The 144,179-nt window shown below is 45.4% G+C and overlaps 1 protein-coding gene across 1 annotated transcript; it reads right to left on the bottom strand.

Moving 5' to 3' along the window:
- Positions 1–41,486: 41,486 nt before the first annotated feature.
- LOC138246264 (neuronal pentraxin-1-like) lies at positions 41,487–139,677 on the bottom strand. Its single transcript, XM_069200691.1, has 5 exons — positions 138,665–139,677; positions 90,676–90,826; positions 53,380–53,627; positions 49,261–49,440; positions 41,487–42,866 (listed from the first exon to the last, which is right to left on the bottom strand). Exons 1-5 carry the CDS (start codon positions 139,490–139,492, stop codon positions 42,657–42,659), a joined length of 1,617 nt encoding a protein of 538 aa, XP_069056792.1. The 5' UTR covers positions 139,493–139,677; the 3' UTR covers positions 41,487–42,656.
- Between the last annotated feature and the right edge of the window lie 4,502 nt (positions 139,678–144,179).

The following is a 144,179-nucleotide window of genomic DNA, read 5'->3' as shown; positions in this document are numbered from 1 at the left end:
ATTAGTCCTGGGCATTCCCAAAAAAGTGGCCCACATTACCAGATCGTCCTTTTTATTGATCGCCATTTGTTTAGTCTCATTGGACTCATTTTTTAGAGAAATGTTGTTGAATTAAGCATTTGAAAGCTTATAGAGCCGGTAAAGTTGGTAAAAAGTAGAAGCACTGCAGTTTGAGCAGGCTGGCAAAGGGAAATAAAATGGCCACAACCACATATCTGGCTAGGTTCCCACTTGGCCATATTTTTTACCAGCATGATCAGTAGTTTAATGTCCTAGCTCAGTGGTTCCCAACCTTTTGACTTCTGTGGACCCCCACTTTATCATTACTGGAACCCGGGGACCCCCACTTTATCATTACTGGAACCCGGGGACCCCCACTGAATCATTATTGGAATCCGGGGACCCCCCACTTAGTCATTACTAAAAGCTGTGGACCTAATCTGTTAATAATATTTAATTTTTTCTAAGTGGTCACGCACTCCTTGAGGAAGCTTCGTGGACCCCCGGAGGTCCACGGACCAGAGATTGGGAGCTACTGTCCTAGCTGGTACGAAAATGAAGAAAATCACTCGAAGCTGGTATTTTTAGTTCTGGTTATTACATACTTTAAAAGCAAACATAGTGCAAACGTACATTAAAATGTACATAGATGAGTTAAAACTAGACAAAGGCAGAAAAGCCATTTTAAAAAGGAATATGAATGTTTTTATGTGAAGAGTCCTCAATATCATGGCTTGGGGCTTTGCAGAATCTGGCCATTTATTTGTTGTTTGTGTAGTTTTGTATAGGGTGAATGCGGTCCAAAGGGATTGGAGTGATTTACATGAGCACTAGTTACACCGCGCAAGATCAAACTCATTTTTATTAAGGCCTTGGGAAATTAATTGATTTGCCCACAGTCACAGAATGCTGATCCCATGCTGGGACTCAAAAGTACATTACAGCCTCTATTTTTCTCTCTCAGAAAGGTGATACAATGAGGCCTGTGCAAAAGCACACCTCATCCAGGGCTTAAAAGACACTGGGGCTGAGGTGACAACATCTTGTCCCCAGTGAGGCCTATTCATACGCCCTCCTCCTCTGCTCACCATGGCCAGAATGTGGTGGCCCAGCGGGGAAGCATCAGGTAAAAACCTGCTGCTGGGCAGGGTCAGACACATGGTGGTGGGCTCCAAGGTGAGAATGCCTCAAGGGTCATTCAACTCACCTGGCCCCTAGCCTGCCTTGGGTAGGGTGATGATGAACACACATTACAGTGGCCAGGCAGGGGTACTGCAAGACTGTAAAGCTCTGTGGGCTGATTAACTGAGGCCCTATTAAATAGGTCCACACGTGATCCTGAGACACTGGCCCATCGCTCAGTTCCCGATTGCCAGCATTCCCAATCCAACCCTAGTCACTACACCTCCCCACGTACCCTACCACTGCCAGCGCCATCCTCCGTGAACTAAGTCTTTACTAGCTTGACTCAACACAAACTGTGCTGTGACTCTTCTTTACTGCAAGCATCCGTTCAACATCTGGTACAAAAATATTTATTTTTCTGTGGCAAACCATCTGAGTTGAGTTGTGCATGTGGACAGCCATACACAATTGGGTTTATTTTGAGTCCTGTCTTAAATTAGGAGTCCGGTGCAAACAGTGTTTGCACCAACAGTGTTTGCACCCAATTCCATAATCCAAGTTGGGTGTAAATTGTGCTTTTAGGCAGGAATTACATGGAAGAATTTGAACAGGTGAATCGGGATGAACGGAGGGAAAACATGCAGGGTCTCATTTACAAGAAACTTACGCATCGTCATTGATGCATCAGTTTCTTGCACTTCCCGCACATCCCCTAACCATGCCATGGATGCGCTGTACATACAATACAGAGCTCCATGGCGCATGTTTTCACAGATGCCTCCGAAATTCTGATGCCTCTGTTGGTGCTAAAGTGACGCATTGCTGGATTTGCGTTGTTAAACTGATGCAACTCCAGCAATGCGAGGAGAGTCCCATTAGAAAAAGCCCTGCATCAATTTTATGCCTGGTCGGAGCAGGCAGTAAACTTTTGACACAGTAAAGTTGTAGAGTGATGCAGTGAAAAGTTGTAAATTTCACTACATCAGTTCTACATGGCTTTTTCCGTAGGAACGCCTACACTATATACATTATACTTGGGACACGTATAATGTGATGCAGGGCTTTACAAACTGACACATTGAGCCCAATGCGTCAGTTTGTAAATATGGAGCAGTGTAGTGCACTGCTAGTGCAACTTCTGCGTAAAAAAAATGACGCATGCAGTGGCACAAGGGAATTGTAAATGAGGACCGCAGTTTTACCGTTAAGGTAAACTGAATCTTTTAGTCCCCATTTCTGTCAACAAACATTTGTAGGTCAAACCCACTGTATAAATACCGGTGCATTCTGTTAAAAGCAATTTGCAAGTGCCTGTTTTTTAAACACCACTAAAACCAATTATTGCTCCAATCAATTCAATTTATTCACCAATAAACCCAATGAATTCAGACAGGGGAAGTTGCAAAGGCTCTCCAATTGCATCCAGAGTGGACCACTACTCTTGTGTATCAGGGTGTTTAGGATAATCCTCTTAGTCCCTTCCTCCTGCTTCCACCCTCAATTAAGTCTGCTATTGCTAGTGAACTCCATCTTTGCACAGTTGCAGAAACCCAAAAGCTCAAAAAAGAGACCGCCTACTCTGCAGACACAGGAGATTGCGCTTGGTTGACCTGTTTTCTTGTCTTGATGCTGAGACTGCTGCAGCCCTGAAAGAGGGCATATGTGGGGCTGCGGCAGTGTGTAAACAGAGTAGGGGGATGGATGGACATGCAATATGGGATTTATAAGGCGCTAATGCACAGGGGTCCATTTAGAGGTGACGGACAGGGCACTTCACCATAAAAGTGGTACAAATGTGGCAGTATGCCATGTCTACTAGACTGGCGTTACACCCTCTCTTTTTAGAGTCAGGTTTCCCCCAGCATAAACATTAGACTGACAGCACGAAGGAGAATGCAGGCCTCTCCCATACCTATGATTGGCCTATGCCAACCAATCAGTGTGAAGGTGTGTTTCACAAAACTGAAAATGTGTTGGTATGACTGAGGGATGAGGAATGAGGAGTAGGGATAGTGGATGAGGAGTAGGAATGATGGATGAAGTATGAGAAGTAGGAATGGTGGAAGATGGATTAGAAGTATGGATGAAAAACATGGATGAGGGGTGAGAAGTAGGGATGATGGAAGAGAAGTTGGGATGAGAAGCAGGGATATGGGATGAGAAGTAGGGTTGAGAAGCAGGGATGAGGATGAGAAGCAGGAATGATGGAAGAGAAGGATAATGGATGATAAGTAGGGATGATGTATGATGGATGAGAAGTAGGGATGATGGATGACAATTAGGGATGATGGACGAGAAGTAGGGATGATGGATGAATAGTAGGGATGAGAAGTAGGGATAATGGATGTGCAGTAGGAATTATGTATGATGGATGAGAAGTAGCGATGATGGATGAGAAGTAGGAATTATATATGATGAATGAGAAGTAGGGATGAAGGATGAGAAGTAGGGGTGATGGAAGAGAAGCAGGGATGATGGATGAGGAGTAAGGATGAGAAGCAGGGATGATGGATGAGAAGTAGGGAGGATGGATGAATAGTAGGGATGAGAAGCAGGGATTAGGTATGAGAAGTAGGGATGATGTATGATGGATGAGAAGTTTTTCTAGCATAATTCAAAGAGCTCATAAAGGGCCAGATGTACAAAACATTTTTATGGGCACAAACACTCAGATACAGAGTTTGCAACCTCAAAATGTACTAATCCTATTTTAGGAATCAGTAACATTTTATTGACTCCTAAAATTAGATTGTTACCCCAAACCAATTCTGCATTTGGAATGTGTGTTGTACGAATCATATTCCAAAAACTGATTCGGTATAAAATGTATAAAGGTTTTGTGATCATAATCCAGTGTCAACAAATTGAAAAGTTACTGATTGAGTGGCAGTGGTAACCCATTCACAAAGTGCATGGGGTCTCCTGGGGACCTATTCCCCTTTTAGAATATTAATAAAAGGTTTCCTCGAGAGTAAACTGTGGACCAGGGGACCACTGCCCGCTGCCAAACAAACTTTTTTTTCCAATGGAGCACCTTTTCCATAAGGAGCATGGGCTGCATTTTAAAAACAAAATTTAATGTATTGAAAAGCGTTCACAGGTATGGTGATCTGCTGACCTTTGCAGGCTGCCATACCTGTGATGACCTCCAAATGGAGTGAAGAGTAATGTGTGAGCTGCCTCATTAATAATCACAAAGCAGGTTGAATCACAGCCCGCTCTGAATTAGAACTGTACGAGCTGGCCTACTGTTACATAGGTCAGTTTGTAAAATTATTTTCTGGTCGCAAATTGTGACCAGTTTTTGCAACCGGTAAATATTACATCTGGTCGTACTTATATAAATTGTCTGTGTAATTCTGGCCAGGAAAGTGTACGTAATGCAGTGTTGAAACGTTGTGCTTGATAGGTAGTTTGCAGTTCAAATCAAGACTATATGGCAGTGTAAGTGAAGTGATGATTGATAGCCCATGCTTTGGTGTGGCACAAAATGATGGGCCCCCTGCAAAACTGATGAGGTGTCCCTGAGACCTCTGTATGTCATAACTGTTAATAGGCTTTAGACTGAATGGGGCTCCCACAGGGATAGCAGGGTCCTGGGTTACACCAATCTGGCGTTCACTCAATGATTTGGATCCACGTTTACAGTGTGATGCTGAAGTGCATGTGGCAGTGACAAAACAAACATTTCTCTGGCATTTTTTTTTTATCCAGTAGGTTGTAACACATTTTACATTACCATTTATGGGGCTGATTACGCGTTTGGTGGTCTGAGGACCACCATGTTGGCAGTGCAACTGGCAACAGTCTGGCAGAGTGGACCACCGTATTACGAGTTTGGCGATCGCAGAAACAGAAGACTGCCGGAAGTCCGTCACCACCTCCGGGCAGTACAAACCGCCACAATCACCTGGAAGCACAAACAGGCCAGCGGAGCCAATGTTTCTGCCAGACCCATTACAAGGCTGCACATTGCCAATGTGAGACACTTACCTGCAGGCAGCCTCACACATCCGGAGCCGCCATGGTGCCCTTCGAAAACGTCATACCACCGCTTCTGCTCAGCCAAAGACAATGTAATCAATGCCGCTGTGGACATCAGCAACTGTAGTACACACACCTATTTGTATGATTAACCAATAAAAACAGCATGTAGTGCGGGAAACACACCATGTGGGGGACGCCACGGACAGCAGCTACACGTGTCACACAACACACACCCACAAACATACATCAACACCGACACCCACAAACAAACAATACACACACTTTGGTCAGCACACACACACTGCACTGCAACACTACACAAATACACACTGCCATACAGCCCAGGCACAGGGACACTGAAGATCACACAACATTCTCACACACAGCAACAACAACACAACTACTGCACATCTACAAATATAACTCAGACACTCACACCCAACACTGGCTAGGAATCATCCACACATGCAACACACATATCCATCAATGTGGCTTGGAACACATACAACACCACCATGAAACAACCCTGCAATGGGCGCACACATCACACACACACAGCACAATGGAAGCACAATGGCATGCACAAAACACAGATAGACAAATAGACAAAAGAGACAAAGAGCACCCGAAAAACAATGCCTGCACAGTTGGGATGGGAGCATCAGGAGCATACATGGAAGGAGGCTGCACTGGGACACATATCACGTTGAACAGGGCCCTCAAACAACATGCGCACAGGAAATAGCCCAACACGGATCCCAGGTACAAACAATACCAAAACCATTTGTCATGCACAGCTACACAATGGAGGAGGGCAAGTCTACAAAGCACAGACAACTCCTACACCATGGAACATACCTCTACACAAACTAGCTGCAAGGGACACACATCTAAATGGACACATGCAGACTCAAATGCAAAGCAACCTAGCACAACGTAGCACACTCAATGTCTGCAATAACAAAATTCAAGAAGACACACGTCAGAATGATACAATAGCCATATCAGGGGACAAGTCCAACACCAAACATGCCCACATTGCACAATACAAAAAGAAATACGTACCATAACAAACACTACACAATGCCATGACACCAACATTGCATCTACACTCACATACCCATCACACAACAGGTATCCTTCTCTTGGGGGACAACAGCACTGTAAACAAACTCACATCCTGCAAACAACACCAAATGAAGCTGCAAGCAGGCACAAACACACACAACTAGGGAGAGATATGGGTCTTGGTGTGGGCAGGGGAGGCCTTGAAGGTGGAAGGGATAACCTTGGGAAGGGATGTGGAGCTTTTGGGTGTGGTATGGGGGAAGGACATGGGGTAAGGTCTAGCTCAGAAAGGAAAAGTTTTTTGGACACACTGGGACAGTCATCAGAAAGGGGTTGGGATTTGGAGGTTGAGGGAGTGGTTGTCTGACGTGTAGTAGTGGAAGTCTTGGATGCGTGCTTGTGGGAGGTATGCTTGTTTGGGGTGGGTGTCTGTTGTGTGGGTGAGTGAGGGTCTTTATGTGTCTTGATCTCAGGGGGGTGGAGGTGCTGTGGGATGCCGTGGTGGGTGGGTGTCTGTTGGGGTGCTGACTGCAGGGATGCTGGATGTGGTGCATGTAGGTGTGCCTGTAGTTGTGGTTCCTGGGGGTGTGGTGATAGGGGTGAATGTCTGAGGGTCTGCTGGGGTGGTGTCTGCAGGTAGGAAGGGTGTGGTGGCTGTGTTGGTGACTGTTGAGGTGGTGTCTGAAGGTATGCCAGATGTGTGATGCTGGGGATGGGGGTGTCAGAGAAAGTAGTGACTGTTGCTGTGTCTGTGGGTGGATGTTGTTTGTGTGTGTCTTGTGGTGCTTGGCTTGTGCTTGCGAGCGCTCTATGTCTCTGTTGAGGTGGATGCACGTGAGTCTGTCTGTGTGCTTTGGGTTGGGAAAAGGGGATTTGGACTGGGAAGAGGGAGGTTGAGGGGGGACGGAAGACAAGGGGTGACTGGCTTCCATCAGTGTGGAGGCCAGAGCCTGAAAAGATCTCTGTAGGCCAGCCATTGCACTGTGAATGCCCTCCAGAAATGCATTTGTCTGCTGGAGTTGAGTCGCCAGTTCCTGGATGGCATTCACGATAGCGGACTGACCCACAGAGATGTTTTTCAGGAGGGCAACAGCCTCCTCACTGAGGGCTGCAGGGTTAACAGGGGCTGGGGTGGAGGTGCCCGCCGCGAAGGAGATGCCCACTCTGTTGGGTGAGTGGGCACAGCCAACTGGATGGGGAGTAAGAAGGAGGGGGGTGATAGAACGGGGATGGCAGACAAAGATGGTGCTGGGGGTTCACTGATGGGTCTGCCACCACTAGGGAGTGGCCATTGGAGGAGGAATCCGAAGATGTAGAGGCTGATCTGGTTTCCCCTGTGGCACTCTCCTCACCTTCCGGGCCACTGCATCCCTCGATGTGAGTTGTATCTTGACCCGAGGTCCTGTGACCAAATCCTTCGCCACACAGCTGCGCCCCGTCGCCTTCACCTGCCTTTGCTGATTCTGCCAAAAGAGAGAAATAGGATCACAACATGGACATGAAACACGTCTATCACAACTCTGAGAGACAAACCATGCCATCATGTCAAGTAGCTCCTGCACAAAAAGTGACACCTAAGTGACACAATCGTGTGCCATCACATAACCATGCATGCCATCTGGAATTATAGTGACACATGAGAAAATCAGGATCTCTGACAACTACAATTGCATGGATGAAGTCTAACAACCACATTAAACATACCACCACTAGATTACCACTCCATTCTCAAACCTGTGTCACATGCAGCAGACCCCAGTGAACTAGTAGCCAACAACTAGATGCTATTATAAGGTACTCTGCCAAATACACAGACACAAGCTCAGGCACACATTTATTCTGCACTGATGTGATGTACCAACAATATCAGAGGTTGCAAAGGAAATATAGCTGACACAGGTACAAATATGCAAAAACATGGAGCAGATGACTTTGAAATGCCCATGTCACTGTGGACACATCCCAACAATGTATAGCTCCACAAGTGACACCTGTACAAAATGAGTCTTGGAGGTAGTAGCAATATCACTCAGACATTCCCCAACTGTGACATTGTAAGGAATAACAATGAAGTAATGTTCAGAATCTCATGGATACACAACAATGATCCTGTAAGGCCCAGGATAGCCAGTACAAATGTCTGACACCCACCACAATATTCACATCTGAGTGTGTTTGTAGTGAACAGCGTAGGCATAAGGACTGTTGGCTACAGTAATGGCACATCACTCATGTCAATGCACATTCCCCACTTACCAAGGGAAACTAGTTAGCTACAGCTGCCAACAATTAGCCATGTAAGTCATGTCAGATGTATGATGGACTCCTATGCATCACAGACTGCAGTGAGTCACAAGCACCCATCATTGACTGAAGATAACTAGTCCTTCGCTGACAGATGTCAACCTACACATATTCCGAGACACATGGCAGAGAACAGTGATCCACATCCTACTTATCTATGGCCTGTAACACTTGGGAGGAGTGATCTGTTGGAGGTAACTAACACCCACTAGAAGAACAAATAGTAAATATTTGTTGTCTTCACACATCCATATGTGGTCCCTGCAAAGCAATAGGTCTGAGGATTCCCCATAGTTTTGTCCTAAGTCCCAAGTCAAAAAGGAAAAGATACACCAGTTGGAAACACATGACCTGTCTACACAAATAAGCTCCCTTATGATCTGTAACACAGCCCTCAATGTCAGAGGGCGAAGTCAGTCCTTCACTCATTCACCTGGCAAAGGGACAAGCAGGAAATTGCCTTCTACTCACCCCCTTGTGGCTGCTGTGCTGCCCTCAAACGCCCATCCAACTCTGTGTAGGCCACCACCAAAATGTAGGCCATTAGAGGGATCATTGTCTGACAGGTACCCCGTCCACATTGGGAGGACATCCCCACCAGGGACTCCGCGATCTTTCGGGCCCAGCATCTAAGGTCCTCCCACCTCTTCTGACAGTGGGTGTTCTGCTGGCTGTGGACCCCCAGGGTCCGCACCTTCTTGGCGATGGCTCTCCAAATCCCCCTCTTCTGATGGGCATTGACCTGCATGAATGCAAAAGACAAGACAAGAAATCATGTAAAAAAGTTCCATACAAGATGGCTGAGTCACATACATATCAGTGTGCCAAGCTACGAACATCCTGCACTGACTATACTGTCCCCATGTGACACATAGCAGTTAGTGGACACAGGGACATGGCTACAATCACTCCCAATACGCTACCCTACACACCACCCAGCTCAGACCCTGCATTGACTAGGTAGGCCAACTGTGACTCCTGTGGGACATGAGCTAGCAACCTGACAGAGATCAGAAACACTATGAGACACATCACACCAACTGGCTACTGACAGGTGAACCTCTCAGCCAGGAATGCACATAAACATCCAATATCCCAGATTATTAACGACAGCATACAGTCCCTAAAGGCCACAGCAGCCTACAAAGTCCACTATCGCCCTTGGCTCACAATGAAGGGAGTGGCATGGTGGGCAAACAGAAAGTCAAGCCTGTCCATGTGTGTACATGTGCAGATACAGATGCAGGCACATGACACTTCAGGGGTTGGCGGCCTCTGTGTCTCATCAACAACACAAAACACACTTCTGCTTATGTGGGTTCACTTAACCTAGGGTACCTTTGGCTAGACATGGGCATGCTTTGAACATGTCCTTCTGTTTGCCCAAACAACAGAGCCACATATCATGGCTCATCAGTAAACAACACACTGTTTCCCCTTATGCAATGACGTAAATGCAATGACACTGTGCAGGACACATGTGAGCTGGATGAAGGTGATAACAGGGCTATGGGATCAAGAGACCTGTAAAGGCTATGTAACACACATTGACAAAGATGATAACAGCACATCCTTCACAGATTAACAGCCTGCCCCTAATACCATTTCCATTCTTATCAGTGGACAGAGGCTCAATATGCTGCATATTGGCACTGAGGCATGATTTGGTGTCTGACCATACTGTGCAGGGATACACGGTGTGCACAGTGTCACACGTGCGTAGCAAAAGGGATTTTATACCAGCCCAGATTACAACAGATACTATGAGAAATATTCGACAGGCTCTAGTCCCTGCAGGCTGAGCATACAGACCTACATGAAACACCATAACTGACACTTATATGCATAACAGTACCTCATGTAGCCAGCAGCCAATTGGCAGGTGGAGTCCTTGGTGCTGAGCTGAGGGCCATAGTAAGTCATGAACTGACTTCTGAACAACAGTCTAACAAGGACAGATGTGGTTTGAGATCACTGGGCCAACAGACATAGAGCTCAACTTACAATCATCAGACACATACAACATGCATTCTCCACTCCTACTGTCATATAATCATATGTGCTTTCACATTGATAACATCTTTTGGTAAGAGATGCATGGGGATCACTGTCATGGCACCTCACCTAGTTATGTGCATCCAACACAATCTGGGTCAGGGAATACTCAATACACACTCACCACAATGATTCAGAACTCAATACCTGTCACTTGACACAGAAACATGCCCATTGACTCACCCATTGATGCACACCTACAGCACCTACAGGGCTTTGACTACACAATCTAACAAATTGGGCCAAACTCTAGGCTGTCTTAAGGTAAGATATTTTGAAGTACAGAGAAAACTGTGCACATGGGGCACTTACCTCCTCCTCTGGTGCACCACAGAGCTGTTCATACAGGTGTAGGATCTCCTCCACAAGCTTCTCTAGCTCCTCCGGGGAGAAGGCAGGGGCCCTATCACCTGTGGGAAATGGCATGATTGCGCGCAGAGGCAGTACACAGCAGCTCAGGTAGTCGAGTTCTTACTGGCAGCAGTGTCAGAAGTCAAGTGAGGGATTTTGCAGAACATGGCACTCACGTCTCCCACATACGTGACCATAACTGCCGGCGGACACAGCCATTGGCCCAATACGCCACTGGCCCAATACGCCACTGGCAACAATGTTCATCTATGGCTATGGCCACCACAGTAGCATCCGCCTACAGCCATGACGACTACTGCCGGTGGTCATGGGCGGTTCCTAATGTCCAGTGGAATAGGTCAGGCAGCTGCCATTTTAGAGGCATACTATGCCATATTTAGCTGTTTTAGATGCACCACAAATCTGAAAATGTTGTTCTGGTGAATTATGAGTGCTAGCATTGTCCTGTCATGTAGGTCAATCGAATATGACATCATTTTGGTATGACACCAAGTACATGTGACAACATGATTAGGGGCAAAGGCCCCCACCCCTCCCCTCAGGGCAATGTCAGTTTTGGGACATTAACTCACAGTCTAAGTGGCAAGTCACATGGACATATTGTTGCTGTCCAGATAGATGATGTGCACACATTTGTGGCAAGGCAAGGGGGAAACATGTTACTTCTGTGTAATTGGAAGTGGTGATGTGTACTGTGTATCATGTTCTTTGCCACTCACATGCCATGCCACTGTTCGTCTATGACGTGCATTATGTATCTTGCAAGGGACACATTGAATGACGGCTATACTCTCTTTTTGTTCTACATAGTTAACCTGGGAGGGGAAGGATCAAACAACCTCCTGTGTACCGTCCACTGGAAGATCTCCAGGCAAAGGAGGACAGACACATCATCCAGATAAACCGCCTGTATAGGCAGACAATCGTGAATCTTTGTCATCAGCTTGAGCCAGATCTGATGCCTGCCATCAGTCATCCAAATAGCATACCACCCATCACTCAAGTCATGGCAGTGTTGCATTTCCTGGCCACGGGGTCCTTCCAAAATACAGTGGCCCTATCTGCTGGGATGTCCCGGCCTGTGTTCTGTCTGGTCTTGAAGGATGTACTCTCAGCAATGTTGAAGCACCTGGACAGCTACATCTGGTTTCCTCAACGTGAGGATTTTGCCCATGTGAAGGCTGAGTTCTATGGTTTGGCCAACATCCCACATGTGGTACACATGTAGCCTTGGTTCCGCCGCATGGCAATGAACAAGTCTATCGGAACAGGAAAAACTTCCATTCTATCAAGGTGCAAGTTGTTTGTTTGCCGGACCTCTACATTTCCCAGGTCTGTGCCCATTATCCGGGCTCAGTCCATGATGCCTTCACCATGCGGAACAGCGCTATTCCACAGCTGAGGGCCTGGCTGGTTGCTACGTCACATATTTCCTGCTTGTTTGTATGCTATGTCTGCTGCTAGAGAGACACTGATTGGGACTCATGGTTGCACATATGTTGCATTCCCTTACAGGTGAGTATGCATACCCAAACCGTCCATGGTGAGGAACCCAACTAAGCCAGGGGAAGTCCGCTTCAACAAAGCTCATGGAAGGATACAGTGTGTCATGGAGAGGGCTTTTGTGATCCTGAAATCCAGATTTCATTGTATGGAAAAGACTGGTGGAGCCCTCCTCTACTCATCCGGAAAAGTGGGTAAGATGATTGTGGCCTGCTGCCTGCTCCAAAACATTGCCCTGAGAAAATATCCCATATATTCCACATGAGGGGTAGCTAGTAGTGCCACCGGGTAAGCCTCCTGAAATGCCAAGTGAGGATGACAGTGATGAGATGAAGGTGGGGACATGTGGGCAGATCTCAACAATCACAACTTCGTTTGAGTGTAAGTATGTGATGTTATTGGATATCTGTGACTGTATGGGAAACTGTAGGGGTTAGGGTGTGTTGAGTTGGATATCTTTTTTCAAGAGACAGGGCATCTCATGCTTTGCATTATATAGGCAAGGTTTGCTAGCTAATTCATACTTTAACATGGGACTACCTTGATAGTCTGCTTTGTTTGGCTCTGTCTCATTGTATTGTCAGTGGATCAACTGAAATTTGAAATAATAATTGGGTCATATGTATGCCTTTAGCTGCCTGAACTCATGGTATTTCATTCCTTCTTCCAGGTGTCTTCACCATGCCATGGGGGCATTTCAGAGTTGTGTCATTGGCAGGTAGCTGTTGCTGGTCTGACAAGTGAAGTGGTCATGGATTGATCGAGGAAATGTTGGTCACAGATTTGGGGTGTATGAGTCCTGTGCCCAAGCAGCCTGGACAGTGGGTGGGTAGGAATCTGAAATACACAATACACTTGTTTGCTGTGGTGTGTTGGTCAAATGGTTGTATGTGTGTGATCATGTGGCCTTGCAACATGTAATCCTGTGCAAATACACACAATCTGCCTTCACACTGTATGGACATTGATCCTGTAAGATCTTTTTGTGGCTGTCAAAATGTTTCCTCATTGCAGGCCAGTGTGCCTGTGCTATAACACATACACAGGTTTGTGACATTCCACCAGATGCTTGCTCATTGTAATGAGAAGGACCTAGAGTTAAGGAATGTTGCACTGCCCACTTTATGTGCCATGGTGTATGCTAATTTGGCAAATCTGGTTTTGGTATGTGATCGGGCTCAAGCTGGTGAGAACATCCATTATTCTGTTAGCCTAATCATTGGGGCAAGGTCTGCCAGAGCCCTTTCCTGTGTGGTCTGGGGGGCGGTACATTTGAGATATCTGGCCTGACTCAGTATAGCTCAGACATTCTTGGCTATGACTGTCCAGACATTTTAACAGCCTATGTGCAGTACAGTGCAATAAAATATTTGGTGTGACATTGTGTTGCTAGTCATTCTCAGCGTGGCACTACCTGAGACATCTCCCTCCGTCCATTACCTTCTTATTTCTTACTCATGTGCTTTACATGTGATTACCATTCGACATTTCAGAAGGTTAGTAGAAAAGGTAGTAGGCTATGTTTTAGTGATAGGTGAGTTATTTAGATATATACATAAAATACTAGTGGTACTGTAAAACAAGAAGTAAGGTGAAGGGATCAGTCATGGTGTATGTAATCAATGGCATAGAGGCCACAACATTTGAAGTTCAAAGTCCAGTGTCCTACTTCCATGGAAAATGGAAAATGGTTAGGGAACAGTCAACAGAGTGAATCTATGGCACCCATAGGAGTGACATTAGGAAGGAATATGTGACAGAACAACTAGGTCCTAAACAACTATAGGCTAAACCACTACTGCGCTACAACTAAAAAGTCTCTACAACTAAGTACTGAACAACTACTGTCTAAACAACAATTGTGCCTGAATAACAATTGCCTGAACAACTAATATATATATATATATATATATATATATATATATATATATATATATATATATATATATATATATATATATATATATATTCTAAACAACTAATAAACCATAAAAAACAAAAAGAAAACCTTACCTTAAAATTAGTTGTTCAGGCAATTGTTATTCAGGCACAATTGTTGTTTAGACAGTAGTTGTTCAGTACTTAGTTGTAGAGACTTTTTAGTTGTTTAGAAGTAGTGGTTCAGGCAAATAGTGGTTTAGACCTAATTGTTCAGGATGTTTCCCATCAGGAAGTGGTCACTTGCTGGCAGTGGTTGGTGTCTTGCCATCCGCAGCTCCTGGAGTCTTGGGTGGACATCCCCGCTTGCAGGGGGAGAGGGGGTTCAGCAACTACAGGGGCAGGGGTGTCTGAGGCGGGTGCTTCCTCTGGCAGGGACTCCCTTCCATGGCTGGCACCAATGAAGGGCCTGGTGTAGATGCACTAAAGAAAGGGGTGGAGTGTTGTTGTTAATCCCAGCTCAAGATAGTGTTGATGTCCCTCAGCACCCCTGCTAGATGGCCATTGCGTTATTGTGGGCCTCCCACTTCCTGATGGAAGTCCCTCTGCAGCTCCTTGATTTCCCTGAGTTCGGTTAGTACCTGGCCCATCGCTCCTTGGCAATGTTGGTAGGCTCCCAAGACGTGGCTGATAGTGTCCTGGCCAGGGCATCAACAGCAGCCTCTTGCCATTGGGCCACACCATCCCTCCCATGCATCCTACCCCATGTGCCTGCACCCTTGGTGCAGCCTGTCCCCTTCCACTGGTTCCAGGTCCTTCATCCTTCATTGTTGGATTTGGCTGACTGTGACTCAGGAACCTGGACTGTGGGCACAGGATGTTTGGGACTGTCCTCGGGACACAGGTTTGGGGCCGATTGGCTGCCTGAGATGTAGAGGCCACAGGGCTGGGAGGAGTTGATGTGGTCAGGCTGAGGCTCACTGGAGTCATCTCACCAGGTTGCCCGGATAGGCCAGAACCGTCCTCAATGTCCACCGGTCCAGGAGTGGTGTCCTCACTGAGAGCTTCATCCCTGGAGGTAGTGGCAGTCTCTTCAGTGAATTCGGTATTTGAAGTGGCTGCTCAACCTGTTGATGTGAGAGATACAATGTTACAGGGTTTATTGTGATATCTACCTCCAATAGTTACCCGTGACATTGGGCTAAGGCTATGTTCACATTGGATTTGCCTTATGTGACAAGTACACATATTATCATTCCCCGACATCGGAGTTACATACCAATTCAATTTTATTAATTTAGGCTGAGACTGTCTGGATTTTGGGCTTTTGGAGGGATGGTCATGGACTCATATCTTATCAGCAGTGCAGGCAGAACCGTGGCTGGGCAGGATGTTGTTAGGGTCACCCTGAGACCTAATGGTCTGTTATGCAGGCAGGCAGAACCTTGGATGATATGTGATAGTTGTCATCCTGTGGTCAGTGCACTGTGGATTTGACTGCTGCCAATGTCATTCAGATGACACATCTTGGGGTCTTAGATGTCCTTTCCAAACATTTGGGGGCTGTCCTTCCTGTCCACACTATTTTCATCTTGGCATAGCTGCTCAAGATGGATCTGAGTGTGTTGCCACTTAACAGGGCTTACCATGACCTGTATCCTTGTCCGTCCCAGGAGCCTTAACTTCATAAGTGAGTTCACTGACAGTGGCACACTATCATATGGACCATGGCATTGTTGTATAGCTATTTAGCCATACATTTATACACATTATTTTAGCTAACTAGGCCTGCAGCTGTGCACTTTCACCTTCATACATTTTCATCAGCATGGTTTTGTTTTTCTAGTAATAGACACTTTTACGGTGCTGCTTTATTATTTCTATCACATTGTCCTTTTGCCTAGGAAAACAGTACGCTCTTAGCAGATATCTTGTACTCTCTCCAAGGCTACAGTCAGATAGGATTACCGACAAACGTGGTCTGCTGTGTCTCCAACATTCACAGAAAAACACGCTCTCATACGTGAGGACTATTTCTTAGAATGACAGATGTTTTATTATAAAAATGTCCCTTTGTCTCAAACACGTTAGAGGGAGATTCTAGCCAGATGACCATGACTATATGCTGATTGCTTCACTACAGCTGCGTGCTTAGACAACCGAACCCCTGAACCACATGGGGCGGTGTCTCTCTAGACTACAGGCTTCTTTCTCCAGGTATGAGGGATGATGTTCTCCCAGGGGAAAACCTGAAGGGCAGATTAGGCTTAGTATGCTGAGCTCCCTACATAGCGTAGGCAGGAGAATTATAGATCTCTCCTCTTTTGCCACTATGGTACGGACTGCTTTTGTGTTTTACACTTTTAGTCACATGCCTGCTTATATTGTGTTTTATCATCCTACTTATTGATGTACATGCCATTTTATCCAAGATGCAGTTATTTCAATAAATGCTTATTGAACTATATTCTGACTCTGGAGTCTTTGCCCGTGTGAGACTTTTTGATGATTGAGAAAAAGAGATGAGATCTGATTTACCAAGATTCCCTGAGGAGTCTTTCTTGCCATGTGCCTGGATGCCGCAATCATCTCGGCTAGAGATGAACCGCCGTTACTTAGCCTGAAACCCTGGATTAGGCTGACAGGTGTCGCCTGGTGTGGAATCTTACTTAGTATCCACAAGCCGGGTGATCTTACCGCCCAGATCCAGTAGCCTCATTAACATAATGAGAACCTACATGACAGCCTGGTGTTTGAGGTTGTGTGGCCCGGCCCTCCTGGGATTTACAGTGACATTACTCAAAACACAACTCACAGTTTACACTGTTACTCCTTTGAGGTGAGTTGACTTCCATTGCAAGTATACCAGCAAGGATATTTGTACATATGTAGGGTACGCTGGGTCATTGGATTGGGTAGGCAGAACCTCCTGGCATCAGCAGTCATGTGACTCCCTGTACTACATACAGTTGCTCAATGTAATTCCCCCAGGTGTGTGCACTTTATGTATGAATTCCCAAGAAATTGTATATTGGCAGGTATACAGTGGACTGTTGCTTGTAGTGAGAGTAAGGGGTCCTCCTATGAGCCCTAGCCTTTTCACTCCCTGTATCAGACACACTATACAGTTGTCCTCCTCTCATGATGCTACGTTCCCATCGGTAAGTAGAGGGAGAAGGGTGTTTTGTATCTGGGTACACTGTGTTGACGGGGGATTAACACTACTACTGACCCCTGGCCTTGGCATTCCTGTCAGTGCCTGTCCTACTCCCACACACTGTACAGTTGTCCTTCTCTCATGTGAGTACAGTTCTATGGGTGAATAGAGGGAGAAGGGTGTTTTGTATCTGGCTTCAGTGTGTTGGCTGGGCTGGGGTGGAGGGGGTAACATGACTATTCCCCCCGGGCCTTGGCATTCCTGTCAGTGCCTGTGCTACTCTCACACAGTGTACATTTGCCCTCCTCTCAGGTGAGTAAAATTCCATGGGTGAGTAGAAGAAGAAGGGTGTGTTGTATCTGAGCACACTGTGTTGGCTGAGGGCTGACACTACTATTGCCCCTGGTCTTGGCATTCCTGTCAGTGCCTGTCCTACTCCCACACACTGTAGGGGTGACCTCCTCTCAGGTAAGCACAGTTCCATTGGTGTGTAGAGGGAGAAGGGTGTTTTATATCTGGGTACACTGTGTTGGCTGGAGGGGTAACACTACTATTCCCCATTAGCCTTGGCATTCCTGGCAGTGCCTGTCCTACTCCCACACACTGTACAGTTGTCCTCCTCTCAGGTGAGTACCATTCACTAGGGATTTGCAGAACAATGTAATTGTGAGTGTGGCACACTGTTTTGGTTTTTGTAATGGTAGAACAGTACCTACTGGGAATTGTGGTGCTGTCACTCCCTGTGCTACACATAGTACACAGAGATGTGGCTCCCACAGGTGAGTCTAGTTCCCATATAAGATGGCAGACAGTGGTCATTGGACAGGTTGTGACTGGGTTGGTGAGTGGGGGGACAGTGAAGGTGGCTAACGATGATCAGTGTGCATGCATGCCGATATATTTAGGTGACATGTCTTTTATGTTGTGACTTACCCGACTCCACCCCCAGGTGTTTCTGTCAGGCCCTCAGGATGCAGGATGGCCAAGACCTTCTCCTCCCATGATGTGAGCTGTAGGGGAGGAGGTGGGGGACCACGCCAGTCTTCAGGACTGCAAGCTGGTGCCTAGATGCCATGGAACGTACCTTCCCCCTGAGGTCGTTCCATCTCTCCTGATGTCGTCCCTTGTGCGCAGGGAGATGCCTACAGAATTCACTCTGTTGACTATCCTTTGCCACAATTCCATTTTCCTTGCAATAGAAGTTTGCCGGACTTGGGCTCCGAATAATTGCGTCTCTACTTTAATGATTTCATCCACCATGACTCTTAACTTGTCATCTGTGAAAAGGTGATTTTTCTGGGGTGACATGGTATTGGACGAATACCTATATTGATGGGTGCCGGGAGCTAAACAGGTGACAGGGAGTGTATAGAGTAGGGAGGTGCAACTGGATGTGATGGGTGTGTGTTGAGGATGTGGGATATCTGGTTGTGAAAGTTGGAGGGGTGCCTAATCTATGGTTTGAAATTTTTATTTGCACTGGCGCTGTAGATGCAAAGGATTGTGGTGGGTGAAGGGTAGTGTTTTATAGTGTGCTTTGTAGGTGTGTTGAGTGTGTTAATGTGTGTCAACTGTGTTGTTTTCAAATGCATCCAATGTGGTGTAGTGTATTACTGTGGTGACCGCCAACCGCTGCAGTTCGGACCGCCATTAGAAGACCACCATGACAGGACCAATGTTGCGACTTTTGACTTGTAATACAGTCGATGGTTGGTTGACGGGCTGGTGGTGCCAGTGGTTGGACCTTTTATTTCCCGCCCTCCAGAGTCCTAGCTGGGTCGGTTGCTTGGCTGACATTTGGCAATCTTGCATATACTACTCGTAATACGGTGGTCTGTGTGACCCTGTAGTGAAAATAAGTATGTTTGACCACTGACTTTGTGTTTCACCACTGTGCATATTAGTTGTTCAATGTTCACCAGTTGCAGATTACATTTTGTATTCAGTTTAGCTGTCTACTGCTTTATCGTGGTGTTAGACATTACATTTTATATTCAGTTTAGCTGCCTATTGGCTTTATCATGGCGTTAGACATTACATTTCGTATTCAGTTTAGCTGCCTATTGGCTTTATCGTGGCGTTAGACATTGCAGTTGAGACATTGCAGATGAGCTGTGTTTTTCCACATGGTAAACTAAGCTTGTGTTTTTTGTATTTTCTCTTACCGAACACAATAGCATGATAAGGAAGCGCATATTTTGTGTTTTTCTTTAGTGCAGGGAAGAAGTTGGCCTTGGAAGAGGGAGCCTTGAGATCTTGGCCAATTTTCAACGTTGTTTCTTCCAACTCTGACCTACAGTTGCCAGCATGTTTTGAATATTTACATCTGAGAGGGAAGGGCCTTTCAGTAGGCTTTTTTCCATGATTATATAAGCTATAAAAGGTGGCCCTGGGCAGCAGCAAGGGGAATTTCCGAGACCTCAGTCAGGATTGGACGTCAAATGCCTGACATTTTCCCATGGGGTGGAAATCTCTTTCTTGCAGTTGAACAGGGGTTATCAACTTGCTGGCATGAGAAAGATGAAGAGCATTGGCAGGCCCTACGGTGATGAATTTTGACATTATTCTTTGCTTTGCAATTATGCTATGATATAATCACATATATTTGCTGTGTACATTGCAGTTGAGAATCACTTTGATATACTTTCCTTTCACTGCTGTGACTATTTTTAAACGTGTGCTCCGACCTACTAATCTCCTTTTTCAGGAACCTTGTGGTGAAGTAATAGCAAATGTCTTCTTTAAACTAAGAAGTGCATTCCAGAGATTTTTGTGAGCTCTGTCATTAGTGAAAGCAAAACAGACCCCGAACATGGCTGTCTTTTGGCGGCCGCATTATGGCATTCTGGCAATCCGACCGCCAAACTCGTAATGAGGCCCTATATGTGTTTCAAAAGGAAACTCCTTGCACACGGCTGACATTGCTATTACCAATCTTTTGTGTTGTCAATGGAGCGACTTTCCAGTCAAGTGAATGATTGATTTCCTCATGATTTTAAAAGCTGGAAAAAACACAATGTTAATAAAGTTTTTTTGACAAACTCTGCTTGGCCAGAACTTTGACTCTGCCCATTACCTAACCTTGTCCTTATTGTAACTAAGCAGATGTATTATTCTAGCTGCAGTTCTAATCAACTTATACTGCAAGTCAGGGTTACTTGTGGTAATCTTTTAAATTTAGCCTCATCTCACTAAATGTTTTCCAGACTAAAAGTGTAGAACTAATTGATTCAGTAACAATGTATTGTATTTTTGGACTAAAGTAGGATGTGATTTGGTACTTTAAAAAACAAAACAGGTACATGAGGGTAAGCATATCTTTGCACACATATCCATTGTTATTTTTAGTTTTATCACACAATATTAATTCTTGTAGAATTTTAAACTATGTGCTCTTGTTAACACCTTTTGCAAATAATGTACTCTTGCACCTAAAACATCAGACATATGCTAAAGCCAAATATATCTATTACTAAACTCTTTTATACATTCATTCTTGGCCTCTAAATGCACCCTTGTAGGATAAGTGAAATGCAATAAAAGCTCATATTTGTTTGTACAAAGAATACAGTTAAAAAAAGGCAGTTTATGAAGATACATTTTAAAGCTCCATTAAATAGTGTATATTAAGGGCATTGTTTTGTGGACAGCTTAATTCCGCCAGCAGTCACCAGCCTCAATGGAATTATGAAATCTACGGGAACACTGCAGATCTGATTACTTAAACCCAGAGATTTCAGCTGCAACAAACAGACAAAATCTCTGGGTGAAAATCTGGGGGAGCATAGATTATTACCGGGCAATCAGACCTGGAACCAGGGGCGGCTCCTTCGCAATGGCGAAGGAGCATTGCACCCCTGGTTAAGAGCCAGGAGCTGTAAAATAAAACAATATTTAATTATCATTTTATTTCACAGCTGCTGGCTCAGCCATCAGCAGTGCAGGGAAGGGCGGGGCTGGGCCACGGAGGAGGGAGAAGGAGGAGGGAGGAGGAGAGAGTGCACCTAAGTGTGCATGTGTGATTGGCTGGCCGTCTTGAGCCGGCCAAACACACACGCGTGCTTAGGTTTCTCCAACCCTGCTGTGTTGAACAGCAGGGCTGGAGAAACTGCCCAGACCATCGGGTTGTGTCTGAGCGGCAGTCCAAGCCACTCAGACTAATCCTGACGCTGCTTTCATGCTAGGTTTAGCGTGAAAGCAGTGCCAAGATTGCTTGGGAGCCTGTGTTGGTGTTCCAGTGAATTCTGGGACACCAGAAAAGAAGAGGAGCGCAATGCGGCTGTACAGGTAAGTTTTAAAAAACATATATATTATTTTGTGTTTATTTCCACCGCCCCCTATCCCCGGGATTCCCCCCTCTCCCGTTGAGATTTGCGGCAGCCGCTGCTGCCTAGAACTACCAATCTCCTTGGTAATAAGTCATTTCTCAGTGGACCCTCAAGATCTAATTCATACTGAGCTCCATATTCCCTGCCCTTGAAGGCAACATTACCCCAGTATCAGTAACTCTGTCAGTGGAGAAATGCTATCCCTTTTCCTTGACCTCATGTAACCAGGACCTGAGTGGTATATTATGGACAACTGACAAGAAAGGGTAAACAGTTAACCTTTACTAAATGAGAATACATCAAATAAAGATAAACAAGCACACAAAGTCACAATGGTGCCATATATCTTTTGACCAAACTATTGGAAAACCAAGTAGCTATGGAGAAGACCCTTCCTTAACTGTTCCTCCTTCTGTTCTATGTTGCACTTTTATAAGTACTCATTTAAACATACATTCCGTTTGTTAGAGTTTATTGCATTCATTAAAGTGTGTAAGATGAAGAAATGCAAGCATGGTATGCCTCCCTAACAAAATATTTTCCCTCTTTGTTACAAAAGGAACTTTGCTCAAAGTTGGTAGGCGGTGATGCCCACGACTGGGAAATGAGAGGAAGTTGCTCTGTGAATGGATGCTGGATACCAAATGCAGAAAATGTGCTAGCCTGGCTAGTGGGTGGTATGGATGTTCCATTTTCAAAGATAATGGATAACAGAGAAAATAAATTTCTCACCATGCACATTATCCATTTTCAAGGGTCTGGGGTACGTCCTTCATGGTAGGAAGTCTATCCAAAGCTGTTCACTGGTGTATTGCACATACCATTATGTGATGTCAGGTTGCAGCAATGACCTTAAAACTCTGTACATTTCATGTGATGAAAGGGTGTATTATTCAGTTTAGGTATTTCATCATAAGCTACACTGCACAGAGATGGATGTACCAAGGAATGGATCAGAATGACTGTATACATGAAAATGGATGGTGTTGGGCCTGACCCTTTCTACAGGGTCATGCCTAAACCTTTTGCTTTTCTCCTGGTATTTTTTTATGACCTCTTGTTGTTGGCTGTAGGACTCTGAGCACCTTATCATTGCTGATCATTGCTAAAGTGCAGGTGCTCTCCATCTAAATTTGGTATGATTGACTTACACCTAATTGGCACATATAATTTACCTGTAAGTCCCTTGTACAATGGTATCCCTATACCCAGGTCCTGTAAATTAAATACTACTAGTGGGCCTGCAGCGCAGCTTGCGCCACCCACAGAAGTAGCCTTTCAAATCTGTCTCAGGCCTGCTACCGCAGGGCCTGTGTGCACAGTTTACTGCCACAGGGACCAGACATCTAAATTTACTTGCCAGGTCTGGAACTCGCCTATTACTACATGTAAGTCACCCCTAAGGTAGGCCCTAGTTAGCCCTATGGGCAGGGTGCTATGTATGTAGAATGCAGCGCATGTGCCTGGTTGTGGGGCCTGTCGTGGTAGTGACAAACAGCCTATTTGGTTTCTCACTGCTGTGAGTGCTGCCTTGCTCATAGGAGTGCATTTGAAATGCCACACATTATGGGCCCTCATTATAAACTTGGTGGTAAACACCGCCCACCGCCGTGCTGACGGCCAACAAAAGACCACCAGTGGCGGTGGATGGCATTCCGACGTATAAAGATGCAAAAAATGAAAATCACCCAAAAATGTTTAACCGCTACCCACCGCCAGGGCCAACGACAATGGAAACGCAGGACTCCTCAACCTGCCACCACCATACATACAAACTCCCGCTCACCAAATAATGATGCACAAATCAGCTCTGCAGACAGTGAAAGTAGAACGACCATTGGCGGTACCGACTGCCGCAGTCAGCAATGGGAACCGCCAACAACAAATGCACACATTGGCCGATTTGAAAAGCACACACCTGACACACATCCACACCACTATAAAACACAAACATACACACCCCACAATCCTCTTCAATGCCAATAGCATGACAGATATTGACACCCCAACACGCATACACTGAACAAACCATCACACAAGTCACACACACAAAAATCACCACTAAAACACAAACACTGCACACCCACCATCACAAACCACACTCCCAACCACACAACAGCACCGTCACCAACTCACCTACAACACACCACCCACAACACACACCATGGCACCCCCTAAGCACCTCCGCTTCACCGACAGGGAGCTATGGACCATGCTGGATGAGATACTCAGGGTGGAGCAACAGCTATTTGGAGCACAGGTGCAGCAGACGCCCTTGGCCAGGAAGATGGAGCTATGGCAGAGGATCGTCGACAAGGTCAACACAGACGGAACCCAGAACCCATCCACGCACAAGAATGACATCAGGAAGAGATGGAACGACCTGCGGGGGAAGGTGCGCTCCATGTCATCACGACACAACATCACGGAACAGAAGTCCCCCACCTCCTCCCCCTGAATACACTATCTCAGAGGAGAAGGTCTTGGCTATCCTGCACACGGAGGGCCTCACTGGACTCCCTGGAGGACTGGACTTGGGAAAGTCAATGACAATACCCTGACAATCACCACACCTGTAAGGCATGTATTACCCCATCCCTCTCACTACCACCATGCTCCCATCCCCTAGCCAGCCCACAACACCCAGACACTCCTATCCATGTTTCCAGCATGCCCACACCGCCCCATACAAATCACTATCCAGCCGCCTGTGCACAGTCACCAACCCATGCATGTAATGTCAGGAGCACTACAACACCCAGAATGCACCACTCCCCTCACTAAATGCTACAAAATGAACACGAAAGGACCCTGCATGCGACTACATGGGAATGTCACCTCCAGTGCTGCAAGGGACAAGAAAGTGCAGGACACCCACATCTCTAGTCTCTCACACACAGTTACCACCACCCATCCCCCCTGGACGGAGACGTCAAGGAGTGCTAGTCCTTCACCTGAAGACGAAGGCCACACTCAGGAGAGTGCAAAGGGATGTCTGGACACAGAGGAAATCCCTGGCCTATCCCACAGTCCTGGACAGTCACTTTCCAGAAGCCCCACTCAGGATACCACTGACTGCCCTACCACTCAGCCACCATCATCAGCTCTGGCCCAACGCCCCTACACCAGTGTCTCCACATCACGGGCCGGCTGCGCAGATGTACAGAGGCCCGAGTCTCCACCCACCACCAGGCAGGATGATGAAGGGCCCAGTGCAAGTGCTACTGCCAGACCTGTGCAGGGGAGACAGGTCCCTGTGGGAGGGTATCAGTGGCCAGGGGGGGGGGAGGTGGACCAAGAAGGTATGCTGCTGCCCAGGAGGTAATTGCTGAGGTCCTGGGTGCACACCACCATTCCCAGGACAGGATGGGACAGATCCTGGCCAAGTTGGAGCATAATCAGTGGCTGCAGGCAGCACACCACCAGAAGGCCATGGAGCAATGGAAACAGCTCAGTGCCACCATGGCTTCCATTGCAGGGGTTCTGCAGCACCAGACCAACATCCAGCCATCAACATCTGCAGCAGCTATTGGAGTGGTGGCACTGCCAGAGGACTCACAAGATACCAGCACCCCTTCCCCTGCAGCCCAGGTACCCCCTCGCAAACGTGGCCTCAGACCCAGACATCCCAGTCAAACACCAGCCAAAGATCAAGCCCACCGCCAGGAACTGACTCTGCCCTGAACTGTCTCCCTTGTGTGCCACTGAGCTACCTTGTTGACATGCCACTGCCATTTCACTATCTTCCAATGGCCCCCTGAACTTTGCCCCTGTGCTACCAACAGCTGTGGAAATGTACCTGAGGATATTGTTCACCATGTGCCCACTCCCTTCCACTGTCCCATCACTCATGTTTTCTCCTGAAATATATACACTTGTCACACAAAAAATCTGTCCTAATTTAATGTCAGCAAGCAAATGTTAATGTGTATGTATTAGCGAGTTTCCAGCATAATGCCACTTTAAATGCAGGAGGGGTTCTGACTGACTGTCGTGTTTGAAGTATGCCACACTGTACATTCCATTGCTGTAACACACATCTGTTTCTTCAGTCATAAAGTTGTAACATCACTGGTAAGAGACACCACAGCACTTAGTACATAAGTCTCTCAGAAACAATGCAGGAAACCCATTTGCAGAATAGGAAATGTACCTCAGAGTCACTGGAAATATAGCCTGATTAGCTGGGTTCTGGAGTTGATGTCTTCCCCCCTCTTCTTCTTCATCACTCTCATCCATCCACTGAGGTGGCAGGGGTGGTTGGACAGCATCCTCCCCTTCCAGAAGTGGCATAGCTTTCCTCACAGACAAGTTGTGTAGCATGCAGCAGGCCACCACTATCTGACAAACCTTGTCAGTGCCATAGCACAGGGATCCTCCAGAGAGATGCAGGCAACAACATTTTGCCTTCAGGAGTCCTATGGTCTGCTCTATCACCCTCCTAGTGCGACCATGTGCTTCATTATAATGGAGTTCAGCATCCGTCCTGGGATTTCTCACAGGTGTCAGGAGCCATTGCATGTTTGGGTAGCCAGAATCCCCTGGAAATGTGGGTGAAAGAAGGTTAATACACACATTTACTACTTGCATGCAGCCAGCCTGTCAGGTATGTCACTAGCACAGTGTCATACACACTCACCTATGAGCCAAGCTTTTCCCCCTGTAGCTGTCCCATCATGTGTGGCACAATGCTGTTTCTCAGGACATAGAAATCATGGACTGATCCTGGGAACCTTGCATTGACATGAGAAATATACTGATCAGCAGAACACACCAATTGGACATTCATGGAGTGAAACTTTTTACGATTTCTGAACACCTGTTTTTTTACTCTTGGGGGTATGAGGGTATGTGGGTACCATCAATGGCACCTATCAGATGGGGGATATTTGAAAAAGAATAGAAATAGAATCCTGATTTGATGGTGGTGAGATCAGCTCTTTGGGGGAACTGGACATAACTTTGCAGGTGTTGCACAAATGCATTCAAAAATTTGGACAGGATGTGGATGAACATTGGCTGAGAAACACCGACTGCCATGCACACTGTCATTTGAAATGAGCCTGTGGCTAAAAGATGTAGCACAGTTGTAGGTCTGGCATAGGGATTCCTACTCACTGGTATCAAAACAGGCTCCATTTGTGCACACAGTTCCAGGATTGTGGCTCGATTCAGGTGGTAAGTGATGATGATGTGACGTTCCTCCATGGTGGCCAGATCTACCAGGGGTCTGTAAACAGATGGGGCCCTCCCTCGCTGCATGGGTCTGTACCTATGGGGGAGGAAGAGAGACACATGAGTTGGGACATACACTTCCATAACAAGGTACCATTATTCATGCAACACAATTATCCCTCACACAGACACAAAGAACGTGTTAATCCTGTCAGGGCAATGTGTGGTGAGGTGTGTATGTTTTATTGTATCACAGTGTAGGCACAATTCCCAACATGATTCCATGAGGAAGACCAGCAATGAAGGCGTGGTGGTTGCAAAATGGCAGCACCCTGCCCTACAGGTAGTGTAGTGTAGGAAGTGACCTCATTCCACTGGCTTTGGTCATCATGGCGGTAGGCAGTGTTCAACGCCGTGCACCTGATCATTGGATTACATTGTTGTCGATGGGGAAGCATGGCCAATCATGATCACCGCCGGCGGTGATGGTGCATACCGCTGTGGTATATTCCGCCATTTTGCCATGCCCTTGCCACTTGACTCCTGCACCTCGAGTAGGGAAGAACTCCACTGTGTGTGCTGCTGTGTCCTGACTCTGGTCCTTGAGATGGCACGTGTGCTACAGGGGAACGGGCCCCAGCCTTCATCACGGAGGAGCTGGAGAAGCTGGTGGATGGGGGCCTACCCCTGTATGCAAAGCTGTTTGGGTGACCAGGGGAACAGGTGAGTTACTATTTGTCCTTGAATCTGTGTGAATGTGGCGGATGCTTGTAGGTGTTTTTGTTGGCTGTGTGAATGCTTACCTGTTGTGTGTTTGTCAGTTTTGGGCTTGGCTATTGTCTATATGTATGTCTCCATGGGCTATGTCAGGTTGGACTGGCATTGCATTTGTGTATGGGACACCCACCCTGACATTTGTTTCTTTACTCTGTGTGTCCCATGCAGGTCAGCGCCCATCAGAAGAAAGGATTGTGCAAGCCATCTCCAAGGAAGTGCAGACCCTGGGGTTCTACAACCGGCGGAGCACCCACTGCAAGAAGCAGTGGGGAAGACCTGCGGCGCTGGGCTGGAAAGACCGGAGAGGCACAGCTGGGGACGGCCTCCCAAATTGGTAGAGGTGCCCGTTGGTCCCTGACCCCCTAATGGCCCGCATACTGGCGGTGACCTATCCGGATTTGGATGGGCGCTCGAAGACAGCACAGCAGCCACAAGGGGGTGAGTACCAACACTGTTGTGATGCCACTATAATGAGTGTAGTTAGGTGATATGTGGTGCATGCATTGTAGTGCCAGGCCCATAAACAGGTGTGTCCCTGCAGTCCTGCCCCCCTCTACGTCCGTGGGATAGTGTCCTTCGGTAGATATGGCTGGGAATGTAAGCCTGTGAGGGGTACCCTGTGTGGGCTATTGGTTTAATGTGGACTCATGGATTTTCAGATTTGTTGTCTTGGCATCGTCTCTCATTGTTTCCCATTGCAAAGTGTAGCAGATTAGAGGGCCAGGATGGCAATGTAGTGTACTGTGGGATCATGCCTACCAGTCAGGGGCATATTCATATCATATATTGTGTCTGCTGAGGGTTGGTGCCTGAGATGGGTGGGAGTGTATGTGCTCCAACATGAATATATTTCCTGGAATTGACATACTTCTTTCTTCTTTTGCCCCCCAATGTGCTCTTGTGTCCTTGTGTGCTTTAGCATCATCTGGCGAGGGAGCTGGGGCACCAATGAGTGGGGATGCTGCAGCCCACGGGACCAGGAGGCAGAATCAACCGAAGCCAAGGGGACCAGTGGGTTGGAGGGTGAGGGGTGTAGCACAAGGGAGGTGACTACCACTGAAGGTAGTGACTCCGACACCTCCTCCGATGGCAGTTCCCTGGTGGTGGTGGACCCTACTGGGCCCACCCATTCTTTGCCATCTTCCGCCACCCCCATACCATCACCGCCCTCCCAGTCGCTCCCCACTGAGTTGCCTGTGCCTGCTCACCAAGGAGGATGAGCGTCTCCTTCGCCCCAGGCACCTCTTCTCCTACCCCAGTCAGCCCTGCTGCCCACACTGAGGAGGCTATTGACCTCCTGAGAACCATCTCTGTAGGGCAGACAACCATTGTGAATGCCATCCAGGGGCTGGCATCCCAGATGCAGCAATGCAATGCATTCCTGGAAGGCATTCATGGTGCCATGTCTGGCCTACAGAGATCTTTTCAGGCTCTGAACTCCTCTTTGACAGCAGCCAGTGTCCCTGGTCTTTCTGTCCCCCCTCCCACCACCTCTACCCCTTCCAGCAACCAACTCCCTTCACCCATCGCTAGCTCACATATAGATAGCCATGCACCCAAATCAACACACATGAAGCACCCAAAGAAACACACGCACCACACGTCCCACCACATGCAGCCACACACTCAACATACCAAAGCAGACACACCAACATCCACCTCCCCCACTCTGTACACCCACCCTTCTTCCAAAACACACAAACGCTCACACTAATCCACAACCAGGCACTGCATCCACATCGAGCACACCTACACCTTGTACCACCACTCCCTCTACCTCCTCGCCCAAACCTGTCTCCAAAACCCCTCCTACTGCACCTAGAAAGCTTTTCCTCTCCTGTGTTGACCTGTTTGAACCCACTGGCCCACCCCGTCTTATCCCTAAATGTTCCCTTGGCCTCACAAAGTCTACTCCTTCCTCTTCAAAGTCCTTCCCAGTCCGCCCTTTCCATTCCCATGCCCCTTCCCCGGGATGGAAGAAGCCCTGTGTTGCCTCTGGTCCCTCTGCCATCTCCCGGTCCAAGCCCACTCCCCCTCCTTCCCAGGGCAAGCCCAAACCCTCTCCACCTCCAGAACCTACGCCCAAGACCCACCCCTTCCAAACCAGAGTCCAAACCCCCACCCACCATCTGCCCCTGATCCCTGAGGTGCCTGGCTGCCCCATTGCCCCTTTCTCAGTGGAGGATTTTTCCATTGTAGGAGTCAAGTGTGGCCTATATTTGCCCTTCTGGTACTTGAATTTGGACAGATATTTTGTTTCTAAACAATCAATTTTAGTGCCCAGCAGACCTGTTGGTGCAATATTGTCCCATTGTACAGCGTGTCGTTGTGGGGGAATGGTGTACACAGGTGTGAGCACTGGTTCTGATGTATGTTTGCATGTGTCTGGTAAGTACATTTTGGTAGGGTATGTATGGCTTGGGGTGGTGGGAAGGGATGGGAGTGCGTTGCGTAGTTGTGTAATTGTGCCCTTTCCTCCCATGTATGCTAGGCTGCGGTACTTACCGTCATCGTCTTCATCAGCGGTCACTGTCCTGGAGAAATATGGCATTATTTCCAATCTCGCTCCATGTCGGCGTGTTCTGTGGGCCTCCGGTGAGTGTTTCCCTTTATAGGGGTCATTTCCACCAGGCTTTGGGTGGCGGTAGTTCCCACCCCAGAACTGATGGCGGTGTGGTGGTTCATAATATGGTGGATGTGTAGGGCCTTTCTGCCAGCCTGAAGATGGCCTCCGCCGTCTTCAGCGGTGCTCCCAAAATGGTGGTAAGTGGATGGGCAGCTAGCTTTTTCTCATGTGCTTCATTATGTGGCAGTCTGGACCGCCACCCTGCTGGCGGTAGTTACCGTGACCACCGGCGGTGCGGTCTTTACCACCAGGTTCAAAATGACCAGCTATATCTAGGTGGTACTGTCTGATCTGTGAGGGGTGGTGTAGGCATGTTTGGTATGGTTGTAATGGTAGTGAGAAATGCTGCTTACTGGTGTAGGTGGATTTTTTATTACCATTATAGAAATGCCACTTTTAGAAATTGGGCATTTCTCTGTGCTTATGACTCTGGTGTTTTGCAGCTTGACTCTAATCCACGTCTGAGGCAAAGTGACAGCTGGGCTTTATGCATACTTTTCAGACAGCCTGTACACAGGGAGGGTGGAGGTGTCACAGAGGTGCATTTCCATATTGAATAGGCTTCCTGGGCTGAGAGGAGAGGCAGAGCACACGTGCATCTGTGAAGGCTGTGCCCTGGCCTCACACAAAGGGCTTGTTTACCGCCCATTTATGTCTGGAGCCTGTGCTGGAGGAGAGTGGGGACACTTCTAGAACCAGTTAGGACTGGTTGAAACCTCTTCTTCCCCTTTTGTAAATGTGATGCAAAATGAGTATAAGTACAGAGGGTTTTCCCCATATTGGAGAGACACTAATGGACTACTAAACTGGACACAGAATGCTGCTGGAGGGACTCGACAGGAACCGCCATTGGACTGCTGTTGTTGTGCTGATCTGTGACCAGCTGGGTCACTAAGTGGAACTGCCACTGCCTGCAACCCTTTGTGCTGGCCTATTTGCTTGGGTCCTGCCACCCTTTGCCCCATTTTGCTTTCTCCAGGGTCTGGGTGTTGTGCCCCCTGTTCCCCTGCAGCTCTTCTTGCCTTGCATCGCTGGAGAGTGTTGCAGCTCACTGATTATCGTAGCACTGGAAGAACGTGAGCGAAGTGTTGTGTTCATCCGATCTGAAGTGCGTCAGAGTGCTCAAGTTTATTTACTTAAGCGCGTAAAGAGCACTGGTGTCACCTATTTTCGGAGCACCCGGACAAGCGCTTCATGTGGTGCCCCGTGAGATTGCGGCTGGAGCTGAGAAGGGGCTTTCTGCTGGTCGGGCAGGTGGAAGGAGCTGTGCGCCACAAGCCTGGAGGTCCATCGCATCAGGATCGCAGAGGGTCCTGAGTGTGTAGGAGCACTTCGATGAGTGCTTTCAGGGCACTGGAGCGCTTGGAACAGTGCCCCTGGGGCACAGGCAAGCACCTACTCCGGGTACGTTCACCCCTGCGGCCATGGGGGATTTCTGGAGGGATACGGGGCAGTGCAGTGACTGCTACGGTACACCTGTGGGCCACCTGCCCGCCAGAAGTCCATGAAGACCTCAGTGGTGGGGGGCCCAAGGAGGGCCCCTCCCACCTTTTCTTTTTGTTATTCTGGGGTTCCATATGCGGAAATGGGGTGCCTCTGGGTAAAGGGCCCTGGTGATTGAGGTTAGGTTCTACCTGTTAGTTCTAGGCCCCATTTGTGCAGGATTCCAGCTGGGAGGCCAGGGTATTAACCCTCAACTGAGATCCCCGTGCCTGTCCAGCCCTTTCCTCTGGTGCCACATTTGTTGTGATAGGAACGCAGGAGATCCTGCTAGACCGGGTGTATGTGATACCACCCCTCTGGTAATAGCAGCGCAGGTGTGCTCTGCCCTGCATATAGACAACATGTTTTCCACTGCCATGTGCATTCAGGATAATGTCTGAACTCTGATAATGTGGTTACTGCATCATGTGTATTTCTAGGTGATGTTTCATCGTAGGTGCAGTCATGATGTAGCAATTCTGATAATGTCCTGGCATTTTTGGTGCTATATTTATCCTGACATGTACATTCTGGGTAATAATGATGACAACCAGACCACTGCTTGTGTTGCAGGATAACCAGCAACCTATGTGTTTTTTGTGACTACTGCTGGCTTTTGCAGAGTACTAGTAACTGGGTAATGTTCTGACAACTGCTTTTGTAGCAGGGTATTATTGACATGTTGTGTTTGGCCTAATGATGTTTTGCTCAGTACAGTTTATATTTTATATAACTTGGTGTTGTGTTTCCTTTGTGGTGTATCTATTGCATCACGTGTGTTGTGCAATCGCTTTACACATTGCCTCTGGGATAGGCATGACTTCTCGTGCCAAGCTACCAAGGTGGTGAGCAGGGGTTCCCTCGCCCTGAATAGAGTGGGTGGGTTCTGCCTGGCTTAGGTGCATACCCTACCCAACCAGAAGCCCCCTTTTTAATAGATGGGTGGATGGATGGATAAATGGAAAGAGGTACAAGCAGACAGGTGGACAGATGAATAGACAGATGGACAGAAGGATTGTTTGTTTAATAATGGACTCAAGTGATTTTGAATTGTTGGATGAATAAGTACATAATTTCTTTATGATCACATGGCCACTGAGTTCTACAGATACTCTAGAATGTTTTCTTAAGTCACAACACACTGTATTTCTTTCTTAAAGACGTTCTGATCTCTCAGGCGTAGAGCAGAGCTCGAAATTTTGACCCAATACACAAAGTGGCATATGTGTTATTATTTCATGTGATGCAGCTAGGGAAACTGCTGCACTGCGTGTAAGAGAAAGAGCAGAAATGTTCGGTATTTACAAAGATATGACGCATTTCTGCTCACTTTGTGCTGTCAAGAACCTTAGAGGCATATTCTTCCTTTCGGTGTGATGCTGAAGGCAGCATTTGGAAAGAAGCGGAGAAATAAAGATATTTCTCCTCCTCACGCCTGTGTCTGGTAAGTGTATAATTTTGGCTCAAACCCAGGTTTCCAAGTCTTCGTAAATCTTGGTTTACATCAAAATACATAGGTGGATGCATGGAAATGCCCATGTTCCACCCGTGTAACGCCTAACTGACACAAAGTAAACCAAGGCAGAGGTATGCACTTTGTTGTGATAGATTGTATTTACTAAACCATGCAAGGTAGCTTTGCATGGCTTTAAAAATACCAAAAATGATTTTGCGTCAGGGCTGCTTGAGAAAAGTGATGCAACCCCAACACAAAATAATACTAACTCAGGGCCAAAATCTGTAGAAAATAAATTTTAAGCCTAATTTAATCCTCTAGCATTGCGTGAAGAACCCCAGTTCAAATCATGGCACATTAATATTAACCTAAACTCTAAATGCATATAACACTGAACTGTCTTGCTTGTGATAACGCAACAACATGAAAAGGAATAATAAGTGACTCAATTTCACTGCGACAAAACTTTTCAGTTTTAGGATTTTCTTTTACAAAGTATTGTTTTTAGATGTGGTTGTTTAATTTGTTAAATTTACTCACACTGTGAGTACAACTTCAAGCACTGCTTCGTTAAATAAATGTGCAGGGCCAGAATTGAGGTGTCCCAGTGAAAAGAAGTTCTCTGTTAACCTTAATATCAAACTTAAAAGCACATACCTCTCAAGTGCGTGCATCCTAAGTATGTATTCTAGTCTAGCTCTGTTTTCCCGTATTAAGCAACGGGATTTCCAAGAGCTTAAAACTACAGTTAACGGCTTCAGAAGGAGGGGTATCATGTATTAGAAAGTGAGATATACTACATGATGGGATGCTTTGAGGGGATTAGAAGGATGCTGTACTTGGACATGTGGCGTGTGTAAAAACAGTATGGGAAAGGAATTACATACTTGTGAGAATAGGCTTTGTTTTCGCTGATGTGCAATAAACTCAGAACCCTAAACCTAGAAAGTAAAGCAGAAAGTAAAGCCACCATCCCCATACTGTTAATTTCTACTTCTTGATGTTCCCGCACTCCTTTTATGTATTAATGCCCTACTACAATGGAAACAGTTTCTTCATTACATCAAGAAGAGAGTCCTATTGTTAAGTTAGAACTTGAGCTGCACTCACATATGACTTACAGAAGAGTCCATGTCAAACCACATGCACTAAAAGATTTTGAGATAGAATCCGTCAAAGAAAGCTCATTGACTCCTGTCTACCGAGTACTCACAAGCCTCTGATAATCTTGGGCTTGAGTGTTCACTGCAATTTACAAGAACACGATTATCTATCTAAATTTCAGCCAGGAACTGCTCTATCAGGTCCCATTAGGCCTCTTGTGAAGGAGGAGATTGCCATGGATTTGTTGAGGTTGTCCATAGAGCATTTATTGGAAATGTCCTTGGCAAGTGTTTATCAAATCAAATCAAATCATTAGCATTTGTAAAGCGCGCTACTCACCCGTGCGGGTCTCAAGGCGCTAGGGGGGAAAGGGGGGGTTATCGCTGCTCGAACAGCCAAGTCTTTAGGAGTCTCCGGAAAGCGGAGTGGTCCTGGGTGGTCCTGAGGCTGGTGGGGAGGGAGTTCCAGGTCTTGGCCGCCAGGAAGGAGAAAGATCTCCCACCCGCCGTGGAGCGGCGGGTGCGAGGGACGGCAGCAAGTGCGAGGCCAGCGGAGCGGAGGGGGCGGGTGGGGACGTAGAAGCTGAGGCGTCTGTTGAGGTATTCCGGTCCCTTGTTGTGGAGGGCTTTGTGTGCGTGGGTGAGAAGACGGAAGGTGATCCTTTTGCTGACTGGGAGCCAATGCAGGTGTCTCAGGTGTGCGGAGATGTGGCTGTTGCGGGGTACGTCGAGGATGAGGCGGGCCGAGGCGTTTTGGATGCGTTGCAGGCGGTTTTGGAGTTTGGCGGTGGTCCCAGCGTAGAGGGTGTTGCCGTAGTCCAGGCGACTCGTGACAAGGGCGTGGGTCACGGTTTTTCTGGTGTCGGCGGGGATCCAGCGGAAGATCTTGCGGAGCATGCGGAGAGTGAGGAAGCAGGCGGAGGACACGGCGTTGACTTGCTTGGTCATGGTGAGAAGAGGGTCCAAGATGAAGCCGAGGTTGCGGGCGTGGTCTGCGGGGGTCGGTGCGGTGCCGAGGGCCGTGGGCCACCAGGAGTCGTCCCAGGCGGACGGGGTGTTGCCGAGGATGAGGACTTCCGTTTTTTCAGAGTTCAGCTTTAGGCGGCTGAGCCTCATCCAATCTGCGACGTCCTTCATACCCTCTTGTAGGTTGGTCTTGGCGCTGGCGGGGTCCTTGGTGAGGGAGAGTACAAGTTGGGTGTCGTCGGCGTAGGAGGTGATGATGATGTCGTGCTTGCGTACGATGTCGGCGAGGGGGCTCATGTAGACATTGAAGAGTGTCGGGCTGAGCGATGAGCCTTGAGGTACGCCGCAGATGATCTTGGTGGGTTCTGAGCGAAACGGAGGGAGGTAAACTCTTTGGGAGCGGTTAGCGAGGAAGGAGGCGATCCAGTCCAGGGCCTGGCCTTGGATCCCGGTGGAGCGTAGGCGGGTGATTAGGGTGCGGTGACAGACGGTGTCAAAGGCAGCCGAGAGGTCGAGGAGAATGAGGGCGACTGTTTCACCGTTGTCCATCAGGGTTCTGATGTCGTCTGTGACTGAGATGAGGGCGGTTTCCGTGCTGTGGTTGGTTCGGAATCCGGTTTGTGAAGGGTCGAGCAGGTTGTTGTCTTCCAGGAAGGTGGTCAGCTGTTTGTTGACGGTCTTTTCTATTACCTTGGCTGGGAAAGGTAGAAGAGAGATGGGGCGGAAGTTTTTCAGGTCGCTTGGGTCAGCCGTAGGTTTCTTTAGTAGGGCGTTGACTTCAGCGTGCTTCCAGCATTCGGGGAAGGTAGCAGAAGAAAAAGAAGAGTTGATGACGGTCTGGAGGTGCGGGGCGATGATGTCGTCGGCTTTGTTAAAGATGAAGTGCGGGCAGGGGTCCGAAGGGGTGCCGGAGTGGATAGAGTTCATGATGGATTTGGTTTCTTCCGTGTTGATGTGGGTCCAGTTGTTGAGGGTGATGTCCGGGGAAGCGGGTTCAGTGGTGTATGGTTGGGTCTGGTGTCCGAAGCTGTCGTGGAGGTCGCTGATCTTGCGATGGAAGAAAGTGGCGAGGGATTCGCACAAATCCTGTGAGGGCGTGACGGCGTTGGCGCTGGCGCTGGGGTTGGAGAACTCTTTGACGATGCTGAAGAGTTCTCTGCTGTTGTGGCTGTTTTTGTCTAGTCTGTCGGTGAAAAAGTTCCTTTTGGCAGTGCGGATCAGGTGGTGGTGTTCGCGTGTAGCGTTCTTGAGGGCGGTCATGTTGTCAGCGGTGTGGTCCTTGCGCCAGGCCTTCTCAAGGGCACGACAAGTTTTCTTTGATTCTTTGAGGGTGTCAGAGAACCAGAGAGGTTTTTTGGTGTTGGTCTGTCGATGCGTGCGTTTGAGGGGAGCAAGGTTGTCAGCGCAGTTGGAGATCCAGTTTGTGAGGTTGAGAGCTGCGTCGTTGGGGTCGGTGGTGAGGGTGGGTTGGTTGGCGGCGAGAGCGGAGAAGAGTTGCTCTTCAGGGATCTTGTTCCACTGTCGACGAGGGATGGGTTGAGTGCGGAGGTGGGAGGTCTCGCGTCGGAATGTGAAGTGGACGCAGCTGTGGTCGGTCCAGTGCAGGGCAGAGGTGTGGCTGAAGAAGACGTGTTTGCTGGCGGAGAAGATAGGGTCGAGCGTGTGTCCGGCGATGTGGGTGGCGGTGTTCACCAGTTGTTTGAGGCCGAGGTTGGCGAGGTTGTCGAGCAGGGTGGTGGTGTTGGGGTCGTTGTTTTGTTCCAGATGGAAGTTGAGGTCGCCTAGGAGGATGTAGTCCGGTGAGGCGAGGGCGTGCGGGGAGATGAAGTCGGCGATGGCGTCGCTGAAAGAGGCGCGAGGTCCGGGAGGACGGTAGACGAGGGATCCTCTGAGGGTGGTCCTTGGGTCGGTGCGAATCTGAAAATGCAGGTGTTCAGCGGCGAGGGGGGGGTCTTCGGTGGAGGTGGTGACGCTGATGGAGTCTTTGAAGATGATGGCGACACCTCCTCCTACTTGGTTGGTGCGGTCTTTTCTGGAGATCTTGTAGCCTTCGGGGATGGCGGTAGCGATGTCTGGAGCAGAGGAGGCGTTCATCCATGTCTCCGTGATGAAGGCGACGTCCGGGGCTGTGGAGTCCAGGAGGTCCCAAAGTTCAACGGCGTGCTTGTGGACGGAACGAGCGTTGACCAGGATGCACTTGAGGTGGTTGATGGCGCGTGGGCTTGTGGTCGTGGTAGTTGCGTGGTGGAAGATGCGTTTGCAGGAGTTGCAGGCGAAGGGTCCATGGGTGCGTTTGGGGTGAGCTAGGAAGCAGGTTTTGGAGCGCCCTGGGTTGAGGGCGTGGAGGGTGGTGGGGTCGTAGCGGATCAGCGGGGCTTGGGGGAGCTGGGGACCAGGGGTCGTGGCGCTGGGCGCGGGCCAGGCGCGGACGGGCGCAGACGGGCTTGCCTCTGGCGCGCCTCCGGCACGCCAGCGGCGTGCCCGCTGCGCGCGCCCGCTGCGCAGTCGCGCAGCGGCCGCCATAAGAGGTAGGAGGGGGGGGGGAGGGGTCAGCTGGGGGCGAATGGGAGCTGGGGGGCGGGGGCGTGCAGGAGGTCGCGGCGGGAAAGCGCGAGGGAGGGGGGGGGACAGGTAGAGTGAGAGGAGCTGGGGGAGGGGGTTTAGGGTGGAGGAGGGTGAGTGTTAGGAGGTTTGGAGATTAGGGAGAGAGATAGGAGTAGGGTTGTGAAGATAGGGGAGGGGGGGTTGTAGAGGTGGGTGAGGGAGAGAGGTAGAGTGAGAGGATAGGGAGATAGGTAGTAGAGGGGGTGGCGGGAGGGGGGGAGAGATAGAGAAATAGATAGAGAAAATAGATAGAGAAGTCGATAGATAGGGAAATAGATAGATAGACAGATAGGTAGGTAGGAGGAGGTGGAGAGTGGGGGAGTTAGATAGTGAGATAGGGAGCTAGAGAGATAGGAAGATAGGAGGAGTGAGGGAGGTAGATAGCGAACGGGTTAGCTAGGGGTGAGAGAGGGGGAGGCGAGTGAGGGAGGGGGATGAGGAAGGAGCAGGAGGGCAGGCTCGGGGGAAGAAGACGGAGGAGGTAGAAGAGCCGAAGACAGGAGAACAGAAGACAGGAGAACAGAAGACAGAAGAACAGAAGACAGAAGAGCAGAAGACAGAAGCACAGAAGATCGGAAGAGCAGAAGAACAGAGAAGAACAGAGAAGAACAGAGAAGAACAGAGAAGAACACAGAAGAACAGAGAAGAACACAGAAGAACACAGAAGAACACAGAAGAACACAGAAGAGCCGAGAAGAAGAACACAGAAGCACAGAGAAGAACAGAGAAGAAGAACACAGAAGACCGGAAGAACACAGAAGAACAGAAGGGAAGAACAGAAGAACAGAAGAACACAGAAGAAGATTGCAGAGGGGGAGCGAGGAGGGAGAGACAGAGAGGAGGAAAAGAAGCAGGAGCAGAAGAGAAGGTGAGTGGCGCGGGGCAGGGCGAGGGGCTGGGAGGAGGGGGGTACTTACAGTTAGGTGGGTCTCAGGAACACAGGAACTCGGGAACTTGGAGGAGCTGCAGCGGCAGGGGGAGCGACCTACCCTTGGGTCAAGGGTCGCTACCACTGTCGCGCAGCGGCCGCCATAAGAGGTAGGAGGGGGGGGGAGGGGTCAGCTGGGGGCGAATGGGAGCTGGGGGGCGGGGGCGTGCAGGAGGTCGCGGCGGGAAAGCGCGAGGGAGGGGGGGGGACAGGTAGAGTGAGAGGAGCTGGGGGAGGGGGTTTAGGGTGGAGGAGGGTGAGTGTTAGGAGGTTTGGAGATTAGGGAGAGAGATAGGAGTAGGGTTGTGAAGATAGGGGAGGGGGGGTTGTAGAGGTGGGTGAGGGAGAGAGGTAGAGTGAGAGGATAGGGAGATAGGTAGTAGAGGGGGTGGCGGGAGGGGGGGAGAGATAGAGAAATAGATAGAGAAAATAGATAGAGAAGTCGATAGATAGGGAAATAGATAGATAGACAGATAGGTAGGTAGGAGGAGGTGGAGAGTGGGGGAGTTAGATAGTGAGATAGGGAGCTAGAGAGATAGGAAGATAGGAGGAGTGAGGGAGGTAGATAGCGAACGGGTTAGCTAGGGGTGAGAGAGGGGGAGGCGAGTGAGGGAGGGGGATGAGGAAGGAGCAGGAGGGCAGGCTCGGGGGAAGAAGACGGAGGAGGTAGAAGAGCCGAAGACAGGAGAACAGAAGACAGGAGAACAGAAGACAGAAGAACAGAAGACAGAAGAGCAGAAGACAGAAGCACAGAAGATCGGAAGAGCAGAAGAACAGAGAAGAACAGAGAAGAACAGAGAAGAACAGAGAAGAACACAGAAGAACAGAGAAGAACACAGAAGAACACAGAAGAACACAGAAGAACACAGAAGAACACAGAAGAGCCGAGAAGAAGAACACAGAAGCACAGAGAAGAACAGAGAAGAAGAACACAGAAGACCGGAAGAACACAGAAGAACAGAAGGGAAGAACAGAAGAACAGAAGAACACAGAAGAAGATTGCAGAGGGGGAGCGAGGAGGGAGAGACAGAGAGGAGGAAAAGAAGCAGGAGCAGAAGAGAAGGTGAGTGGCGCGGGGCAGGGCGAGGGGCTGGGAGGAGGGGGGTACTTACAGTTAGGTGGGTCTCAGGAACACAGGAACTCGGGAACTTGGAGGAGCTGCAGCGGCAGGGGGAGCGACCTACCCTTGCTACCCTTAGCATCCAGACACAGCAGTTTTAATGATTCTGGGGTTTCCGGAATGCACACTTCTACAAACGAATGCTGTAAAGATTCAGACTTGGCCATTGGCTGCATCACAGTTGAAATTTACCTTTCTAGAGGATACACTGATCCTGTACTTCATGCTCATGGTGATGTCTTTGAGCTTGACCATGTGACAACATTAGTTAAGTGTTGGGAAACAAGACACAATGATTCTCGGTTTGTCTATGTGTGTTCTGTGCAAACCGGATGGTAGAAGAGTCACATACTTGTTTGAACAGGGTTCACTTTCGAATCTGATGTATAATGAACCCAGAACCCTAACCCTAAAAAAGTAAAGCAGAAAGTAAAACTCCAATCCCCATGCTGTTAATTTCTACTTCTTCATGTTCCAGTACTCCCTTGACCATACATTACATCAAGAAGACAGTCCCATTGCTACATTGGAACTTTGAGATGTCCAATCAGATGTGACTTGCAGAAGAGTCCTTGTCAACCAGTATGCACCAAAAGATTGTGGGATGGAAGCAGTATTAGGAAAGTCCTTGTCTGCTACCTATTGAGTACTCATGGCTTTGACTGTTCACTCCAGTTTACAAAATCGCATGATCTTCTCATAGACTGCTCTTTCAGGTCCCATTAGGACTCTGGTGATGGGAGAGATTGCAATGGATTTCTTGAGGTTACTGGAAGAGTGTTTACTGGAAGAGTGCTCTTGGCAAATTTTCAGCATCCCCACACAGCCCCCACAATAACTGCAACTTCTGCAAAAGAATTCTGTAACAATTCAGACCTCTGTCCATTGGCAGCTTTTGGTTGAGATTTGGTTTTCTGGATGATACGCTAAACCTGCAATTCAGCCTGATGGTGATGTCTTTGAGCTTGACAATTTGACAACATCAGTAAGTGTTGGGTAACAAGTCACAATAATTCTCTGTTTGTTTATGTTTTAAAGAAAACAGATGTAACCTCTTGCAGTCACTTTCTGTGAGAAATTGTAGTGATGTAAAACAAAAGGTAAAGCTACGCTTTCAGAACGTTTTGGACTTGTATTGATTTTGATGATAACCAAGTGTTTTCCTCATGGTTAGAACTGGTCTCAAACACAAATATTTATATGAGTCTTAGAAAAATATATCCGCCAGGGTAAGTAATGTATATAACGGGTCAACAAGGCATCTTGTGAATCTGCTAGTTGTCAAAGCCACTCTGCTTTCAGTCTTGTAGTTTATTATCATGTCCCTAGAACCTCAAGATAACTTTGTTGAAGTATTACATATGTTACTCTCTATGTATGTTTTATATCACTTGGTTATTTAGGTCGGTGCGTATGAAAAATGCTTTTGTAACTGATAAATGTTTATTGAAAACAAACATTTAAACACTTGCTGCAGATACATTTTTATTACTGTTTTCATTTCATGAGATAAATATGATTAAAGAGTAATAATTAAATTGGATTGTGTGTTCAAACATTTCCATTATTTAAAAGAACGATGCAATTCCACTATAATATGGGTTTGAAATTACGACTCCTTGTGCAATAACTATACAAAATATTATATATATTATAACATTAATATATGATATTCAATAATATTTTCCATATATATACATATATGTGTATATATTACTTATTTGAATGTTTTTTGTGCACAATGTGGAGTGGCACAAACCCATATTTCACAAAGATAATGCCATGCAGGTATTTCATGACTATTACATAATTCCTGTTAAATACAGATTTAATCCTATATGAGGCCTAGATTCATCCCACTTTCATTCCTTGCAGGAATTAGCCTTTAAGCATATTACTGAATTCTAGTTAGCGACAGTCCTGAGTCATTCTGTAGAGCTTTACCACTGTCCGTTGTTCAATCCACATTCTGTTCGTGAAAGATAAACAAAACCTGACCATTCTAATTCCGGTCAGTGCAAGCAAACAGTTTTTTTTTCTAAAGTGTGCATTCCTAACTATATAATTGAGTATTTATGCCTTCCTTTTGCTACAGTCGACGAAACAGTAATGGCCAGTATTTTGCTTACGGTTTTCAAGAAAAACAAATGCTAAAAAAAACACATTTTTTCAAGCTAACTGACAAAAAACTAAACATGTTACTTTTAATATTGTTCATTGTACTGTATTTCTATCTTGGGGTTCTGGTGGTGTTTTCAAACAACTCGTTGTCTGACCTCTTGGCTTCTTGGTTAGTGATGTCACCAAAACCCCTTGATGGCTGGCTAGCTATATATAGCTATATATTCAATAGAGTCCCAAGATGGACATGAACTATAGTTTTTACATATTGCAAAAGCTGATGTTGTAGAATGGAGCAACTGAGCTGACAAAGAAGCTTTTGAAGAGATGCGAGAAACAGCGCCATATACTTCATGTTACCTATTAATGAGGGGAAGAGACAGGCAAAGCATAAGAAAGGAAAGAGTGGGAATTGCTGCTTCCATGGAGGCAGCTGAATCTGCCATGAGAAAATTGGGAGGAACAATCTCTGCATCCGGATCCTCACTGGTAGTCGTCAGCCAGTGGACAGAGTCCTCATGTCAATGGCAAGAGTTGAAAGGAAGTTTTGTAGCTCCTCCGTGCAGCTCCATTGAAGGCTCAGTCCATTCAATGATATCTCCGGCGGCGTGGCTGGCACAGGTAGCCAACTCAAATATCTTGCTCGGCGTCAGGGTGTGACTCCACATGTTGAAGTCTGACATTTCGCCAACAAAGGCTTGAGTGGCATCAAATCTTCCTCCAAGAGTATCCTGGTGAAAAGCAGACAAAGTTAGAACGAGGAGTATCAACTGGCAAGAAACACAGCCAAGCAGAAATGGCAGCGAGCTGCAGGACATACAGTTCAGTTTATTGTGCATGACGTTATAGTTGCATTACTCTATTTTCAAAGGCTCTTTGGATGGCAATGTATTTGTACAGTAATTGAAAAACTCAACCTGATTAAGCAAAGTAAACTTTATCCTAAAAACGCGTGAGGCATCAGAATTTGGACAAATGTAGAGATACCAATTAGTGCAGTGGGTTTTATTTCCCCCAAAGAAGCTGTGGGCTTATTGGTGGGAGCCACTTTGTGTCAAAAAGATTGTTGTGGTGTACATCAAACATGCTGTGGCAACATACATCAACTTCTGTCATAGAAATGGGCACCGGCAATGAACCTCTTTGCAGGGAGCCACTCTCAGGATCAACATGTATAATGCTCAAGTCCTTGGTGAGCTGGGAATTTTCTCTATTTTCAATTTTTTCTCAATAGGAGTACTTGTGGTTTAAATGGGTGTCCAGCACAGAGGAGGCACATGTGGAAATTACATCTAACAGGCCATCCTAAATTGGACAGTATGACTGATACCAATTTCATTGGCTTCAAGTTTAACAAATGTGTATTCCTGAATGTGGAGGCGACGACTGTTCTTCCATTGGGAATACATTCTTTGTTGTGTTCCAAAGGATGTGGGAAGGAAGATGGGCAAACAGGACATTTGCTTTGTTTTGACATATGTCTAGTTATACTACAGTGGACATACTATACCCTTGTCTAAATCAGCCCTTTAGTATTTCAGTTCACACAAGCATACTGATTTTGGAAACTTGCTTTTACCAATAGGCCTGTATGCCTCAAATGAACTATGGAGCCATTTATCTATGATCCGAATCATTGCAGCCACTAACATATTTCACAGTAAATTTTTAAAAGAAACATATTTCTGAACTACACTGAAGGCTAGTTATCCATAGGAAAAACAGATCTGACAGTCGAGCCTCCTCATACATTGCTCCGAAAGTGTGGAACGACCTCCTACTACACATAAGAGACTCCTCCTCACTTACTCAATTTCTCAGGAAGCCGAATTCCTGGCTTTTTAAGAAGTTCCACTACTTTCTAGTTTTGGCTAGGCTAAAAACTACTCATCACACGGGTAGCCTCCAAGAAGGTAGTGTGCTCTTCTACAAAGCTGCATAACTTATCATTGTTTAAAGAGGATTTGTAATTTGTCTTAAAGTCCTCAGTTTCAAACTGGTTGCTGGCAGCATGCATTGTGATGTCTCAATTCAGTTGTACATTGTAAAGCAGAGTGGTGCTGCACTTTTTTAACCTGTACTAAGAAAATTGGAAGCCTGTTTTATAAAATTATTGCAGGTTGTAGACCAGATTTGCACTTCACTGTTTCCCACCTCATCACCCAACAAGCCTTCAATTGTCTTAAGTATGGAGGTAGGATCTTAGCAGTCTGTTGTAGCTTAAAGCTAAGTCATAGTATACAATGCTTTGCCTGTTTATGTATGTCTGACTGTGGCATTCTACTCTATGCACTGGACAGGTTGTCTATAGCACGCATAACACTGCGCAAACAAATGTGCAGATTCCTTGAGCTGGACATTAGAGTACCTACAGTAGTCTATTTCTTCTTCTGGAGTTAAACTAAAATGTCATTTGAGGCTCATGCTGAGAATAGTGTCAACACTGCGTGGCAGGAGGCTCTACAGAAGGCTGTCAGTCTTTGTAGCAAGGCATAGCTCAGGCAAATATCCTGACCCCTTTCGATGTTAATAAACAAACTGTGATTATTGTGAATGCCAGTACATTGGAAATTGGGGCTATACTCTCGCAGCTGCATGGTGGCAAGGAGAAGACTGCTGCCTTTACCTCTTATGCTCTATCTGCCCCTGATAGGAACTGCTCTGTTATTGAAATGTAGTCATTTGTGCAGCTTGTGGCACAGAATACTTCATTTATATAAGGGTCAAGATTATTCTGCACATCCATCACAAGCACATAGGTTTTTGAAGCAAGATGGCACATGCAAAGGTTCTTCCAGGTTAGTGTTACTTTCAGTAAGGCTGCATCAAATTGAATACATAGGTGGCATAATTGTTTGTTGGACTGTCTTTCTCAGTTATTGGATTCAAGGAAAAGTGGTGGTGGACTCTGAGACTGAGAAATTGGTTTTCAGATTTTACTACGGGATTGCATGATGCAATTGCTAGAGAATGAATGGGTTGCTTGCATGAACAAAGATGATGTGTTGGAGCCTGTAGTAGATTTGCTTCAGAAAGAAGAGAGGATTGGGAGCTGTGTACAATGACATGTTACGCCATTAAAATGGATGAACTTACGGTTTGTGACATCTAGGTGTCGATGTCAGCTGATAGTTTTGTATTTCCCAAAGTTATGAGGGAAAGGTTAATTATTCTGGCACATATGAGCCATTTGGGCAGAAAATGTCTCAAAGAAATCTTTTGGTGGCCGGGTTCAGAAGCACAGTTCAAGAACAGGGCTGTTGAGTGCACCAAATCAAAAAACGATGAAGAAGAAGCTGAAAGTTGGGGGTGGGAGCATTCCCAGCATGTAACGACCCAGGTGCACTGTCAAGATTTGTTTAGACTTTATTGTGTCTTTCGCTGGTTTGTCTGAGTCTCACCATTATGCAGCTGTCATGGATGTCCACTAAAAGTGGCTGGAAGTGGTGTTTATAAATTCAGTAACATCTTTAGACACAATAGAAGTATTGAGTGATGTTTTTGCTAAAGAGGGTGTACCACCGTAGATTGTTATGGACAATGGTAAGCAACTTGTCTCAACCTAGATAAAAGGGTCCATGGATAATTTGTAAATCAAGCATATCAGGACCTCTCTCTACAACCTGCAGTCAAATGGGTGGGTAAAGAGACCAAATTGAACGATTAAAGGAGAATTTGAGATGGTCATGATGAGTGGTTTGAGGATTGATCAAGTAATTGGGGACTTTGTTTGGGCTTACAGTGAAACTGGAAATTAACAAACAGGGGCGTACTGATTCACACGTTTGAGAGGCAGAAATTCTGGATTGAAATTGATGACATGTTGCTTGGGGAAGGCAGAGAGTGACCAGGGGTGAAGAAACCTTTTAATTGAACTAGGAGAACAGAATTTGCACAGGTGGAATTTGTGATGTGTAGCATTGTTTGATAGAAGAAGTCCATGTCATGGATTCTGATGAGAAAGATACACGTAGTGTTTTAAATATAATGATTGATTGTGCATTAAGAGGTAAAGTTGATGGAATTTCTAGAGGACACACATAGCCTGCTGGGATCGGTGGTAGTGGTAGAGTGCCAGCAGGTGATGATAGAGATTTTGTAGATATTGTTACACATGATTCTCCATTTGGCTAGAATGTGGGTTGTGATCATAGTAGGCTACAGAGGCCTCCTGTATGGTTGAACGATTGTACCATGACATCACACAAGGAGTTTAGAGGTTGGTTTGCATTGTAGTTTGGTGAATTATTTGCATCCTTGGTGCGGGTTCTATAATTATCTGTTTCTTTATTTCTGCTTCGCTTTTATACACTTATCCCCATTTGTGTATGTGTGCTTATTTCCTCCTTATTGTAGTGAGGAAAGAGTATGTGTTGTAGCTTTAAGCGAAGCCAGAATGACCAAGGCTTGGAAAATGTATGTATGTCAACTTGTGGTGTTCTACTCTGGGCAGCTGAGTCCCACCTGGCACCACGGGGCTCTTGCCTTAATAAAGTAAGCTTGAACAAGAAAACCACCCATGTGACTTGTATTTATTGAAACCCTGTTGCATATTTTCTAGGGATCCGGGGAAATTCTGAAATAGCTGTTTGGATGTGTTTTGCTGATCTTTCAATTTATATTGTAAATATTGATGATGTGTTGTGGTATCAGGTTAGTAATTTGGTACTATGCAAGATTTGTACTGGTAAATAGCTAAGCATGGATACTTAAAGTCCTGAGACCAACACATCAAACTGTTCATGTTGACGGGTGCAATATATTATGGTGCTTAGATTTTATATATATCTTGTCAAACTGAATATTGCCAGTTGGCTGAGATGCTACGTTAACTCTTTTGTTGGTAATTGTTGATTTCAATTAAAAACACTTTACAGCAAGGTTTTATTTATACGTTTATCAAACACAAAAATCTAGTTCTCATATATTTGTCCAGGTCTTCAATTGTGTAAGAGTGTAATATAAGGGCTAAAGTATCCCCTGCCATATATTATAAGGATATTACAAGTCACTGAAGATTTCCTCCATGTTCCACCTTGTAGAGAAACTAGCCCTACAGCCCTGTTCCTTTTTAAGGTTATGTAACTTTATCATGTATACCGGGGGTACTTTATACTATATAATACATGGTCACACCATCACCTTTCCCACAAACCACTTTAAACCTCGGTGCGTAGCTCTTGCATATGAAAGACTGAGCATGTTTGCAAATATGAAGAATAAAAATAAAACTTCTAGTGTAACATTAAACATGTGAAAAAACCTGTTAGATATTCGTTGCGAGCAGATATTAGAAACAGTTCAATATCAGTCAGTTTAAAAAAAAGCTGCAGTGGCTTTGAACTTCTAGAAACACGCAGAAATATTCTAGCTTTTTTCTATTGAAGGAGTGCAAAAAATAAACCTATTCTCTATGCTTGTCATTGTAAGCTATTAAAACAGAGCAGAAGAAAGTAAATCAAGGTTGTCTGTTTGTTGCTTTAAACAGCTGCTTTAATTATACTCCGTGACCTGCCCTGCCCTTCACCTCAGCTCCTGGCTCTCGCAGCAGGCATTGTGACTCAGGACTTGACTGTAATAACCTTATAATATTCGAGTTCTGACGCATTTTCTTTATAATTGATGACTTGCTGCATCACAAGTCGCTGATTATACAGAAATGAGCATCTGCAATCTATACAGGGCTGGCTTTAGGGCTGTGAGAGTGGTGCAGCCGCACCGGGTGCTGACGTGGACTGGGGGGCGCAGACCTCAGTGGGGCGCTGTGTTTAGCAATGACTTACGAAATTTGAGATTTAAAAGCGCCTACTAAAAAGTTCCTTGTGCGTCCAGCCTTCAGGAAACAATTAAAATGTCAAGATACAAGATGCTAAGGAGAGAGATGGAAGTTTTGTCTAGCGTCAGCTTTGACTCTCAATAAAGTAGCATAGAGGGTTAATATGCCTTCTGCAAAGAACAGAAGTATATTGTCTGTGGATAGCTGAGTGGATTAGTAAATCCAGCCTTGAAGGAATGAATGAATTAATGTGTGTGGAAGGGGGGCATGGAGAGATGAGGAGCACATTTTCTGGGTGGTAGTGAGGAATCCAAAAAGTTGGTCATAGGGTGGAGGTGGGGGATGCTAAAAAAGACTGTTGAACAGGGCGCCACCAGCGCCAAAGCCGGCCCTGATTACAGAGTCCCATATATTATAATAATATTAGCAGCCATAACAACAACTACTACATATGATAATATTAACTTATTAGTCCGGGACCTCAATTAAGTAAGTAATTGGGGTTCTTGGATATGCTTCCTTACCCTTTTTGGAGACCTCCTCCCCTGTAAATCATGACCTAAGAGGGTATTCTCATGCTTTTTGGCATTTTGTTTCCTACTCTTTAACTAGACCTACATTTTGTTAAATGTCTGCTTCAGATGGTAACTCAAGAGAACACTCCCATATTCCACAGCGCCATAGGAGAAATTGCTTATAAAAAAGGGGAATAGTTTTTCAGTGTGGAGAATTCTTATTTCTGCCTGATTTACACAGGTAGATATTCAAATAGTAAAATATCCGCACCCATGCTTTCCGGGAAGTACAAATATTGTAGACCCCCAGTTCAGACAGAGACTTCTTCCGAAAACAGAGTAGAAGCCCCAGATAGATTTTGGACTTCTGCTAGCAATGCTTTGTGAATATGGACCAGAAAGTGCATCAGATTTGTGTGTAAGAAGAGTAGGCTGCATGGTTGACGCTCCCTTCTGTATCAGCCAGGGATGGTCGGTGACTGCTACCTCCTCCGTAATGCTTTAGTAGATATTATGGGTACTAACCAATCAAAAGCTGATGAGATTGTAGCATTCTGGCATGGCATTCTGAGACACATAAGAAAAACATTATAGCATTTTACCCTAGATAGGATGCTCTATCATTACAACATACACGGAGAACTTAAAAACAGGCATAACTAAATAAAAAACATAAATACATATATATGCGTGCATGCATCAAAGCAGGCTGAGTGTCTCCACATTTTAAAGGTGTTGATATGACGTCTGAGGAGAGAGTGCTTTGCAGTATCTGCCACTGAATATTTTATAAGGGGTGTTTTTTCACCCCATTCTTAAATGTTCAGTTCTTACCTGCTCTTGGCCCAGGATGAAAACCCCTCCAGGTTTAATGGGATGCCAAGGCGCCAGATTCTCCCCGCTGCCTTTCCTCACGCCGTCTTGGTAGGCCTCCCAGATTCCGTCTCGGGTAGACCAAGTGATGCAGATGTGATGCCACTTGGAATCGCTGAAGGTGAATGGAAGGGTGGCAGCCTGTGGGAGTCAAAGAAAATAATTGTGTAGGCCAGGGGTCAGCGTTACAGTTTTCCCATTGTGGCAAAACAGTCTTAGCTGGATGCTAATGTGCGTCCTGGTGTTTCACTGGAGAGCATGGGGATGGAATCTTGCAGTAGGAAAGTAATGAGTGTGCAGTCATTGCACATAAACAATCACCGCTGCTAAGTGTTCTTATAGGAGCCCAATAATAATAGCAACAACAACAATAATAGTAATAATAATAGTAATAACAATAACGATGATGGTGATAATAATAATAATAAAAACAATAATAATGGTACTACTACTAATAATTAATAAACAAACAACTATAACAAAAGAAGAATATCAATTTAAGAACAGCATGCTATACAATGAATGTTATTTCTGACTTTTTTCATTTGGTGTCAACTAAACCTTGATGAACAAGACAAACTTGCTAGTTATATCCTTTTACACTATCAAATTATATGCATAAATGTTATACAGTGGTGGTCGCCACTGTGTAGTTATGGTTCAGACTCACTTTCCATTGAAAAGCAATTTTTTAGATTTACCTATAGCTTTTTGGAAAAAAGGCAAATAACCAGCTTAGACAGCTAAGCTTCAGTATCTCAAGTTTCATTATGATCTGATCGGGGAAAAACGTTAAGGTAAGGGGTTGGTGGAAAAAGAAGTGTTTTACCATGTTATCTCCCTTGGAAAACTGTGCTCACGTTTATGGTATCAGCCACTGAATGGATTTCCATCAAACCCGGGATGAAAGTGAACCTTTACTCAAAAAGCGTGATTTTGTTGGTTTGGTGTAGTTTTTTAAATACTAGCATTTAAAAAACGCACGTAGCGGGTATAGTGAGTCAGGACATTTAAAAAAAAAAATCAAAGAATTTTATTGGATGCAGGAGCTTTTAATCCTGTCATCCCTTTCAGATTCATATTGATGGATCTGGGACTCACTGACCTACTTGTTCCATTACCAAATTCTATATGGCCAAGGAATGCAGTGCTCGCATACTACTCAGAGGACTGCTGTGCAACCAGAGCTAGTAGATGCCTGACAGCCAGCTACCCAGAGGTGAGGGGGGTATCCCCTAAAGTCTAACCCTTGCTAAAAGAGTTAAAGGCTTGTCCTGAGCATCTGAAGCCAGGCTGTTAGTGAAGGAGCATGTCAACCCTGCAAGAGGAGTGAGTACCAAAGAGGAGTGAGAAGCAATGGAACTGCAGAAGTGGAGAACTACAGAGAAAAAGTTATGTGACCTGGTGTCAGGCGGCTGCAGATTCTCCTGCCTTTTCAGTTAGAATTGTGAGGATATGGCTTGACCTACCTGCTGTACCCAAAGTTGTCAACAGTCAAGTGACATGACCCAGTGTGCCAAGTGACAGACTGTGACGTGACCTGAGCCACAGCACCAAGTCATCCAGTGCAGTGTGATCTGAGCAGCTGTGCCAACAAGTACCTAACTGCTGCATGCCCTGAGCTGTGGGCACCTCACTTACCAGGTAGGTCGACTCATTATCTTACCTGCTGCCAAGGGTCCAGCCGACTTGTGGCTGCAATCTTCCTGACCTGCACCACCAGATGGGACTGCTGCATACACCTCAAGGGCTGTGGAGACTCAGCTCCTCCTGAGAAGCCTTTGACCAACTAAGCAGCTGCAGACATGACTGCAAGGAAGGCCCAAATGGGACTACTGGTGCATGCCCAGCCTCAGAAATAGGGGACCAGTGAAGCCAGCCAAAAGCAGGGAGGTTGTCAGGACTCGGCGCAATCAGCAGCCTTGCAAATGTTTTTGGGTGATGAATGGTAGAAAGATTGAGAAACTGTGCACTATTAAGAGTGTTGGTGGTGAAACTGTACTTCAGCTAGTACTTGCTACATTGTGACCAAAGTGAGGGGGTGATCCACCTGAAACCCAGGGGTAGGCAGGATAGTGAGGAGAGGACACTAACTCGAATCCTGAATATATGTGTGTGTGGTATTTAGTCCTAGTGTGTAATAAAAATACTATTCTTTTCGAAAGTACTTGGTTGGACAATCCTTTATTATATGGGTGTGTGTATTTTGAGTGCTGAGCTCAAGCACCCCCACACTACTTCTCTCAGAAGGCTGTGACTGCTCTCCATGGCTGTCACTGACAGTCAAATACTGAAGGGGTTGTACTTGCCCCAGTTTGCACAGCCATAGTAGGACATCAGAGGCAAACAACATCAACCCCCATGGTTGAGACCAAGTCCCCCCTTTACAATGGAAAACGCTTTTGCAGCTCAATATAGCACCTTTGTTAGGATAAATTCAAAGAATATTGCAGCTACAATGGATATTTCGTATCTCAAGTTGAATGAATCCATAAGCAAGACTTGTATGTTTACCTCAGGACAGAGATACCTTGAGGTACTCTAAACTGAGTCAAAGTAACACATCTGTACATTTAGGCTTGGGTTGGTGAGATGTATGATAAGAATAAGATGTTCTAATAGGTGGTGGAAGTTTATGTGTATCAGATGTTATCCGTAAGAATAAAAATAAAGCATTGGAACAAATAATCTATTTGTATGAACATTATGTTCAGATCTTCAGTAATAGACTATCTCAACTAGGACCACGGTTGTACACCCTTTCTATTAGGCATTTATTATTTCACTTTTAATTGTTCGGATTGAAAACGTCACAACTGTTATGCTAAATAAAAGCTCACATATAATAAAGCATAGATATGGGTAATAGTTGTAAATCCTAAAGGCACTGTCAATCGTTGTGCTTTCATTTATGATGAAAGATATTGCACTTTGACACTTGTGATACTTGGTTCTAGAAGTGCATGAACTGTTATTTTACGACATATGATCAGAATATACTTTTATATAAACTGAAATTAAATGTTATTTAATGTTGAAATATATAAATGTTAAATAGATCCCTCACTGCTCACCTTGAAAGATGGGTGCCTGGGAGGTACATTCAACCACCCCACTAACAGTTATTACACATTCTTCAAAGCACTGAAGGTACAACTCTCCAGCAAGAACTAAACCAATATTATTACTGATGTTTAGAAATGAGGAACTTTAGGAGAATTAATCTGTAGTAATGAGTTAGGGGGTCATTATGTGTTTGGTTTTTACCGTCTGATGAACTTCCAACGGCGAGGTTGCCCCCACACAGGCTACCTCCCTGCCTGCCCATTAAGAGTTTTCCGCTAGGTCAGCGGGCGGAAACCTGAGTTTCCGCCCGGTGGCCTAGCAGGAAACAGCCCACAGCATTGTCTCCGGCTCGGAATCGAGCTGGCGGCAATGCTGTAGTGAGCAGGGTGGAGCAGCCAAGTGCATGGGCAGTGCAGGGGCCCCCGATGCCCCCTGCACCTGTTCTCCGCTAGCCTTTTCATGGCAGAGAAGGGGATTGTAATCCCTCGGGCAGCACTGCCCTGGCAGATTAGGACCACCACCTCTAGACTGCCAGGATCTCCGATACTGGTGCAGCTGGGGGTTCCCTTGCAGCCCGACCGCCAGGGTTGTCATGTGGCAGCAGTCCAAGAGCCAACTGCGAGTCTGGCAGTCAAGTGACCACCAGACTTGTAATGGGGCCCTAAGATTGTACAGAAGGTACGGGTAACGCTACTGATTTAAGCTCAAGAACTTTGAGCAAAATTCATTTCCAGACACCACTACATGGTTTTTTGCCGCTTGACCACTCTTTGTGTTATATTACTCTTTGCTGAGTGAAATTCAACAAGGGTTTGATGTGATCACTCGTTCATTCCTGAAACGGCAACCATTTGATTCCACACCAGCTGAGTCATCCTGTTACAGCAAAGGTATTATATTTGAACTAAAAGTTTTAAATATCAGATTTGAATAATTTTTAAAAGAAATTCCTGGCTCAAACTTGTTTTAGAAGTAACGTAACACCTGTGTCTGCCTCAATCACTTGCCACTTACCTTGTCATTGATTAGCAGTTCCATTGGATTGTTTCCCCATTCGATGAGCACCACCTCATTTGCCTGGCCAGGCACTGCATAGGAGAAGGGTGTGCCCACACCAGGCGAGGAGCTAGGCTTGAGCCACATGGAGACAGTGAAGGCAAAGAGCTCACGTCGAAGAGTGCGTTTCATCTTCACAAACAAGTAGTCGCTCCTCATTGGAAATCCAACACGGAAGCCATCCGAAGTCTTGGGTACATTGCTTCCTGTGGAATAAGGATAGAGTAGGAGAATGTGTGCGAGGGATACTTTTATAGAGAGTGGAAAGTCACAGAACCAGCGATGAATATGGGTGTAGGAAGCACATCTTTTTGCTATTTTTTTTCCCTCTGGACATCCACATGCATTTTTACTAAACGTTTACACAGCACAGGGTAGCATGCAAAGGGGTTGTGCTGCGTGAATGGGAGAAAGCTGAGCAGCGACATATCTACTAAAATATGGTGCTCTTCGGCTCTCTCCTAGAGCTGGCACACATGAGGCTGTCTAGCACCAATGCAGCCACCCTTGCACCATGCTGCAAGTATACCTGCATTATGGGCAGGATTGGTTTTATGCAGGAAAAAAAACGCAATTTTCTATTTATTATGCTATCCTCTCGGAAGAGTGAATAGTCCTTCCATCAGACCCTTCTTTTGAGCTGGGGCCTTAGACTTTAAGAGCCAAATGCCACAAGAGGGTAGAGCAGAAGGGAGGTCGGAATGCTGATTTTCTTTTAATCATTGGTATGAGTAACTAGACAAGGTTTTGGTGAAGGATTCACAAGAAATTAAATATCTGTCATGACACTTTCCACAGTCAAAAGGAATGTGAGATAGCCTTTCACCTCATGGCACACCACTACAACAGGAACTGGATTATACTGCTACTCAAGATGAAAGGGCGAGCCTATCTTTAATTTGCTCAGAGATCATCACTAATTGTCAACCAGCTTTGCGATTTTACTTTCCCTGCTTAGTCTAATCCTGTCCCATCAAAGAATTGACTGGAACACAAGAAAAACATCCCCAAAGCTGCACTGAAGAATTCTTAAATGCTTGGTAGAAGCCAGGGAAGAGATTTGTCTCCTGCTTTGTCTTGAATTTCTGGAATCAAGAATCTACTTCAAAGCGTTAGTGGTGCTAACCTCTTACCATCTCTCAGTTATAAAGGGGTCCAGATTTTGTCTTTAAAACCTGCTTACCTCTGTGGAGATTCTCTCCAATGGCTTATATAAAGTCCTGGAGCAGAAGGCCCAGTGGACAAAGGAAGTTGGCACAATTGCAGAAAACTTCCACTGATCATTTGTACCTGGACATTATTTCTGTGAATCCTAAATAGAGCTCTTTGTGAATGAAAACCATGAGTTGATGAGTGAGGGACCCTTTTATCAAGGTATACTTTACCAATAACCTTTTCTTTGGAGTTAGGTAAGTGTGCTGCATGTGAGCAGACCATTTACATTTAAATATGTTTGGTAGGGGTAGTTAGTGGTAGCACACATATGCAACTCATACATCACTCTAGGGAAAGCTCTACTGCTCGAGTCGCTTTACTGTGGGTGAGGAGGGATTTGTCAAAGAAACTATTTTACCTCTAAGGGACAAACTGTTTGAAGTCCGTAGGAGCTGTGTCACAGCTGAAATCAAGACCGTGGACTCTATACCCTTTAGCTTAGCAATGTGATTTCCTGTAAGGGTGATCCTCTTCCTCCTAGCCTCTCATTGCTTCTTTCTGTGCATTTTTATAACCGATTTTATTGATTTCAAAACAGTATATAAGCTTATAAAACCATGTCACTGCTAACAAACCACACTCATTCCGACATTTTACTTAAGAGTACAGACAGGGTCATCTTCATACAGGCCCGCAGACCATAATAATCCAACCATTTCCCTCATATTCGTTCATGTTTGTGAGGACAGCCCCACTCTACATATATGGGTTTCTCTTTCCTCCATTCAGTCATCACTGGTGCGCTAGCCAGCTTCCATCTGTGGGCGATGTCTCTTTTCACCACTATCGTAGCTATCTCACTGAGGTTTCATTCCGCTCTGGTACTGCCAAGGTCATCCAGAAGCCCTAGCAAAGCGTCTCTTGGTGACAGTGTGAGTGCGAACCTCAGGACCTGGGAGAGGGAGGACATTATTCATTTCCAGTACTCACTGATTAGAAGACACTGCCATGTTATGTAGAAGAAATCTGCATCCGGGTCAGCGCAGTGGAAGCAAGTGGTAGTATGAGGCTTCCCCACTTGCCATAACTTCAGGGGAGTGATGTATGTGCATTGTGGGTAAATCAGTTGAATATGTCTTAAACAGATGACATGGATATCTCGTGGGGGGGCAGAGGAGCTAACTGCAAGTCTATGTACTCTACGGGCCAATCCAGGCTTCCCACTTCCTCCTCAAAGGGGGGAAGACATCAGGGGTGTTGGTAATCATGGTGCGATAAATGTGTGACACTCCCCTTCCGCTTATCCAACTTGTCCATAAACAGCTGAGCTTCCATCTTATTGTACTCTGGAAGTGCATCAAGTCATCTTTATGCATGGAAAGAGCATGTCTGATTTGCAGATATTTATTAAACTAAGGGGGTCATTATGAACATGGCGGTAAACACCGTTGCCTGCCGTGGCGACGGTGAACAGAAGACCGCTATTGGCGGTGAACAGAAACCCGCCATATAATGATGCCAAAAACAGAAACCGCCAAAAATTCTGCTACCACCAGCCACCGCCAGGGCCCTTGATGGCGGAAAGGCTGCACACCCCACCCTGCCATCGGCAAGCACGCAAATCCCCCGCCCTCCAAATAAAGATGCACAAATTACCGCTGCGGATAGTGGATGCTGAACGACCATTGGCGGTATGGACTGCCACGGCCAGCAGTGGGACCCAACAGCAAGAAATGCACACATTGGCAAGTTTGAAACCCTCACAACTGACACACATCCACAATACTATAAAAGACTCACATACACACCCCACAATCATTTGCATTGCCAATAGGACAACTGAGACTGACTACACAACATGCATACACAGACCCCAACATCACACAAGTCACACACCCAACCACACAACAGCACCCTCACCAATATCCACACAACACACCACCCACAACACACACTATGGCACCCCCTAAGTGCCCATGCTTCACAGATAGGGAGCTAAGAACCATGGTGGATGAAATACTCATGGTCGAGCCACAAATCTTCGGGGCACAGGTCAAGCACACACCCATCGCCAGGAAGATGGAGTTATGGTAGACGATTGTTAACAAGGTTAACGCAGTAGGAAACCATCCACGCACAAGGGACGACATCCGCAAGAGATGGAACGACCTGCGCGGGAAGGTGAGGTTGATAGCATCGAGGCACAACATTGCGGTCCAGAAGTCTAGGGGAGGACCCCCACCTACACCCCAACTACACTGACTGGGAGGAAAAGGTACTGGCCATCCTGCACCCTGTGGGCCTCACTGGACTCACTGGAGGAATGGACTCGGGTAAGTCATCTACAATTACCCCATATCCACCGCACCTGTAATGCATGCACCACCCCACCCCTCGAACTACCACCAGTACCACTACCCCACCCAGGCCACAAACACTACATTCAGTCACCCTGGATGCCCACAAACCCACTAACAGGCCCATATCCTTCCCCCTGTGCACAGCCACATAACCCTGCAAGGAATCAAAATGGCACTACACCACCCACAATGCACCTCCAGATCCCATGCAAAATGCAATGGCAGCCCCACAATAGGTCCCTGCATGGCCCAACAGGGGAATAAACTGCACAAAGTAGGGCAGAGCAGTGCATCGTGATTCGATTTAGTGCATGTGGCATACATGCCCATGCCCCCACACAGGCACCACCACCCATGCCACCCTGACGGAAAGGCCAAGGATTGCCAGCACCCCACATGGAGACAGAGGCCCCACTCAGGAGACTGGAGAGGGATGTATGGACAGTGAGGAATACCCTGGCAGGTCACACAGTCCTGGACTGTCACCCTCCAGCAGCCCCACCCAGGATACCACTTACATCCCTATCACCCAGCCACCAACATCAGCTCTGGCCAAACGACCCCACACCAGTGTCTCCAGGCCACAGACTGGCGGACCACAAGTACAGAGACCAGAGTCACCACCTACTAACAGGCAGGATGACGATGGCCCCAGCACAAGTGGTACCGCCGACCTGTGCAGGGGACACTGGCACAGGGGGCTAGGCCCAGTGGGAGGGTATCAGTGGCCCAGGGGGGAGGCGAAAGGATGGATGCTGCAGCCCAGAAGGTGATCTCTGAGGTCCTGGGAGCATACCACCATACCCAGGACAGGATGGGCCAGATTCTGGCCACCCTGGAACAGAGTCAAAGGTTGCAGATAGCCCAACATCAAGAGACCATGGAGCAATGGAAACAACTGAATGCCACCATGGCCACTATGGCAGGGGTGCTGCACTACCACCACCTAACCCAGCCTGAGACCCCCACAAACCTGGAAGGCCCTACCACTGCCCAGGACACAGACCACCCATCAACATCAGCAGCAGCAACTGGACTGGTGGCACTGGAAAAGGACACACAGACCAGCACCCCTACTCGTGCAGCCGAGCACCAGACACTCAAACGGTCCCTCAGGCCCAGATATGGCACAGGAGCACCTGCCAAGACCAAGGCCCCCACTAAGAAGTAACTCTGACATGGACTGTCTCCCAAATGTGCCACTGTGCCACCATCCTCACCTGCAAATAGCAACATAACAACTTGCAAGGGACAGATGGACCTATACCCACTGCCACCATTCGCTCAGCCCATGTACCTGTTATGGACATCCACCATTAGCCCACTCCCTATCTCTGTAAAGTGCACCAATGCATTTAAGGACACCAAATAAAACACATATACACCAATTCGTATGTCCCCTGTAATAATGATGAATCAATTGTTAATGTGAATGCATTTGCCAGTCAATTCCATAATCAGACCTTTATTGCCGGAATGGCACCCCACGCACAACATTGTGTGGAGTAAACAGAAATGTACACCATGTTTGTCTCCATGGCACATGCCACCTTAATATTCAGGTAACAGTGTCAATGACTACAGACCCCACATCCCCATTGTGAATAAGTCAGACAGACATTATGCATTTCAGACAACATCATCAGTGAACAGTACCTCATAGTCACTGGAAGTATATTTGGATCAGCTGGTTCCTGGAGTGGACATCTTCCCCCTCTTCATCCTCACCATCACTCTCATCCCCTCTCAGAGGAAGCAGGTCTGGATATACAGCACCCTCCTCCTCCAGTAGGGGGATAGCTTTCCTCACAGCCACGTTGTGCAGCATGCAGCAGGCCACCACTATTCTACACATCTTCTCAGGGTCATAGCACAGAGAACCCCCAGAGGGATGGAGGCAACGGAATCTAGCCTTCAGGAGACCTATAGTGTGCTCTATCACCCTCCTAGTACGTCCATGCCTCATTGTAATTCCTCGCTGCATCTGTCCTAGGATTTCTGGCAGGTGTCAGGAGCCATTGCATGTTGGGATAGCCAGAATCACCTGCAAAAGTGGTTGAAACAGGACTGTAACAAACTGCCATTACTTGCAGACAGCCTGGCTGTCCGCTATGTACAGAACCAGTGTCATACACACTCACCTGTGAACCATCCTTTGTCCCCTTGTAGTTGATCCATCATGTGTGGTACACCGCTGTTTCTCAGGACAAATGAATCATGGACTGATCCTGGAAACATGGCATTCACATGTGATATGTACTGGTCTGCAGTACACACCAATTGTATGTTCATTGAGTGGAAGTTCTTCCTGTTTCTGTACACCTGTTCGTTTAGTCTTGGGGGATGATAGCTATGTGGGTGCCCTCGATGGCACCAATCACATGGGGAATGTTAGCAAAGGCAGAAAAGTCAGACTTGATGGCAGGAAGTTCAGACCTTTGGGAAAACTTTGCATATGTCTGCAGGTGTACTGCAAATGCATCCAGGAATTTGGGCAGGATGAGGCTAAACATTGGCTGTGAGAACCCTGCATCCATGCCCACTGTCACCTGAAATGAGCCTGTGGCCAAGAAATGGAGTACAGATAGCACTTGCTCTTCGGTAGGGATGGCATGCTGATTCCGATTAGCCGGTCTCAGTACTGGATCCAGTAATGCACATAGCTCATGGATTGTAGCACAATTGAGTCTGTAGTTGACAAAGATGTGAAGTTCCACCATGGTCTCCAAATCAACAAGAGGTCTGTACACAGATGGGGCCCTCCCTCGCCATATGGGTCTGTACCTAGTGGGGGGGAGAGAACACATGTGAGGGACACACATACATATGCACAACATGTTCTGTATGAATAACTGCTGTGCAATATGTAGGTTACACACAAGCGATGTATGATGTACAACTCTAGGGACATGTATGAAGTGATACATCTGGACTGTTGTGGGGAACAAACACTCATGTAGGCATGCAACTAAGGGCTGGTGTCCACGGGGCCTGCATGGGGCCCATAACCAGGAAATATCTGTGTTGTGCTAGAACAGCCTCCTGCCATCCAGATATGTAGCAGTGGAAGTGACCTCATTCTGCTGGCGGTTGTTGTTATGGAGTAAGGCGGTGTTCACCGCCGTGCAACCATTCATTGGTTAACATGGTTGTCAATGGAGAACCTGGGCCTATCACGAGAGTACGCCATGTTGTCACCCCAGGTTCACTGGACTCCCAGATCCCGTGCATGGAAGTACTCCACTGAGCGTGCTGCTGTGTCCTGGCTTTGGTTACTCAAATGGCACGTGTCACAGGGGAAAAGGCCCCGGCCTTCACCATGGAGGAGCTGGAGAAGCTGGTAGACGGGGTCATATCCCTGTATGCTAAGCTATATGGGCGACCAGAGGAGCAGGTGAGTAGGCGGATGACGTGCATGGATGTGTGTGATGGTGGTGAATGCCTGTATGCATGTGTGGTCGGTATGTGCCTGCACAGGTGTAGATTGTGTGGCAAGTACTGTGAGTGAGGTGGTGAAATGATCTTGTGAAGTGTCCGTTTCATAGGGGACGTATAGTCAGCGGTATCACATGGCCATTTTCTGAACTCTGTTTTCGTTTCCTGGGTTTCCCATACAGGTCAGCGCCCATCAGAAGAGGGCACTCTGGCAGCTATTGCCACAGAGGTGCGGACTCTGGGGGTCCACAACTGGCGGAGCACCCACAGTGGGAGGACCTGCGGCGCTGGGCCAGGAAGACCTGCGAGGCCCAGATAGGGAAGTACTCCCAATGAGGAAGGGGTGCCCGTCGGGCCCTGACCCCCCTAATGCACCGCATCCTGGCAGTGGCATATCCAGATTTGGATGGGCGCTTGAAGTCTGTACAGCAGCCACAAGGGGGTGAGTACCAACACCATATCATGCCTCTTGATGGAAGTCTGAGGATGCTGTAGTATGTATGCTGTCTAGTGCCAGGTACACTGACACGTGTCTAACAGCAATCTGGCCCCATGGACACTGAGATGATTAGGGGCAGGTCTGCAGTTCATCAGGTCCTTGTGTCATGTGGGAGAAGAGTTGTATGCTAGGGTTGTGGCCACTAGTCAGGGGCATAGGCATGACTATAATTGTAGGTGCTGCGTGTTAGTGTGTAAGCTGGGTGGGAGTGTGAGTGCACCAAATTTGTACATCCATTCAGGTATTTACAGATCTCTCTCATGTTTTGTCTCCCCACCCATGTACTCTTGTGTTGTCTGTGTACATCAGCATAATCTGGCGAGGGAGCAGTGGCACCGGCGAGTGGGGATGCAGCGGCCCACGGTTCCAAGGAGGCAGAGTCTACCAATGCCAAGGGGACCAGTGGGTTGGAGGGCGAGGGGACGACCACAGGGGAGGCTACTACTACTGGAGGTAGTGACTCTGATACCTCCTCCAATGGGAGCACCCTGGTGGTGGTGGACCCTAGTGGACCCACCCATTCAGTGTCATCTTCCGCTACCCCCCATACCATCACTGCCCTCCCAGTTGCTCCGCACCCAGTTGTCCGAGCCAGCTCACCCAGAAGGGTGGGCGTCTCCTTCGCCCCAGGCACCTCATCTCCTGCCCTAGTCAGCCCTGCTTCCCTCACGGAGGAGGCTATTGACCTCCTGAGGACCATCTCTGTAGGACAGATAACCATTGTGAATGCCATCTAGGGGCTAGCATCCCAGATGCAGCAATGCAATGCATACCTGGAGGGCATTTACGGTGCCATGTCTGGCCTACAGAGATCTTTTCAGGCTCTGGCCTCCTCTTTGATGGCATTCAGTGTCCTTGGTCTTTCCGTCCCCCATCCAACCACCTCCGCATCTTCCAGCACCCCACACCCTTCACCCAACCCAAGCACACATTCAGACAGCCATGCACACACATCAACAAACAAGAAGCATACACAGAAACACAAGCACCACACTTCCCACCACAGGCATATACACAGCCAACATACAAAAGCACACATGACAACATTCACTTTCCCCAGTGTGTCCACCTCTCCCGCCTCCCTGTCTGTCACCTCAACATGCACACCCACAAGCACTGCACCCTCATTCACTGTTGCTGGCCCCATTCTTGCAGTCACCACAACATCAGACATCCAGTCATGCACCCCAGACACCACACCTGCACTCACCACAACGACATTGACTGACACATGCAGCACACCCACCAGACCTGCAGACACCCAGACAACAGCCATGTACACTGGCAGCCTTTCTTGTCCCACTGTGTCCACCCCCTCACCCCCTCCTCCAAAAACACTCAAACGTTCCCAGACACCCAACCAACACACATCCACCACACCTCAGCATGCTGTACTGGCACCTGCATCCACGTTCAGCACATCTACACCAGTTACAAGCACTCTGTTTACCTCCACTCCCGCACCTTCCTCCATGTCCACCTCAACTGCCCCTAAAAAACATTTCCTGTCCCATGTTGACCTTTTGGAACATACTGGCCCACCCCGTCTCGTCCCTAAACGTGCCCATCTCTTTGCCCTGTCCACTCCTTCCATGTCGAAGTCCGCCCCAGTCCACCCTTCCCATTCCCGTGCCCCTTCCCCAGTGAGCAAGAAGCCACGTGCTGGCCCAGGTCCATCTGCCACCCCCCGGTCCAAGCCCACTCCACCACCTTCCAAGGGCAAACCCACACCTCCTCCACCTCCCAAATGTAAGCCCAAGCCCCTCCTCCCAGACATAAGTCCCCACCCCCGCAACCCTCTGCCCCTGTTCCCTGAGGTGCCTGGCTACCTCAGTGATGTCCCTTTATGGTGGAGTACCATTAGCACATGTGGGAGTCAAGTTCGGGCCATTTGCGCCCTTCAGCCTTTTACAGTTGGACTGGCCAATGGCCTTATTTGGACATTGAATTTTCAATTATTATTAAGTTTGAGTGCCCAGTGTTGCTGTTGGCACACTCTGGAGACGTGGTTCATCCTTTCATTGTGGGGGTGTGGTGTGCACATGTGTGTACTTTGGGCAGGTTATATTGGCCTTGTGTCGGGTAAGTGCCTCTTGTTCTCGTGTGTGTGGCTTGTGAGGGTGTGAGGGGTTGGGGGTGCGTTGCAGGGAGGGTGGGGTGGGTGGTTGGGGGTGTAACTGTGTCCTTTCTTCCCTTGTTTGTTAGGTTGCGGTACTTACCGTCGTCGTCTTCGTCGGCGGTCACGGTCATGGAGGTATATGGCAAGTAGCAGCACTGGCATGATTTCCAACTCTCTCTCCATGTCTGCTTCGGCGTGTTGTGTGTTCCTACGGTGAGTGTTTCCTTTCATTTGGTTACTTTCCGCCAGGCTTTGCGTGGTGGTGGTTCCCGCCTCCAAACTGGCGGCACTCTTGTTCTTCATTATTTGTTGGGTGGGCGGGGCCTTTCCGTCGGCCTGTGGATGGACTCTTCCGTCGATGTCGCCATTCCTCTGCTGGCGGTGAGTGGTTTTCACCCTGGCTGTTTTTCATGTGTTCATTATTTGGCGGTCCGGACTGCCAGCCTGTTGGCAGTAGTTACTGCCACCGCCGGCGGTGCGGTCTTTCCCGCAATGTTCATAATGACCACCTGGATCTTTGAGAGGGCATATTGTGCCTGAAGGTCCTGGAAGGACTTAATATGGTTCCTGTCCCAGATGTCACCTAGGGTTGTTTTTCATATGTTGTCCCAAGCTTAGAAGCCCTAGAGGCAGAAGGTATGTCAAAGGTGGTGACGCTGCCACAGTGGGGTCTGTTGGGTAAGTGTAGCATGCCATCTCATGAACTGTAAAGCCACCCGAGGACTTTAGTCACCCCAGGGAGGTGTTTAGGGATAGGATATAGTCCCATGACTTTATCCAGGTTTAGTAAGGCTAGCTTGGTTCCTTATGCAGGGACATCCCATCCACCAGTCAGCTAGTCATTAATGACCAGTAATTGCACAGAAATGCAGGGCATTCGTAGGTGCCCACTGGCCCCAGGCTGGGAGGCCTTGGTGTATAAACTAACTGATCTGCAACTGTGGGCCTCTTTGGATTCTGTTACACTATCCACCTGAGATCTTATGTTTCTCTTTGTTACCCCCATAGCACTTATTCCCCCTCTGCCTAACACACAACGGTCCTGAATATTGCAGCCACAAAACTTGCCCTTTCCTGCGCTACCCCTTCCTCTCCTCATGTGCCCTGACAAGCCTCACACGCATGGCCCCCTTACCCCGGCTGCCTGTGGAACCCCCGGCACATTGATAGGACACCTTTATTTGCCTGGAGTGACGATGCCCCTTGAGATTAATTTTTGGCCCGTACATGACCACTGCCATTGTATGCATTTAGGGCCAGATGTAGTAAAAATCTGGATTGCGACTCGCAAATTGCGAGTCAGACCGACTCGCAATTTGCGAGTCGCAATCCAGAATGTAGGATGGTGTCCCTCACACCATCTGCGACTCGCAAGGGAGTCGCAAAGGCCCACCTCATTAATATTAATGAGGTGGGTCGCTATTTTCGACCCCCTTGCGAGTGGCAGCACTCACAGGGATGGTGGCCTGCTGGAGACAACATACCACCATGTCTGTGACTGCTTTTAAATAAAGCAGTTTTTTTTTTGTAATGCAGCCCGTTTTCCTTAAAGGAAAACGAGATGCATTACAAAACTAAAAAATGAAACGTTTTTGTTTCATTTTTTACCACTGCCTGCTCTGAAAAAATGTTTTTCATGCCATTCACAAAGGGGAAGGGGTCCCTTGGGGACCCCTTCCCTTTTGCGAATGGGTTACCACCAGTGTAACACTGGTGGTAACTGCGATTGCTTTGCGACCGCGTTTGCGGTCACAAAACAATACAACATCGCGCTGCGACTTGCAATTAGGAAGGGGAGCACCCCTTCCTAATTGCGACTCGCAGTCCCGTTTTACGAGTCGGTAACCAGGTTACCGACTCGCAAAACGGGGATTGGGCATCGCAATGTGCTTTTTGCACGTCGCAAACAGCGAAATTCGCTGTTTGCAACGTGCAAAAAGTTTGGAACATCTGGCCCTAAATGTTTTACTACTACCTGGTTGTATAACTGTTAGAAAAAAACCTTAATAAAAAGACAAGATTACATTTTTTTTTTAAATCATCTGTAACTTTGTGGCTCGTTAATACATTTGGAGATCCAGCATCGCCACTCCACCACTGTGTACTTGTCAGTGAAATTTTATGAATTCTACACCCTGTTCAATTACTCCTTGCAATACATTTATTACTACCATTACAAATGGTTTTAGAGGCAAGTTGTTTTTGATAAGGAGTTTGTAATGGTGTGAACTATCTCTGCAGAGATGGGATTTAATTGTGAGAGAAGAAACTCTTTAGTGGAGAAAGATGGGGTTTGGCAAAGAGAAGATGTGGTCTAGCTATTAAGGTATTAACTGTGAAACCAGGATCTCTGAGTTCTAATGTCAGCTTTCACACTTGATCACATGTGAGTCTGAGCAAATCAAGTCATTGCCTCTGCACCATTTCTCATATTTTTCAGAATTATCTGTGCTTAGATACAGTTTTCAAGTACTACATAAAAACGATTTACAAATTTGCAAATTAAAGAAGAGATGGTATCAATTCATGTTCTGGTTAATCCTAAAAAGGCCCAGTGCACAAAGGAAGCTGGTGCAGTTGCTGAGAAATTGCTTCTTCCTTCCAGAGCCACTTTCCCAATTCCAGTGACATTCTATGAATTCTAAATACTGTTACATTACTTTACATAATATCTTTATTACTATCATCAACAAACAGTGTTGCAGGCAAGGTGTGTTTGATAAGGAATATTTAATAATCTGAACTATCTCTGCATAGGTAATATGGTCTAATCATGAGGAGAAATTGTGTAGTGATGAAGAGATGTACTGTGATGGAGAGAAGATGCAGTCTATCATGTAAAGATATCAGTTGTGAACACAAGAACACCAAGGGCCAGATGTATGTCCATTTCATTTTGTGAGTTGCAATTTGAGACTTGCAAAATTAAATGTACAAATGTGTCTCAGACACATTTAGACCCTCATTACAACATTGGTGGTAACTACCGCCTAATGCCACGGCGACAGCCGCCAACATACCGCCGCTGTGGCTACCAGCCGTCCACGTGTATCATGACCGGCGACGGTATACTGCCAGAATGCTGGCGGAACATCACCAACGGTCATGGCGGTGGTTGGTGGTAAGGCGGCGCTGCTGACAGCAGCACCGCCACGCCAGCAAAACACCGCCCACCCTATCATGATCGGCCTGGCGGTGTTTTGCTGACAGCAGCGCTGCGGACCGTCTCCAGCTGGAGGACCCCCTGCAAGCAGGTAAGTCGGGTTCTCCGACAGGAGAGGGGGGTGGTGGGGTTGTATGTGGGGGTGTGTGTGTATGTTTTGGAATGCGTGCATGCGGGTGTGAGTTGCGTTGAGTGCATGCGTGAATGAGTGATTGTGAGTGTTGTGTGTTGTGAATGCATGTGTGTGACAAGGTATGTTGGTGTGTGTTGCGGTGTGTGGGTATGTATGTGTGGATGCATGGGTGGTGGTGGGTATGCGTATGTGCATGTGTGTATATGGGTGCGTGTGCGGGTGTGTATATATGCATGGGGGGAGGAGAGAGAGGGGGAGGGTGTGGGAGGACTCTGGGGAGGGGGAGGGAGCGGGGGAGACACCTATCAGTGCCCGGGAAGGGATTTTCTTGCACTGATAGTGCCCACCGCCATGGTTTTTATGGCGGTAAGTTTGGCACGAAAACCATGGCGGTAGGCTGGGTCATAATCCCGAGGGTGGGATTGTGACAGCCGCCGGGCTGGAGACCGAAGTCCCATTTTTTTTACCGCCGGCCTGTTGGCGGTATTAACACCGCTTTAACACCGACCGCCAGGGTTGTAATGAGGGCCTTAGTGATTCCCAATCAGGTCGCAAAGACCTACCTCATCAATATTCAAGAGGTAGATCACAATTTGCGACCCCATTGTGAATGGGCGCACTCACAAGGACGGTTGCCTGCTGGGGACAATAGACCACCATGTCTGTGACTGCTTTAAAATAAAGCAGTTTTTTTTAAATGCAGCCCGTTTTCCTTAAAGGAAAACAGGATGCTTTCAAAACATAAAAATGAAAAGTTTCCTTTCATTTTTTTCAAAGTAGGCAGTGGTGCATGGGACCACTAACTGCTCTGAAAAAAAAACATTTAAGCTTCTATTCACAAAGAAAAACGGGTCCCTGGGGCCCCCTTTACCTTTGTGAATGGGTTACCACCAACTTGAAGTTGGTGAAAACTGCAAATGTTTTGCGACTTCATTCACGGTCGCAAAACAGTCCACCATGTCTGTGACTGCTTTAAAATAAAGCAGTTTTTTTTAAATGCAGCCCGTTTTCCTTAAAGGAAAACAGGATGCTTTCAAAACATAAAAATGAAAAGTTTCCTTTCATTTTTTTCAAAGTAGGCAGTGGTGCATGGGACCACTAACTGCTCTGAAAAAAAAACATTTAAGCTTCTATTCACAAAGAAAAACGGGTCCCTGGGGCCCCCTTTACCTTTGTGAATGGGTTACCACCAACTTGAAGTTGGTGAAAACTGCAAATGTTTTGCGACTTCATTCACGGTCGCAAAACAGTCCTACATGTCGATGCGATTCGGAATTAGGAAGTGACGCCCTAAACAAGCCCCTTCCTAATACCGAAATGCAAAAGCCCAATGCGATTTAGTAAACAAGTTACCAGGTAGCATTTTCATTTGGTACATAGAAGAACGCATTTTTCTGGTCGCAATCGGCCAATCAGAAAAATACTTCGTACATCTTGCCCCAAGTTCTTACTTCAGCTTTGACACTTGATCACATATGATCCCGAGTAAATTAATTCATTGCCTCTGCTCAATTTCTCATATTTGTTAAAATTGTGGGTGCTAAGAAACAGTTTCACTGCCACTTTCAAGTACTATATAAAATATATATTACAATTCTGGTTAATTCTAAGAAATACACAACTTAAAAACATTACATTTTGTTTTTCTTTAATATGGTAATTTTTATGCCTTCCAGTTGTTGACACCCAAAGCTAAGGCTTGGATTTCAGTCACATGTAGTAAAGTGGCATTTGGACTACCCTCTTGTGACAGCTTGATAGAAAATGGTTCAATGTATTATGACAGCCTGATAGAAAATGGTTCAATGTGTCATAACTGTACAGCTGTTGACTAGAAACCTAGATGTACAGTTGTTTCATTTTATGCACTGTGCCTGATGCTTCTGGCAAAACACGCTTCTGCTGTGTGACCAGTGGACGCTGCTTGGTAAGTTAAAGTGTGGGGCAAGGTAGTCAAGGAATTGTGCGGAAACAGAAGAGCCTCACTCTTCTCTTGTATAATACTGACATAGGCACTTGGGGCCAGATGTAGCAAGGCATTAGCGCCTCGCAAACGGCGAAAAACGCCGTTTGCGAGGCGCTAATGCCTGTGCGCGATGCAGAAACACATTTTGCGAGTCGGAACCGACTCGCAAAATGTGTTTCCGACTTGCAAATAGGAAGGGGTGTTCCCTTCCTATTTGCAACTCGCACCGCGATGTAAGTTGATTTGTGACCGCAAAAGCGGTCACAAATCAACTCGCAGTTACCATCCACTTGAAGTGGATGGTAACTCATTCGCAAACGGGAAGGGGTTCCCATGGGACCCCTTCCCCTTTGTGAATGATCACAAAAATAATTTTTCAGAGCAGGCAGTGGTCCAATGGACCACTACCTGCCCTGAAAAATACCGAAACAAAAGGTTTCGGTTTATTTTTCAAAGTGCAGCTCGTTTTCCTTTAAGGAAAACGGGTTGCACTTTGAAAAAAAAAACCTGCTTTATTGAAAAGCAGTCGCAAACATGGAGGTCTGCTGACGACAGCAGGCCTCCATGTTTGCGAGTGCCCATAGTCGGTATGGGGCCGCAATTTGCGACCCACCTCATTAATATTAATGAGGTGGGTCATTGCGACCCCATACCGACTCGCAGAAGGTGTCTGAGACACCTTTCTGCATGTGGTTTTGCAAGTTGCAATTTGCGAGTCTCTATGACTCGCAAATTGCAACTCGCAAAACCATACTTACCTACATCTGGCCCTTGATCTCAAGAATATGTGGTGTTCTCACAAGATGGCATGGGCCCTGGTCTGAATATGGTGAAGCCTCTCAACTCCATTGTAACTCTAGTCAATGTGTCATCCCTCAGACCGTTCCTTGAGATGGACAGCTATTGCACAAGATACATCCCAGGTTTCACGTCAATCAGCACATCCTTGAGAGATTTAAGAATGGTCAAGAATTAGGTGGTTGAAGCGATTTATTTATTTATATGTTTCATAGAATGTGAACTAGATGTGGAGTTGTCAGAGTGGTTTACAACAAAGGAAGATTCACAATTAAAAGAGAATTTTGAGGGTATAGCATAAATGGATGGGTACAGATTTACAGTGCAGTTAAAACAATACAATTCATGATGAGCACTCATTATGTAGAATATAAAACAGTTTGGTCTAGGATATGCAACTCGCTCAAATGATCTGTGGATTTGGTGCAGAATGAGGCTTCTGTATAGGTGAAGAGATTAATCCTGTTTCTGTTATTAATGTTGTTAGATACAATGCTCTGAAGTGGAGGTTAGCAATCTCTTGTCATTCTAGCTGGAGTTGTTGTCAGAATAATAATGTTTTCAGTTCCTTTTTGAATGGCTCCTATATATGTATTAACCTGATATTGGGTGCAGCTGGAAGAAATGTCAAGCAGCCTTTGAAGCCATTTGGTCATTAAGCACAGAGACTGAAAACTATGCTTATTTTGACTCTCCAAACTGAATTCACAGACAATGCCAACCCTGTGGCATTGCATGCCATACTGGGCCAGTATGAATTTGATTCTGGAATCCCATGTTAGGTGATTTCCTGTGCTGCTTGCAGCTTGATAAGGCATGAGCAGGCATACTCTTAGACAGACAAAAAAGTTCAGCCCTTGAGTCTGCCTTCAAATATTTCCATCTCTCCACAGATGGAAAACAATTCACTGCTTCATGGTATCAATATTTGGCAATCCGAAAGCTAAGATACCTTTGCTGATAGGAAGATGGGGCTTTAGGATACAAGGTTACTTTTTCATACTCTTGGGAAAAGATCAGAACCCACCTGACTTTTAGCCCTGATTCGAGCATTCCACTTGTGATTATCATCCAATCAGCTTCTGAGCCTATCAACCCTCAGAGATGGAGAAGGCTAGAGAGAACAAAGAGGGCACACAAATGCTGCAGCCTCAGAGGTCCTTTTGAAAGTTCCAGAGGGATCTGGCCTGTCACACGAGAGGGTTATTTGTAAGGGCACTTGTAGTGATTGAGACTCATTACTGAAATGGATTGCATTGTGGTGGATATAGGATAAGCGTTGATTTCAATGCATCCAACAAGAAACATTTAGGCTCTCTGTCGAGAGGATGCACAAATTGGAATAGGAAAGGGAAGGGATGAGGCTGAAAAACAACTACCTGGGAACAGCACTGATAGTGATTTTCACTTCATTCCAAATTCTGTGGCACACTGTTAAGCAGTATAAATTACTATCGCATACCAGATTTCTTATTCTGCTTGACCAAAGAATGAGCTTTTGTGATCCAGTCCTATGCCGGTTCACATTCTACCTCCTTAATCATGGGCAGCAGGTCAAAATAAGTACTAGCTGCTCCTCAATGTGCAATGTAAATTGTGATGTCTTTCAGTGCTCTATTTTACATTTTAAGGTATATCTTGAGTCCCTTTCTGCTATATTATCAGAGTTTAACAAATCTATACATCGGTATGTGGACAACACGCATTTATACATAAGGACATCATTCCTGAGGTTTATCTGTACCCTGAACGCCTATCTCGTAAAAATACTACATTGGATACCATCCAATTTCCTCCTTCTATACACTCAAAAGACAGAATTCACAGAAACAAAAACAAACTGAACATAATCTTACTACATGAACTCTCCTCCAATCATCTCACCAACTGCAAATTCTTTAAGCTTCAACATTGAGAGTCTAAACGTAATCCTGCAACCAACAAACTGACAGCTCAGACAGCTAATTACTTCCTCCGCTAATTCTTTTGACTAAGGCAAACCTATTTTTGAGGGGCTTTTAATGTCTTTTGTTGACCTCATCAAGGCAGTTTTCAATTAAAGTTGGTCTCCTCCTCAAGAAGGTTTGATCACATGAGTCCAGTGCTGAGGGAACTCCATTGGCTCCATATCTATACCAAAGTACAATCCAAAAATGTGATCTCTCGCTCACAAAGCCATTCATCTCAGACCCCTAATCACTTCACAGCTCCTCTTAACATGTCTATATGGGAGATAGGACATATAAACAATAATTCTCACCTCTTGTAAACTCCAACCTTGAAAACATTCCTAGCACAAAAATATTTATTTTCTGGAGCCCCTTCCAACCTTTGGAACTCCCTTTTTCCATCTTTCAGAAACCAACAAATGTACTCAGCATTCAGGAATCTTGTAAAAATCCTCTTGTTCCACCTACTTCTCAACTAATTCCCTCCAGTATGCGTGGCTATCTCCCTTTCTTACCTCCTCCTATAGTTTATGCCTTAATCATCACTTCTCCTAGACATTGAATCTACCTTGTTTTTTAAAAGCGTCCATTAGACCTTCCTGGTACGGCTGCACCATTGAAGGTCGTAAATAAATAAATACATCTGTGTAAATCGAATGTTTCTGTTGCGTACCTACCTGGCATGTGTTGCACGTATGATTCAACACAAAGTTGATTGCCGACATTGCCTAATGGGTTTGGTCATGCTTAAGTGTAACATCTGTCGTACTGATGAATATAATTTCATTGCTGTGGTCAATAAACATGAAAAGCTGATGGAGAGTAACCCCTCAAACCAAGGGGACAGGCTTGTCTAGACCAAATTTACAGGTGCTCCCCTTAGCAACCATTAAAATATACAACCAATAGCACTCCAAACCTTTCAATCTTACACCTATCACATACATAAACCCATACTGCAAAATATGTCAAAATTCAAATATATAAGAAAACAAATATCACAAATCTTAAACATAAGGAAGATCCTCCTAAGTCATGTATGTAAAGGCATATTTCATGTATCAATTAATTTCTGTGATTTTTGCGTGATATCATCAAAAGACACCCAGTACCTGTAGAACGTGTCTTATGTTACTGATATTTATAAAGTGAGAATTAATCATCCCTAAGAAGGTCTCTCAGCGCTGTTACACTCTAAAATAGGACAGCAATCATCAATAGGAGTTAGAAGAGCCAGGGTTTAAGGAATTTATTGAATAGGGCTAAGTCAGGACTGCATTTCGTTGTTGCTTTTCGGTGGAGTTGACTCCTAAATTTCAACTTTGTCTGGACTAACACACATATGAACCTTCAAATAATTAAAATAAATAATTTCATGTTCATCTACAAAACAAAGACAAACATAACATATTAAACATGGCCAAACTTCCACATAATGTTGTCAAAATATGAAAAATACATAATATCATACAAAACATCACAGCCACTTTACAGCCAAACAACATTAAACATTTAAATTAATCCATACAAAAAAGCATTTTCTAAATTCGATTAAAATAATTAAATACTACAAACCTTCGAAAAACTCTTTGAATTATAAAACCATAAACATCCACCAACTATCGGGTGATATTCATTTCTAATAATTATTTCCTTCACTTCCAGACTGCATACCCACTCTTAGAAATCACAAAATCCATACTTGGCAGAAATAAAACGCACTCAATCTGCCAACATGCACCCAGTTCGCATATCGCAGACAATTACATGAACCCTTCTCACTCACCCAATGTAGTTATGATCCAACATAAACAGGCAGCTAAATATAGATCACATCTGAATAACCAATGGCCCATTATGTCTAGCATCAAGGGTAGGAGTGTAAAAAATATTTTCATAGTCCCCTTTAAATATCGCCTTTCACAATATAGTAATATTACATAAGGGCATTACAATTTCCTTATCTCACTCCTACACAGTGTCTGACATGGTGTGCAGGAAAATTGTCTCCACTGTGCAATAAATTGGCCCTATAGTACAAGATATTTTAAAACACTTGAATTCATCTAGATTAAAATGGAATATCCCCAACTCTGTAAAGCCAGTAGAGCGCTGTCAGGTGTAGGTCCACCTCACATGCTTCACCACTGCAAGCTCCATAACCAAATCACTTTACCTTTCCACAGTAGGGTGCTCACAACCTCACTGTGTCCTAAAAGTGGCCCACTCAAGGGGGAGGACTCGAACACCTCTGTTGAGTCTTGCAGGTAATAGTGTCTTAAATTAAATTGGGACCTTCACCATCAAAAACCCCAAAAGTATAAAAATATGATATATACACAGATACCTGCTCAATTTTCAACCTCAGTATCCGTCTGATACAAAAATAAAAACAAAACACAATGTTATCCTTATTATTTATAAACTGCATAGTATCCTGCATTCTTCTTACAATGATAGTGAAACCTCAAACGCCAAATTAAAATTACTATGAACAAAGACAAATCCCCTTTTCCTAGGGCATCCCAACAATGACAAGCGTATTGTCCTGGCCACAAGTGCCCACATAGTGTTGTGTGCATTACAACATCAAAAGTGCTTTCTCTCTCTAAATAAGCCCTCCAAGGGCATGAACAGTCCAACAATCATGGTGACTGCATCTGGTTCCGTCCGTTTAGTTGATCCTTAAACCCACACATGAAAAACAGATCATACCCTGTCCGTTTGTATATAAAGGCTGAATGGAGTGCCACTGATGCTGACCGGATACAAACACCTCCCTCCTTGGCCAACCAGAAACTTGATCACTACACTAATCACTTAAGTTCCTCATAGGCCACCGTCTTGAAGTGAAGTCATCCACCATGGAAAAGCTCATTTACAAGTGAAAATTCCCTTTCAAATAAGCGTTCTAAAACCTTACGAGAAATACAGCACTCATACCTACTGGCCAACTTACTTGGTGTAAAGTGCAGGTGCCATGCCCATGAGGCATCCCTCATTTAAATACACTGCTCATCCTCCACAAAGAAACTAAGGGCCAGATGTAGCAAATTTAAAATTTGCGAGGTGCAAAGTGCGAGTCCATGCGACTCGCACTTTGCACCTCGCAAATTGGTATGCAGTACGGTGTCTCAGACACCGACTGCAACTCGCTATGGGGTCGCAATGACCCACCTCATGAATATTCATGAGGTGGGTCGCAAATTGCGGCCCCATAGCGAGTATAGGCACTCGCAAACATGGAGGCCTGCTGTCGTCAGCAGACCTCCATGTTCGTGACTGCTTTTTAAATAAAGCAGTTTTTTTTTTTTTAAGTGTAGCCCGTTTTCCTTACAGGAAAACGAGCTGCACTTAAAAAAAAAAACGAAACCTTTAGTTTCGGTATTTTTTCAGGGCAGGGAGTGGTCCCTTGGACCACTCCCTGCCCTGAAAAAATATTTGTGGGTCCAGTCACAAACTGGAAGGGGTCCCATTGGGACCCCTTCCAATTTGCGAGTGGGTTACCATCCACTTGAAGTGGATGGTAACTGCGATGCCATTTGCGACCGCGTACATGGTCGCAAATGGTATTGCATACCACTCAGACTCGCAAATAGGAAGGGAACACCCCTTCCTATTTGCGAGTCGGAAATGCATATTGCGAGTCGGTACCGACTCGCAATATGCATTTCTGCATAGCAAAGAGGCATTTGCACCTCGCAAACGGCGATTTTCGCCGTTTGCGACGTGCAAATACTTTGCTACATCTGGCCCTAAGCCCCTAGTAGCTGCCATCTTGGAAAAATCTTCAAACTTTGCCACTCATATAAGGTAACTCCTCCATAGAGGGAAATCTCTCAGGGTATCTAACTCAGTGAGAGAACCCCCTTCTCCAAGTAATTTATATCTTTCCACATATAGCCCCCAAAAGATCTAAAACAGAGGGGAACCTTGCATTCTTTAAACAAAATCAAAATCAATAGTTGCTCAACAATTTAAATGCACCATTCTTACCTAATGTTAAGTCCCAGCCAATCTGTACTGAACGTGGACATAAAGCACTGTTCCCTAATCTTTCGTCCCTTGTTAATGTTTTCCTCACCATGTTTCTTTTCTATCTCTAAAATGAACCACTGGATATCCTGCTCATCATGTTTCTTCTCTAAAAAGTGGTCCACCAACTGGGCCTTTGTTTTCGAGGTCCTAATGGCAGATGTGTGCTCATTTATTCCAACACATAGGCCCTCATTACAACCCTGGGGGTCGGTGGAAAGCGGCGGTAATACCACCAACAGGCTGGCGGAAAAAAACATGGAATCACGACCATGGCGGAAACCGCCAGCATAGACAGCCACTTTAACACTCCGACCGCCACGGCGGTACAAACAGCGCAGCGGTCACCGCCAACAGACAGGCAGAAGACAAAGTACCGACCACCCTATCACAACCCGGCAATCCGCCACCTTTTCCGGGGCGGAACCAACGCGAACAAAATCACGGCTGAAACAGGACTTGGAAGGGAAAACACTCACCTCTCCACACCCCACGAGGAACCAGGGCACCATGGAGCCAGAACTCCAGATACTCCCTGCGATGGTATTCCTGCTCCTCTATCAGGAGCACCAAAGACGGCGACGACGACCACGGTGAGTACTGCACCTACAACACAGGGGAGGGGGGAGGGAAAAGAGAGTGACACACACACGCAATACGCAACACCCCCACCCTCACCCACAACACCATACTCACAAATACATGCAGCAACATTACATATACCCCCTCTTCAATAACGCAAGGACAAAAGGAATTGATGTGAATGAATGTAATCAATAAAAATCATATAGTGAAATTTCAAAATTCAGTAAATACAAATGTGTACACCTACACAAGTCCGGATTTTACTCAAACATCGTCCATGGATCAGAGTCCTAAAAGGCATGGGCGAGGCCCACACATGTCACCAGACTTCAAACGGAGAGAACACTGCAGGAGCATCAGATCAAAATGAAACAGGCACCTCAGAGGGAGGGGGAGGGGGGCACCTCAGCCTGATGAATGCACAACGCCACTGCTGCACGTGGGGGCTCCATGCCTATTGATGTATCCTGGGGAGTCCAAAGCCACAGTCTCTCCAGTGGATGGTTTGCCCACTGCTGTATCCTGGGGATTGCAAAGCCACAGTCTCTCAAGTCTCTCCAGTGGGTGGTTTGCCCACTGCTTTATATTGGGGAGTGCAAAGCCACAGTCTCTCAAGTCTCTCCAGTGGGTGGTTTGCCCACTGCTGTATCCTGGGGAGTGCAAAGCCACAGTCTCTCAAGTCTCTCCAGTGGGTGGTTTGCCCACTGCTTTATCCTGGGGAGTGCAAAGCCACAGTCTCTCAAGTCTCTCCAGTGGGTGGCTTGCCCACTGCTTTATCCTGGGGAGTGCAAAGCCACAGTCTCTGAAGTCTCTCCAGTGGGTGGGTTGCCCACTGCTTTATCCTGGGGAGTGCAAAGCCACAGTCTCTCAAGTGGATAACAGTCTCCACTGGTTCTGGAGGGGGCATTGAGCCCAGAGTGCTTCATCCTGCCAAGGACTGAGGTAGTGGATGCCTTTCTCCACTGGTTCTGGAGGGGGCTTTGTTCCCAGAGTGCTTCATCCTGCCAAGGACTGAGGTAGTGGATGCCTTTCTCCACTGGTTCTGGAGGGGGCTTTGTGCCCAGAGTGCTTCGTCCTGCCAAGGACTGAGGTAGTGGGTGCCTTTCTCCACTGGTTCTGGAGGGGGCTGTGTGCCCAGAGTGCTTCGTCCTGCCAAGGACTCAGGTAGTGGATGCCTTTCTCCACTGGTTCTGGAGGGGGCTTTGTGCCCAGAGTGCTTCATCCTGCCAAGGACTCCGGTAGTGGATGCCTTTCTCCACTGGTTCTGGAGGGGGCTTTGTGCCCAGAGTGCTCCATCCTGCCAAGGACTCATGTAGTGGATGCCTTTCTCCACTGAAAGTCGTGCATCATGGAAGCTAGCCAGGCTCCTGGAACTGACCACCAGCCTCGGACGACTGACCACTGGGGATGGCAGCCATATCTGCGGTGGTGCCACATGCTCAGGATGTCGCGGGGCCGCTGGCGGTGCTTGCGGCGGGGTCAGTCGTGGCGGTGCTGGCGGCGGTCTCTGTGGCATCGGTGCTGGCGGCGGGCTCTGTGGCGGCGGTGCTGGCGGCGGCCTCAGTGGCATCAGTGCTGGCAGCGGGCTCTGTGGTGGCGGTGCTTGCGGTGGGCTCTGTGGCATCGTGGCTGGCGGCGGGCTCTGTGGCGGTGGTGCTTGCGGCGGCCTCTGTGGCATCGTGGCTGGCGGCAGCCTCTGTGGCGGCGGTGCTTGCGGCAGGCTCTGTGGCGGCGGTGCTGGTGGCGGCCTCAGTGACTGCGGTGCTGGTGGCGGGCTCAATGACAGCGGTGCTGGTGGCGGTGCAGGTGGCGGTGGTGCTTGCGGCGGCCTCTGTGGCATCGGTGCTGGCGGCGGGCTCTGTGGCGGCGGTGCTTGCGGTGGGCTCTGTGGCATCGTGGCTGGCGGCGGGCTCTGTGGCGGTGGTGCTTGCGGCGGCCTCGGTGGCATCGTGGCTGGCGGCGGCCTCTGTGGCGGTGGTGCTTGCGGCAGGCTCTGTGGCGGCGGTGCTGGTGGCGGCCTCAGTGACTGCGGTGCTGGTGGCGGTCCTCTCCACCGTACAGGTTGGCGTCGGCATGGACTGAAGGTGTGACACTGGTCCAATTGTCGGTGCCACTATGCCCTCTCCTGACCTGCCCTTTATTTTCTGGCCCTTCCCCACCTTGGATGGTGGCGCTGCTGTTCTGCCACCATCCCCTTTCGTTTTCCCTGAGCCCTTGGTGGCAGGTGTTTTCTGCTTCTTCCTCCGGGATGTGGGCATCTTTTTAACTTTTGCAGGTGGCGGAATGTCCTTGCCCTCGCTCCGTGGCACACTGGCAGCCCTGTTGGTTGGCGCACTCCAATAGCCCACAGTTGCTGGCACCACTGTGCCTGGTGATGTGGTGGCTGAGGTGCTGGGTTGGGACATGGAAAGCCTGGCCCTAGGGGAAGGACGGGGTGGGGGAGGTGTAGGGAAGAGGTCAATATTAGCCAGGAAACATTTTTTAGACACACTGGGACGGGTAAATGGAGTGGGTTTGGGAGTGGAGGAAGAGGTAGTGGTTGTAGGAGGTGTACGTTTGCTGAATTTGGGTGAAGGTGCATGGGCTGGAGGCTGTTGTGAGGTAGATGGCTGTCGGGTGGGTGTGTGCCTGCGTTTGTGTACTTTGGGAGGAGGGCTCACAGACACACTGGTAGAGGACACAGGGGATGTGTGAATGGTAGTGGGGTGGTGAGTGCACGTGAGTGGTGTGTGGTGATGGGTGTGCTGGTGATGGAGGTAGTGGCTGAAGATGTAGTGCATGCAGGTGTGAGTGGAGACGAGACAGGGAGGGAGGAGGAGGACGTGGAGGAGGGGGACACAGTGGAGGCAGTGGATGTTGGTATGTCTGCATGGGTATGATGCTTGTGTGAGTGCCTGTGGGATGTGTGGTGCTTAGGTTTGCCTGAGCCACGGTTGTGTGTTGAGGTGTGTGCATGCTGGTCTGATGGTGTGCTTGGGATAGGCTGAGGTACAGGGGATTGGGCCTGGGTGGAGGAGGTTGGAGGCAGGACACAGGGACAATGGCTGCCATCAGTGCTGAGGCCAGAGCCTGAAATGCTCTCTGTTGGGCTGCCACGCCAGAATGAATGCCCTCCAGGTATGCATTTGTTTGTTGCAAATGCCTCTCGACACCCTGGAAGGCATTCAGAATGGTTGATTGCCCAACAGTGAGGGATCTCAGGAGGTCAATAGCCTCCTCACTGAGGGCAGCAGGGCTGACTGGGGCAGGGCCTGAGGTGCCTGGGGCAAAGGAGATGCCCACCCTCCTGGGTGAGCGGCCACGGGACACACGCTGAGGGGCTGCTGGGAGGGTGGTGGTGGTAGGGGGGGTGGCGGCTGTACCTGTTGATGCGGGCGGCACAGAGGGGCCCGCCACCACAAGGGAGCTCCCAACAGAGGAGGAGTCGCTGTCGCTGGTCTCTGCTCCTGTCCCCGCCATGGAGCTCCCCTCGCCCTCCGTCCCACTGGTGGCTTCAGACTCCGTTGTCTCACCCTTCAGGGCCAAGTGGGGTGCAGCTCCCTCCTGCTCCGGTGCCACTGCTCCTCCGCCTGATGATGCTATTTCACACAAGAACAGGGAGATCACAAAAAATGGGGGGGAAGACAGAAGAAAGACATGTTCAGTGCATGCAATACCACTACCGTTGGCGGACACTACAGACACAGCAGCCCTATGCACTACGCCATGCACTTATAGTTCCTAGATTATTCACAGGGCCATGGGGTACAAGGCCTATGCCCGATTGCTGCACACATGGAAGTCACAGGAGCCTGACTAGGTGTACATGGCTTTTACCACTGGTGGGGTTGGGGTGCCACATAGCCTGCCTCAAAAGCAACTTTGCCTACAAAGCTCGCCCTGGCCTAGGGGAACCCACTGCCCACCTCCCTCACCCAGACACCTCGTAATGCGCGCAGAGTCAGATGGATGTGACGGTACTCACCCCCTTGTGGCTGCTGTGATGCCCTCAAGCGCCCATCCAACTCCGGATACGCCACCGCCAGAATCCGGAACATCAGGGGGGTCATGGCGCGACGGGCATCCCTCCCACGTTGGGAGGCCCTCCCCAGCTGGGCCTCCGCAGTCTTCTTGCTCCAGCGGCGAATGTCCTCCCATCTTTTCCGGCAGTGGGTGCTCTGTCTGTGGTGGACCCCCAGGGTCCGGACGTCCTTGGCGACGGCACGCCAAATATCCTTCTTCTGGTGGGCGCTGACCTAGAGGAATAGTACAGGGGAAAAGGTAAAACTTTAACCGTCCGGACCGTCACAGTCATTGGCCTACTTTCCCACCCTTGCCCTAACACACATACACTCACCGTCCGCTCATGCAGGGCTCAGTCCCTTCCCCCCATGTATCTTCCATCCACAACACTCCGAACAGGCATTGCCCATGCAGCATGCTCACAGTGTACTCACCTAATTGTCTGGAGGACCGTAGAGTAGCGTGTACTGGGGGAGGACCCCATCCACTAACTTACTTCTCCAACTCCTCCGAAGTGAAGGCAGGGGCCCTTTCCCCAGGCACATATACCATTGTCGCTTCCAGACTGAGGTCACAGCAGCACTTGTAGTGTAGGTCCTCTCCTGTCGAAGGTCAGGTATCAAGTGAGTGAACAGACAGAAAATGGCGGTCACGTCCGCGGCGGTGCGTATCGTCACCGCCGGCGTACATCATCATTGGCTCCTCAGAACCATAGGGTCCAATGTTAACCAATGCAGGATTGAGTTGCAGTCTTCGACCGCCTACCGCGACATTGTAGAACGCCAGCGCAGTTACATCATATCCCCCTGTCCCACCTTACAGGTCAGGCAGCCGCCATTTCAGGGGGCCACATGGCATTAATAATAACTGCGTCACACCTATCTAGGCCTTGCATACACACAGTAACAGGCACATTGCGGATTGACAAATGTGTGCTAATGACTTTTTGTAATACCTCAGTGTTAGCTGACTCTCTGCTCGCTGTTCTCGTCCATAGCGCACGACCGCTGGGGCAGGTGATGAGATGGCGGCATCCTCCGGTGCACAGACCGCTGGTGGACCTGTCGACAATGGAAGAGAGACACGTAATAGTCACCTACAGACTTGATCGTGCAACAATCCTAGAACTGTGTGCCCAGTTGGAGCCAGACCTGATGTCAGCAATCCGTAATCCCACAGGGATCCCCCCTCTAGTGCAGGTCCTGTCAGTACTCCATTTCCTGGCAAGTGGGTCTTTTCAAACTACAGTGGCCATTGCATCAGGGATGTCCCAGCCTATGTTCTCAAACGTGTTGTCCAGAGTGTTGTCTGCCCTGCTGGAACACATGCGCAGCTACATCGTGTTCCCTCAGGTGGAGGATTTGCTTACAGCGAAAGGTGACTTCTATGCCCTGGGACATATCCCCAACATCATAGGTGCCATTGATGCGACACATGTGGCCTTGGTACCCCCCCCAGGAGTGAACAGGTGTACAAAAACCAGAATAGCTACCATTCTATGAATGTGCAGATGGTGTGTTTGGCCGACCAGTACATCTCCCATGTGAATGCCAAGTTCCCTGGATCAGTGCATGACCCTCACATTCTGAGGAATAGCAGCATCCCTTATGTGATGGGGCAACTCCAGAGGCACAGTTTGTGGCTAATAGGTGAGGCCAAGGACCCTATACCCTGTGAATAGTTGTCTGGGTCTGGGGTTGTCCCTAAGGGTTAGTGTGTGTCTAACAGTAGTCCCTCGTCATTTGCAGGTGACTCTGGGTACCCCAACCTGTCATGGCTACTGACCCCAGTGAGAAATCCCAGGACAAGGGCAGAGGAACGCTACAATGAGGCACATGGGCGAACTAGGAGAGTGATTGAAAGGACGTTCAGCCTCCTGAAGGCCAGGTTCCGGTGCCTCCATATGACAGGTGGTTCTCTCTACTACTCACCAAAGAAGGTGTGCCAGATCATCGTGGCCTGCTGTATGCTGCATAACCTGGCTTTGCAACGACAGGTGCTTTTTCTGCAGAAGGATGGTCCAGACGGTGGTCTTGTGGCAGCTGTGGAGCTTGTGGACAGTGAAGAAGAGGAGGCAGAAGAAGAGGATATCGACAACAGAAACAACGTTATCCAGCGATACTTCCAGTGAGACACAGGTAAGAAGATGTCACTGCCTCACACATCTCATACTATTGTTTGAGCTAGCAAAAGTCTGTCACTTTCTCCCAGTGTATGGACCCTGACTTGTCACTTTGCCTTTCCATTTCACAGATGTAGGTCCCACTGTATGACCTCTGCTATATTACCTCATGGACTAGAGCTGTGTTACATTGGTATGTTGACAATACAATTGACATTGCTATATTCCATAGTTATTGCAAATACATATTTGTGAAAGCACAGACTGACTCCAGATTGTTTTGTGATTCAAGGGTGTTTATTTCAGTGCTAATTAGTGGAGGGGGTTGTAAAATGGGCAGGGGTGATGGTGGAGGAATGTCCATGGCAGAATCCAGTCTATTTGTTTCACAGGTGCATTGTCCAAAGGGGCCTAGGAAGTGGAGCTAGGGCAGTTGATGGATGGACAGGGTGACAAAGTAGGACAGAAGGATGACATTCAGGGGGGTCTCATTTCCTGGCGGGGGTCTTGGCATTGTTCTCTGTCTTTGTCCTGGATCTCAGGGACCGTTTGCGGGGTGGTTCTCCATCTGCAGGGGGTGGGGTGCTGGTGTCGTGGTCCTGTGGCGGTGCCTCCTGTCCACTAGCGCCGGCGGAGGTGGTGGGCTGTTCATCATCCAGGATAGTGTCAGGGGCCCCTTGTTGTGCCACAGTGTCCCTCCTGGTGTTCACAAGGTCCTTCAGCACCCCTGCAATGGTGACCAGGGTGGTGTTGATGGACTTAAGTTCCTCCCTGATCCCCAGATACTGTTCCTCCTGCAGCCGCTAGGTCTCCTGAAAGTTGTCCAGTACCGTTGCCATTGTCTCCTGGGAATGATGGTACGCTCCCATGATGTTGGAGAGGGCCTCGTGGAAAGCGGGTTCCCTGGGCCTGTCCTCCCCCTGTCGTACAGCAGTCCTCCCAGTGCCCCTGTTTTCCTGTGCCTCTGTCCCCTGAATTGTGTGCCCACTGCCCCCAGGTCCCTGATTATCTTGGGGTGGTGGGTTTGCCTGGGTTCCCTGTAGTGGTGGACACACTGCTGCTTGACGTGTCCTGGGGACAGAGGGATGGGCCCGCTGGGTGGGTGCTGTGCTGGTGTTTCCTGAGGGGGGAGGCTCTGTGGTGGCATGTGCCAGTGTCAGGGACCCGACTGTCCCGAGGTCCCAGATGGGCCGGGCTGGTCATCTTGATCTAGTTGGACAGAGCTGCTGTCATCACTGTGGGCCTCTTCTGTGGGGGGAGTGGACATGGCTGGAACCTCCTGTCCGGTGACGTTAGGTAGGGGTCCTGCAGGGGTGAAAAGGCATGATTATTGCATCTGTGTGTGCCATCGTGTGCAATGGGTGGGTGACCCTGTACTCCAGTGCTTGCATTCTTGTCTAGGACCTTGTGTGATAATTGGTTTGGGGTCTGTGTGGGTATCTGTAGTGGACATGCTTTGGTGATGGGTGTCCATGCTTTGGTGTTGCATGCAGGGCTTGGTGTTGGGATGTGTGGGTTGTGATAATGGGACATTTGTGAGGTGTTGGAGTGATGGGGTGAGGGTGAGGGTGGAGTATGTGATAGCATGCAGGTAGGGTGGGGGATGTAATAGTTAATATCTGACTTTCCAGAGTCCATTCCTCCTGCTACTCCTGCGAGGCCCTCAGGATGCAGTATAGCCAAGACTTGCTCCTCCCATGTTGTTAGTTGTGGGGGAGGAGGTGGGGGTCCGCCGCCAATCCTCTGTACTGCAATCTGGTGTCTTGAGACCACGGAACGCACCTTCCCCCGTAGCTCGTTCCACCTCTACCTGATGTCATCCCCTGTTCTTGGATGCTGTCCCACTGCGTTGACCCTGTCTACGATGCTGCGCCATAGCTCCATCTTCCTAGCAATGGAGGTGTGCTGCACCTGTGATCCGAATAGCTGTAGCTCTACCCGGATGATTTCCTCCACCATGACCCTGAGCTCCTCCTCAGAGAACCTGGGGTGTCGTTGAGGTGCATGATGTGGTGTGGGTGATGTGTGAGGTGGTGTCGGTTGTGATGTGTGAGGGGATGTGGTTGTGTGTGTTGTCGGAGGTGCGTGGATGTTGTGTGTGTGATGGTGTTGTGTGCCTGTGAATGCTTGTGTTGTTTCTGGTGGTGTCTCTCTCTGGGCTTCTTTCTCAATTTTGGTCGTAAGGGTTTGTGGGTGATGTGGGTGTGTGTTTTATATTGGATTGGGTGTGTGGGAGTGGTGTGTGTATGTGTATCAGGTGTGTGTATTTCGAATTGTCCAATGTGGTTGTGTTTTGTAAATGTGTGTGTATTTTGAGCGTGGCGGTGTGTACCGCCAATGGTTTACCGAGATTGAAAGACCGCCGTGTGGATTCATGGGTCGTGATAGTGTGAGCGTATTCCTGTTGGCGTGACGGTGGAGGTTTTGTTATCGCCAGTTTATCACTGACCTTTGGTGTGGCGGACTTGTATGGGTGCCTGGATTTTGTCGGATTCCGGGCTGAGGGTCGTAATAGCTGTAGCGGAATTTTGCCGCCGCAGCGGTGTGTTGGCAGTCTTCTGCACGGCGGTAAGTGGGATTTACCACCAATGTTGTAATGAGGGCCATAGTCACATCAGGTTTCCCCAAAATATTCCGTATAACACCAGCAAATAATCAAATATACCACAGTCTTACTTTGACAATTAGTTTAAAAAAATCTCGTCTCATGTGTCACCCTCTGACACAAGACCCTAATATCCCTTATACACTGGTGGCAGACATTACAACCCTCACATCTATAATTGCCAATAACCATTTCCATATTTAGATTAACACATACCCATGGTCTCTGCTCTCTTTACAATTTACCTAACCTATTTCTGAAGTTCCTATAAATAGCAAATTGGGGTATTTGTAATGTCACCAATTGCTCACTATTTAAAATATTCTAATTTCTATTGATAACATTTCTCACCCTATTACCTATTCCCATGATATTACTTTCAAAAACAATCCTCCCATTGTTCTCATCTGCATTGTTCTCCATGTAGATGCTCTCCCTACTATAGTACTTAGCTCTTTTATATGAAGGTGGACTCTTTCTCGTAACTTACTCTTGTTTATCTCTGAATACTTATTATAATCATCCATGTTGGTGCAGTTTCTTCGCAATGGATGCAATATTCTCTTTCTGACTTCTAGGTGATAACATGAAAGATGTAATAGAGTATTTTTGCCCATAGGCTTCCTAAAACGTTCCACTTCAATATGGCTCAAAACTTGCTTTTGGTAGCATACAATATGAGATTACTGTCCCCTTTATTAAGCCAAACTATGTACTCATCTACATGTTCTTCAGATCCTCCCCAGATTAAAAAAGATATAATTAATAAAATGGGTCCAGTGTTTCACTTTCTAAAAAAATGCTATTGGTGGTAGCTTCTAATTCTTACTAAAGGGAGCATTTATAAATCTGGTCAATATACACTCATTTATGCAAATAGGACGTATGTGAAGAGCCAGTGGATATCCCAAACGACTTTGCTTTCTGTTCTCCTCCTTGAATTAGAGGTCAAAGGAATGTAGGTTTCCTAATATTAAAAATGCTGCCACCTTTTCCAATGGGAGAACTAATACATGGACACGACTCTGGTGTCTGTTCTGTCTGGGACCACTGTGTTATCCAGGGTGGCCACGGACAGGACGGTTTATGCATTGGCTATGTCATTTATGGCAAAAGTAAATTGATTTCTGGGGAAAAGTGTCTCATTTAGGCATTTTAGGCAAATTAACACAAGTGACAACAGGATTGTGGACCTTCCAAAAATGTTTTTACCCCAAAGTGGCTCCACGGAATAGAGACTTTGGTGGGAGCCGCTTCAGGTGGAAAATTTTGATGCCGCTGCAATAACTATCACTCAATCAACAGCCATTTAGGATGTAATGTGAACTGTATAAACATCAGTGTCTGTAAATCATTATTCTGTATGATTTTTTAGCTCAACCACAGAGCCCGGCTTTAGGCTTCACATTCCAGTCACCTCCCTCTACCACTCAACGGCCACCGAGTTCAAATCCAACATCCCTCCTCTAGAACTCTAACCAACAATAGCTCTAAGGGTGGAGGCACTTAAGGAGGCATAGTGAGCACGAAAGAAAACGTACTGCACTGTGTTATGAAACTAAGGGGCAGATTTATGGAAAGTTGCTCTACACCGAGTGCAGCACCACTTTCCCTGCGTCCCTTAGCACCCCCTACCCGCCACCATGTGTGCGCCGTATTTAAAATACGGCGCACCATGGCGCAGGGTAGGGGGCAATAGTGTAATTCTCATGACACTATTGATGTACTCTGCAGGAGTAGCACCAAAATATTGGCGCTACTCCTGCAGAGTACACAGGGCCCCATTCTAAAGAATGGAAGCCCCTTTTGAACACCTGCTCTTAAGCAGGCGTTAAAAGTGGCGTAAAAAATGGTGCAAGAAAATCTCATAGATTTCCTTACGCCATTTTTCCAGCTCCCCTAACGGGGGAATGCCTCCTTTGCATACATTATGCCTGGCACAGGCATAAGGTAGCGCAAAGGGTTACAGAGTGGCGCAGTGCACCCATTACACCACTCTGTAAATACGGGGCGGGATTTTGGCCTTGTTAGGCCACATTAACTTAAAAAAATAATGACGTTAATGTGCCGCAAGGTGGCGCTAGGGCATTATAAATATGCCCCTAATTATTTAAGGTAGTGCCCTTTAATGTGAATGGAACAAGCAATCTATGGTCCTCATTAAGACATTGGTGCTAATGACCGCCTACTGCCGCTGCGACGGCTGTCAAAACACCGTTGCTGCGGCTACCTACGGCCCGCCATATTATGACCGTATTTACGGCAGTAAGGTGGCGCTGGTGCCAGCAGCAGCGCCACACCAGTAGACCGCCACAGACCCTATCATTACACATGATACGGCCTGGCGGTGTTCTGCTGGTGGACGCTGCTGCTGGAAGCAGCGCTGCGTCCCGTCACCTGCTGGAGGACCCCCTGCAAGCAGGTAAGTCGGGTGCTCTGACAGGGGAGGGGGCTGGGGGTGTTGTGGGGGTCTGGGGGTTGTGTGTGTATGTGATTGTGTGCATGCATGCGGGTATGTGGCGTGTGGAATGCGTCTGTGCATGAATGGGTGTGAGTGTGCGTGTATGTTGTGTGGTGTGAATGCATGTGTGGTAGAATGTATGTCAGTGTGTGTTGATGTGTGTGTGAATGAATGTATGCATGCGTTGGCGGATGTGGGTATGAGTGTGTGTATGTTGGTGCATGAATGTACGTGTATGTTGGGGGGGTTTGGGAGGGGGAGGGTGGTGGAGGACTTTAGGGAGGTGGGATGGGGGTGGGGGAGACCCCTATCAGTGTCAGCGAAGGAATACCCTGGCACTGATAGTGCCTACCGCCATGGTTTTCATGGCAGTAAGATTGCCATGGAAACCATGGCGGTAGGCGGGGTCATTATCCCGTGGGTGGGACAGTGACGGCCGCCAGGCTGGAGACTGAAGTCTCCAGCCCGGCGGCTGTTACCGCCCTGGCGGACGGAGTGGTACATTGGCGGTTTGGCTTGAGCCAAACCGCCAATGTCATATTTTGGGGAAAGGTACCCCCAGCCTATTGGCAGTACCTTTCTCCAAAATACTGCCGTCCGCCAGGGTCATAATGACCCCCTATATGTATTTTGAATCTATCTGTCAGTCAGTCCTCAACCCATTAATATACTGTGACCATAATAAAAAAAATGCTGAAGAAATATATGATATGAAAATATGACATTTATTTTAATAGTCAAAATGCATAGTTATAAAAGAGATATTTAAAAAAATCAGTATCAGTGCTCAACATAAAACAAAGAAAGACAGAAACAGAATACACAACATTAAAGACTGGGGGCCTCATTCAGAGTTTGGCAAAGTCGAAGCATCACTGTAAATCGCCATTGCTCTTCTCTCGCCGGAGTACAGTGTTTACTCTGCGTGAGCCTCCAAATGGCCACCAGGTTATAGTGGCGACTGTCCTGCCCTACTGAGGGCGGTGACCATCACTCATATACCATGCTTGTGTCCACCATCATGCCGGACAAAGCTAGGGACAATGTAAAACGGCCACAGAGCACAGAGAGAAAACTTACTGTGAATCAGGTCATTAGTGTTTTTGGCAATGAGAGAACAAACTCTTGCTTTGGAAGTTTATTTTCTCCATACAAAAAAGTTTGCCGAACATATCTTTTAAAAATGCCACTCGTTTGGCAAACGTCAGTTCTGTGAAGGGAGCTGCCGCAGTGGTGGCTCCATACAAACCATTGAGATTAGTAGGCAAGGGGGGGCTCTAAATAGTCCTTCACTGTGGTGGTGGTGGTGGCGCTGACAGACCCCCTAGACCAGTCTCTCTGGTCTGAATGACACCCTCAGACTCTGTCTCACATCACAAATAAGCAGCAGTGACGGCTGCCCCCAGTAACGCTCGTTGGGGCAGCACAAGTAAGGAAAGTGGGGAAAAGGATGGGAGAGGGGAAAAATAATAATAAAAATGAACACTTACCTGCCATATCAGTGTTCCTTTGCTCCCCCCTCCTCGGTTCTTCCATACTTGCACCCCTTCCAATCCAGATGCTTCTTTCATGTGTTTACACAGCATTAGAGACTGGCTGAAATGCCACTCAGTTCGAGACTTGGACTTGCACTGGCTCTCCACCCGGCTTTGGAACACAGCCCCGGTGGAGAGTTCTAAGTGCGCATGTCGGTTTGGCCAACCTAAGACAGCCGGCCAAACTGACATGCGCACTTAGGGTGCACTGACTATTCCTCCTCCCTCTGCCAATGCAGAGGATGGCCCTGCCCTCCCCTTCACAAAAAGCAAAAAATCAAATGATAATAAAATAGATTTATTTTCATTTTATTTGTCTGCTTTCAGCAGTGGGGTGAGACTCCTCTGCCATAGTAGAGGGGCCACCCCTACTATGCTGTGAGTTTATAATACATCTAGTCTAAAATTAGGGGGTCATTCTGACCCCGGCCGGCGGCGGAAGCCGCCGGCCTGGCTGGAACCACCAGAATACCGCTGTGCGGTCAAAAGACCGCCGCGGCTATTCTGGGTTTCCCGCTGGGCTGGCGGGCGACCGCCAGAAGGCCGCCCGCCAGCCCAGCGGGAAACACCCTTCCATGAGGATGCCGGCTCCGAATGGAGCCGGCGGAGTGGAAGGGGTGCGACGGGTGCAGTTGCACCCGTCGCGATTTTCAGTGTCTGCATGGCAGACACTGAAAATCTTGGTGGGGCCCTGTTATGGGGGCCCCTGCAGTGCCCATGCCATTGGCATGGGCACTGCAGGGGCCCCCAGGGGCCCCACGACACCCCATACCGCCATCCTGTGCCTGGCGGCCAAAACCGCCAGGAACAGGATGGCGGTCGGAATCCCCATGGCGGCGCAGCAAGCTGCGCCGCCATGGAGGATTCCCCAGGGCAGCGGAAAACCGGCGGTACACCGCCGGTTTTCTGTTTCTGACCGCGGCTGTACCGCCGCGGTCAGAATGCTCAAGGGAGCACCGCCAGCCTGTTGGCGGTGCTCCCGCGGTCGTTGGCCCTGGCGGATTTTACCGCCAGGGTCAGAATGACCCCCTTAGTGTGCAACCCGTAATCATTCAGACGCTGATGCAACGTGTCAGTGGTTCAGTATAATCCATTTAACCTTCAGCAGGATGAAAATTGACATATAACAATACATTATAAATAAAACGATAAACAATACATGAAAATGTCAGTCAGCCAAGCAGAAGAAGTTATATTCAGCAGACTTTAAAATGGACCCCGAAACGGGAGAAGATATGTGGTCCTGTTACTAGTTGTGAAACCACAAGACACCACAATACTATGTTTGACTTTTAGCGAACACATCCGTTGGCACATAATTTTAAGTTAACAGTTCTAACTTCTTGAAAACTCCTAAGGGTTCTAAGAACTTTTATTTAAACACTTGATTTAACATTTGAAAGTTAAAACTTTAATTTAATGAGTTTAATTAAAAATACATTTTATATTTGTCTTTTAGAAAACATGGATTTTAAGCATCCTACAAACAGTTTTCCAAATTTTTGGAAAGACATTAAGGGTATCTAACAATGGTTAGCAAACAATTTCACCTGCAAATAACATTTGAAACACGGTTTCAGCTGTGCAATTTTGACATGGAAATCAAAATTTTGCCAAAAATAACAAGATAACCCTCTGCCTTCACTGATACAGGGTACTGCTACAAGAAGGTGATTTATTGTTTTCTGCAAATTATGGCCCTAATTAGGACCCTGGTGGTCTTGAGACCTCCAGGGTCGTGGTGGTGGTCAGACCACCGCCAATGTGGCGGAACAGACTCCACATTATGACCACGGCGAACCGCCACTTTTCTGCAAGTCGACAGCCTGGCGGTGCCGGCAGTCTCAATCCGCCAGGGCAGTGCTGCATGCAGTGCTGCCCTGGGGATTATGACCCCTCTCTCTGCCAGGATTCGCATGGCGCTGCTAGAGACAGGGTGCAGGGGGCATGGGCAGTTCAGGGGCCCCCATGGCCAGCCCGGTTGCCCTTTTCACTGTCTACAGACAGTGAAAAGCGCAATTGGTGCTGTTGCACCCTACGCACCGCAACATTGCCATCAATTAGGAGCCGGCATCAATGTTGTGGGCTGTTTCCTGCTGGGCCAGTGGGAAACTCATAATAGGGGTCGCGGGAAGGTCACTGCACTGGCGGTAACCTGACCACGAGACTTCAGCAGACAGGCTTTTCCGTCCGCCGAAATCAAAATGAGGGCCTATGTGTTAGATTTTAATTAGCAGGTATACCCACTGATTAGGAAGAATGGTATGTTTTGTCACTTATAAGCGTCACAGTTCAGACTCGTATCACAACAACCGCATGGACTCACACTCACCTTTCTCTATAGTGTCAACCTCCATCTTGTGACTCGGTAGGTGGTACTCCTCTGTACCATTGACTAGGGAAATCTGATGCTCCAAAACATCAATCTTCTTTTGTAAAGATTCCCTCAGGGGAGCAGAGAACATGGAGCTGTTTCGGCTCAGCTGTGAAAACAACAACCAGGAAAAGTGTTACATCATGGCTACATTTTAGAAAAGGTATAGCAACAGCTTCTTAGGTAGCCCTGTTTGCCAGTATGTTTGTGGTATGGACTGTGTCTCCCCAATATGTATCACACTATCTTTTTCAATAGTACACTGGATATAACTTGGAATAATCATGGCATGAACAAAAGTAATCCAACTGACCCAACTTCTTGAATTCTGCAAGAAGCTGAAGACTTGGCATTTCAATTAGACTTCTTGCACCATCAGGACTGCCTGTGCTCAGGCCCAGCCTCACCACACTCCTACTCTCACCTGCTCAGCGCCTGGATACCCTCATGGATAATGAGCAGCACCTTACACTATATGACATTAGATTTGATCAAACTGATTCCTTCCCTAGGTTCTTTTTCGTTGTTATTTTAGGCACATATGTGCCTTAAGCTTTGAATCATTAGGAGTTATTACCACCAATTGCACTGTGACGATAGTTTCAAACATTAACTTGGTTTTTAAAAACCAAAAAATGCATGTCCCCTACTGTACAAGTCAGTGTACACAATCATGCTCCCTCACTCATTTTGCACCTTCACCCTTTCTGGCTATTCCACTGAACTATAAACTGCTTCTCTTGCACTCAAAGATATGCTGATCTCCCACTTTTTACTGTTTGGTGTGCTTTCCTTTCCTCAGTGAAGGTAGCTTTATCCTACAACACTTTGCATTCAAAGTATGTTGCAGATAGATTTTGTAGCTGCTGCACTACGCTCCTATTGAATGCTCTACTTAAAAAACAGATATCTGGTGCTACATGCATTCCTTGTGATCCCATCATGATGATTAAGTCTCTGAAGTACCTGCTGGATGACATTTTGAAAAGTAAGTGTAAAGAGGTACAAAGAGGGACTCAGAAACTGGGCTTATTATGAAATCATTTTACCGGCATATGAAACTTAAAATACCCTAGCGAGGACTTGCCCCACATTTGTTAGTATTATCTGGCTGGTGAAAGCTCTAGATTGCACAACCATCTTTTCCCCAGTGCCTAATGACCTGTTTTAGCCAGATTAAGCATTGATGGTCCACAGTGTGTGTTCCAAAATTAGGACAAGATCTGTCTTTTACTTTCTGGTGCGGGACCAACACTGCTGGGTTGAGTTTGACTCCCCATCCGGGTGTGATGGTCAGCCAGCCACTATAGGTTCAAACTATTCTCCCCTTTTGAGAGTTGTGACACACGTTCTTTGTATTCATTGTAACATGTTGTCTTTCATCCCTCTGTCTCTGGCACCAAGGCCCATATTAATACTTTTTTAGCACTGCATTTGCACCGCTTTTTGACGCAAAAGCGGTGCAAACTTACAAAATACAATTGTATTTTGTAAGTTTGCGCCTCTTTTGCGTCAACAAATGGCACAAATGTGGCACTAAAAAAGTATAAATATGGGCCCAAGTCTCTTACTACTCTGGTGACTATTTGGGAATAAGTAGTTGCACTGAGCAGTCAGGTTATCTTTCTCCTAACAATGCCCTTATATTAGTCCTACCTAGGCAATATCCATCAAGCTCCACACTCTCTTTTCCCCCATGGTTGAATAATAAATTGTTAAAAATAGGAGAATGTGACCTGTTAGGAGAGACAAAGGGCCTCACTGGATAAAGAGAAAGCAGTCGAGATTCACTGAGTTACAGTACCTGCCCCACAGCTCATCCTTATCAAGTGGTGCAAACTTACACCTCTATCACAGTGACGCTGAAGACCGCTTCTTTGATGGGCCCTATTGTTCAGTGGATCCTCCTACAGTGTCGCCTCAGCACACTTTGGAAGATATGCTCCCTTTCCTTCCCCTCTCTCTCAGCAGATCCTGTATAGTGACAACTCTGCCACTTGGTTCTCTATGTTCACCTGAATCAGAGGAATGCCAGCACAGTGGGTCGCCTCCTCTGGATCCATTTAGAAGGTGGGTTCCCTTGACTGTGTTTCTATCTGGCTGGGGTTGCCCAGTGGAAGAAGTGTCTGATATCACCTATCACTCTAGGCTGGTCAGGTGACGCTGAAGGAAGCCTTCCAGGAGACAACTTGCCATGGTCTTTCTAAACCCATAGAGTTCTGTACTGGTACAATATCAACAACACTGGAAGGTCTATCAAAGTCAGATTGTGGAGTTTGCCTGCACCACATGGGGCTGTTTGTACACACAAGAAATTAAGAATGGTAGAGACTGACAAACATAACAACACTAACTTTGATTATCAGTACTGGAAAGAGAGAGCTATTGTACTCTAAAAAGAAGTATTTCATATTTCTGGCATACTTGTTCCGGGTGCTAATTTAAATGACCTGTGGTTATTGCTGCAAAGCGAAAGCTGTTTTTTTATGGACTCCTCAGCTGCCATGCTAATGTCACCTTACCACATCTAATTCCAAGTCCTCAAGGTGCTACATTGAAGTCTTTGGACAATAGGTGCAGGACTTCCAAGGAAACTCATTCTTTGTTACTGGGAGCCCACCCAGCCCGGTCTATGTTGGTGATGGCAACCTCATCCTCCTTCGTGAGGAGGCTAACAGCTTGACAGCAACTGGAAAAAGTAATGTGGTAGTCACTTATTGACATAGGTCAATTCCAACTCTATCATTGGAAGCTACAGTAGGCACATGAGGCACAGACTTGCTTGCTAAGCTCACTTGTAGCTTACACAAATCATGCTTTCCCTCAGCATAGAGCAATGGCGTAAGGAAACTGGAAGGTGCCCCTCTGCACAGAACATGAAGGGGGGGGCCCTCTCTGGACAGGCCAGGTGCTGTGCTGAGGTGGGTCCCTGGAGATGAAGGGCCTCCCTGCACTGTGAGGGCTTTTGTTATGCCCCTGGCATAGAAATGGCTGAACAGAAACTTCTGATGAGTGCCCGACCACACACTCTTGACCTTGGAACTTTGTACCCATTTTAATTCCTGACTTGCATACAGTTCCCTAGAAAAAAACATCTTTTGTACAATAACAATAAACGGAGGTATAATTTGCATTACTAGTCACAACACTACTGAGAGCTCCACTGCCATCACCTAAGAATCAAATGCTGGAGGCTCCAGATACTAAAGCTGCCCCTAACACACTTGTTGCTACTTTACCTAGGAAAGCAGTGGTGGGATCAGCTGTTGGACAGTCAATCCAGCCAATCCAAGTCTGTTCTGCATTGCCCATGCTTATTATCCTGTAACACCCATGTTCCTAGACTAAATATGTGGTATCACTCTGCCAGCCAAGACAGCAGAAATCAGTTAAACAGACTAGGGCAGTGGTTCCCAACCTGTGGTCCGGGGAACCCTGGGGGTCCGCAAAGACTCCTCAGGGGCTCCGCAACTGCTTAGAAAATTAAATAATATTAACAGATTAGGTCCCCAGCTACCAGTAATGACTCACTGGGGGGGTCCCTGGATTCCAATAATGATTCAGTGGGGGTCCCCAGACTCCAGCAATGATAAAGTGGGGGCCCACAGAAGTCAAACGTTGGGAACCAGTGGACTAGTGCATGGAACATCTCCATGAACACTTTATGATTGATATTTTACGCATCCATCCACATAAACATGTTTAGGATAAAGGCATCCTTCTTGGCCTTAAAAGCCTTCCTTTTTGTAGTCAAGTCCTAACAATTCTACAGTCCAGTTCTGTATCATGAAATGGGATGCACTCCTCGCCTTCAAGTTTTGTGGAATTATGGAAGTAGGCCATTTGCAATAACATCTTTCTCCTGGTGTCCCACATTGTGGCAGATTTCAAACTTTGTGTGAACAGTCTGAGCTGGTCCTTACACACATCTCACTGTTAGGAGCTCTACTAGGAAGTTCTTGGCTCCATTGTCAAGGCCTGAGTTTGACCAGGCAACGATGGCACTTGTCACTCACAAATACAGCAACTTTGCCACCTGAACAAGCTAGAATCTTCCAGTAACAGGATGACAGTCCTTATTTGGTAAACTGATTGACTATTGAATAATGCCTTTCTTTCTCCACTCATACTTTTCACTCACTGGGCTCTACCGACAGGTGGGGAATATAAGCATATAGCAATAGAATTATGAGTACAAGTATGATAAAAATGTATCTGTTTCGATAAACACCGAAGTTTCAGATTGGCTGCAAGAATCATCAATCATCTTGTTAGACCTTTGTCTTGGTTGTGCTTGAATAGCCAAAGGGTGTGATAAGTCTTTTCTCCATGTTCTGTGCCACTGCTGAACCTGAGAGTGGTTGAGTGATGGTGTCATAGCTCAGGTGTTCAGGAGACGTCAAATACCAATTGAAAAAGTACATTTATTGAGCATCAAACCGACAATCTGCTGGCACACAGGTTACAGCCCCAACCGCCAAGATCTTTCAAAACACATTCTACACACAACCCCGGTAAACAATCACAAGGTTGTATGAGCGAATGCACATAGATAGTACATGGCTTTTCCCTTTTACAAAAATAACACAATTTCATATCAATACATAAGTTACTGCAAAGCATAAAAGAAACATTCTAATTTCGACATGTTACAAAGTAAACAAAAACAAAACAATAATGCAAGAAGCAAACAATTTCAATACAGATCATTTATTAGACGTTAAAACGGTGAGCTAAGAAATATAAGAAATCCCACAACTGAAAAATATATGACACTCTAAATCTAAGAGGTAAGTTCCTCACCCAACTGTTGCATCCCACCCTTGACCCAGAACCATGTTCTGAGACCATTACACTTTCACATTCACCTGGTCCAGACAATGATGGATTCCCACCAGACATCCCATCACTGCTTAGCAATTCCTCCTTGCTCTTGACCAACATTTACTCTCTATTTGCCGCTCTCACCACGCAACTACTTTTCCACCACTGTTCGTTCTCCACTTTGACATTATTTCCCTTTACTACCAGGACTTTGATAGGTTAACCACATTTGATTATGCCCTTCCTTACATGTTTCCTTACAGGCTTACATACTTTTACTAACTCCCCAACTTTGAATTCTAAGGGGGGGATTTACAAACATTTTGTGCTGGTTATCGTCACAAATATGACGCTAACCAGCACAACATGTTTTTTTTTACTAATTTACTTTCCAGTGCAAAACTCGTTTAGCACTGGAAAGTACCCTAAAAGTAATGCAAAGCAGCGCAAAGCACTGTTTTGCCTTACGTAGTGACAAGGGGGGGTTACATGGGTGGTACATTGGTGTACCCATGCAACCACCCACGCCTTTTGACGCAAAACCCTATCTACAAACAATAGTAGACAGGGTTTTGCACCAAAAGTTAATGCCTATTAAAAGCAGGCGTTAAAAGGAGAAATGCTTTTATTTCTCATTTTTTACCAACTTTGCACTGTGCAGCACACATACAACGTGGGAAAAGTTTTAAAGTGTATCTAAGCATAGCATTTCAGACAGGAAAGTTAACCTTCCAGTACAAAACCTATGCTAGACTCATGCACCCACCTTTGCACTACAGCACAAAGGATGTGCGTGATGCACAGCAGCTAAAATCAGCACTGGCGCTACGGAGAGGGGAGGAGAGAGTCATATCTCTGTAGATATGGCGCTCTCCTGCTCCCTCCTTGTCACACTTTGCAGCATGTTTCGATGCTGCTCTGCACTGTGTGACTATTTGGTAAATCTGGGCCTAAGTCTTTCATCCATTTCTGTCATCAAAATATTTTTCTGTTTCTCTTGTACTTTCTCATTATTTAGTGTGATCTTTCTTTCGTCCAATTACTCTTATTCGCCTTGACCCATTGGTCCAGCCATGCTGGACAAAAACAAGTGGTAGCTCTTCTCCCACGCAACTTAACAAGTGATACTCGAGTAGATGCATGCGGGGTGGTACAGTAAAACCACAACATTGACTTGATTTTGACAGCATTATCAACTACATATCTGTTTGCAGTGGCCCACTGAATACACTCTCCCAACACTTTGATCCTCCTCTCACCCAAACCGTTGGTTTGGGGATGCTAAAGAGAAGTTTTGAGATGCTAGATAACACTAGTTTTCAAGAAAAGTTTTACTTTGTGATAAGGAGAAAGACTGAACTGAATGTCAAACTTTCACTAATAAGGGCATGCAGAAACGTCCGACATCTAATGCTGTACGACATTCACCAGCCAAGTAGTTCAAAAAGGAAGCTTGAACAAACATTGTGAAAGCCAGTTCTTGTGGCTCTAGAATTTTTGTTTTGCAATACAATATTTTATGTGGAGATTACTGTCTAGCTAGCTTGTTCTTCCCACTGTAGAAATACATGGTAAGGGTGACTTGATAAATGTTTAGAGGACTGCAGCATAAGACATGCAATTATCTATTAAGATGTAGGATATCCCTTCTCTCTATGCTTGAGCAGGGCAGTCAGTGGAAGTTTAGAGCTGGGTTCAGAGGACGCTTCTTTTTTTAACGTTTTATTGGTTTAGAAACCAGCAGTACAGACATACAATGGGTTGAAAAATGTGACCATCACAACTACAGCAATATGATATATAAAAATGTTGAAATTGATGGTGAGAAGTTTCAGTCATATCTTAAAGAATCCAAACAACAAGAAAACTGTGAATACATAAGTCAAGGCTGTAAAAGGGACAGCGAGGAGAATAAACAGAGCATGCAATTAAGGTGCAGAATAGAGGCATATCTCAGGTCTGAGCTAATGTCATACCATTGCAATCAAGCAACACTGTAGAATACAACAGGATCACATCATGTGTAACAAGCTATAGGTGCACAATCCATATATGAATGGAGAAGAGGCTCGGGGAGAGTGCAAGGGGGAGCATGAAGGGGAAGAAGTGGGGAAAGAGCATAGGGAAAAATGAGACTCTCGTCATCCCAACCTCCTCCACGCCTCAGAATAATGGTGTATATCATATCATAACACAGAAGGGTAAGGGGGTGTTCCACCCGGGTACAAGGAAGAAAGTCCAAATGTTGGTGAATAGGTCCATCTTATCCTGAAGTTGGTAAATGATCCTTTTGTAAGCCTCCACCTTATGCATTTCAACCAGCCATTCGTCAAAGCAAATAAGGGGACCTCCAGTGTCGTAATATGCATATTTTGGCCGTGGCTACAACCATCATCAGTAGTCTGCATTTGTGGCAAGGTAGGGCAAGGAGGTCATGTGTATCATGTAACATGATCAGGGTTCTAGCGAAAGGGAGGGACCGTTCTGTAGAGTCTTCCCCAGCCTGGTGTCGCTGAATGACTATGCCACATACAACTTTATTCCTCTGCATGAACCTTTGAACTCTAACATTCTAAAGCAAAGTCTCATACATTCTATTCTAGCGATTACGTCACAAACTGATACGGAGTTCGCAGGAGCCATAAAGGTTTCATTCAAATCATGCAAGACACTACATCACCCCTTCTGTTAAATGAAAAACTGCAAATATTTATATTTATATATAAACAGAAAGTATGCCATTCCCCTTAATCACAGAAAGATCGCACTCCAAAGTTATAGATGCAAAGTAAAATTTAATGGTGATGCGTTTCGATCAAATGATCTTTTTCACAGCCCATAATCACCACAGTGCTCCACTCTCTTTAAAGAGACATGATACACCTACAAATAAACATAGTAAAAATACTTTGGAACATCCGTTAATTTGGCCGTACCACTTAATACAAAAAAGAAAACAGAAAAACAAAAAAAGAGAGAAAATGAAGAGAAACTAAAAGAAACAAAAAAATATAATAATACAATCAGTATACAATATAATTAGCCAGAATTATCCGTTCATCAACATACATATAATATTAAGTCTCCGATATTCCCTAATGATCCCATAACATCATTATATTATTTCAACAATTTCTGCCCATTTCTATTCATTGTAATCCAATTTATAATGAACTTAGTTAAAGCCTCTCTTCACTTTTCAGAATTCAGTTTACATTTTAAATCTTCATTTTATGTCAGCCAAGTGGCCATAATAATATAAAGGTCCAAATCATAGATATTTTCAAATACCATTATCAAAACATAAATTAAAAAATGCATACATTCGTATCAGCAATTTTTCTCTCTATGGAGCATATGTGTCCTTATAGTATATTTCCTATCATAACTTTGAGAAGCCAACAAATGAAACATTCATTTAAGGAAAGTCATAAGGGCTTAAGAATCAACCCACATGTACAAAAAGTTCCTCATCCATATTGAATCTCATCGGGGTCTTACTATGAAGATGGACAATATATTCTGATTCCATTATGCCCAGCCTTCTTTCCCTGTCACCACCTCTGGCAGAAAACAGCACCATATCAATGCCAAAAAATGAAAGCATATTAGGATTTTGAGAGTGCATTTCTTTCCAATCCCTTGCTACTGGATAATTCTGATCACAGTTATTTATTGCCATCAAATGTTCAAGTACTCGCTACTTTACAGGAAAAATGGTACCACCCACATAAATTAGGCCACATGGGCAGGTAAGGACATAAATACAAAAATCACTATTACATGTAATACATTTATATCAATTCTTTCATCTATTTGGTAACAAGAAAGTCTTCACGTTCTTACTGCCTCCACATGCTTTACATTTTCCACACTTAAAGAAATCTTTCTGTTCCGATAACCAAGCTTCCTGCATAGTCTTCATACTCAAATTACTCTGCACTAACATGTCTCTCAAGGACTTTGATTTGCGATAGGTGATCACAGGGTATGGTGTAACTTTCTTTCCAATAACAGGATCAATTGTAATCAAATTTCAATGTTTGGTGATCATTGCCTTAATCTTTGCTGACTCTGAATTATAGGTGGATATCAATCTTGCTGCCAGTTCATCTTTTTAGGATTTAAGCTTCCTAGTAAAGAGATCTTGCCTTCTCTGAGATCTAACTCTCTTTTTGGCCTCCCTTAATACATTACAGGGATAACCTCTGGCTCTGAATAAGTCTATCATAGTTTTTCCTTCCTGTATGTATGCTTCCACAGTACTACAGTTACGTTTAGCTCTAAGGAGTTTCCCTTAGGGGATACTCCATCTGAGATTAGGGGAATGATGACTATTCGCATGTAGTAAACTATTACCAGCTGTTTGTTTTGCAGAAAAGGGAAGTGCATACTTTATTTCCCTCTATCTTCACATGTACAGCCAAAAAAATCAATTTCCGTGCTATGTATTTGGTGCGTAAATGCCAAATTCAATTCATTACGCGAAATATGTTCCAGGAAACCCTGCAACTGACTTTTAGGACCATCCCATGTTACGAAAAGATCATCAATGTACCTGCGCCGTAGTATTATATGCCTAGTCCATCTGATATTCTCTTCCGTCCAGACATGTTGGTCCTCCCACCATCCCATAAATATACCTGCAAAACTTGGAGCTAAGCAACTGCCCATCGCTGTACCGGTCACCTGTCTATACCACTCATCATTAAATAAAAAGTAGTTATTTTCTAGACAAAATTTCAGCATGTCCAAAAGCATCATTGTGTGATCATATAAATAAATGAACTTATCTCGAAAAAAGAAACGACAGGCCCCAATCCCTAGTGCATGATCTATACATGTATATAATGAGACCACATCAATGGTAGACATCAGATATATAGATTTCCAGGGTATCGCTTCACTTTTGGTGATAAAGTCACCACTTGCTCTGCAATATGAGGGTAGATTTAGAATATATGGTAACAAATAGAAATCTAAATACATAGAAGTGGGTTCTAAAAGGCTGCCATTTGCTGAAATTATAGGTTTACCTGGAGGATTAGTCTTGTTTTTATGAATCTTAGAAAGCATGTAAAAGCAAGGCCCCACAGGTTTCTGAACATACAAAATTGAAATTCCTCAGTACTCAAAAGACCTTTTCCTCTCCATTCAGTTTCAAGATTATGATATTGTATAATGGATTGCTTGTAATCATGATATCTCGATATCTCATAGTCATTTACCCTTATCAGTTGTCTATTTGCCTCCGGTATATATTTTTGAACATCCCACAGAACCACATTACCCCCTTTATCAGAGGGCTTAAACACAATAGTAGAGTCCTGTGTCAATGATTTCAAAGTTGACTTTTGAGGTCCATCCAAATTTTCTGCAGAGTGGTTCTTACTCTCTTTCCATAAGATCCCCCACTACAAACTCATGAAAAGTGCCAATATTATCGTTGTGTGTATTGGGGATATATTTTGATGTATATATATATATATATATATATATATATATATATATATATATATATATATATATATATATATATATGGGCGGAAACATGTACATCTATATCTCTATCGATGAAACACAGGCCTGAAATGAGGAGAGTCTCTGGTAATGGACTTTCCAGGTTGGTGGGCAGTCACCATGTGTCCTTTGGTAGACACTCCTTGAAACGGTTCAGCATCATAAGGAGTATCAGATTTTCTTTTCCATAGCTGTTAAGCGATCTCCAAATCTCCTTTTTGGAATGAGAGCTCTTTCTCATGTCTCTTCTTGTATGCATATATTTTTATTTTCTGTTTTTGAACCAAGTCCCTCTACGAATCAAGATTTTATTAGTATTTTTTCTTGTGGGCCATTGGGGTATCTTGGTTGTCATTGCTCTCCCAAACATCAAAGTTGCAGGACTTTCACTTGTGGTTGAGTGGGGTGTTGAACAATAAGCTCGGAGAGTAAAGTTCAGCACTGTTTTTAAACTGAGCTACTTAAGAGTTGCATACTACACTGCTTTCTTTAGGGGACCCATAAAACGCTCAACAAGTCCATTAGCCTGTGGTCACAAGGGTGTGATCTTTTGATGTTTCATATTCAGATGCTCCAGAAATTCCTTAAATTATTTGCTATTAAAGGGAGGACCTTTGTCCGAATTGACAGTGGATGGCAAACCCCATGTTGTGAATATGTCATCAAGTTTCTTGATCACTCGTTCATGTGTTGTGGAATGAAGGTTTTCGACCAATGGAAAACATGAATATTCATCTATTATCACCATTAAATGATGTCCAATATCAAGTGGACCAAAGATATCAATGGCCACTTTCTGCCGGACATGTTTCGGGATTTATGATATGCTTAGCTTATGTTGAATTACTTTAGCTGACAGGCAATTGCATATTTTGAGCTCCCTTTCAACTTTTTCATCTAGGTATGGAAAGCAAACGCAGTCTTAAAGAGCTCTCTTTGTAGCAAAAATACCACAATGTCCTTTGTGAGCCAATTCTATCACTTTTTGACACAAACACTCTGGAATCAGGATCCTTGATCCCCACAGAACAACTCCTTCCTGACTTAAGGATAATTCATCCTTGACTTCTTGTACTTTCGATTTTCGCCATCACTACTTAGTGGTCGATCATGTTGTTCCACAACTGATGTGTAATTATATCTTTTAACTTTAACATGTCACTATCATGATTCATAGGGCTAACAATACAGCAGCTAGTGTACTTGACTTGACAATTAAATCGATGTAGGCCACAGCCGTTTTGGAAGGAGTGCCATGACTTTGAATATGCACTCCTAAAAAGTAGTCAGCAGTATGTTGATCCTTTCCAGGTCGATGCTAAATTGTAAAATTGTACTCTTGCAATTGTAGTCCCTATCGAGGTGGCATTTTGGCCTTTGGATTGCCACAGATAGTCAGCAAGCCTTGATGATCAGTCACCAGTGTAAAAGGTTTTCCATACAGGAATACATGGAAATGTTCACAAGCGCATACTATAGCAAAGCTTTCCTTTTCAGGCTGTTCTGTTTGAGACTAACGTCAACTACTATAGGTCACAGTAGGTCTTCTTGCATTTGGGTTTTACTATGCTGTGCAAGTATAGCGCCTAACCCAACAGGGCTAGCGTCAAACACAGTCTCAGTATGGAGCTTTGGATAGAGGTATACCATTTATGTTGCATTTTCTATTGCATGCTTGATTCTGTTGAAACTCCTCTCACATTCTCTTGACCATTTAAACAAAAAGTTTTTCTTTGTTAATTCTCGTAGTGGAGCACTGACAGTGGGGAAGTCCTTTATGTTTTGTGAACAGTAGCTGGAGATTCCAAGAAACAAAGGTACCACTGAAACATCTTGTGGAGGGGGTTCAGCATTTGCTAACCCTTGCACTTTTGAAGGATAAGGTGTCATGCCCCCATCAGAAAATATACACCAGGGAATTTCTATTTTATTTAATTGAACTCACAGATGTTGCCATTGAAAGTCAAATCTGCATCACTGAGTAATTGACATACTTGTGTGAGGGCTCTATTGTGCTCCTTTTGTGTAGCTCCAAAAACCAATGTTATTGCTATAGTTAAATGCATTCACAGCAGGTTGTATTTTGTGACGTTAAGTCTCTTGTATCTAAACAAACCAACATGTGTAGCAAAAGGTGTAATATAACGACAGTTTCTTCTAGTTCTACCTGATAATAACCTTTATTCAAATTAGGCATTACTACTATGGGAGGAACCCATGGCGTTGGACCAGTGGAATGTTCAATAATGTCACGTTTCAGCAATGGTTCAAGTTCTTTTGTAAATGAAAAGCAAACCCATCTATGTCGTCTATGGGCAACAAGATGGACATCCTCATTAATATGCAGAATACTTTCATAGTCTTTAACTTTCAAACTGTTGCCATAAATGAACCTTTACTTCTCATGGGTGTTGATGCAGCCCAAGTATATACTGGTCTTTGATGGCATGAGCTGCGGTAACAGAGACAGTTCATTGTGCTTTTCTTCGGGCATCATATTTATGTAAGCACCACTATTGATGATGAAAGGTATTGAACATCCATTTATTTTCAATGTAATTGTTGGACAGTGTTTGTCTGACTTTGTTATTCTGAAATGCTGACTTTTCTTAAGATGCAGTGTTTCATTTAGGTATAATGCCGCCAAGCCTTTAACTTGGGCAAGCAGTATTCTGCCTGTAGGACAACAAATGATTTCAAGTCTCCTGCTTGGAGGATATCTTTCAGGCTCACTATTCCCACCAATTTTCATTCCTTCCACATTTTTCGACCGACCACCCATTTGAACTTCATGGTTATTCCAGAGGGGTGCCTAGAGGTGTAATTGAGCATGACATTTCAATAGTTTATGGGAGTGGTTCCATATCTGTACCATGTTCTTCACAATGGGATTATACCGCAACACAGAAGGTTAGCTATGGCGATAACAGACGTCCAAACCAGGGCTGCTCTGGCTGATGTCGCACTCCAAGCGGCCCCAGAAAGGTGACTTGATCTCCCAGGCCTCATATAGGATAGCTGCGCTAAGCGAAGGGCAGTGTAAGAAAGCTCAATGCTAGAAACCCAAAGGTTGCTGCTTTTCCTGTGTGCAGTTAATTTGGAGAAGTTTACACGTGGCCTGATCTCACCCCATATAAAAGATTTGATGCACCTGTTTATGGTCTCCAGTATGGAAGTCCAGACTTAAAGTGGCAGTATTCCAAGGACATAAGTAAAACGGGAGCTACCATGACTTTAATCGGTTATGGTTGCCGCCACAACAACAGGTTAGGATGGCGCCACTTGAGGTAGTTGGAGATTAAAGGAATTAAGGGGCTTGGCATTTAAAAGGTCAAGGTGGTTCGAGACCATGCCTTTAGGGCCCCTGTTGACAAGGCTATCCACATTTTTGGACCACTGATGTTTCCACTGGAACAGATATGCCATGAGAACCACCTTTGTCATAATATGTGATATAGGCAGTGGTTCACTTTGTGACAGTTGATCTTTTAACCTCAGATCACTGAAAAGGCTGAAATAAGGGACAGCAGGGCCGGGAGTGACTTGTTCAGGTCTGTGAACATAAGCAAAATATTGTCTGCATGCAGCAACACTTCTGCCGTTCCCACCAGAGTGGGTATGCTTACATTTTGGAGGAACTGTTGAATGGTAGCTGCCAGAGGCTCCATCGCCAAAAGAAACAGGAGTGGCGCGAGGGGGCAACCCTGATAAATGCCCCTGTTTTGTCAAGAAGGGGGCTTATAGGAAACCTATTCAGTTGATCTGGGCTGCGGATGAAGTATACAACCAACAGAGTTTTGCAATAAAGTCATACCCCAATCCCATTCGACAAAAAAGTTGAAACATGCATACTCATTCTTTGAGGTCAAACGCATTTTTAGCATATGATGACAGGGTGATTGTGGCCTCCAGATAATATTAAGATAACCATAAAAGGTGGGTCAGGCAGCATAGATGGAGATGGTTATGGGGGGAGCGTCCTGGTACAAATCCCACTTGGGTGTGATGAATCAGGCTTAGGACAACCCTTTTGAGATGTTTAGCCTTGATACTTGCCAGATTCTTAACACCTGTATTCAAAAGGGACAGCAGCTGATAACTGCCCCAGAGAAGTTGATCCTTGCCTGGTTTTGGTAGGACTAAGCTCACTATCTTGTTGGACAGGAGCTACAAGGACCCCATATAATCCATCTCCTTAAAAACGGCGTGTAAATGATCCACTATATTGTCCTGGACCCATCATTAGAATACCACATCAACTGTGTGAGGTTTATTATATGGAAGGTTTAAAGTGGCTTGCTCCACTTCCTCCTGAGAAATCTTCCCCTCTAAAAGGCCCTGCCATCGTCATTGAGACTGGGCAGACATGTGGTAATGAGGAAAGCCTCTACATGTTCCTCTGTGACTAGAAGTTCAGAGCTATAGAGGTGCACATAATGGGCCCAAAAGGTGTTGGCCATGGAGAAGACAAGAACAAGAGAGGTGACAAGTACTGCTGAGAGGTATAGGTACTCCTCTGTTGGGTGAAGGAGGCACCAGTTGTCCACTAACCCTTGGATATCGCAAAAGTCTTGTAGGAAGGGCTCTGTCCATGTTTCTGACATTGTTAAGTGAGAGGAAGTAAGACACAGTGTGGTCAGGCAAAGAAGAGAGAGAGGAAAATGTAAAGAACACAATATAGTGAGAGAGGTGAAACAGAGAACTTTGGGAGAAAGAGACAGATATAAGGTAGAGAGACTGAGGTTTTGAGATACACGAGGCACAGAGATAAAGTTAAGGTGGCCAGAAAGACAGATACAGAGTGGAAATAGGATGAGATGAGGTAGAGAAAGAGGGGTAAAGGGATAGATAATATTTAGAGTAAGGTACATAGAGGTAGAGATTGGGAAAAGGAAATGTACAGTAAGGAAGAGAGGTGGGGATATTGAAGGAAGAGGTAGAGAGATGAGGTAGACAGAGAGGTGAGTTAGAGAAAGGTGGAGGTAGAGACAGTCGCAACTCACGGGCGCTTCCTGGAGGGGTGATGCAGTGCACTGGGGTGAGGCGGCGGGGCACAGGAGGAATTCATAATAAAATATTTTTTAAAGTACCTCTGCTCCCGCGTCGAGCCGCTCCTCTCCTCGCCTTCGTCCGGATGCTGCTGGCACATGCTCCCAGCCTGCCCTGTGGCCAATCCTGACGCTGCTCAAAGCAGCGTCAGGATTGTCTGGGAGCACCAAGCCAGGGCGCTCCCAGGCAAACCGGCAACTGTGTTGCCGGGCTTGAGAGAGCCTACTGCGCATGTGTGTTTGGCTGGCCCAAGACAGCTGGCCAAACATACATACGCAGTGAGGGGGGGGTGCTGTGCACTCCCCCTCAGTGTACGTCACCCCATGGCCCCACCCCTTTCAAATAAAAGGATAATAAACTTAGTTTATTATCCTTTACTTTGAAAGTTTTTGCAGCTGCCGGCGGGGGGGCGATGCTCCTTTGCCCTTATGGAGGAGCCACCCGTGGGTAGAGAGGTGAGGCAATGAGAGAGTGTAGAGGGCTGCAAGGTAGAGACAGCGGTGAGTTAGAAAGAAGGTCAAAATTAGATTATGCATTGAAAGGCAGCCTAGGGGACAGACGAGGTATAGAGAAAGAGAAGTAAAGTTGATACATATGTAGTAAGCGAGAAAGTGAGATATATACAAGAGCTAGACAGAGAAAGAGAGAGACATGAGGTGGAGAGTTTGAGCTGAAATAGAGGCAGTGCACAGAGAGATGCCGGAGCTAGATAGGAAGGGGCAAAGGAAGAGAAATGAGTAGCATGAATGGTGCGGTTGAGAGAGTTTGTTTTGAGAGAGTAAGGAGACACAGATATGAAGTATAGTTGCTAAAGAGAGGGAGAGGAAATGTAGATAGAGAGGAAGATAGGTAAAGAGTGAGGGGTTATGTTGAAGAGGTGAGGTCAAATATGAAGAGAGAGAGAGAGAGATTAATTTTCAATTTAGTTGCACCAATAACCTGGATGAGTGAGAGTTAAGGGTGATCAGTCCCACCTACAAATTAAAAAGGAAATTGTTTTATGCACACCATGTCACTTTAGCAGGATAACAGATAAGGGGCTCTGATTGGGTGAACTTGTGTGCATTTTCACAGCTGTCCAGTGTATAAAATCCAAGAGTAAAGCAACATTTTGGGCACAGCAACATGGAATATAGGAGTAGGAACCCTTGCCTGAACAGAATGTAGTACTAGATTTAAGCTAGAACAAAAAGAAAGGTGTTAACAAAAAGATTAACAGGATGCAATTTGTGCTTTAAATCGTGAACTTAAAAGGCATAGACAGCAAAGTACTGCATTGGAGACATTTTTCACAAAGGGCCTGGATTTCTGTTACATCTTTAAAAAGTCCTTGTGTTTACAGGTCTTTACAGATAAAACTGTAAACGCAATAACATTTTATCGTTATAGTAATGTAAAATCAATGAAAGTTCAAGGTTGATTGGTGAATAGCACAGTGCCTTCTGGCATCAAAACAGCACACACTTCACAAAAAAATAAAATAAAAAAAAATAAACCGCAATTTAAGATGCCGTAAATGCCAATATGTCAGCACAATAAAGGGACTTCCTAATGTCTCATCACTATAAGGTAATGGTAATGCAAAAGGGACAATGTAATTGTCTACGAAATGGCATGGTCGTAATTGACAGCTTTCCAAGTAGTCACAATAAAATTAAAAGCATTTGCAATGCAGTTAAGTCTTGTGTTTGCTTGAATTAGAGTTATTTGCACTGTAAATTCATAACTGGACTTTTCTTGCCACACAAATTGGTCAACCTTGCCTCATAATTTCATATTTTCCTGCCATATAATTCCAGTGGCCCTGCATATAACTAAAGCACTTCCATTTACCTTCTTTCTCTATCTGCAGTAAAAAATGAAAACGTTGCCATTTAGCATCCTAATGTAAAGCTCCCATGCTAATTCCAATAGAATACCACTTTCACCACCCCACCATCACAGTTGCTGGCTGGCTAAAACAATATCCCCCTAAAAAGACACAAGACAGCCACAGAGGAGAAATAAACTAGGAGGGTCATCCAAACATATCAAGAGTGTTCAACAGTCATAGTGTAATAAGGATGTTAAGTTAGCCTGAAACATGGTCATAACTGTAATAGGGAGAAATTATTAAAACATATGCAATCATATAAACCTTTATCGGAAATAAACTTTTGGCTTTAGACTGTAATGCTCAAACAGCCACTAGAGGGTACCATAACCAAAATATCATTTGTACGAAATATGGTCATGTAACCTTATTGTTAGCCCGTACAGGGCATAACTGCATGCAAATAAAAACTGGAGAAAGTAATGCAGTGTAGCCATATACGTAGCCCATAGAGAGAGTTTTTAGAGCTAGCAGGCCTACTGCAATGATATTACTAACAAGACCTTTAAAATAAATCTTCTCCCTGCAGTATAACAAAACGTCTATCCATGAGAAAGTTTAAAAGACACTGTATGGTGGGAGGTGTTATTATTATGGGGCCCCACTAACCTAGGGTGGGGACCCAGAGATGATGTAGACAGAAAGATACATTTGAAGGTGGTCCCATTGTCCTAAGACAACCAAAGGCTGAGTTAGAAGCAAAAAATGTTTTGTAAAAGTAATGCCCTGCAAAGCATAATGTGGTAAGTTTTTGTGCCTCGAATATTATAGTATGTTGACAGCAATGCTCAGAACAGCCCCTAGAGTACAACACAATATAAATAGCATTTGGAAGAAACATGGGGCCTGATTATGAGTTTGGCGGTTGGCTTTGCTCCCGACTGGCCCTATTACGACTTTCCCAGTGGGCTAATGGGCAGTTGAACCGCCATGAAAAGGCTGGCAGGGAACAAGGTTGTAATCAGCAGCAGGGCAGTACTGACTTCAGCGCTGCCCTGGCTGATTACAACCTGCTCCGCCATCAGCCCGTCGGGATTAGAGATCCTGGTGGGGACAGTGGTAGGTTGGCGGGTCTGCCCACCAACCTTGTTATGTGGCAATCATACTACCACAACCTCAAAGGTCCGATCGCCACAATGAGTCTGGCAGTCTGTTGACCGACAGACTCATAATAAGGCCCATGGTCATGTAACCATACAGTCAGCTTTTAGAGAGCATAACCACATAAAATAATAGGAGAATGTAATGTAGTGTAACCATATATTTAGCCCCTAGCAAGCATAGTACATTACACATTTTCAAGGCTAGCAGGCCCATTGCAACGATATTACAAACAGGGTCCATAAAACATACCTTCTCCCAACTATAAATCAAAAGCTCCATCCATGAGAGAGTTAAAAAATATAATTAATGATGGTAGGGGTTATTACTTTGGAGTCCCCACTAATATACTGTGGGGACCCAGAAATGCTGGCGACAGAAAGAGCACATTGCGGTCCATTTTTTGAAGGTCCTCCCATTGTACTAGGACCACCACAGGCTGAGTTATGAGCAAAAATGTTTTGCAAAAGTAATGCCCTGCAAAGCATTATGGGGCAAGTTCTGTGCCACAAATATTTTAGTATGTTGCTATGACTGCAACGCTCAGAACAGCCCTTAGAGGACACCACACTAAAAACAGCATAGGGAACAAACATGGTCATGTAACTATACAGTCAGCCCTAAGATAGCATAACCACATGAAAAAGAAAGGGAAAAAGTAATGCAGTGTAACCATATATTTCACATCTAGAGAACGTAGTGCATTATACATCTTAAGACAAACAGGCCTACTGCAATGATATTACAAACAAGGCCTATAAGACATAACTGCTCTCATCTGTAAAACAAAAATTCCAGCCATCAAAAAGCCTAAAAAGATCATGAATGGTGGTATGGGTTATTATTTTGAAGTCCCCACTAACACAGTGTGGGGACCCAGAAATGATGTAGGACCACTACAGACTGAATTATGAGCAAAAATGTTTTGCGAAAGTAATTCCCTGCAAAGCGTTATGGGCAAGTTTCCCAAATGCAGTGAATATTGTAGTACTGGCACTCCCGCTGTGCCAGAAGAGCTGCTTTCGCTTCAAGGATTTCTTTTTAATGTAAAGCATTTACTGGTTTTAAGGGGAGAGACACATGAAATGACTCTGAGTAGGTAACTGTGAACAATGTGACCAGCGCTCCAATACTGCCGATCAAGTTCATGCTGTTGTGCCTGTTCGCACTGTGAGCGCCATGCCCGCCATACAACACGAAGGTGAGAGACAAAAGAAAAACAATAGTTCGCCTACGCTGAACTATATTGGCAATTGTGCAATAATCCATGTAACAGGGGTAGTCTGCAAGGCATGACAAAAACCGCCTCAAGGTAGGACAAATGTAATGCATTTACCAGGGACATCAAGTGATTTTTGAAAGGCAAGCCCAGGAAAGAATGAAACTGATGGGCATGAGATGGGCGTGGTTAAAAGCCCACAATATTTACAACAGGTCAAAGCGCTGGTGCGCTTGACCTAAAAACACATGACATCCAGTGGCTAAAGCGAGGTGTCCTAAAGTCCACTAATGTTGTCCTTAGACAGATTTAAAAAGAGATTATACTTTCCTGTGCCATAATCCTCTTTAGGTCTTATTTGCATATCAAGCGTCCCTTTAATGCTGAAGAAAAATGATAGAAGTTTAAAGGAGGGCTAAATTGTATTGTTTTGGAAAGTACATGCAGCATTCATGGAAATAATATGCATTTCTCGAAATGTAGATGCAATCATTCCGTGTGAAAGTTGTATTAGATTGCATACCTTGCATGCGTAAGTCACAAAAAGTACTGGCAGGAGACTGGTTCAAAGAGAATTAGAATTACAGCACTACATTTTCTGCTAAAACCCTCTTCAAACAACATTGATGTGAAATTGTTTGACTTCAAAATTGCCACAAATTACTCATTGCATGTAAAACAGATTTTGCAATTTTTGTGATATTTCAATAATCTAAATAACGGTTTCCCGGTGAGTGAAGAAGATGTGATTCATGTTTCAAGAAGGTATTGCTAGTATGTTGCCTGACAAGGTTGGCTGGTCTAGGCACCTACATCTATAAGACCATTTTGAAATATGAGAGTTCGGTAAATGCAGATGCCACATAGGAGATCTGTGTCATGAATTGACCTGGTATATCTGTCAACTTTAGGCTGCAGAATATTACACAGGGTTATTTGCACATGCCAGTTTGGTTTACAGGCGCACATACCCTTTTTCCACCCATATTTAAAAAATTGCAATTCACAAAAAGTGGTTTTATCCTCATAAAATGATTTACTTACACAAATATGTTCGCATGAGTAAACCTACTTCCACAGAAGGGGAGAGAGGAGATTTGGGCGTTCCATGATGGGAATACCGTGAAAGTTAGTACATATCCATAAAAGTACTTGTTTGTGGGTGGTCAGAAACTGTTTTCCACTCCAGAGATGTACTGCTGCTGATAGCAAAAGTACATCTCTTTCCTAGGCTGAAATAGAAATCTTTCAACATTTGAAGTGGCAGAGGGGAAGAGTTTTAAAATAGGGAAACCTGCTTTACCCGTGAAGAAAATGAAGGAATGTTTAAAAAATACACATGCACACATAGAAAGCATTTCCTCAAGCACAATTGTACAATTTGAGGCATATTTTTTAAAAGTACACACAATGCAGGGCAGTAAGGAACGTTGATGTGCTATGTTGCCTGAATGGCACAGAGCTAAACTGTGCCAAGTATTCTCAGATATGGCGCTCTTCATCTCTTCCCCTGTGCTGGTGCACTTGAGGCTGCTAGCGCTAACGCAGGCACTCTTGTACCATGGTGTAAATATTCCCACGTTCTGGGAAGGACTGATTTTGTATTAAAAAAAAAAAAAGAGATACCTTCCTGCACAAAAGCAATCCTTAGAGGCATATTCCTCTCTCTATGCATGCTGCATTTCCACTCATGTAATGCCTACCTGACGCACGTTAATGCAAGGCAGCGATACACACTTCCATGAGTTACTTTGTATTTACTGAACCATGGAAAACAATGCAAATCTACTTTGTGTGGCTTGTTAATACCAGAAAGGATTTTGTGTTGGTGCTGTGTTGCAACAGTGATGCTAAATCATAATAAACTTGGCCCTATATGCATGATAAAATGCCTCCACATGGCCATGTCTTAGAATTCAAAGCAGTTTTTCAAGAGTATTCCTGAAAGCCTTTAACTGTTAGCAGGATTATGGAAAACCTTGAAAAATCTTTGTAAATGCCAATATTGGGAATACCTGTCTAAATATGATGTTTTATATCTCAGGGGTTCACTATTACATTGTTTGAAAGAATCAGTCCCACTTTTTTGTGGATGTTGGGGTCACTTATATGCCACACACAACAAATAAGGTTTGTAATCCACTGATCGCAAATTATCCTGTTTCTGACATTTTTTCAGTTATAAATTAAGCAAAAATAGTTTTGAATTAAATATGTAGTACCAGTGGGGTGAACAGTTAGAGAAGCTTCTAAGAAGCTGTGTGGAAAAAAGAAAGAGTGTTAACAATGTCTTGCTTTAGTGTGGGTACGTCTGCAGAGAAGATTACTAATTTCTATGCATCAGATATGAAATAGTTTCGCTGACATTGTTCATATTTGTTTATCGATGCTAGTGCAACTCCTTGCTGGTATGACAGGATGGCCTTTGGTTTATTGGGGTATTCCCCCTTTGTTCCTATTCCCTGTTATAAGAACTGGTGCTGTAGATTGCAAATATGACAGGGGTTCTCGCTTTCCCACCGTACTGGGGATTAGTGATCTAAAATCTGTTCATATTGCATGGGTTGAAAAAGGTGTAAACTCTGAATACCGATCCCAGAATATCAATGAGACACAATACTGAGGACAAAGCATAAACAAATATTGACAGGTAAATTTAGATAATCTATGCCCAATTCCAAATAGATGTGCCTACACAGTACATATCTCTTTAAAGTACTTAGATGTGGAATAGCAAATGTATACTTCCCTATATGCACTTACCTTTCAATATTTTGTCCTTCTAAATTTTGTCCTCGATATGTTTTTTCCTCAATATTCTGGTGGGTCGATATTCAGTAGTACAATCTTTGACAGAGTATCAGTTAGACTAAACACTATGGAACACCTTTCTGCTGCCACCACTTCACCAATAAGGTCTCCTTATCTTAACTTCGTCTGATTCACAAAAATTTGCACTGAAGGACCATCGGACAGTGATTATCATGTACTCATATACAGGGTAATCCTCATTCCTTATTTCTTCCAGTTGAGGTCCAGTTGAAGGAGGTACTCCCATTCCCTGTTGTATCTCTTGATAACCCTTTGCATCCTGGTGCTAAAAGGGGTGGGGTAGATCCTGGTGCAGTCTATTAATTTCTTTTCTTCTGGTGCCAGGCTTATTTATGTCACTGACAGGGGTACACTAGCAACATGTTTCTTCCATTGGATCCTTGTCTCACCCTCAATCTTTGGGCTTCAGGAGTGTGCCTCCTCTAGTCCCTGTCCTAACACTCCTGCCACGCCAGATTGGCTAAATATGATAATCTTCATGCTCAGTTTCACTTTCAAGTCTATGCTTCTTTTGGCTGTGGAGGGGACTAATCTAAACATGTAACAGGCCTCTTTTCATTCTATTTCAGTGGTCACTGTCTAGCTTTGTCATGCAGTTATTTTAGCATCAAGTTATGGGCATATTATTTTAGCCATAGGCTTGCAGCATGTTCCTTTTAGCCTAGAAAACAATTATTTTTATTATTTTAGCAGAAGCTTAAATTTGTGGCAATGTTTTTATTCTTTTATCTGATCTCTGCTAAGGAACTGTTTTCACTTTTTAGCGCAACAGCTTCACTGTGCTTGCTCAAGGCTGTACACGATAATGTTGTTGGTACAAAGTAGAACATCATATTCCCTGTAATTTCATGGAAACATACGTGCTTTTATGTTAGGGCAGTTTTTTTAGAACATCAGATGTTTTATTACAAAAATACCTCTCTGTCCATGAAATGTTAGAGGGAAATTCTAGCTAGAAGTTGCCATTGCATGCTGTTTGCTTCACTGAAGCTGTCTGCTGAGAGTAAACATATTTTCCGCCTACATGGGAAAAGGCTCTCAGTAGACCAACAGCCCTCTTTGCTCCTACAATATTCAGGTATGGAGGATAGGGTCTTCCCAGGAGTCCAGGAGGCAGATTAGGGCTAACACTGCTGTGCTCTAGTACAGAACCTTAGTGGTGAAGGTAGGAATTATGACACTTAACATTGTGACACTATGGAGGGACTTTTCTTATGTTTCACTGTCTTTGTTACTGCATTGCTATTATTATGTTTCATTATCCTTATTATTGCAGTACATGCCTTTTTATCTCGGATGTGGTTGATTCAATAATATTGAATGAACCATGTCCTACTCCTGTTTGTCTTTGCATGTGTGAGATGAATGTAACTGAGAGAAAAGGGGTAACATCTGTTCCACCACAATTTCCCTAAGAAATCAGAATGTCATGCGCATGGCTGTCACAAATCACCACCACTTTCGGGTGCTGGTGAGGTCATGCTAGCTGGCAGGAAGGGTTAGGCCAAGAGTTGTCACATGGTGTGGAATTGGACTCCGTTCCCCACAATCCTGTAGTGCTGCCGCCTGAATCCAGCAGTCTCATTGTTATAATGAGAGCCAACACGACAGATTCTCAAACTTGATGAGTTCAGAACACTTCATTTTCTACATAACTTACAATTTGCAAGAATGTATAGGCCCCTCTATGAGTTCTCAGCCATCTGCCCATAGCAACTCCTAAGGCCTACATTTTACTGAGAATGTGATGAACCTTTCTATGTCAGAGCTCCTGGGAAACCTGAAATGCTTCTTAACATTTGATGAGCCAACCTCACATTTCAACACAAGGATGGAGACTTGGATACATGAGTGAAGCATGGGTGTTTCCATGTATCCACTTGTGTATCTTGACGCAAACCCAGATTTAGACTTTAACCCGGATTTGTGTCAAAATGGTGCGCCTAACTAACATACATATAATGAGGGAAATTTCTTTATTCTGTGGCACACACATAAAGAGAAATATGTAATGCATATTGCAGAACTGAATGTCTCACTGGGCTCCTTTTTGTATCTCCCCATTTTTGCAGAAATAGGAAGGGAGGGGAATGAGCATGTAGCACACGTGCCTGTGCAGTGCACGTACATTTTTTATAACTTCATTGTTAAAAACGAGTTCTCCAATTTTTATCTAGAGCTCAAGATTAAAAAATATACAGCGGTGGTCCATGTACATTACACATACATTTTACCTAATATCTTTGAAGTGGCTGGACGACATGTCACCAAACCAATAACAGATACCATATGACAGAACGGCTGCTGTGACATTAAAATTTGGTGCATCTTCATTCAGTGATTTGTGAATTTGCCAGGTAGAGTTAACAATGCAACTATAACTCACCAGTAATGCACCTCTAATGACAACACACTAAGCATAGATGACAACCCAAACAACATCAGTATTGACACAAGTGACATCATATAGCACCGGACTACTGACATAATTAACCACATCACTGTGAAGCCAATGCAATATAATTGTGCGCTAACAAGAGAAAACTTTGTTATATAACACAGCACCTTTAGGCACTGCAATTTTAATTTGTGGAGGCTCTGCACCAAAGATGAAATGGTAATGAAACTAGAAATTTGTATTGCTGCTCTGAAAGGACTAAGAATGCAAAGTCTACCTTACAATCTGCTACTGCTCTAGGCCAAAGTGATCCAGATATAGAAACCTATTTCAGTCATTGCAAATGGGGCCTGGGTAGCTTATGCCCAGGCAAAATGATCATCGTGTGTTGCAAATGGCCAAAAGAAATGTGCACCAGCATAGGTTGGCAATAACGTGACGGTGAGGTGATATATGTAATAACAAATAATAGTTTATGAAAAAGATCACCTTATGCCAAAAATTCAAATAATGCTTCTGGACAGTAAGTATCCTTAATGCTCTAAACAGCCCCCTTACAACACCTTTCCTGACAATGATCTGCAACCTGTTCTGAAAGGGTCGAAATGCACAGTGTATTTTTAAGGAGAATTGAAGCTTGTTTTTGTAACTAAGCCAAAAAGGGTTTGAAAGAAATGTAGCAGTTACATCATGGATGTACTGATCTGCTGACACTGCCATGGGGGATTTGTAGTTACGGTCAATATAGTGAATGATATCGTACATGCTTGTCAAGGCGGAATGGCCAATGTTTCATGCATTACTAAAGTTTGGCCCATGTGCTAAAGGGTGCACTTGTGATGGTCTCCATTTTATCACAATTTTGAAAGAAGTATGTCTAAAAAAGAAGTTTGTGTACAAATGAATTATTGTGTGTTCATTTTTTCATAAATCTATTTCCATTGTATAATGAAACACTTCAAACATTGAAGGTAATGCGCCCATTCTGGACTTTGAGTATATGAAAACAAAAAAACGATTATTGAGCTGGGACTATGACTACTTAGCATTTTCAAAAGCATTATTTAGCTTTATGGTACAAGGTGATCTTTTTCCTAAAATTATATTTTGATTGTCTTTGCCGCCTGTTTGTCTTTCAAGGACAAGCCCCGTAAACTTTCACATCAAATCACACTACAACACATCACTAACTCAAGTTAAGTCCAGTTTGATTGTACAGCTGCATGCCATACTCGCCAGCAACAGGGAGCATGGGTGCAGGGCACCAAGGCCCATATTTATACTTTTTGACGCAAAACTGCGCTAACGCAGTTTTGCGTCCAAAAATTTAACGCGGGCTAACCCCATTCCAACACGCCAGCCGGGCGTCATATTTATGGGATGACGCTTGCCGGCGCTGCTGGCTGGTGAGCGTAAAAAAAAATGACGCGAACCAGGCAGCGCTGGCATAGGGAATAATGGAGGTTGTGCGTCAAAAAATGGTGCAAGTCAGGTTAGAGTAAAAAATATTGACGCTAACCTGACTCGCGTCATTTTATGACGCACAACCACCATGGAAATGACTCCTGTCTTAGCAAAGACAGGAGTCATGCCCCACTGCCCAATGGCCATGCCCAGGGGACTTCTGTCCCCTGGGCATGGCCATTGGGCACAGTGGCATGTAGGGGGGCCCAAGTTAGGCCCCCCTATGCCACTTAAAAATATATAAAAAAAATACTTACCTCTACTTACCTGTACTTACCTGAGATGGGTCCCCCCATCCATGGGTGTCCTCCAGGGGTGGGCGAGGGTGGCAGGGGGTGTACCTGGGGGCATGGGAGGGCCCCTCTGAGCTCCTTCCGAGCCCACAGATCCCTTAACGCCTGCCCTGACCAGGCGTTAAAAAATGACGCAAATGCGGCTGCGCGTCATTTTTTAAAGGCCACGCCTTGTGCTCAGTAGTCATTGACTATAACTGCAGACAGCCTCCAATAGGAATCAGGAAGTGAAATATATTATAAAATCAAAGAAATTCACTAAAAACACTCTGGTTACAAGAAATTAAGACTGGCTATTATGAGCACAAACATGTTATGAAAAGGCAATACATTTTTCAAAAACAAACACAAAACGCTATGGTTAAAACCAAAAAAGAAAACCAATGAAATTCTACAGTTTATGATCAATACATAGTGCCTGATTAATTTGTTGATGGAAAGGGTACTCCATCACCGTTGCAACCGCCCGCCGACCTTTAGTGCATAGACTGAGGAGTCTACTCCGTCTCCGCTGTCTACATGCACCTCTGATGGCACAATTGACTAAGGGCTGTTTACAGTGGGCCATGTGTTCCCCCACTGTATTTAGATTGGGCGGATACATGGCCAATTATCACGGCCCTTCACTGCCTTGGAAACATGGTAGTAAGGGACAGTGTAAACTTTTAAATGACCCCAGACCCAATGGAAGAATGTTCCCATTGCAAGGGGTGGATTTTTTTATTTTCAAAGGCAAATACAGATTTAGGATTTAATTTTTTTTAAAGAAAATTGTAAGTTTGATGTATGAATCAGTCATGTTGTCAAAATTACAATTCATTTTCAGGATCCGTTGTGACGGCAGTTCATGTAAATGCCAGAGATGTCTGCAGGGACAGAGGACGTCTTTAAATAAGGTAGGTGGAATACTGTTGCCATGCAGGAGTAAAGTACTCTTCCATGCTGGTGGAAATTACTCCATCCACCTCAATTTGAATTAGTCCCTTAGGTCTTCCATTTTGCACTGATCATGATGTCACTGATGGCCCTTTAGGTAACCTTACAAATTAAATCATCAATTACGTTTATAACATTACCGTTTTTCCAACATGACGGCTTAAATAAAGAAAACAAAGTCACCGTCAGGGTTGCAATATCGCGAAGATGATAAAAGGAAAACAAATTATGAGCACAATTTATAGACCTTTTTTGTGTGCTTTAAATTTATAAAGTAATAAAATGATTATTTTATTATGAACACTTTAATACTTTTATTATGAATACTTCTCCAAAACAAGAATTCAAATAGAGCCCATAACTATTTCCTAGTTCTAAACTGATGTAGAATAAATCAGTCCACTTATTTCTTTCTTTAGTGGCGGTCAAAACGTCCCATAGGAGTTTGAACAGAAAATTGAACTGTAAAGATTTTCCCGTAATCCTCCGTGTCTTTCACTGGCAAATCTTTACAAAACCTGCTAGGATCAGACGACTTTCAATAAGTAATTGTTTTTCTTGTCAACCTATTGGGACTGGAATATCATCTCCAGGGTGTATAGTTTTACTCCCCTTCTCTAAATGCCCGACTGAGTGCAACTTCTATTCTGTTTTTTTCATTTTGACCCTAGTCTCATTGTAATCTAGTATATGCACAGAGACCTAGCCCTGTTCCTTGACACAAGTGAAGTCCAGGACCTAGAGTGCCCAACAAGCGTGCCCTCGTTTGACTACAATGGAGTACTGCTGCTGTTGTGGGTTTAGCACATATAGATTAGAGGCAGTCATGAGTGTTTTGGGACTGCATAGTTGTGCTGAAGTAAAATTGTGTTTAAGTTTATAGCAAATCTAAATATCTGGGCTACAGGGGCTTGGATGAAGTCTGCTAGGGCAATCTCGACAAGATGATGGCAGCCTTGCAGTACTCCTCAGTACTCTGGCAGCGGCAAATGCTGTCCCCCATGGGCTTTACAGCCTTCACAAAATTGGTGGCTCTACCACGCGTACTCTACCTGTTTGCTAATGTCCCCTTGATGTTACACAGATCCATATTCTGCTAATTTTACATTTGGCTGTCTGGATTGATATGGCCGAAGGGCAGATGCCGGGTAGTCCAGGACAAACTGTTTTACCCCTGTACGTGGGTGGAATAGCAGTTCCGGATCTAGGGGCCTATCATTTGGCAGCCCAGCTGGTGTGGCTGATGAACTGTCTAGCATCGAAAATGATGTTACATGCTAGCTTTTTTGGCCTAGAGTGGCCCGTTTAAATCTCATTAAAGAGGTCTTGTGAGATTCTCCCTAAGATGCCCGATCCCCCATTCTGCTGTGCGAAATTTGGCACTGCTTGTCTAGATACCTTAATCAGATGCTCTGCAGAACTGCCTATTCGCCAGATCTGCCTATCTGATGTCTGCCGGGATGTACTGGACATTGGAGGCAGGCCACTGAAGCTGGGACAAGGCGTTTATTTGTGGAACTATGTTAAACGTATGCACTCTGACTGGGGCAGTTCCTCATGTATGCAATAAATGACACATGGAAAGCCCCTGACACTGAACCCACCAGGGATTTGGCCTTCCACACACTTAGTCTGGAGCCCCAGAACACACAGGATCACTAATGTTTACAGAGCGGTGCACAAACATGGTGCACTGGTACTGCCCAATCTTCTGCTCCACTAAAGTCTAGACTTGCAACTTGAACTGTCCAATAAGGATTTGTCTAAATCCTGGGCTGCGTATTTGGGATCTCAGGAAACGCATTTACTTGACTCGAGTACCGCTACAACAACTGTGTCCCACTGTTCACATGGATGCCCTTGTTACAGCTCTGAAAATGCCGATTTCATTCACATAACCTGCCATTGCCCCACGCTACAACACTACTGGACCAAAGTTTAAGTATATCTCACTCACATTGTAGGCATCCACCACATCAACACATTAAAGGCATGTTTGCTGGGGTTGATGTTGTGTCCCTGGACAGAAAAGGAGGAATCCAAGTTTATTGATCTGGAGCATGCACTTGCGCAGTGGGTGACAGAGATGAACTAGAAGACACCCACTGCTCTGCCCATAGCCACCTGGAAGCTTGAACTCCAATGTTGGGTATAGGCATAGGATGTGGTAGTGAGAAGGTTGTAGATCCAGGTGGGAAAAGTCCACAAATCACAGGATAGGACACCATACTATTGGCTCTGGAACTGGGATCCGATCTCCAGCTTCCATAGACTAGGGCACAATTCACATCACTAACAAGGCATGAAGGAGGGGCCTCCAGAGGCCCTTAGCCTGACTCCTCTGCCTCACCCTCACCCATGGGTACAGTAACCCTCTTAGACTTCTACTGGGTGATACAGGGACCAACGGCTCCTGGAGCAATGGGAACGTGCATTTTCCCCTGAGGTTCCAACATGTACATCACCTGCACTCATCCCAATAGGAGATAGCCGTGACCCCACTGTTGTTTACAAATACATCTTTCAACCAACGCTGACAAGCTCACGATATCCTAATGTACACTGACCTTGCTTCTTTTCAATATTATGAAATAAAAAATAAAAAACTAGGTTATATAAAATCCTGGTACACATTCAGGTAACTTGCTACAGCAATTGACCAAAGCAGGGTGAGATGGCTGGCAGTTTTTCTCTGGCAGCCAACAGCAAAAGAGGGTGCTGGACTGGTGGTTTAGCACCCTTCCCTTTGCATCATCAAAAGATCACTGCCTCCAGAATTCCAAGCCTTATCGAAATTTTGAGTGTCACAAGGCCTACCCTGGACTATTGCTTTTTTTGGGGGGAGGAGTTGAGTACTAGGAATATAGATATATACAGGCACACTTCCAAACTATTTTCTTCTTCTAAGCAGTTCTTCATATTACCAAAAATGTGTTTGTTTCACATAACGCCATTCTGCTGCCAATCCCAGCTCCCCTTCCCCTCAACCTTCAGTGACCTTTCCTCCCCTCTCATTTGCCTTTCTTCCTCCATTGGTTCAGTAGGTTTTGTGGCACTACACAACCATTAAGCATGGCAAAAGATTCCCGCTTCTCTTTGCCCTCCTTTTCTTCATCTTTGTAATCCCTTTGCTCTCATTTCCCTTTACTCCTTTTTAGGTCGAGCTTGCAAGCGCTCTGAAGTGTTGTAATCTATCTGTGGGCTATTAACCACGCCCACAGCGCGCCCAGCACTATCACTCATTCATGGGCTTGCCTTTCAAAAATCCTTTGTTATTATTGGTAAATGCTTTACGTTTATCCCTCCTTGGGGCAGTTTTGTTACCGTCTTGGCCATCAACCCAGTTACATGGATAATTGCACGTTTGCTGACACGTTTGACTGCGAGCAAACTTCTTTTTCCTTTTGTGTCTCTCCTTCTCGCTCATGCTCATGGTGGCCATGGCACTTTGAATTGGCTCGCTTATGTCAACTATTTAACTTTTCATTTTCAATTTAAGTGGCAAGATAAATGCTTGTTTCTACTTTTTCTCCTGGTGATGTCAGGATGTGAAGTAGTCCAAAAGTTGCGTAACCGCTGCGAATAAAAAAACAAAAAACACATCATTTAAACTGTCATTTGGACCCCGGAAGGGGAAAAGAAGGCAATAAAGGTCGATGGAAGCAACCTCAAAAGTATGCAGTGCCCCTCCCTTGGCACTCACAAATCGAGGAGCTCCTTTTCTGTTGAAGTGAAAAATAAAATCAAGATACTTAAATCAATAAGAATTCTCCCATCTTTCGTTTTCTTGATGAATAATTAAAATATCTTGAGTGAACCACCGTTCCCAAATCCTGAAATTACTAAATATTAATCTGGACAGACGAAAAAAATACTGGATCACTGATATGTTTGTGGCCCTCAGACCAAGTTTCTATTACATCATCATTTAACATTCTGCTTACTCCTGCTTATATCCAGCCTGCTTTTCTTCTCTCCTTTTCTCAACTGTTGTATGTTCACTCCTTTGTTCTTCTGTCTTCCCCTGCAATTCTTGTAGATGCTAAATAAATTACCTCTACAATAATATAACACAATCTTAAGAGTCCCTTATGCAGCCCGCCTCAAACCTATACAAATTCCAATGGTCTCTCAATTGGCTATCCTACAATAGTTCCCTCTTCTCTTGGCACAATTTGACACCACTAGTTTGAACATATTGCCCAAACTTCACTGGGCTGCAGAGTCCAGTATAATATAAGTAGGTACAAAATGTGGCCCCGCTCAAGCTCCTTGGATACATAGTCTGCCCGGGTGTATATCACTGGTAAGGTAAAACAGAATTCCTAAACTTCAGATGCATTTTGCTCAGAGTAGGATCCATTACTGAGAGGGGTGTCTACCCTTCCACCCCCTAAATGTCTTATTAAAAGCCTGGGGGTATGGTTGGACCCTCTTCTCTCAATGGCCCAACATGCGAATAGAGTAGCAGGAACCGCATTTGCTCTGCTAAGGACCATGAGGAAGGTTTTAACTATTCTGCCGTTTTCTGCCAGAAGATTGGTTATTCAAGCACTGATAGGTTCTCGGATTGACTATGGCAATGCCTTGTTTATAGGCTCACCGAGATATGTGATTCAAAGATTACAAAGGGTACAAAAAGCAGCGGCTCGCCTGCTGTTAAATACTCCTAGACAGCACTCGATACGGACAGGAATCGCTTCCCTACACTGGCTCCCTGTGGCGGAAAGGATTCAGTTCAAGGCCCTTTGTCACATTCATAGATCCATATTTGATAATGGGCCTGAAACGTTGAAAACATTGGCACAGGTCTATATTCCAGCCAGGCCACTTAGATCCTCCTCAGCCAACCTGGCCATAGTCCCAATAGCGAGGAAAGCTAGATGGGGAGGAAGATCACTAGCATACCAAGGTGCTTTGCTTTGGAATAATCTCCCTTTCAAGATGAGATCAAATTCTCAAGAGATGTCTTTTAGGAAGGATCTGAAGTCTTGGCTATTTAAAATTTAAATCTCATGTATGAACATAAACAGTATGTCTCCGCCATGGCAGTATAAGCGCTACGAGGCCGTTGGGCAGTTTAGGTGCTATATAAACCATTATAACATAACATAACATAACATAACATAACATAACATAACATAACATTATTGTACTGCAAGAAAAAGTAAAACAATCTACGTTGTGCAATACCGGTAATGGCTCTTTTAATCACAATGAAAAAAGCATACAGTAAAAATATGTAACGTGCAAAGACTGGACAGAGGTGACCTCATTTTTCTCGAGATCTAAGCCCAAAGAGGTTGGGGAGTGGGTCAAAGAGAAAATCAAAAGAAAGAATTAAATTTGGTTAAAAACTAAAAGCACCAAAACCAAGAAAATACTTTTTAGCTCTCCTATGTCATGGTTATATTATTTTATGTTAAGAGGATTTGTAGAGCACATTTTCACCTGGAAGGGTATCTGGCACCAGTGGCCTAACAAAACTTGAGGGGCGTTCCCTGCAAAATTCATTGGCAGACTCACTCAGGAGCTCTCAAGCCATGGTACTGTGCTGAGGGGGCCCCCTGGAGCTCAGACCTCCACCACCACACTGCAGAGGCTTTTGTTACACCACTGTCTGGCATTAAGCAGGTGTGGTTAAGCCACAGGTAGGGTGGCTTGAGGAATTAATCAAAGAACAAGGTCTTCAGCTTCTTGTGGAACTAAAGAATAAAAGACGAGGCTCTGATGTGTAACTGCAGGTGTTTCCATGCTTTAGAAGCAATGTATGAGAAGGACACCCGCTGTCTGTGGTCCTGCGTGGACCTAGGATGGGTGCTAGTAAGAGTCCGGCTGATCGGAGGTGACTGGTGGGTTTGTGAAAGGAGATACAGCTATTGAAGTATGCAGAACGAGCGTTGTGTAGAGTTTTCTAGGTGTGAGTGAGGAGTCTGAACTGTGCTTCTTTGCATATAGGAAGCTGGTGGAGTTCTATGAGGTGCGGTGTGATGTGCGTGTGGTGGGGGATTTGAGATTGATTCTGGCAACCAAGTTCTGAATGGTTTGCAGTCTTCTGGGGAGTTTATTTTATCCATAGAGCTCATGTAAGTTATTTTGTATCATTCTATAGGAAAGTGGGGTAGTACTTAGTGAAGCTGGTTGAGCTTCACTATGCAGGACCCTGACATTACCCCTAAGACGTCCTTTTGGTTTGCATTAATTAATCCCTAGCTCAGCCTTAGTAGTCTGGCATAGAATAGCCAGGCCTTACCAGCGACATGTGTTAAGCATTTCAGAATGCCAATGTGAATGATTCGTAAATGACACAACTCGAAATAAATATGACAATAATTTATAAAAATAAAGCAGATTTTTATATAATTTTAGAAACCAAAACAAAGACAATTGGATGAGTATGAATAGAGTAAAAATAAATCTGTGCATTTCACGCTTGCAAAATGTTAACATTAAGGTCAATGGGAAATAACACTTGTGATACTCGGTCACTTGCAGGTCGAGTTCAGTGGAAACGACTGGGTGGCAAGATGATTCGGGTTCCAGAACCAATGTCTGACAGTCACTTGAACTTTACCTGACTCGTAGGTCCCAGGTGCAGAATTGTCCTGGCTCTCCTTGGTGTTGAACGCAGGAGCCTCAGTTGCTGGTTTTGCTGCTTGGACGGTGCTGGTGAGGAAAGGGATGCAAAATCTTGACAATGGGGCCATGGAGGCATCAGGTTGAAGATGCTGCAGGATTCCCATGATGCACAATGTTGAACAAAGGCAGTGATAGCCCAACTGACCATCAACAAGCCTTGGTAGTAGCAAATTCAACTTTTGGTTACTTCGACGTCCTGTAGTCTGGGGAAAACAGTAGCTGCCTGAAACTTACTGGAGTTCAGGACTATGCTTTCCACAATGCACTAGACCATTTACTTTTGGGAGATCCTTCAGCGGGCCCATGGCCAGTGATTCTTTGGTTCTGGGAATAGGAGTTTGCCGGCACACTGCAGCGGACTAGTATCTCTAGTCCAATAGAGTTCTGGTGCTGCCATTGGCATGGAGAGGGGTTCCTCTTTCTTTTGGAAACCTTCTCTTGTCCAGGACGAATCACAGTCATGCATTTGCAGGATAGTAGCCACATGTGCAGTCTTTAGTGCCTTTTCCTTTGGGGTGGTCCTGAGGTCATAGACTCAAGTCTCTTCTTTGTCATTTGCTCCAAGTTGATCATATCGGAGGTTCAGGTGGCTGCAGAGCCCCTAACATCTTTGGTTTAGGGGCATTAGGGGTGTGGGTGCTGGTTGCCAATGGGCTACTAGCCCCAGTGGCTAATCTGTTCCTAAGGTGACCACTTCTGGTGGAGGGCGGCACCTTTTTTGTCCAGAAGCCTCTATTCTGCCACTTGTAAAAATGGCAGAACCCATCTTTGGCTGTACAGACCAGGTAGGTAGCCCAACTTAGGGGTGTGACTAGCCTTCTGGGGTGTAGGCCTCCTGCCTACCTAGTTTTACCACCGATATGGGTTGCAAATGTGCCTGGGACATGAGAGTAGATTTGTCTTCCTCCTGGAAGTATCCTACTTACATATCAGAGGCAGTGTGGGCTTTGAAGCTCACTGCCTTGATATGCCACTTCACTGGCCATCCTGCTAGGGAGGGTGATGACACCTCCTGCCCAGGCAGGACTTTGTTTCTTACTCCTGGGAGTGTTCACACCTCCTGGAAGGGTGTCAGATTCCTGTCTTGGTGGCAGCAGCTGCACTCTGTCAGCCAGGGAACATCAAAGGCTGGGGCAACCAGATGGGCAACCTCTAAGGGAGCCACCTGGGTGCATGTCACATTAAATCCAATTGGTGAACAAGTCAGATTTGATGAGACAAGTTGTATGATACCAAACATGACATTTTTCAGTGGGATCATAATGGAGTTGGCAACCTCAGGATGACCAGGTGCCAGCCCATTGTATCCCATGGCCCCCCTAAACACTAGTAGTGGCCCTTAATGGGAAGAGACTACTATAGCGATATATAAGCTTGCACTTAAATGTCCACACCCTAATATAATGCAGATTTTGCCATTTGCGACTCGCAAAGTGTTTCCTGCATCTGGCCCTAAAAGTCCTTGCCAATTTGGGTTACAAATTCACATACATCATATTTTAGGTAGCAAGCACTGGCACTGGGACATTTTGTTAGCAGGCTCCAGTGCATGTTCAGAGTCAAAAAAACAGCAGCTAGTAGTCCAGGATGGGGGGCAAAAAATGGGGGGGGGGGGGTGCAAAAAGCCTGTTTCCTTAAACGTTCTATGAAGTCTTGAGACCCTAAGATATTTCTGTTTAAAGATAGAGCCAGGGAGAAAAGTGACCAAGAATTATAGCCCGACCCATTTGTTCAGTATTTTTTATTGAACCGCATTGCCAAAAAGATGGGGCAGAAAGACACATCACACATAGAGTAAAACGCACATTATTGATGACAAGTTTAAAGCCACAGGATAAAGGTTAGTGTGATGACTCAAGAGAGTGGTCCTTCAGCAGTTTTTACAATAAAGCTAGTGATGAGAACACCAATATATGAACATGAAGCAAATTCCATAATTGGGAAGCTAAGAGCGAATGCGAAACTAAGTGCTGGGAAGAGAAGATGAAATAATGCAGCAGAACAAAGTGATGGACTCACTTAAACGCACAGCAAATAAAAGGAAACTTAATATGAAAAGGCAAAGTTAACTGGCGAAGGATAGGTGAATGATATAAAAGTACAATCAAATCCAGGAATTTTTAAATAACCTTAAGAGGAATAGTAGTACATTTAAGGAGAGCAACATACAAAATGCAGAGAAAGAACTGAAAAATGAAGCTGCAAATTCAGACAATAAAAATGAAGCAGTGATCTGATCTTACAAATGTTATACAAATTAAAGTGACACGCTTTTAAACCGATGAAATTAGATTGGATATCTCTGATAAAAAAACAAAGAGTTCAATCAGCATATCTGATTGACTAATGGAGACTTGCCTCACAGACAGGGCAGAACAATTATCCTCTGAATAAAGAGCATCACAAACATCAATTCCCAGATTTTAAGGTCACACATTAGGCAGGTCACAGTAATATAATGCTTCTTTGGGAGCAGATGACCGATCCAAAGAAGGGAAAAGAGTACGTTGTGGGAAGAGCAAAAATGGCCAGATGGTGAAATGCCAAGTATATAATGGAAAAAGACAGAAGAAATAGAAGAGATGAAGAACCTCACACCCATAAAAGACATAACAGTAAACAGCAGAATAGTGCATGAAGGAAAATGTAAGGAATCATGACAAGAAAGGTATCAAGGTGAGGCATTGAAGGCCTTTCCAGGAAATGTGCGGCTTGAAAGAGAAGACTAAAATAAGCCCCACGTAAAACCTGATATACGCAAGGAGGAAATTGCAAAACAATCCAGTATGTCAACTGAAATAACAGCAGAAGAAAGTTTGTTGTGCCATGCCTGGTGAAGAGAAAGTAAAGAAATGGCAAAGAAAACATGGAGTAAAGCAGTTCCCCTACATTGGTGGGATCGAAATCAAACTACATGGGGGAGAAAATATGTTTGTGAAGAAAACCAATAAGCTGGGAATTAGCAATATATATATATAATGATAATCTTTATTGCTCGATTGATAAAAACCATTGCAATATGAAACTTGGTAAAACATAGTAAGATATCAATTTAAAATGACCAACTGCAAAAGTCAAAAGGTTATGGTCTTAAAGATGCTTGAAATCAATGAGGACTAGTATTTTAAGGTCATTGGAAGCCCTGCCTAATCGGGTACATTACAGTCATTAATAAAGCTGCCTATTCGGACTCGGGATCATGGACAGGTTATAAACAGAAATCAAGAGAAAATGGTAAAACATATGAACTAACATTTGCTAGTTGACAACCAATGCACTCTACTTTTACAAACTCATTACGGGTCTTAATAAGACAACCAGTTCTGAACCAGAACGGAAATTTTAGTGAGCAGTATATTCGTAAATCATGGACGAGGTTTTAAACTAAGTTCTTAAGGTAGTGATAAAACATCTAAACTGGTACTTGCAAAGTGTCATCTGGAGCGATATACGTATCAACAGTTATCCCAAGTCAGCCATAGTCAGTTTCTTGTGAAGCAGTTGTGGAAATGTTACCCCCCTGCAGCACAATGGAATTGACTCGCCCTTGAGCCAAGCTATTACCGCTGATCTACAAGAGTGGATGGTATGGGTTAGAAAATCATGTTTTAGCAGCTTCCTTCTTTCCAGGCCTAGAGCTGGACAGGTACAAAAGGTGTGCAACAATGATTCCTGATTATAGCCACATAGGCAGCAGTTTTGGTCAGAATACTGATCTTTCCAGGATGCGCGAGCGTCTCTGGTATTGAAGAATCCCATACAATAAAGCAAGAATTGATGTTTTCTATGAATGGAAAAGTGTTCAGCTAAATAACCTTGTGGTGACATGGTCAAATAAGACCCCAAGACTGCCCAGGCATGCCTTCTTTTGGCCAAGGAGGCCTTGTCTGTGGTGAGCGAAAGTGAGCGGACAGAGATGTTAACTAGTCTATTGAATTCGGACTTCCACATGCCATGTTTCCATGCTTCTTCCATTCCCAGGCTGATAATGACTTGGTTTAGGTAGCCTCCCCAAGTTCTTTTTCTATTACCTATTTGTTGCGCCTCCACTTCTTGCCAGCAATAGTGGAGTATGGAGGTGTTCTCTGCAAGGCGTAGCCTCCATGATGCTATAAGAAAGGCGCCCTGTCACCGAAAAATCTGTTTTTTTAAGCACATCTCCAATCTGACCTGGGCCAGGGGAGGCGTTTTTCAGAATGTTAAAAATGGCCTTGTATGCTTTAACTTGGCTTGCGTTTAATAAGGGAATCTCTCGGGCCTTCCAATACTTCGGTCCCATAAGAAATGGATAGAAGCAACTAGGCTGACGTGACTTTTAGGAGATGAGACCAATTTGGACAATCCAGCTTCCTCTTAAGCAACTTACAACTATATGTTAGTGAGTGGGCCTTTGCCTGGATCGATAGCAGGTGGCATTTCCATTTCAGACGTGGTTCGAGATGGACTCCTAAATATTTATAAGACTGCACCACCTCCACTTTTTTAACTCCCAGGAGCCAGTTAAATGATTTATGATTCGCCCTAAGAAGCCTCATCAGTTTTGTTTTGGTCGGGTTTATTTCCAGGCCTTGTTGGTCCATAAACGTTTTAAGCACTGATAAACTGTGTTGCAGTCCTCGTGGGGTGTGATTCAGTAATAAGATGTCATCAGCGTATTGTAGGCACCCAACTTTCTCTGGACCTAAAGCCGGGGGAAGGCTTTTTACCTGTGCTGACGCACCGGCAAGGTCTGCCAGATATAAGTTAAAGAGAATTGGAGCCAGAACACAGCCTTGCTTTAGGCCAGACTTTGTCGGTATTTTTTTTGTTAATCTGGTGCCATCTCCGATTTTGACCTGGACCCAGGTGTCGGTGTAAATGTCTATGATGGCCCTTAGCTGGCCTACGGCATGCCCCATTTGGCCAGCTTAGACTAGAGTCTTTCCCTGGGGACGCGGTCGAAAGCAGACTTGAGATCAATAAAACATGCATGGAGGCTCAATTTTCTGTGGCTGGCCTTTTCTGCAATAAGGGAGAGAGCGATTAGATTTGTTAACGTTCCCATGCCTGCCCTGAAGCCTGTTTGAAATCTCAGGAGTAGCTTGTTTTCATCTGCCCAGGTATGAAGATGTTGTAATGGGCAGGAGCCATATAGCTTAGCTTTCACATTGATGAGGGCTATTAGCCTGTGGTTCGAAGGCAGGACTGGATTTCCACTTTTAAAGATGGTGATTATGATGCTGCCTTTCCACGAATTAACAATAAGTTCTAGGATTTTGGCTAGAAATAGGGTAAGTGAAATAGGGAGATCAGAAGAGTGAGGGCATGGTGATTTTACAAAGGGAGGGCAATAGCAAGTAAGTTTAAAAGGCACATGGAAACATTAGACGTAGTTGGAGCATTCAAAGAATTGTACGAACTGCCTGAATTAACCATGCTGGATACTACAAGGCAAGCTGAGGTAGCTATAGATTTTACCCTTGAGAGGAATAATCAAGATTCTAAGAGACTGAAAGAAAGTAGTCAAAAGGTGGAGAAGGAGGGTGAGAAGAAGAGGAACATTGAGATTATACAATCAATGGAGCAGATGAAAACGAAGCCCAAATCAATGTGAGGCAAAAAATAGCAACATAAGAACAGCTGGCGTCATAACTCATCAATTTACAGAAGATTAGAGTAATCAAAGAATAAAAGATTTACTAGAAATAGGAATTTGAAAATAGGCTTCCTTAAAAGACTTAAGCTTGAAAAGGAACTGGTCAAAGAGAATATAAAAAAAAAGTGATAGAGAAGACCACATGTCTGCGTACTTGAGTAATAACCATTTAGAATTGCAGTTAAATATATAATTGTGGTATCTTATTTCCAAACTAATCTTGACCAAGTTTAGTAGGTGGTTTAAAGGGTTTAAGAAGAACAAAATGATCAAGAGTTGAGGAAAGCATATCTGATTGACTTATGGAGACTTGCCTCACAGACAGGGCAGAACAATTATCCTCTCAATAAAGAGCATCACAAACATCAATTCCCAGATTTTAAGGTGAAACATTAGGCAGGTCACAGTAATATAATGCTTCTTTGGGAGCAGATCACCGAGCCAAAGAAGGGAAAAGAGTACGTTGTGGGAAGAGCAAAAATGGCCAGATGGTGAAATGCCAAGTATATAATGGAAAAAGACAGAAGAAATAGAAAAAATGAAAAGCTGAGAAATATCTATAATGTGCACAGAAGAAGTATGATAGATGGGGTTCTAACACTCTCCAAGACCCTTTTCGAGTCAGTCTGGCTGGCCTTCTTACCTTTGTGCGCAGCTGGGCACTGTACTTGAGGAAGGCATAGTTTGTCCAGAGCTCCATAGCCATGCCTCGGTCACCCATGGTAAAAGGGGCTATTTCCATAGTATGATCAAATAAAACTGCTCTTAGAAATGCCAGTCCTTAGAGAAACGAGGGAATACCAGTAGGACCCATTCAGAGATCGGGTTTTGAAGGGGGTAAACAGTCACCCTGTGGCCCTATACACATCTGCCAACTATCCTACCAGAAGATAGTCTCCAAATTCTAAAACCAAAGGTGACCTTTCAGATTTTTTTTAGCACATTTTTTCCAAATTACCTCAGCCCCCTTTTGTCACTCATTGGTCTCTAAACTGAACTCACCCTCAATGCTCAATGTCCATTTCTTCCCCCTAACATGCCCTTCTTCCCGTTTTGGTTTTATTGCAGGGCTTGTAAATGGCTTAGGGTGGAGTAAGACTCAAATAAGCAAAAACCAAATCACTTTCTCTTCGTCTTCACTACTGGTACACTTATCTCCTCTAGTTATTTCCTCTTCTTGCTTATGCAAACCATTCTGAGGATGGTGTACAGACTATACTATGAACAGACACAGGAGTTTTCAGCTGGCAGACACATTTTAATGGTAAAGTACCATCCCTATAGTTGCAGGGCTGATATATTTTAATGCAACAATACCATATTTTCCTCACTGATATGCTATACTTTTAATACAACAATACCAGAGCTTCACTACAAGGCTGCTATACTTTTAGTGGAACAGTACCAGCACTTATTGGTTACCTTTAGTGGTACAGTACCAGCTCTTCAATGCTGGACTGTTATACCGTTAATGTAATGCTGGTCTGCTATACTTTTAACAGGGCGGGGCAAACACTTCTTCACTGAGCTGCTGTGCTTGCATTGTGTTCATGTTGGCACTTCACAGTGGGACTATTATACTTTGCTTATGGTCTCTCTCTGCTGAATCAGTATAATACAATGCAACTATGTCCAGCCATGTAGAGTTGCCACTACCCAACGATTAAAAGCATACAAATGACAACAAATGGGTTCCTGATGCACAATTTCTATATTCTATATGTCGACCTTCTAGAATGATATAAATATATCTTACAGTGTGGTGTGGTTGCACCCTGATTGGCAAGCCTGTTCCAGTCCTACATAATACATTGTGGTAAGTTTAGTGATTGCAGTCCATGTGTACACGGTATTGTTGTTGTTTACCGAAGAGTTCAAGCTCAGTCAGGGCTCCTCACAATCCCAGGCCTCTCAAATGCATCCTGGTAAATGTAGTCAAAAAGTGAAAAATAGTCAGTTTGCTCACAGAGTTCACAGAATTTGCTTGAATTTTCAAGCGCAGCCTGTGCTGTACATACCGTGACACACACGTGTTTAGCACCTTTAGTACTCCTCAGAAGGGATGAGTCTCTGTGGGGGGACATAACCTGCTGCTTTAGGGCCTGATTTATGAAACGTTTGCGCCACCTTTGCAACATTTTATGATGCAAACTTACAAAATACAATTATTGTAAATTGCGCCGCTTTTACGCCAAAAAATGACACTAAGGCAGCGCAAACTTTTCATAAATCAGGCCCTTAGTTTCCTAAGTGAAGTACCCATCAGCGCCCAGTTGCAGACCTCTGGCTCAGATGCTCCAATCAGCTCCTCTACTGAGCAGGAGCTTCTATCAAATTTTAGTAGGTGGGTGTTGCTTATCTCCCCTGGGGCTCCTATACTGCTATTGTGTTATTTTAGTAGTAATACTTTCCATTAGGTCTGTCATACGTCCCAGAAGTCTACTATTCTTTTAAAAGGTCAGATCCAACACTTCTCAGTTGGGTGGTCATAATAGGACAGCGCTTTCACTTCCAGGAACGTTTGCTATACTCTGAGTAGGGCTGTAGAAACGCTTCTCAGCAGGGCTGCTACAGTTGAGCCCTATCACAAGGTTGGAAAATATATACCAATACTTTCAAAAACTTGTGCTTATGCAGAGCTCGGATATCTGACACATGCAGACCTTTTCCCTTGGGGTGATTACTGCACATGGTGAAAAATATACCCAGGCAATGCTCCTCAAATAAAATACGTCAGACCTGCTGGGAAACACTTCCAGTGTCAGGCCCCGTTTGGGGGGCCAAAAGGGCAACCAGCGGCTGCAGGGTCTCAATATTGCTGGTTGAGGTTGTTTGCTTATGACGTCCTGTACTCTGTTCTACTAAAGGTTTGCAAACTGGACCAAGCACAGGTCCTTCAGCATTTGACTCTTAATAATAGTGATAGAAAGCAGCCGCCGGTTTCTCACGGTGGTACTTGTGGGGGTGCTTGAGTACAGAATTCAACAAACACACAGCAGCACAGTGACTGGTTGTCCGTCTAAGTGCTTTACTTTCCTGATTACTTGTGGCTTGGTTGCTCAGTCTGCGGTGGATTTGGTGCAATCGAGCAGCTGCCCGTCTTCATCTCCAGGCACCCTCTCTCACTCTTCTGAGATAGCGTTGCAAACTGGTAGTTCTGATTGTGCCTCTTCTGTGGCTCTGTGCGCCTGCTCGGCAGAGGCATCTTTAGTGAGGTTGCTGCTTCACATGTCTGTCTTGCAGACAGGGACGGAGATGTCCACAGAAACCTTGATGATACACAGAACTGATGGACAGGTACTGCACTTTTCTTTTTCTGGGCAGTCACTCCTCCTACATGGTTGGCAAGCTCTTTCGCTCTCTCAGCTGGCAGGCTTGCTTCTTGGCTCTTTAGGTTAGGTAAACAGCTCTTCTAGCAAGGAGTATATTCAGGTGATGTCACCTCAACTCCGAGAAGCCCGTGGTCAGTCAGGCACCAGCTGTGGTTGCACAGCAGTCCCCTAAATACTCCGGGGAGCACTCCCTTCCTTGGTCATAGAGAACGTGGACCTGGAACAACAAATGGGTCTGTGGGTCCCACTTTTATATAGTCAAATCAAACAGAAGATTCAATGTCTGCACTTTCAAAACTGGTTTAGAATAGTTCTCCTTTCAAGTCTGTCTATGTAGACCGGTGGTTCTCACAGCCTGGAAGATCCACAACAGAAACTCAAAGAGGTCTGAGCTTTCTGCATCGGGGTATCAGGAATATCAGCAGTACATTTGCACCACCTGGGAGTACAACCTCACCTCCATTGTGTGCAAAAGCCCAAGCCAAGAGTATTCACAATAGGTCCTACAGTTCTCTGTTACTCATATACAATCTGCATATACCACGCGGACAACACACACCGACCCGTACAACATAAACTAGGGATGTGACTGCTAGCAGCTCGGTAAGTGCCTTCCAGTGGAGCTTAACATGCATGGGTCAGTAGACCTCCACTCTAATGACAGATAAAAAGGTCTGGCCACAACTATAATGTCACAAAACACAGAATGCTCCCACCTCCGCTCTGTGTGCTAAATACATGGCAGAGACAGTACTCCAGTGCCTGTCAATGTGGGTGCACTTGGAACACCCCTCCATGTCACAGGACGAATCCATGGCCTAACTCACTGCCTAGGCCCCTGTGGATATGCTCAGAATAGTTCATTCACACAAAATCAAAAACCAGTATACCGGATCTATGCTGCGGGGCACTTAGGGAAGGGGAATACAACGTTTACACCATACAGGGGACATACCCATCCCATTCTCTGGTTAGGTATTAAGACATGCTCAGTAAAATATTGTAGGAATTGAAATCCACGTTATGCCCCATTTTAGATTTGAAACTTAGAACGGGAGGTATTTACTTGACGCAGATAAACACCTCACATTGCGATGTGGGTATTTACTGGATCCAGTAAATACCTCAGCTCTCCGGGTTGGGGAAGGGGGTCACAAGTAATCAGGGACTTAGCACTGAATAGCAACAGAACGGATGATGGATTGTATGAAGTTACTAGAAATGTACAAACAAGATCTTCTCTGCAAGGCTGCCATAATTTTAATGATGACTGTACTGTCCTCTCAAATCAGCTACACTTCTAGTGGGACAACACTGACACGTCACAAGGTCTTCCATACTTAAAATCGAATGGAACTGGTATACTCAGCTAGTCTGTCAAACTGTGAAAGTGACAGTAATATAACTTCTCTTCAGATGTGCCAATCATTCAAAGGCACGGTGCCAGCCATTATCAGTAGGTAGGTCTGCCATACTTTTAATTGATCTGTACTCAAATACTCAACGAGTCTGCCTTTATGGCACAGTCCAAGCTCTTCTCAGCAGGTCTGAAATACTTTTAATGGGGCAGTGCCTGCACGTCACAGTAGGTCAGTCAAACTTTTAATGGAACTGTTCTGGGACTCTCAGCAGGGCTGCCATACATTTGCTGAATGGCACAGTGCCAGCTCTTCTCAGCAGGTCTGCCTTACTTTTAATGGAACCGCATTTGGGATATTTCCATGGATGTCAATTCACCAGAATGCCAGGGTAACGAGTGACATCACACGCCCCTGACATTTTGGTGAATTGACATTGGCCCTGGTGTGACACTCAGTGCTTAATTTGTAAATAAAAATGTGCCGGTGCCCAAAGGCCTCCTCTTAAACACGCGGCGGCTGCTGCAATTAAATGTGCGAACACGGAATACTGAGGCAGCGTAATCCTGAAGCCATCTCGGGCCTCTTCAATGCATATAAAGCTACTTCCTACCCCTTCAACTCACTCAAGCAGCTTTCTACTTTCTCCCTTTGTGACGATTTTTCGTTTTTCTCTCCCTCTATCTTTCCCATGTGTGTATTTTGCTCGCAGCAAATGCTGGAGGCAAAAGAATAAGCCCCGGCCCTCAAAAATAAGTGCCGGTGCTGCGCACCCGGAAACAACAAGCACTAATTAAGCACTGGTCACACTATTCTTCATGTTCACTCACACAAACACTTACACACACACAAATTCACACTCACATACACTCTTTCTCACATAAACAAACTCACCCGCAAGCACGGCCACAATATACATTTAAAAGCATTTTTTATGTACCTCAGCTACCATGGAAGGGCATATTCCAGCTAATTGCTACATTTTTATTACACTAACAGTGAAAATATATTATTATTCACTATTAGTGTAATAAAGAAATTGACAGAAAACAAAGAGTAGAGCCCCAACTAATGTCCATGAAGACGGGTTGCCTCTGTGCTTCTGCCACTGAATTTGCCACCTCTGAGGTCAGGGGTCGCAAAGGGGTGGCAGCTGCGACCCCTAAATGACATCCACGGATACCTCGCAGATTTGCCAGGTACTGAGTACAAGCGCCTCTCTTTTCCCCTTTCAAACAAAGCCTCTAACGAGCGTGTGAATATTTTGCTCGCACTGAAAAGTTATCAACAAAACTAAACAAAGGAAAGAATGGGCAAATCATCACTTCCTCAAAAAAACAACACGGCTTGATTTACAACGAAAATAAAATTCTTACAAAGTCCTTTCCTTCTCACTTGGTAACTGCAGTCAAGCCCAAATTCAAGAAGGAACTCCGAGTGATGTGAATAACATTCGCATAGGGGGGTTTTCGGGAGGAGAAAACACATTTAAAGTTAAACATCTGGGATTTTGCACAGCGTTTACGAACTCCTAGGCCCATTTCGAGGTGCGCCCAATTTTTACAGACAATGGACCTGATGCACCAGTGGTGGGAGGCTTTGTCAGGGTCACACAATTAACTTAAATTGAGGAAGCTGAGATTACAGTGCAGTTTATTTTATTCCTCTTTAGACAGTATTGCCACATCTGACCCGCTGTTATAGCACTGAAAACTGACGTGAGGCGTTTTTCCTATTAAATCTGCCATATCAATGTATGACGGTCTTAATTTATAAAGCATTTGGGAAGCCACAAAAAACAAACGAATTCTAAAAGTGAGCTCTGTAAATGTTGTCTCAGTAGGCCGTGTCTCGCTTCTCATCAAGGGGTGTGAAATTCTCATAACCGACGGACTGTCCGCAAAAAAATACAACATGCCACCAGATTGATTCAATACAGCATTATAAGACTCCGCTTCGGGCATACTTGTATGATATCCAAACAAAATGACAGAAAATGGTCTCCATGTAAGTGAGGGTCAAATACAATACTTAGTCTCCAGCCACTAAAAGCCTCTTTTGTAATTCTGCACTCTTGATTTTATAATGTAATTCTCCCACAACTCTTTGCGACAAGATAAGGCAGTGTTGCCCAGCACGGGCCCACTGTTCTCAGTTAGCTGCCAATTTGGAGTTGTCAAGAATACACCTTTCCTCAAAGGGTCCCGCTTGCGTCTGCATTGCAGCTTCATAATCTGGAACATTTCTCGTCCTTGGACAGTTGGGTTTTACCTAAAAGGACTGGGAGAATGTAAATTATAGCAGTATCATTTGCATAATTTTGAGAATTTTGCTTTACGTTTCTTTTTTTTAAATGCCCGAAATTGCAGCATTACACCGATTCGTATATTTACGTTCCATTCACAGTGAAAATGTACAGCGAACGCACAATTCAGTGTAAAAATGTACTGCGAACGCGCAAGAACAGAAGGCAAGCAGCTGTTCTTAACAGCACTTTGGTGTAAATGTGTCCTCATGCCAAAAATGGATGCGAGGGCGCATTTCGCGCTAAAATATAGCGCAAAATTAAAGATTTGCATTCTGCATAATTGCATTGAATTTAGCGTCATTTTGCATAATTACATGAAAGAATACTATGTGAATTTCACACACTTCTGTAACCTATCGAGGGTAGTTAGAATCTCCCCTTTTTCTCTGATATTCCATCAGGGTCCTAGCCTTAGCTCCTACGTGTCATCCACATTCCTATGTGCTCCCTGCACCCTTAGGTAACCACATTTGTTATCCTGACTTCAGTGCTTGCAATGGAAAAACTAAAGTGCACGTACTCTGTGCCAGAGTACCTGCTTGTTTCCGAGAAGTGCCGGTACTCTCCAATTAAAAGTATTACATTTTTCCTGAGATGTGCCGGTACTCTCCCTATCAAAATAAAAAAGTGCCGGTACTCAGTACCGGCCCATTTAAAGCACTGCCTGACTTGTAATTCTTTGGTAGGCGGAGAGACTTCAGAGGTCATAACTTTAGATTGTGCATTAGAACATTCCCACATCAAATAAACACACTGTAGGACTAAACATTAAGTACTGGGTAGTAGAAGAAAATACACAACAAAATCCGTCGGATCAGTGGGAGTACTACATGCTCTCGTCGGCAAAATAAAGATGGCAACATTATTCAATCAGAGCCTATGAAAATGTGCAGTAAAACACACGCATTGTGCACTTTGAACTGGATGTAAAAGGGTTTCTTATGTAGAACACACCAGCACGCGTATACAGTCTATACAAGCGACAACAGATGGACAGTGGAATGGACAGTGGAAACAATGCGCCTTAGCCAGGAGGAGGTTTTAAGAAAGGATTCTGCAGTTAATTTGAAAGAGTTGTGTACAGGACAGATTGAAGAACCAGGATCATTCTGGCCATATTGTATGAGCAACGAGGTGCCCAAGTTTGAAGCTAGGTGAAGCATTACCTGCAGATGCTCCAAGCGCTCCTTCAGTGACTCCACCATTTTCTCAATTTGGAGCGTATCATGCTCTGCTTCCTTGGGGGTCTCTCCCATTGTGTTTTGGGTCTGGCTGACCTTGCGGGATTGGTGAGGTTGTTGCTGTTGCTCGTGGTGCTCGCGATGGCCAAAGTGATGGTAGTCATAGTCCCGGCCATGTCCACGGCTCTCTTCATACCCACTATGTTCTCGCTCGTGCCCACCATGCTCCCTTTCATGCCCATGCTCCCACTCTGGTGAATACTCTCGCTCGTGCCCATGAACCCTTTCATGGCCTCCATGTTCTCTCTCATGTCCGTGGTCCCACTCGTGGCCACCGTGCTCTCTTTCATGGCTGCCATGCTCCCGGCTATGTCCACGGCTCTCTTCGGATCCGTGGCCACGCTCATGTCCTCCACTCTCCCTCTCGTGTCCCCCATGGCTCTCTTCTTGCCCATTCTCACTAGTGTAGCTGTGCGTTTCCTCGTGGCCCTTGATGCGGGCATGACCCTCACAGCGGGCCAGCTTGGCGGTCAACTCTCGGATCGTCTCCCTCTGGTCGAGGATGGTCTCCTTCTGTTGCACCACAGTCTCCCGCAAGTGCAGAATGGTCTCCTTTGGTTCTTCGCGTGACCCCATCAAGTGGCCACTGCTGCCTCCACTATGCCGTGAGGCCCCTGGTTGACAAATGGAGTCCATGTCTAACGGCATAGGGCTGCAGATAAATTTTGGGAGTGTGTACTCTCCCCAGCCGCCAGGCACCAAGAACAAACATAGCTGCGTCACCAGGCGGAGAGCCGCCATGTTTGAGGCCATGAGGGCAGCCTTTAGGGCCTGTTTTGTTTAAGGCTGCAGTAGAGCTCCCTGTCTCCGTCTCTCCCTCGCCTGAGTCTTTTGCCCTTCCTCGAAGTAATGCGACTTTCAGGGGGATTTCAAAAGAAGATTTGCGGAGTTTGTTTCTTATTTATTTATTTTTGACGCCGCTCTCTTTAATTGGTAAATCCCCTCCCGATGCAGGTCATCCTTGTCTCAAGGCCGCATTAGGATCTAGGCTAATGACTTTAACGATCAGGGAGAGCCTGGGGGTGGGTGGATGGCTGGGGTGTGGAACCCTCTCCAGCCGCGCAGTGTCCTACATTAAAGGCGTCCAAGGCAGATTTAAGAAGATACATGAGCTAAGGAGAAACTCAGAGTGGCTTAAACGGATGATGCCCTGGTAGAAGTATTCCTGTCCTCGAGACACTTCCGGTCTGCCTATTTGCTCGTGTGCACGTCTGTTGAGGGTTTATGAAGTTCTTACTGTGAATACTAAAACGGGACCAGGCAGACTTCTCAATCCCAGGGCCTATTCTCACACTCTACCAGTGTTTTGTTTACAAAAGATATATTTTTTAATTTAAATTATAACAAAACACAGCGAGATTGAAATATTTCTACAGCACAGCAAAAAACAGTTACTTCTCCACATCAGACCGCTGCAAAAAATACCTTCTATCGTCAATCGTGGGGGTCACAACTTGACTTAGACGAGGCGTCCTTCATTCCTCCCAGAAAGTATGAATTCCTGATGTCCCCGCCCCATCTCTTGTTCTTACTGCCTCTTGGCCTTCAGGATTGTCCCTGCCCAATTGTGCAAGGTGTGCCCTCAGGTGACCCCAAATATGTCACTGGACCCGGAGGTAATAGGATGAAGGAAAGTGCGTACCTCAGATTGGTTGTTGTAAGTAATTAGGTCCCCTATCCTCTCTTTAATATTCGGTCAGTCGTTCTGCAGTAATGCACGGCGACTCTATAGTTCACACTGGCTATTTATTTTGACGTAGCCGAAGCAAGCACTCCCTGGGCTCGGTTTTAGTCTACAATCAACCATTTCAGGTAAAGTGCGGAATATCTTGTGCCAGTACTGAAGTGTGGGAGGGGCAGGTCCAAGCCATGTGAAAAAAAACCTGCCTGCTCTGCAGTGATGTGATGTGGTGGGATCTATTTTAAACTGTTTTGCAGGTGTGTAGTATGCCCACTACAGAAATTTAAAATTTAAGAGTTTGCGCCTATGATTGACTGATAGTAACTTAGTTTGTGTGCAGCACTATTTCCATTTTGCATCTGTCATCTTAGCTCACAAGTCCCTTTCTTGGGCGGGCTTATGTTGTGCCTTCCACCTGGAGCGCCAAGAACATTGTGTAACGCTTCGATGCCCATCTGGTAGCATTTGGAGATTAAATTTTCCGAGTCAATGAGACCACCTCTGGCTCTGCTGGGAACCCCAGCAGGTTCTCTACGCAGTTTAAAATATGTGAAAACAGAAAGCAATAACTGGTGAAACGAATTTTTCATTACATTTTTTTTCACATTATCAGCAGCAACAAGGCACACACAAATGTATTCTCTGCACATTTTCCATAGGTTCATGTTAGTTGTTACTTTGCGTTCACAACATGACAGTTATTTTTGTCGGAAAGCTGAAGCAACATTAAAAACACCTAATGCTTATTTTTCTCCTTTCTCATGCAGAAAGTAATGTTTTGTTCTTTGAGATTGTGGTGGAATTTTTTAATTCAATTGAGGCCTTATAGCAGTGCCTGCGAGTGCAAGCAGCCTGTTTTATCTGCTAGTTTGAAAGTCGCAGTTGAAGCCTGATTGTGATAGTTTAATGAAACTGGAACTGTATCTTTTCTGTCTTCAGTTGATTAGTTGATGTTCTGAGACATTGCAATGTAGACAGAGTACCTTCTAGCTTCATTTCAGAGCAGATATGTTTTCCCTTGCCCTAATTAGTTTAACTGACTCGTGGGCAAATGCCTTCCCCGCTTGCTGGACCAAATTTGTTTTTGATTTATAAACCATTCCTTTCAGAGGTTTTCCACTCTGACAACTTGTGCCTGACTTCTCTCAAACTTTTTCTGGCTTTTCCCTACCTTAGTTGAGTATGCTTTGATTTATTTTGAGACAACTTTATAATTGTTTGTCTTTGTATTGACGATTTTAAATTGCTTTGAATTACATTAACTACTGGATTCATGTATTGGTTACTGACTTACAACTAATTTGATGATTTGAATTTGTAACTTTATTAATCTTTTATTAAAACTTTCATGGTTTTTGGATCCAATACTCTCTGTCATCTTTTTGGGGCCAAATGTGCTTCATCTTTCTTAACTGTATTGATTGCTGTGACAGCCTAGGTCTGGATTTAAAGATCCATCGGAGTGCAGCCTGAATCTGAATTTTCATCAAAAAGTTGCACCATGCAAAGTGCTGCAACTAAACTGGTAGCCGAGGGCAGTTTCCACTGAGGCTTAGGAGTCAAAATTTACCCCGGAGATATTTAAAATCTGTACTGATCCAGTCCACATTCTAGAGTTTCCATGGTCCCATTCGGAGTATTGATGGTGTTCCGGCCTTCCTGACGGTGTTGCAGTGACCTAGGATGGTTAATATAAGTAGGGTTATGGTATTTTTATTATGAGGTGTCAAGATTTGAGGTATTTGTGATTTTTTGATGAGTTAGTGTGTTTTGCGGTGTGGTATCAATTTGGGCCCAAGAGGGCTTTTTTGTTAAAGATTTTTTTTTCCATGTATATTGCTAGGGCTTATGAAGAGGAACATGCTTGCTTCAGAGAGTTGAAGTTTGGCTATCAGATTCATCGTAATCCAAGGTCCTGGGATAAATATTGAGTTATACTGATGTTTTGACTTGTTTGTTAAGGTTGAAGTGTTGGATGGTGAGTCTTCATCCACCACGCCACGCCCCAATGCAACCTCTCACCGAGGCGGTGGCTGTATTTACCCCGTGATTGAATCCATGTTAGAACAAGACATCCCAAAGGAAATATTAGGAAGTCCCTGCAGCTCACTTGTGAAGCGTTTTCAGAAGCTAAATAAAATGTGGAAGATGGTTCAGGTTTTCAGAAAAGGTAATCGGATTGTACTTCCATGTTGTCCTGTGGTACTGATTCCTGCCACAATTCACCTACAAACACCCTGTGCTGTGTCAAGCATTCTCTTCCATCCTTCTAGATGAGGATAGTCAGTTCCTTTTTGCTTTCTAATTCGAAAATACAATTTGGGAATGGAGTTGAGTCCAACATTAATATGCCAAGAGTACCTCATTCTTTAATCAGATACTGAAGAAAAAAACTGGAGACATTGCAGTTGCCATGCAACTCCGTAAGAGGTCAGTACATCAACAACTGGCTTGTGGTATGGGCAACTCACGTGGATGACATATCATTGCCTTACTCAACCATTTACCTGAGAATGGTCACAAGGTGTCTCGTACAAAAATGCAATACAGTTAGGGGGAGGTTCTGTATCTGGAAAAGAAAGCTAGGAAAGTGTCCCAACTGAGAATCTGTACAATTGTGAGAATGACACTCCTAGCCCCACAACACAGAGATAATTCAGGATGTTTTGGGGTATTGTAGGCTACTGTTGTCAGTGGATTCCCAACTTTTCCCTAGTGGCTAAGTCTCTACAGAGGCTTATACATAATGACATGTCTGATCCAATACATTGAAACAGCAAAGTCATGAGTGCCTTCCTCAAGATGTGAGAAAGTCTCTGTTATGCCTCGGCTCTAGAAATGCCTAATTATGAAATAGGGTTTGTCTTGTATTGCTCTGAATGTCCTGCTGCCTGTTTTTCAGCCACACTTGATCTGGTAGCCGCAGTGTTGTGTGAATGCTTTATGGCAGTGGCTGCAGCTGGTGTCAGTATTCAGCCGTGGGAAGGAATAGTGATGGGATATCCTCTTACTGTGATGTTCCCTCACTTAGTCGAGATTTTGTTAGCTTGTACTGAAACACAACACATGACAAATAACACCAGACAATTACTTTGAGGAGGTGAAATGTCTTGAACCCTGCTACACATTTGCCTATGCCTATGTCTGATGAAGATGATGAAGGTATTCAGCATGACTGTCTTGATGTAACAGAATTGTGCAGCAAAATAAAACCTGATATTTGAGATGTCCCTCTGGAAGAGCTTGCTTTTATCTTCTTTGAGAATGGCTCTCGTGTAAGAGATGGGCAAGGAATTCTAAGAGCTGCATATGCTGTATGCAACTTAGAAGGTGTTGTGGAAGCCTCCTATTTTTGAAATGTAACCTCTGCACAGGTAGTGTGTTGTGCCTCTAACAACTTGAGAGTTACCATCTGTAATGATAGGCAGAATGGGTTTGGCGTGGTCTATGATTTTGGAAACTTGTGGTCCAAAAGAGGTTTCATGACTTCTTCTAACTCTCCTATTAGGAATGCGAATTTTATGATGAATTTGCTTGAGTCACTGCAATTGTCTAAAGAAGTAGCCATTGTAAAATGTGCAGCACACAGTGGGTGGGATTTTGTGACTGCTGGAAACCGCAATCCAGATAAGATGGCCAGGTAATGCGCTCGCTCTTGAGTCTTGCACATTCAATAGACACCATTCATGTGGTTCAGAGAATGATCCTATTTCAAATATGTTGTTGACTGTTGCTGATACTTGGGAGGACACTAAGAAC

This window comes from Pleurodeles waltl, chromosome 7 (assembly GCF_031143425.1).
Source record: "Pleurodeles waltl isolate 20211129_DDA chromosome 7, aPleWal1.hap1.20221129, whole genome shotgun sequence".
NCBI lineage: Eukaryota > Metazoa > Chordata > Amphibia > Caudata > Salamandridae > Pleurodeles > Pleurodeles waltl.
This window is presented reverse-complemented; position numbering and strand designations above follow the sequence as displayed.

Bases quoted from the DNA above. Each gene is read 5' to 3' on its own strand.
- LOC138246264 (XM_069200691.1), bottom strand. From the start codon at position 139,492: ATGGCCTCAAACATGGCGGCTCTCCGCCTGGTGACGCAGCTATGTTTG. The intron at 90,827-138,664 runs GTAATGCTTCAC...TTGTTTTCACAG, and splicing joins AGCGCTTGGAGCATCTGCAG to CTGAGCCGAAACAGCTCCAT. The intron at 49,441-53,379 runs GTAAGTGGCAAG...TGACTCCCACAG, and splicing joins AACTGCTAATCAATGACAAG to GCTGCCACCCTTCCATTCAC.